We start from the raw sequence: 110,034 nt of genomic DNA, 5'->3' as shown, positions 1-110,034 counted from the left end.
GCCAGGCACCAAGGACACAGCAATCAGCAACCCAACATCTTGACCCATCTGCAGCTGGCATTCTAGTGGGTAATTAGACAATAAAGCGAAATAAACTAAATGAACTATAAAATCCATAGGTGGCACCAAAGCAGCTGGAGGAGGGACCTTCTGGGGAGTGTCTGCAGGTGTGGCTGCCATATTCATTGGGACCATTGTGCAGTTATATTTGCAGTAGCTTGCATGTGAAGTTGAGCTCAAAACTGATAAGTTCATTTATAGCTCTGGAAGTTTATTATTTCAAGTTGATGAGGTTATTTTCTTCTTAGTCCTGGGGAATTAAGAGTCTCCCGATTACTTAGGCAAGTGCTCTACCATTCAACTTTTCCCCTGGTTCCTCAGTGAGTCCTATTCTGAGATAGGGTGTCCTCTAATTGCCTAGGTTGGCCTTGATCTTGTGATCCTCTTCCTCAGCCAGTAGAGTGAGTAGCTGGGAGTAACAGGCTCAGGTCCCTAAACTCATCAGACTATCGCTGGGAAAAAGCCGGGAAAGAGCTGTACATTCTCGTTCCCTTGTATTCTGGTACTTACGGCCCAGGCTCGCAGGTGCCACTCCCTCTGCCTTTATGTGCGCGTGCGCGAGAGTCAGAGCGCATCCCTCAGACTGCGTGCTGCCGCGGCGGCTGGAGCGGTACGGCTAGCGGTTGGATGGCGCGGGGCGGAGCGGAGCGGGCAGCGGCCCTGGGCCTGGCGCTGCGGCTGTTGTTTGGTCTTGGACTAGGTCTAGAGGCTGTCCCGGCCCCGACCCCGACCCCGGCACCAGCCCTTGCCCTGACCCAGGTCCAGGTCTCGGGTGAGTGAACCCCCGTCCCTACACCTCTTTCGCCCCGCCCCCCGCCATGGCATCGCCTCACTATTGGTTGTGCCACCCATCCGTCTCAGACACTCCTCCAGCACGCGGGATTGGATTTAGCGTGCGGAAAGCCGGTCCTGGTGTGTCTGCTGTGTATGGGGACTTCTTGCGTGGGTGTCTCCTGTCTTCTGCTGCCCCGTGTCCCGCTTCCCGCTTCAGCCCTCTCTGTCCCCATGTCACCTCCAAGCCGTCCTTCAGCCCAGCGTGGGCTGGACGACTTAAACGTTTCTGATTTTGTTTGACCTCTTACCACGCACTTTCCTGCAGCAGGAAACCCTCGGCCCTGAGCAAGTGCTGCGGCTGTTCTTTGAGATCCAGAGCTTCCGTGTCTCCTTGGATGCCTGCCCCAGAGAATGGGAGAAAGGGCCCTGGAGTGTATTTATTTCACTTGTGATCCCCCATACGTGGACAGGCGCTTGCCCCGGGCAGGAACAGGATGTCCGTTTTATAGGACCGCACACTCTATAGGAAAATCGGCCGCTCAATAGGAAAAGTGTAGTTCTGGTTTAGGTTTTTATTATGTTATGATTTTTTCTTTGAGACAGGGCCTCACTTTGTAAGTCTGGCTGACCTGGAACTCGCCATGTAGACAAGGCTGGGCTTTAACTCCCAGAGATCGGCGTGGCTCTGCCTCCAGAGTGCTGGGATTAACGGCAGGCACTGGTTTCTGAGGCGGGGTCTCACTGTGTGACACAGGCTGGACTGTGCCTCCTGCCTTAGTCTCCCCAGCACAAGGGTTGTAGCTATGGGCCCCTTCATCTGGCAGAGGGTTTTGGATCTGTAGAGTACCAGCCTCCTCCCACTTTTGCCTGGTCTGTAGCTCCAAGCAGTCCTCTTGTCCAAGAGCAGGAGTTTCAGGTGAGCACCGTGATGCCTGGCCTTAGTGTTTACCTTACAGATGAGGAAACAGGCCGGGAGAAGAAATCATGGTCATCCTGACTCCTGTCTGATAAATTGCCTAACGTCAGGGGCTGCTCTGTTCTAGGCCCACTCCAAGGAAATTCAGGTCGTCTGGGAGAGGGGGTCTGAATTGTCAGGACCTTGGGTTGTTAGGTATGAAGAGGAGGCTATGCCTGAGGCAGGAAACGAAGGTGGCCAGGACTTGTCCTCCATCCTTCAGCTCCATCGAGTGTGTGGTATGCAAGAGTAATTGTGTTTGACGGCAGGGAGAGGGAGGGAGGGAGGGTCTCGGAAGCCCCGGTGTCAGGTGGGAAGCTCTGGAGCCCCCCTTCCCCCTTCCTTCTTGCTGGTTCCAAGTACCAGGTCCCTTTACTGCCTGCCCCTCTAGATCAGCAAACAGCCCTGGCCTCCCTGTTCAGAGTCCAGGACCCTCACATGACCTCTTGTCCACACTGTCAGGCACTGACCTGGGCAGGGTCATGAGGCCATGTCTCTGACCTTGCAGTCAATAGGAGGATCGCTGTTAGTAGTTAGGGGCTGTTATTTGTGGGAAGCAGAGCTTCCTGGGATGTAGGATCTAAGCTGAGATCTGAAGGCTGCAGAAGAATCACAGGTGTAGGGTAGAAGGGTGGGGTAGGGAGTGTTTGGGGGCTACCACTCAGTGGTGGAATGTTTGCCTAATGTGCAAAAGGGTCTAGAGAATCCCCCCTCACCTGGATGCAGAGTGGGAGGAGGGCAGGGAAGGGCCTCTAGGCTGAGGGAGACACATGCAGAGGCCCTGTGGTGAGATGAGCCAAGCCTCTTGGATGAACGGAGGAGGAGGCCAGGAGAGAGGGAGAGGGAGTGTGATGGAGGAGGAAGGGATTTAGATGTGGTTGGGAGAGAGTCTGGGTGCCAGGGGATAGTGGCTGATAAGAGTGGGCACTTGAGAGGGCTCTGATGCTCTCTCTGTCCTGGTAGAGATTAGGTACTAGGGGTCCAGTTACGAGGGGACTTGCTTAGGTCATGCAGAGTGTTTTAACCTGGGAAGAACTTAGGTGATGAGGCAACAGGGCTTGGTGACTAGGCGTGTTCGCTTGTTTTAAGGCAGCGTCTTCCTATGCAGCTCCGGCTGGCCTGGAACTCAGCATCCTCCTGCGTCCAAACTCCCGAGTGCTGTTATTACAGGCATACAGTACCATACCTGGCTTTTGGGCAGGTGTTCTGCCCAGGGTCTCAGTCTCCTCTTTGCTAAGCAGGTGTGTTAGAATAGGTCCCACTGACCTTGATCCTGAGCCTCTTGCTCAGTGTGTGTTGGGGAACGACTTCTCCCTCAGCCTGTTTAAACACGAGCTTGGAGATCTTCTGTGTAGATTGGCCATTTGGAGCCTAGTAAAGTCTCAAGGGTCAGTGAGACCAGGGTTTGAGTCCTGACTTGCCACCAGCTCTGTGTGCTCATAGAGTTTTGATACTGGAGACTGTAGCACCGGCTACCTAGCAGCATGCATGGACTTCCAGGGTCCAAACAGTGCTCTGTAGAGGGTGGCTGCCAATCTAGTTTCTGTACCCTCCTGCATGGCTTGTCTGTAGCTGTTTGCAACTCCTAACCATTGTCTCGGGGGATGTCACCCTGCCCCCCACCACCAGGCCTCATTTCTCTTCATCTCTCAGGTCTCAGAGCTGACTCTTGTCCGACAGACAACTTCCAGTGTATTGCCAGCGGCTACTGTGTGCCCCTCTCCTGGCGCTGTGATGGGGACCCAGACTGCTCTGATGGCAGTGATGAGGAGGAGTGTAGTAAGTGGCCATCCCCGGAGACGGGTTTCAGAATGGGAGCTTGGACTGGGGTGAGGGGTTCTGAAAAGTTACGGGGGTGGGGATTATGAAAAGGCTGTGGTTATAGGGCTGGGTGACTGGCAGAGCAGTCGAGGCGGAGTGTACGAGGCTAGACTGTCGGGCTTGCCTTTAGTCTCAGCACTCAGGAGGCAGACGCAGGCAGGTGTCTCTAAGTTTGAGGCCAGCTGTTGTACAGAGAGTTCCAGGCCAACCAGAGCGCCATAGGAAGACCTTGCCTGAGATCAGAAACGGAAAAGGAAAGAGCTGGAGTCTAAGGCAGGTGTGTAGGGAGGTTGAACACGTGAAGGAGGAAACTGTAGGAAGACTAGACATTGGAAGGTGGGATTCACAAGAATAGCAGGTAGAGCCGGGCGTTGGTGGCGCACGCCTTTAATCCCAGCACTCGGGAGGCAGAGGCAGGCGGATCTCTGTGAGTTCGAGGTCAGCCTGGTCTACAGAGCGAGTTCCAGGACAGCCTCCAAAGCCACAGAGAAACCCTGTCTCGAAAAACCAAAAAAAAAAAAAAAAAAAAAAAAGAATAGCAGGTAGAGACTTTACACAGGGCAAGCCTTTATATACAGGGTCAGCTTTTTTTTTTTTTTTTTAATTTTATTTAGTGTGTGTGTCTGGGTATGTGTGTGTGTAGGTGTGTTTGCCAGCATGTTGTGTGTGCAGGGAGGCCAGAGGTTGACTTGGGTGTCTTCCTCTGTTGCTCTCCGCCTTACTTTTTAAGACCATCTTTCACTAAAATTGGGGCTTCCAGCTTCAGCCCAAGAGCCTCCCAGGATCCACCTATCTCCACTCAGCATTGTGACTAGGTTTGTGCACTGCTGCACCTGGCGTTTCCATGGGTACTGGGGCTCAAGCTTGTGCTGCAAGCATTTACTCACTGAGTTATCTACTCAGCCCTGGGAAAACTTTTATTTTGTATATTCCTGGCTGGCCTGAAACTCTCTATATAGACTAGGCTGGCTTCAAGCTCACAAGAGATCTCCCTGCCTCCTGAGTGCCAGGAGTATAGTGAGGGAACACTCCCAGCCCAGTCCGCTGCTTTTACAAGCTAAGATTTAGAGAGAATTGGGCAACCGAAATACTGGCTTCCTTTTTTTTTTTTTTTGTGGGTTTCTCAGCATAGCCCTGATTGTCTTAGAACTCACTGTGTAGGCTACACTGGCCTTAAACTCAGGGACCCACTCTCCTCTGCCTCTTGAGTTTTGGGAGTAAAGGTACGCATCACCATGCCCGTTATACTGGGCTTTCTTGCTTGGGTGTTTGGAACCTGATTGACCATATGTTTCAGGGATTGAGCCGTGTGCTGAGAAAGGGCAATGCCACCCACTGGCTACCCTTCCTTGCTCCTGTGACAACATCCGTGGTTGTCCTGCTGACTCTGCCAAGAGCCTTCTCAACTGCAGCCACCGGCCCTGTCAGGAGGGCGAGCTGCGTTGCATGCTGGGTGGTATGTGTTTCCCACACACATGGCGCTGTGATGGCCACTCAGACTGTCCTGACTCCAGTGATGAGCTCAGCTGTGGTATGTGTTCTGGGATCTTGGAACACCTGTGTGGGAGGGGAGGGCTGGCAGTTTGTTAACCTCCCATGTGTAACTAGGTTGAGACTGTGAACACATGCATCCTCCCAGGCCTTCATCCCTGTGGTGGAGAACAAGACATCATCCACCACCTCTGTTCAGTCCTAGATCAGGATGAGTTCTAAGAGTTGGCACCTGAAACCCCTGTGTGCCCCACTGCTAAGCCTCTCAATTACTAATGCCTGGGCTTATTGCAGACACCAACACAGAAACTAACAAGATCTCCCAGGAGGAGAATGCTACAACTACAAGGACTCTGGCCCAGGAGAATGAGACCTCTCTCAGGAATGCAACAGTTGCCTCTGCTGGGGACTCTTCCCGAAACACAAATGCCTATGGGGTTATTGCAGCTGCTGGTAAGATAGGCTTTCCCATGTGAGGAGTTCGGGGTGATCGGAGGGGGCACACAGTAGGGCTGCCCACATACTAGCATCGATAGCTTCTACCTTCCTTGCCCCATCCCTCTGACCATTTGTCTGTCCCCCCCTCCCCCACAGGGGTGTTGAGTGCTATCCTGGTTTCTGCCACTCTCCTCATATTGTTACGACTCCGAAGTCAGGGTTACCTGCACCCATCAGGGCTGTTGGTGGCTGTGAAGGAGTCTCTGCTGCTGTCAGAAAGGAAAACCTCACTGATCTGAGGACACATGGTCACCACCTGGCCCCAAGTGCAGTCAGACCGGGGCAAAGCCACAGTGGGACATGCAGGCAGCTGCTGGCTTCTCGAGACCTGGGCTCTTTTGGCCACAGAGAACTTTGATTTTAAGCTCCTACAGATGTGGTCCTAGAGACTGGGGGTCCTCAGATATTCCCCTTGTCTGCGAGGAGCTTGGATGGAGAACTGCTATAGCCAGGACTGAGGGGCAGGCCCCAGGATGGCTCCAAGAAACGGGGCTGCTCTGGGTTAGACACTCCTGCTGCTCACACTGATGGGTGGTGATTAAAGTTTCTTTACCTCCTCTGCCTGCCTTGAGCCTCTCTTTCCCTTGGCTTGGGCAGCCTGGGGTCTCTTCTGGATCTCCTTTGACCCTCAAAGAGGGAGCCTTCAGCCAAGAGAACGTGGGACTGTGTTCTAGACACGTCTTCCACTACTCTGCCTCCTGCAGGAAATGGAGCTGGTGTTGAGTCCAGCTGTGTTAACAGTGGGCTTAACGGAAGAGGAGGAGAGCTGAGGTGCTGTCTCCTCACTGGGGACTCCTCTGTCAATGGCTGCTGCTTCTGTGACATGGAAGCTGGGCAATCCTGATTTGAACTTGGCCATTCCCTGTCGTTGCAAGGCCATAATCCCAGCCCATGGAAAGGGGGTGGGAGAATTAGAACAGGCCGATGGTACATACCTGTAATCCCAGCACTGGGGAGGTTAAGGCACGGAGATCTGGAGTTCAAGGAATGTCTGGGCTGTACAGGGAGACCTTGTTTCCTTTTTTTTCCCAGTTGTGAGAGAGTTCTGTTCTAGGCTAGCAGGTTGTTTACTGTCTAGCAGTGAGTTAGCTATGGTAGGGAGGGGCTGCCCCCAGATGGTAATTGAGGTTCCAGATGCCTGAGCATGAACACTACAAAGAATAAGAAAATGCAGTTAACATACAGCTTGACTTCTGAGTAACAAGGCAAAGCTCTTCTCAGATTCTTAGATTCTTAGCCCTTAAATTCCTAAGTGAATTGGCCGAGACTGTTGGAGTGTCATCGTGGTGTGTGTGTGTCGTTGTCGTCCCCCCCCCCCACACTGGCAGAGGAGATATGTCTGTGGTGGCTCCTATTAATCTGGGGTCTTATGATTATCAGAGCTCTGAGGCTGAGCAAGCAAGAGGACCTGAGTTCAGATCCCTTGTAGAACGCTGGATTTGCCTGGGATCTTATTGCTGAGGGTGGGCATGAAGACAGGAAGATTCTAGGCACTTGCTGGCCAGATACTCTAACCTGAGAGCTTGAGATTCAGCGAGAAACCCTGTCTCAAAAATAAAGGGAGGGTACTGGGGTTACGTCTCAGTGTCTAAAGCACTTGTACATGCATGGAAAGATAGTTTGGTTCCCCTAAACCCATGTAAATGGCTGGGTGAGTCCTGCCTGTAATTCTAGCCTCAAGAGGCCGGGGCAGGACCCCAGTGTAGGATGACTAGTGAGATCCTGCCTCATTGAATATGTTGGAAGAATAATCCAGGATGATTCCTGTCACCAACCTCAGGTGTCCACATGCAGCTGCATGCATAGATGTGTATGTGGGCTTTTTAATGTGTGCCTACATACAGGCATACATACAAACTCCCCCCCCCCACACCTTTTAACCCCAGACTTCAATATACATGTGCATACATATATACTTGCACACATGAACCTACACATACAACTACATACATGCACACACACACTTTCCCTCCCTCCCTCCCTCCCTCCCTCCCTCCCTCCCTCCCTCCCTCCCTCCCTTCCTCTCCTCCCTTTCTCCCCCCTCTCTCTTTCTCTCTCTCTCTCTCTCTCTCTCTCTCTCTCTCTCTCTCTCTCTCTCTCTCTCTTGCTCCTACCCACCCCCACGCACACACACAAATCTCAACAAAAAGGCTTCCTGGAGCTCTGGTGCCTGGGGCCTGGTAGGCAGTAATTGATAGAGATGCTGGGTACAGAAGGAGGCAGTGTGACCCAGGAAGGCTTCTGAAGGTGGGAACTGCTTTGGCTCTGGGACTCTGCTCTTCTGGTCCTTTACAGGGGAAGGTGGATAAAGCAGAGTCTGGATTTGGGCAGTGTGTTGGGGCTGGGTGTTTGAAATAGCAGTTGATACTTCAGCCAGGATGGGGGTTCATTGACTGATGGTAGAGCCTAATGGAGGTATGTGAGAAACAAGGCTTTCCTTGGCCTTATATACTGACACTTGGACCCCCAGTTTGACCAACAGAGTATTGTAGAGAGAACCACAGTAGGCCATTTCCAGCTGAGAGAAAAGCACTTCTGTAACTTCAGCCTGTAGACAGGAATATTTTGAACTTCAGGCCAGCTTGGACCACATAGTGAGATCCTATTTATCATCTGACTGTCTGTCTATATTTGCCTGAAATTAGAGAGATGAGATGATGATCTTTGCTTTCAGGATAGTTAAGGGAGAAAGGCTATCCTTTTACCTTTATTTATGCACTATGCCTGTTAGCCACAGGCCACAGTTGGCCAGGATGGTGGTGTGGTCCATGTTGGGCTATAAATCCACCTGTTACCTGTGCAGACATCTGGGATCTGGGAGTGTTTGGGTTCTCATTGGAGCAAACTGCCTGATAGTTGGTGGTTCCAAACAACCTGCAATGGTGTTCATATATTTCACTTGAATAGAGTGTTGCTGGTGTTTTCTTTCTAGCCTGGTCCTGTGGCTGCTTCAGCCCCAAATGATATAAACTGTTGACTGACGACTAGGGCTTCTTACCCATAACTACTAATCCATGTATTTCTACATGGTCTTATCTAACTAGAGAATGCCTGGCACATCCTATCCTCCTGGTCTCTTTTTTTTTTTTTTTTTTTTTTTTTTTTTTTTGAATTAAGAATTTTTTTTAATCATTTTTTATTTTAATTTTAAATAGCTTGTTTCACATGTCAATCCCAGTTCCCTCTCCCTCCCCTCCTCCCGCACTCCCCTTCCACCCTCCCTCCCACCCTATTGCCAAATCCCTCCACATAGGGGATGTCTAGAGTCTATCATTTCACTCTTGGTAGGGTCAAGGCACTCCCCTAAGAGTCCAGGCTGAGAGAGCATCTCTCTTTGTGCCATAGGCACATGAAGACAGATTGTATACCAGGGATAGACACTGATCCACAGCTCAGAGCCCCATAGGTTGCCCAGGCCTTCTCACTGACACTCACATTTGGGGGGTCCAGATCAGTCCCATTCTGGCCTCCCCACTGTCGGTCTGGGGTCCAAGAGCACTCCCCTGTTCAGATCAGCCGTCTCTGCTGGTTTTGCCAGCCCATTCCTTGCCAATTTGCTCATCACTCCTCTCTCTCTGTCACTGGGTTCCTTGGGTTCAGTTCAGTGCTTAGTTGTGTGTTTGCCTCTGCTTCCATCAGTCCCAGGATGAAGGCTCCCGGATAGTTATAGACATCAAGTTCATTATCAGGAATGGGCATTCGAGGTGGTCCTTCCACTATTGCTTAGCTTGCCAATTGATGTTATACCTTTAGATCACTCGAGGTCACTCTGGTGCCTGATCTGTCTTCGATCCTATGATTCCCTCTTCCCCTATTTTACCCCCACCCCCTCAACTTCCTGTTCCCCCATGACCAACTCCCTTCCTCTTTACCCCCTCTACTCTTCCCAGGTCCCACTACCCCCCTCGCCCTGTTCCCCATCCATTCAGAGGATCTTGTCTCCATCCTCTTCTCTTGGGTACTATGCATATATGCATATCTTTTAGGTTCTTTCCTGTTTCCCAGACTCTCTATCTGTGGAAGTGCAGACTGGCACTATCCTGATCCATATTTAAAATCCATATATGAGTGAGTACATACCATGTTTGTCTTTTTGCGACTGGGTTACCTCACTCAGGATGGTTTCTTCCAGTGCTATCCATTTCCCTGCGAATTTCAAGATTCCATTGTTTTTTTCTGCTGAGTAATACTCCATTGTGTAAATGTACCACATTTTCTCTATCCACTCTTCAGTTGAGGGGCATCTAGGTTGCTTCCAGGTTCTGGCTATTACAAACAATGCTGCTATGAACATAGTGGAGCAGATGCCCTTGTTGTATGAACCTGCCTCATTTGGATAAATGCCTAAGAGTGGAATTGCTGGGTCTAGTGGTAGATTAATTCCCATTTTCCTGAGGAATCTCCATACTGATTTCCAAAGAGGCTGTATGAGTCGGCATTCCCACCAGCAATGGAGGAGTGATCCTCTCTCTCCACATCCTCTCCAGCATAAATTGTCTTCGGTGTTTTTGATTCTAGCCATTCTGACAGGAGTAAGATGGTATCTCAGAGTTGTTTTGATTTGCATTTCCCTGATGGCTAAGGATGTTGAGCACTTTCTTAAGTGTCTCTTGGCCATTTTAGCCTCCTCTACTGAGAATTCTCTATTTAGCTCTGTACCCCACCTTTCAAGTGGATCCTTTGGTGTTTTGGAGACTTGTTTCTTGAGTTCTTTGTAAATTTTGGAGATTAGCCCTCTGTCAGATGTAGGGTTAGTGAATATCTTTTCCCATTCTGTGGCCTGCCTTTTTGTCTTTTTGATTGTGTCCTTTGCCTTACAAAAGCTTTTTAGTTTCAGAAGGTCCCATTTGTTAATTGTTGATCTCAGTGCCTGTGCCACTGGTGTTATGTTTAGGAAGTGGTCTCCTGTACCAACTCGTTGAAGAGTATCTCCCACTTTCTCTTCTAAAAGTTTCAGTGTGGCTGGATGTATGTTGAGATCTTTGATCCATTTGGACTTAAGTTTTGTACAAGGCGATAAACATGGATCTATCTGCAGTCTTCTGCATACCATTACCCAGTTATGCCAGCACCATTTGTTGAAGATGCTTTCTTTTTTCCACTGTACAGTTTTAGCTTCTTTGTCAAAAATCAGGTGTTCATAGGTGTGTGGGTTAAAATTAGGGCTTTCGATTCGGTTCCATTGGTCTACCTGCCTATTTTTGTGCCAATACCAAGCTGTTTTCAGGACTATAGCTCTATAATAGAGCTTGAAATCAGGTATGGTGATGCCTCCTGAAGTTCCTTTATTGTATAGGGATGTTTTGGCTATCCTGGGCCTTTTGTTTTTCCATATAAAGTTGATTAATGATCTTTCCAGGTCCTTGAAGAATTGTGATGGAATTTTGATAGGGATTGCATTGAATCTATAGACTGCTTTTGGCAAGATTGCCATTTTTATTATGTTGATCCTACCAATCCAAGAGCATGGGAGATCTTTCCATTTTCTGGTATCTTCTTTGATTTCTTTCTTCAAAGACACAAAGTTTTTGATATACAGGTCTTTCACTTCCTTGGTTAACATTATCCCCAGATATTTGATGCTGTTTTTGGCTATTGTAAAAGGTGATGTTTCTCTGATTTCTTTCTCAGTCACTTCATCATCTGTATATAATAGGGCCACTGATTTTTTTGAGTTTACCTTGTATCCTGCCACTTTGCTGAAGCTGTTTATCAGCTCTAGGAGTAACCTTGCGGAGTTTTTTGGGTCACATATGTAAACTATCATATCATCTGCAAATAATGAAAGCTTGACTTCTTCTTTTCCTATTTGTATCCCCTTTATCTCCTTTTGTTGTCTTATTGCTGTAGCTAGAACTTCAAGTACAATATTGAAGAGATATGGAGAGAGTGGACAGCCTTGTCTTGTTCCTGATTTTAGAGGAATTGCTTTGAGTTTCTCTCCATTTAGTTTGATGTTAGCTGTTGGTTTACTGTATATTGCTTTTATTATGTTCAGGTACGTTCCTGTTATCCCTGATCTCTCTAGGACCTTTATCATGAAGGGGTGCTGGATTTTGTCAAAGGCTTTTTCAGCATCTAGTGAGATAATCATGTGGTTTTTCTTTCGCAGATTGTTAATATGGTGGATTACATTGATAGATTTTCTAATGTTGAACCATCCCTGCATTCCTGGAATGAAGCCTACTTGATCATGGTGGATGATTTTTCTGATGTGTTCTTGAATCCGGTTTGCAAGTATTTTATTGAGTATTTTTGCATCAATGTTCATGAGGGAAATTGGTCTATAGTTCTCTTTCTTAGTTGTGTCTTTGTGTGGCTTGGGTATCAAGGTAATTGTAGCCTCATAGAAAGAGTTTGGCAGTGAGCCTCCTGCTTCTATAGTGTGGAATACTTTGACGAGTATTGGAATGAGCTCTTCTTTGAATTTCTGGTAGAATTCTGCACTGAAGCCATCTGGGCCTGGGCTTTTTTTGTTTGGGAGACTTTTGATGACTGCTTCTATTTCATTAGGGGTTATAGGTCTGTTTAGATTATTTATCTGTTCTTGATTTAGTTTTGGCAAGTGATATCTATCCAGGAAATTGTCCATTTCCTTTAAATTTTCAAATTTTGTGGAGTACAGATTTTCAAAGTATGCCCTGATGATTCTCTTGATTTCCTCAGAGTCCGTTGTTATGTCCCCTTTCTCATCCCTGATTTTGTTAATTAGCATGTTCTCTCTCTGTCTTTTGGTTAGTTTGGACAGAGGTTTGTCTATTTTGTTGATTTTCTCAAAGAACCAACTCTTTGTTTCATTGATTCTTCTCAATGTTTTCCTGGTTTCTACTTGATTGATTTCAGCCCTCAATTTGATTATTTCCTGGCGTCTGCTCCTCCTGGGGAGTTTGCTTCTTTTTGTTCTAGAACATTCAGCTGTGCTATTAATTCTCTAGTATGACTGTTCTCCAGTTTTTTCATGTGGGCACTTAGTGCTATAAACTTTCCTCTCAGCACTGCTTTCAAAGTGTCCCATAAGTTTGTGTATGTTGTGTCTTCATTCTCATTGAAATCGAGGAAGTCTTTAATTTCTTTTTTTATTTGTTCCTTTACCCAGGGATGGTGCAATTGTGCATTGTTCAATCTCCATGAGTTTGTAGGGTTTCTGCGATTTGTGTTATTGTTGAATTCTAATGTTAATGCATGGTGGTCTGATAAGATGCAGGGGGTTATTCCAATTTTTTTGTATCTGTGGAGATTTGCTATGTTTCCTATTATGTGGTCAATTTTAGAGAAGGTTCCATGTGGTGCCGAGAAGAAGGTATATCCCTTTGTATTTGGGTGGAATGTTCTATAGATGTCTGTTAAACCCAGTTGGGTCATAACTTCTATTAATTCTTTTGTTTCTTTGTTAAGTTTCTGTCTGGAGGTCCTATCTAGCGGTGAGAGCGGAGTGTTGAAGTCTCCTACTATTAGTGTGTGAGATTTTATGTGCATTTTGAGCTTTAGTAATGTTTCTTTCACGAATGTAGGTGCCTTTGTATTTGGGGCGTAGATATTTAAAATCGAGACTTCGTCTTGATGTATTTTTCCTTTGATGAATATGAAGTGCCCTTCTTCATCTCTTTTGATTGATTTTAATTTGAAGTCTAATTTGTTAGATATTAGGATTGCTACGCCCGCTTGTTTCTTGGGGCCGTTTGATTGGAAGATCTTTTCCCAGCCCTTTACTCTGAGATAACGTCTGTCTTTGGTGTTGAGATGTGTTTCTTGTATGCAGCAGAAGGAAGGGTTCTGTCTTCGTATCCATTCTGCTAGTCTGTGTCTTTTTATAGGTAAGTTGAGGCCATTGACATTGAGGGATATTAATGACCATTGATTGGTGATCCTTGTTTGCGCTTGATTTATTGTTAGTGAAGTTATTTTGTGTAGTTTCTCCTCCCTTTTTCTTTTAGTGTTTTGTAAAGTATGATTCTATATTGCCTGTGTCTTTGTGAATGTAGTTATCTTCCTTGGCTCTAGGTTTTCCTTCTAGCATTTTCTGTAGAGCTGGATTCATGGATACATATTGTTTAAATCTGGCTTTGTCATGGAATATTTTGTTTTCTCCATCTATGGTAATTGAGAGCTTTGCTGGATATAGTAGTCTGGGCTGGCATCCTTGTTCCCTTAGCGTTTGTAGGACATCTGACCAGGATCTTCTGGCTTTCATCGTTTCCATTGAGAAGTCAGGTGTAATTCGGATAGGTCTGCCTTTGTATGTTACTTGGCCTTTTTCTTTAGCTGCTCTTAATATTTTCTCTTTGCTCTGTAGGTTTGATGTTTTGATTATTATATGGCGAGGTGACTTCTTTTTCTGGTCAAGCCTATTTGGTGTTCTGTAAGATTCTTGTACTTTCATAGGCATATCTTTCTTTAGGTTAGGGAAGTTTTCTTCTATGATTTTGTTGAATATGTTTTCTGTACCTTTAAGTTGAAGTTCTTCACCTTCTTCTATACCTATTATTCTCAGGTTTGGCTTCTTCACGGTGTCCCATATTTCCTGGATATTTTGTGTTAAGGATTTGTTGGTTTTGAGATTTTCTTTGGTTGACGATGCTATGTCCTCTAATGAGTCTTCAACACCTGAGATTCTCTCTTCTATCTCTTGTATTCTATTGGTGATGCTTGCATCTGTGATTCCAGACCGTTTACCGAGCTTTTCTATTTCCAGCATCCCTTCATTCTGTGTTTTCTTTATCGTTTCTATTTCAGCTTTCAATCCTTCAACTGTTTGAGCTGTTTCCTTAATTTTCTTGGTTGTTTTTTCTTGGTGCTCTTTAGATTCTTTGAGAGATTTGTTTATTTCTTGAATTTTTCCCCCATTTCATGGATTTTTTTGTTTGTTTTTTCTTCTATTTCTTTAAGGGATTTCCTCGTTTCTTCCTTGAGGCTCTCCATCATCTTCATGAAATAATTTTTAAGGTCTGTCTCCTCTTCTTCATCTATGTAGTGCTTTTCAGGTCTTGCTGGTGTTGGATCCCTGGATTCTGGTGGGGTCGTGTTGGTGTTTCTATTGCTGAGTGATCTCTTATTCTGTCTTCTTCCCATCTCTTCTTCCAGTGGGTGCTGGTGGGGGCTTTCTGTCTCCACTGGTCTCCTTCTTTACTGCAGCTGAAGCTGAAGCTGGCCTCGCTGGGGTTGGGGTCTTGGAGGGGCTGATCTCTTTCCTGTGTGGGTGGCTCTTCTGAAGCTGGGCTCGCTGGGTTGGGGTCTTGGAGGAGCTGATCTCTTTCCTGTGTGGGCGGCTCTTCTGGAAGCCGGGAGCGGCCCCGAAGATGGAGGGGGATGGGTGATGGGCGGGTGGTCCCAGCCAGAGACCCAATCTCACCTGAAGCTGGGCTCGCTGGATTGGGGTCTTGGAGGAGCTGATCTCTTTCCTGTGTGGGCGGCTCTTCTGGAAGCTGGGAGCGGCCCCGAAGATGGAGGGGGATGGGTGATGGGCGGGTGGTCCCAGCCAGAGACCCAATCTCACCTGAAGCTGGGCTCGCTGGGTTGGGGTCTTGGAGGAGCTGATCTCTTTCCTGTGTGGGCGGCTCTTCTGGAAGCCGGGAGCGGCCCCGAAGATGGAGGGGATGGGTGATGGGCGGGTGGTCCCAGCCGGGGACCCAATCTCACCTGAAGCTGGGCTCGCTGGGTTGGGGTCTTGGAGGAGCTGATCTCTTTCCTGTGTGGGCGGCTCTTCTGGAAGCCGGGAGCGGCCCCGAAGATGGAGGGGGATGGGTGGTGGGCGGGTGGTCCCAGCCAGAGACCCAATCTCACCTGAAGCTGGACTCGCTGGGTTGGGGTCTTGGGGAGCTGATCTCTTTCCTGTGTGGGCGGCTCTTCTGGAAGCCGGGAGCGGCCCCGAAGATGGAGGGGGATGGGTGATGGGCGGGTGGTCCCAGCCGGGGACCCAATCTCACCTGAAGCTGGGCTCGCTGGGTTGGGGTCTTGGAGGAGCTGATCTCTTTCCTGTGTGGGCGGCTCTTCTGGAAGCTGGGCGGCTCTTCTGGAAGCCCTCCTGGTCTCTTGCCAGCATTTCTGTACCTACATTTCCTAGAATTCTCCTCGTCTCCTAGCCCCTCCTATCTTCCTGCTTCTATCGGCCAATCAGTGTTTTATTCATCAACCAACAACCAATAAGAGAAACATATACAGAAGGACATATCCTATCATCAACTGTGTAGTAGAGGCTATCCTCAAACTCCCAATTGATCTGGCTCAGTTTCCCCAGTGTTGGGATTACAGCTGTGTTCCCTCACATGTGGTCCACCTTGGTGTTCTGTCTCACTGTGGTTCTGCAATTCGTGGTTGTCCTAACTAGTTTCAGCTGCCATCCTCTCAGGGTAGGGCTGGCTTTGTGTCAGTATGTGGGGATATCTTTTATCTGTATGTGAGAGTTGGGCTCCTCCGCGTGCCTATTGGACTTAACTGGTAGTGAAGACATTGGGAATCCAAGGTGTAAAGCAGAGGTTGCCCAGTTAGGATCTCTCACTTGGAAACAGGATCTCATGTAATCCATGGTAGTCCTGAACTCCCCATGTAGCTGAGGATGACTTGAACTATTGTTTATGCTTGTCTCTGTCTCCCCAGTGCTAGGATTATAGGCATGCCTGGCTTTTATGGGATACTGGAGTTGGAACCCAAGGCTTTGTGTATGCCAGGTGTATGCAGACAGCCAGGTGTGGTTGCTTCATTTTGTAATCCCAGGTATTACAAGTGGTGAGATTACAAGAATGAGTTGAGGCAGGGGGATTACTTCAGGTTCCAATACAGATTACACTTCGTTTATGCAGCCACTCTAAACTGAGCTACGTCCCTAGCCACACCTTTTTCTCTCCTGTACTCGTACTGTTGTATTTAGGGGAAAGGGTGGCCCTACTTTGGCAAACAGGAAGGATCCCTAGGCAACTGGAGTGCCATTCCCACCCCAGCCATGGACTTGATCATGGCATGGGAACCTTCAGGGATGCTGTACAGCTCATGTAGAGGCTGCTGTTGTCTGTGTGGGCACAGTGTTGGGCATGCGGTTGGTGAAGGCTTAGTACCATCTAAGTGCTGTCAAGGTAGCTAGGAAGGGGTGCAGGGGAGAGCAGGGGGGGACTGTTGAGTATCCTTGTCCAATTCTAACCATTTCTTCCTTCTCTTTGTTGAAGAGGAAAATTCCCATAACTTAAAATTAACCATTAACCGTCTCAGAGCTCGCAGTCCAGTGGCATTTGGCATATTCACAGCTTTGTGTGGTCTAGTGCTGGGAGACTTTGATCACCCCAAAGAAATCCCAATCCCATGAGACTCGGTGGTGCACCCCTGTAATCCCAGTCCTGGCAAAGATGAGGCTGGAGAGCCATGTGTTTGAGTTTAGCCTGTGTATATACACCCTGTCTCCTCAACAACAATATAGCAGCCACTACCACTACCAAAATGTAAGTTAAGAAATCGTTATTCCTCCTGTCCCTCCCCCTCGCAGCAGCTAATTTCTTTCTGTCCCGATGGATCTCACTGATCTGGAGTTTCCACACAAAATAGATGTACAAATCATCCCCTGCCCCACTCTGCATATGCATTTTTTATGTTTTTTTGTGTGTGAATATGTTTGCTTGCATGCCATGGTGTCTGTGTGGAGGTCAAAGGACAACTTGCAAGAGTTGGTTCTCCTTTTTACTATTTGGATCCCAAGAGTCAAATTTAGGTTGCCAGACTTGAAGGCAAGCACCTTTACCTGATGAAATGTATTTCTGATCTTATCTTTTTTTTTGGGAGGGGAAGGCTTTCTTATCACGTGGTAGCTTTGAATCACTGTAACTGCGGGCAACTTGAACTCCTAATCTTTCTTGCTTCTGTCTCCTGAGACAGAAGCTGGGATTAAGAGCATGCAGAACCTCACCTGTGTAACACGAATAAATAAATGACCCAGATACTGGTATAGGGCTTCAAACTTCAAGCTAATATCAGAAAAACAAAGCAACTGCCACTAGCTTCTCACCTCTACCTCAGGCTGAATGGGCTGATCCTGTCTCCATGAGCTCTCACCAAGCCTCAGACTGTAGCCTCTCTCTCAGCGGGGCTGGAGATTGAATGCCTCATACCGAGACCTTGCTTCTATCTTACATACCCGGCTAGTGCTGGAATTAAAGGTGTGAGCTATAATTCTCTTTTAGAACGATGCACTCTTGTATAGATCTGGGTAGCCTTTGACTCACAGAGCTCTGTCTACCTCTTAATCCTGAGTCCTAGGATTAAAGGTGTGTACCACTGCCTCCTAGCTTCTGGCTGTTGGGATTAAAGGTGTGTACCACCACTGTCTGATCTCTAATAGCTTGAGGCTGACTTTCTTTTAATAAACCATAAATAATAAATCACTACACACCGGAAGTGATTTTTTTCTTTTCTTTATAGTTACACTGTATCTCCAAGTGGTTTGGATTCACTATACTTGGAAAGTGGATTAGTCCTCCTGCTTTAGTTTCCCAAGTGCTGGGAATACAAGAGTGAGGGACTGCATGCGACTGTATATGTGGTATTTGTGGGTGGCCTTCTGTGAACACAGTGCTTTTCAAGGTCATTGAGTTGCACTGTGTGTCGCTGCTTTAATCTGTTTTATAGCTCAGCAATAACCCATTCATTGTGTAGGCTAACCACCTCTTGTTTATTCATTCTTCAGTTGCTAGGCAGTAGGGCTGTTTCCCTTGGTTGTGTCCATTTTTACAGGTGGAAGAAATTTAGGTACATGGACTACGTACATAGTAGCTGAGCTGAGATCTATATAACCGTCTCTCTTTTTTTTTTGATCCAGGATCTCATTCCATAGCCCGTGTGGAGCTAGAATTCACTGTTTAGCCTATGCTGGCCTTGAACTCTCAGCGGTCCTCCTTAGCTTCTCAGGTTCTGGGATTTTAGGCATGTCACAAGTTTTAACTAATTTGCGTGTGTGATGGATGTGTGCGCATTCATGTGTGGAGGCCAGAGGATAACTTTGGGTGTGGTGTCATTCCTCAGGTGCATCCTTCCTTGTATTTGAGATAGAGGCCTGAAGTCAAGTTTTTGGGATTACAAGTGTGCTATCATGCTTGGATATTTTTTAAATGGAATGGATGGAACGCAGGTTTGCAGGCTTATAAATACTTCAACTGAGCCTTCTTCCAACTCTCTTTCAGAAACATTTATGTGCATTTGTGTTTTGTCTGCATGTATGTCTGTGTATCACATGTATGCCTGGTTCTCATGGAGGCCAGAGATGGCATCGGATCTCATGGGACTGGAGTTACAAATGGTTGTGAGCTGCTGGATTGGTGCTAGGAATCAAACTTGGGTCTTCTGGAAGAGGAGCCAATGCTCTTAACTTCTGAGCCATCTCTCCAGCTCTACTCTTTTTATTTCCTTTTGGCTGAGTCTTTTGCTGCAGTGGCCTGGAACTTGCAATCCTTCCTCCTCAGCCTCCCAAGTAAAAGGATTTCAGACCTTTGGTATCATACCCAGCTCTAAAGTGGCGTTTGAATCTGAGTAGTCCACTCATGGCAGTCTGGACAACTGTACCTCTGTGAGGCTGTATGGAGTCCTCAAAGCCCATGGTACACATGGCTGGCCTTTGTGTCTTAGGTAGTGGTCAGGTTGAGATAGGATGTCTTCCTGACCTTGTTGATGCAAAGTCTAATAGCAGAGTATAACCTTGAACTTCTGATCCTCTTGTCTCTACCTTTCAGGTGCTAAGAGTGCAGGGTGCACCACCACACTTGGTGTGCTGGGGGCAGAGCTCAGGATTTTGTGCATCACTGGGCAAATGCTCTACTAACAGAGCTACACCTGGCTTGCTTTGCTTAGTCTTAACATTTTATTTTTTTGGTTTAACAATTTTAATATTAGCACAATTTAAGTTAGCAGTGTTTCATTGTGACATTTTATTTATTTATTTGGTTTTACGAGACAGGGTTTCTCTGTATTGTTTTGGAGGCTGTCGGTCCAGCCCGGCCTCGAACTCACAGAGATCCACCTGCCTCTGCCTTCCAAGTGCTGGGATTAAAGGCGTGCGCCATCACCGCCCAGCTTCATTATGACATTTTAACCAAAATTTGTTTCTGTTCATCTCTCCTTTCTTTACACCAAGCCCTGAAAGTGCCCTCTTACTCTCACAGTCTTCTTTCTGATGCCAAGTCACAGGTGGCCTGTTGCTTCTTTCTCCCTGTTGTGATCTTTTTTCTAGCTTCATAGCTTCTACCCACACTAAGGCACTAATGAACACATGTATAAGTTTGGTTCTGTGCATGAGACAGATGAATTTTGTTTTTCTGAGTTTGAGTTACTTTGCTTAATTTTGTCTAGAGCAATAGTAAGTTCTGCAATTTCACGATTTCCTTTTTATTTACAGCTGAGTAAAATCCACTGTGGGTTTTATACCACTGATTGATTGATTGATTATTATTTTGTTTTTGTTTTTGCAAGACAGGGTTTCTCTGTATTGCTTTGGAGCCTGTCCTGGCACTCACTCTGTAGACCCGGCTGGCCTCGACCTCATAGAGATCCACCTGCCTCTGCCTCTGAGTGCTGGGATTAAGGTGTGTGCCACCAATACCAGGCTTATTGTTTTCTCTTTTGATGCCGGGTGTCACTATATAGCTCTAGTTGTCCTGGAACATGCTATGTAGACTAGAGTGGCCTTGAACTCTCAGAGATAGCTTTTCCTGCTCCCGCCTCTTTAGTGCCAGAATTAAAGGCTTTTGCCACCATGCTCCATCTAATTTTTATTGCCCTTTCCTTTGTTGATGGGTATCTACACCGGTTACACCGGTTCCGTTCCCTTGCAGTTATGAACAGTGTCACTTTGTTAAGTTTTAAGCATGGCTTATATTACACCGTAGTGAGATGTCCACCCTGCCCACACCTGTAGCAATGACCTTGCTCGTTTGGGTGTGGTCACAGGTGTGGACATGATGGAGAGTGGATTTAGGTCTGGGATCAGGGCACAGGTGCCTCTCTCCGGTCAGGTTGCAGAGAGAAGCCTGTGTGGATCCTTGGAGCGTGGTCATCTGTTTCCTGTGTAATTGCCTCCCCCCCCAATAAAATTATATTAACCTATATTGAGCCTAGTCCAGTGAATCTTGACTCATGCATCCATATTATACTGTGTGAATCTCACGGTTGAAATTCACATGTGAGGCCTGGAGGTTGAATCCTCACATTTGTGTGCTGGTGGCAACCATCTAGAGGAGAGGGAAGAATTGTGCTTCCTTGCCTAGGCAGGATGGTGGAAGCTGGAGAAGGCTTAGCTTAGTTTTGTTTGGATAGAAGTACACCCTTGAAACTGGGAATAATGTTGCTTTGTCTTAAATGTGAAGATGTGCATTAACAAATGAATGGAAAATCAGAAGGGGGTATGCATATACAATGGACTTTTTTCACGTGTAAAGAACAATGGAATTATGAGAATTTCTGCAACTGCCACTAACAGTTCAACTAGCATGACCCACAGTTGAACAATAATTGATTCCCATAGTAGCAGGAGGATAGAGTCACCTGTGGGCCAGTGACCATGCACGTTGGACACTTGGTTGGATTGTGGTGGCAACCGCAAAAAAAAAAAAAAAGTAACTGGTTAACTTCAGAATACCATATCTGTGTGAGAGTTAAGACAAAGGGGCTGGAGAGGCAGCTCAGAGGTTAGGAGCCTCGACTGCTCTTCCAGAGGACCTGGGCTCCAGTTCCCAGTGTGGAGGCTCACAGCCCTCTGTTAATGCAGTCCTCAGCTGGGCACCTTGGGCACCAGGCATGCACATGATACACCAACATATGCAAACAGAACACCCAGGCACATAAATGAAAATTAAAAACATTAAAAACAAATAAGAAGCGTTGAGTGATACTCCATTGTCTGCCCGTGTCTCTTGATGGGTATTTGGGGCAGTAAACAAAACCAACCAACCAACCAACCAACCAAACAAACAAACAAACAAAAAGGGTAGGAGGAATATAGCTGCAGCACCAGACACTGGTTTCTCTGAGGTTAGCCTATCCATTCCTGTTTCCTGAAAGGTCACACAGATCACATGAACTTAGCATGAGTTTGATTTGTGATTTTCTGATATTTGTTCGACAATGCTGCCTATCCTACCACAGGCATGGGTGGGCAAAGGGGGAATAAGGAAAAAGGAGGATGCTGTCAGTGTTCTATGAGGAGAGAGTAATGAGGGCTTGGCCCCGCCCCTCAGCCCCTTAAGAGCACAGTGGAGTGCAGCAAGACAAAGCTAGATGGCGCTCGTTGCTCCTTGCCTGACTCCTTTAAGGTATCAATTGCCTTGGGGTTCAGTTGCCCCCAACTTGGCTTATTTGCCCCCCCCCCAGCTTTATGTGTTTGTTGATGTAACTCTTTTCCACTTGTTTCTGACAAGATTTTTCAGCCTTGGGCTTTTCTTGTAGAACAGACTTATACACAAGTATTACACAGTCATGTGCCATGTAGGGGCATTGCTTTCAATGGCTGACTGCATAGATGTGGGATCACATACCTGTAATGGGGCTGAGAATGTGGCTCAGTTGGTAGAGTGCTTGCCTAACATGCAGGAAGCCCCGGGTTCAGTTCTCAGCACTGCATGAAACCATGGACGTTGGCGCACGTTTATGATCCCAGCATTGGGGATATGGAGGCAGGAGGATCAGGAGGCCAGGATCATTCTAGGGTATGTAGCTAGTTTGAGGCCAGTGTGGGATACAGGAGACTCTAAAACAAAACCAACCAACCAACCAACCAACCCCCCCCCAAACAAAACAAAACAAAAACCAAAACCATGCAAACAAAACCCAAGAAAATAAAGATGTGGTAGGATTATCAGCCAGTGTTCTCTAGAGCAACAGATAGAAAGAATGCATCTATGGGGTTTATTAGATTGTGGTCTAAGTAGTCGAACAACCCAGAAGTTGCTCAGTCCTCCAGGCTGGATGTCTTAGCAGGCCCTCAACCAGGCCCTGAGAGCCTGGAGGATTCATGGAAAACTGAAGATGTCAGTCTACTTTTGGAATCAAAAGATGTTGGTCCTAATGTTTGTGAAGTAAAGCCTCGTCAACAATGGATTTGACAATAGGATTGAGGGCAAGTAGGAAGAAAGCAGTTTCCTTCCTCCAAGTCCTTTTGGCTGGCATCAAAGTGCCACCCAGATTTAGGGTGGGTATTTCTGCTTCAAATAATCTAATTAAGAAAATCCCCAACCTCTAAAACAAATAGAGAAACCCTGTCTCTAAAAACCAAAAAAAAAAAAAAAAAAAAAAGAAAGAAAGAAAAGAGAAAAGAAGAGAAAGAGAGAGAAAGAAAGAAAGAAAATTCCTCACTGGAGTGTTTACTAGCTTGGTCAAGTTCCAGATTGATTGCAGTCAAGCTGATATCCAAGATTAGCCCTCCAAAGAGCCACCTAGTGGTTCAGTCATAAAACACAAGGACCTGCAGGAGGCACTGAAAGAGTTTTCTATCGCCTAGTGGCACCGGAGATTCCATGATATCACAATGCAGCATTTATGTATTCGGAGTGATCCTGGGGTAGGCCTCCTGACGGAGAGGGTTAGTTGTTTTTCTGTCTGGTGGATTCACACCCAGGTTTCCTAGTCTCAGTTTTTTTTCTTCTTTTAAACAGGTCTTGCCTCAAGTTTATCTGTAAAAACAACAGGGCACGGTCACCTGCAGATAGTGTGTAGGTGTGTTACACCAGTCCATCTGCACAATGGCAGAAACCTTTTCTATGGGACCTTCACAGGGGCCTGGGCACCTTTGGGAGCCTGAGCTGAAACCCGGGCCTTAGATGGAGCCGAGGCCTCTGCCTTGGTTTGAACCTTAGGCTTGGGTTGGCAGAGCCTACGACCCTTGGCCATGTGGCTTCTAATCCGCTTCTCAGGCTTGGGGTGAACGATGAAAGCAAGGCGGCTGAGTTTGCGGCTCGGCCCTTTGGCATCTTGGGCTTCACCACGTTGGGCTTCACAGGGTTCTTGACGGCCTCTGCGTGCACACTCATTGCCTTCGCACTGTTTGCCTGCATCTTCTTCAGGCCTCTTTGTTGTGTTTCTTGGCAAAGCGCATGACCCTCAGGTTGTGATTGGGGTTTCGTGATGCCATTTTTGTACCATTTCCTGGACTTGTTGTGTGTGGTGTGGTTCTTGGACTTGGCCATGTTTGAGTGGTATCTGGTGGCTCCCGAAGAGCCTGGGACCGGAAGAGGAAGAGAAAGGCCGCAGTGCAGCACGGGAAGTAGGGCTGATGCCGTTTTTGTTTTTTGTTTTTGTTTTTTTTTGTTCGTTTACATGTATGTATGAATGCATGCCGTGCCCGTGCACATGTCCTTGGAGGCCAGACGAAGGTATTGGGTCCTCTTAGCTAGAGTTACAGGAGGTTGTAAGCCACCTGATGTGGATGCTGGGAACCAAACCAAACTTGGTCCTGTGGAAGAACAGGAAGTAGTCTTTGCCTCTTGGCTCCTCTATCCAGCTCATTAGTTATGGTCCCGTTCTTGGCATTCACATTCTTACCTGCTGAAGACTTCACCCACTATTTGTTTTTCAGCAGTGGAGGGTTCACTCCAGGATTGTCAGGACTACCCCAGTCATGGAGACAGTGGCTGCTGAGCACAGTTGGGCTTCATGGCAGCTTCCATAGTTTTGATGGCTTAGATAAGAATGGCACATTGAATGCTTGGTACCACGTTGGAACTGTTTGGGAAGGATTAGGAGGAGTGGCCTTGCTGGAGGAAGTGTTTCACTGGGAGCAGGCTTTTTCTTTCTATATTTTTCAGGTTCCATCCCATTTTATTACGGCCCTGCCCTTGTCTTCCGAGACGAATGGCTGTTTAACACATAACCCAAACACCCTTACCATGGATCTTGTTAACATTCAGAGGTCTCCCCTATTTCTTTCTCAGCACATTACATCAAAACAGAAAGTAAATCATTTAGTCCCTCTCAGGAAAAGCACTATTATGACAGGAAACAAAACATGTCACGGATTGGACCAAATACCCAGCGCCTGAAATAACTTCCAATGTAACAGGAACATAAATAGGCCCCCAAAAGCATATACATCTATATATTCCTGTGTGTACATATATACTAAAGAAATTTGGTGTCTACCCCCAAAGTTATTCAGAAATAATAACATTCCTTCTCAGCTAAGGAAGGCTGGGTGCAAACATCCCTTCTCAGCTAAGGAAGGCTGGGTGCAACATCCACACTACAAAGCAAGTGTGGCTTCGGCCTTCCTTCTGTGTACTGATTATGCCTGCCAGACAGTCCCTCGCTGGGACACACATAGGACATCTCTTTGCTTCACACCCTAGGTCTAGCAGATCCAGTGTTTGTAGGAAAGTGAGCCTGGGAAGTTGGGGGCAGGCTTTGAGGCTTCAAAAAACTTGAGTTCCTGTATGCCTCCTACTTGCTGTTGGAAATGTGAGCTGGTAACTGGTCCTGCTGCCATGTCTTTTCCCTGCCATCATGAACTAACTCTCTGGGACCACAAGCCCAGATTCTTTTCTCAGTTTACTTGGCTATGATGTTTTATCACAGAGTTAGAAAAGTAATTGGTGCAACAGTTAAGGGGGTGGGTAGTGGTAAATATAGTTCCAGCTGTAACTGTGGCTGCGAGGGATGCAGAGGGGCAGTAGGAGACAGGCCTCTGGATGGTGGTTACGGAGATTCGTTTTGAGCAGAAATTCACTCACACTGAAGCATTTTTAGGCATTAGAGAGGAGCCACTAAGTTGGGCTGAAGATTACCTGTGTCAGCCAGCATGCTCAAACTGGCTTCTGTGGCCGAGGCTGCTGGGTCACAATTTCATGCTTCCTTACAGCTGAATAAAATTCCACTGTGTACCATGTTCTCCTTATCTGTTCGTCTGCTAAAGAACATTGTGAGTAGAGCAGCAACCAACGCAGTTGTGCAAGTTTCTCTGTGAGGAGCCCTTTCATGGGGAACCTATAGCTGGGCCATAAGATAGCTTTCTGGCTATCCTGGAGCTCACTTTGTAGACCAGGCTGGCCTCTGTCTGCCAAGTGCTGCGATTAAAGGCATGCGCCATTGCACGTGGTTTTCCTACTGGTTCTGTCTTTGCTTTATTAATTTACTGTTTTTGCTAATTGTTCTTTGACAGTGTTGTACATGTATTTAACATTTTGGTCATCTTCACCTATACCATTTTTTCATCCTCTCACACATTGAATCCCTTCCCTTCTTTCTGATAGCAAGCCATCTTTCTTATTTTCACCTGTCTTTTGAAAAAGAGTACATTTTAATTGATTTGTTTTGTGAAGTGTGTGCATATGTGTGGACATGAGTGCCACAGCACTTGTATGAAGATCAGAGGACAACTTGTTGGTATGACAGGGATTGAACTCAGATTGTCAAGGCATGGCATTGAGCACCTTTACCAGCTGAACTATTTCACCAGCCTGTCTTTGTGTGTGTGTGACCTACTTAAAGGTTTTTTTTTTCCTTTGACAAGGTCTCTCTACATAGCTCTGGCTGTTCCAGAACTCACTATGTAGGCCAGGCTGGCCTTGAACCCATAGAGATCCACCTGCCACTCATTCCCAAGTGCTTAGATTAAATGCTACATCACTAAGAAAATGACTTTTCCTCTCTCAGCAGTCATCTCTGCTAGGCAGAGGGCCTCCTAACTCCCCTTCCTTACCTGTAGTGGAATATTTACAGGCTTCATCTCGTTCAAGTCTTGTTCCCGTGACTACAGCTGCTGTGAGTTCATGATACCATGCTATATCATATCCAGAAGACATCATTGAAAAAGGGTTATTTTATATAGATGATTGTTTACTTGCATGTATGTATATGTACCATTTGCATTAAGTGCCCTCAGATGCTAGAATAAGGCATTTAATTCCCTGGAACTGGAATCACAGATGGTTGTGAGCTGCCATGTGGGTCCTTGGAATTGAACCCAGGTTCTCAGCAAGAGCAGCCATTGCTCTTAACCACTGAACCATCGTTGTAGTCCCCGGAAGACAGCATTTTATAGCACCCATCTACATCTTCTGGCTGTTGTGTTCTTCCCACCTCCTCTTCCATGATGTTTCCAGAGCCTTGGGAAGATTGACACAGATTTCTCATTTAGGTTGAGCATTCAACCATCACTTATTTTCGTCATACTGAACAGCCATGAGTCTCTGCACTAACTATTCCCACATCCAAATGAAGCTTTTCTGACCAAGGTTGAGGGCAGCACGAATCTGGGAATAAATGGGAATATTTAGAAACATTGACACTGTGTTCATGTAGCAAAACAAAACAAAACAAAAACCCACTGTTGTTGGTCGTTTTTACTCTTTTGGGGGACCCACCATCTAGCTCCCAAATAAATCACACACAGAGGCTTATTCTTATTTATAAATGCCTGGCCCTAGCTTGGCTTGTTTCTTGCCAGCTTTTCTTTAATTATCCCATCTGTCTTGAGCCTTTTTCTTTCATTCTTACTCTGTGTCTCGCTGTGTAGCTGGGTGGCTGGCCTCTGGAGGCCTCTTCCTTCTCTGGTTACTTCTTTTTTTTCTTCCAGATTTCTCCTTATATATATTCTCTCTGCCTGCCAGCCCCACCTATTCTTTCTCCTGTCTTGCTATTGGCTGTTCAGTTCTTTATTAGACTAAGCAGGTGTTTTAGGCAGGCAAAGAATCACAGTTTCACAGAGTTAAACAGATACAGCATAAACCAAAGCAATACATCTTTACGTCAGTAAATGTTCCACAGCATAAACGAAAGTAACACACCTCAAAATAATATTCTACTACAACTCACCACGATAATATGACCTTTCAAGTCATGGGGTTCCAAAAATTTTTTTTGTTTTGTTTGCAGAAAGGATGTTACTGTATCACTGTGTAGTCCTTGGTTGTCCTGAACTCACTATGTAAATTACACTGGCCTTGAACTAAAAGAGATCTTCCTACCTCTGCCTTCCAAGTGTTTGGATTAAAGACATTCACCACCATGCTCGACTGTTTTGTGTTAATTATGTGTATGTATGTGTATGTATTTGTTATACGGGTTTGTGCTTGTGAGTGCAGGTGTATTCAGGTCCTGGAGTTGGAATTATAGGCAGCTGTGAGCTGCCTGATGTTGCTGGGAACTGAGCTTGGGTAGTTATTGTTGTTTTCTTCTTTCTTTCTTTCTTTCTTTCTTTCTTTCTTTCTTTCTTTCTTTCTTTCGTTCGTTCGTTCTTTCTTTCTTTCTTTCCTTCCTTCCTTCCTTCCTTCCTTCCTTCCTTCCTTCCTTCCTCTCTCTCTCCTTTCTTCCTTCTTTTCTTCCTCCTCCTTTTCCTCTTCTTTCTTCTTCTGACATGGTCTCACTATGTAACCCTGGGCTGCCTCTCCCTTCTGAGTGCTGGGATTAAGGTGTGTACCATAACCTCCAGCTGACTTTGAGTTCTCTGAAAGAGCAGTGTGTAATCTGAACCACTGAGCCAACTCTCAGCTCTTTCGCACCACCTGGTGAATGGGCTTTGGACTAGTTTTTACAGAGTTCCTCCTGGAGAGTAGGGGATCTCAGAAAACAGTTCGTCACCCCATAGCTGTCTTGCCATTATTGCACTAGTAGGCCCATCTTTCCTGGAAGGTTGGTCTTAGTACACAGCTGTGTAAAATACGGATGACTTTCTCCCTCAGTAGCTTTTGTAACACTGTCAGATCTATGAAGGACATCCAACACGGAGGAAACTTCCAGCTCAGTTCCAGCTGGATTTTTTCTTTTTATTGAAAATAAAATTTTTTCCTCACCTAAAATATCCTGATTACAGTTCCCCTTTACACCTCCTAGTTCCTCCCAACCTCTCCTCCCCTTCAATCCACTCCCTTCCTGTTTCTCATTAGAAAACAAACAGGCTTCTAAGGGATGATAATAAATAAAATATTGTAAGATAAAACAAAAGCTAACACATCAGAATTGGACAAAACAGAAAGAAAAGAGCCCTAGAGAAGGCACAAGAATCAAAGACCCACAAGTTTGCACACCTAGGAATCCCATAAAAACACTAAACCGGAAATGTGTATGTATGTGTAGCTGTAGGTGTAGCTGTAGGTGTAGATGTACATGTAGGTGTAGATGTGTATGTAGATGTATAGGACAAGGTACTGACGTGTGCAGGCCCTGTGCATGCTGCTCCAGTCCTTGTGAGTTCACATGAGCTTTGCTTACATTGATTGAGATGCCTTGTTTCCTTGGTATCCTCCATCCCCCCTGGCTCTTACACCCTTGTTGCTTCCTCTTCTATGGGGTTCCCTGAGCCCTAAGTGGAGGGATGTAATAGAGACATTCCAATTAGGACAGTGTTCTAAGGCCTCCCACTCTTTGCGTGATGTCTCACTGTGGGTCTCTCTCTCTCTTTTTTTTTTTGTTTCATTTGCTGCTGGAGGAAGTTTCTCTGAAGATGGCCAAACAAAACACTGATCTATAAGTATAGCAGAATGCCATTAGGGATCGTTTTATTAATACCTTTTCTTTTGGACTAGTAGTACTTGGTTTTACTAGTCTGGGCTAACTAGTTCCAGGTTCTTGGTCACCCAAGCAGAGTGTTACAACTTGTGGAGTGGGCCTACGTCAAAACAGACATTGGCTGGTCACTCTACAGGTTTGTGTCACTATTGCACCAACATGTCTTGCAGGCAGGACAGCACTGTAGATCACAGGGTTTGTGGCTGGCTTCGTGTTTATGCTTCTCTTTTGGTAACAAAGATGCTGATGCCAGCATTCATAGGTATAAGCACCGGTTCTGTTTCTCCAAGTTCAATGAGTTGTGTAGGTGTTTTTTTCAGCAATAAGGCCTCGCAATTATCTTGTGGAGATGGTCTTATTGTCTTGACAACAGTCTGGGTTGTTTGGGGGGGATTCCTATGGGACCCTGTTGGCTGAAAACTTAATGAGATGTAGCCCAATCCTTGTACTGGAGTCTTCATTTGGTGACAACAAATGGCTATTTGGGGGCATTGTCTCCTTTTATTTGGTGATTTCATTCTGAGTGTCTTCACATGTGTATATATTTTAGGAAGTTTCTGCTGTATTAGGTTTCCATACTACACCTCAAATGACCCTTAATTTTAACCATTTCTCCTCATATTCTGTCCCTTCTCTCCCCTCCCCTCTCTTTCCTCACTTGATCCTTGTAAGCACTAGTACTTACTGAGCCAAGGTTACCTGATACGGCTGATGATAAATGACTCCTACAGGTCTTGTTGGAGGGATCACAGCAAGAATGATTCTGCAGCAAGTTTATTACAAGCAACCAGACTTCTTATACCTTTACCAGAAACAGAATACATTGGAAGTTTCCAGAATCAACACTATTGTAGTTGTCAGAATACAATGACATTTGCAAGCTACACATTATATGCAAGGTCAATGTCTAAGACCAGTTGTCCAGCCAAGCTTCTATATGCTTATCTGACTTGTAAGGAACACACAGAAAAACAACTGACCTGAATGCTTCACTACCCGAGGCAGTACCTTGGGTTCTCTGGAACTGAAAGACACATAGTAGTACTCCAGGAGCTGTGGTCTCTAACCTGAAAAATGGATGACACCGGTCTCAGGGCAGCTAGATCAGGTGAAATCCATGGTTACCTGCAGCTCCCACCTTTTTTCATTTTGTATTTTTCTTTTTTTTTATTCTTCTGTAATATAATACATCCTGACCAAAGGCTCCCCTCCCTCCACTCTCCCTGCGCCCTCCCCTCTCCTCTAGATACACTGCTTTCTGTTTCCCTTCAGAAAAGAGAAGGCCTTCCAGGGGTATCAACTGAACATGGTATAACAAGATGCAATAAGGCTAGGCACGAGGAAAGACTTGAGCCCTTCCAGGCCCCAACTTCCGGCGATCTGAGCTTCAGGTGAGCTTGGGTCTCTGGGGGGACACTCATCCCCTCGATCTTCCTGGGGCTGCTCCTGGCATCAAGAAGACCCGCCCACACAGGAAAGACATGAGCCCTTCCAGGCCCCAACCTCCGGTGATCCCAGCTTCAGCCCTCCCAGACCCCAACCTCAGGAAATCCCAGCTTCAGGCAAGACATCAGCCCTTTCAGGCCCCAACCTCCAGTGACCCCAGCTTCAGCTTCAGCTTCAGTGTCAGCATCCCCAGCTTCAGCTTCAGGAAGGAAGGAGACCAGTGGAGACGGAAAGACCCCACCTGCACCCACTGGAAGAAGACATGGAAAGAAGACAGAATAAGAGCACACTCAGCAATAGAAACACCAACATGACTCCACCAGAATCTAGAGAACCAACGCCCACAAGACCTGAAAAGCACTGCATAGATGAAGCAGAGGAGACAGACCTTAAAAAGTATTTTATGATGATGATAGAGACCCTCAAAGAGGAAACGAGGAAATCCCTTAAAGAAATAGAAGAACAAACAAACAAAAATCCATGAAATGGGGAAAAATTCAAGACATAAATCTCTCAAAGAATCTAAAGAGTACCAAGAGAAAACAACCAAACAAATGAAGGAAACAAACAGTTGAAGGATTGAAAGCTGAAATAGATACAATAAAGAAAACACAGAACGAGGGGATGCTGGAAATAGAAAAGCTGGGTAAATGATCAGGAACTACAGATGCAAGTATCAACAATAGAATACAAGAGATAGGAAGAGAAACTCAGGTGTTCAAGACTCATTAGAAAATATACAGTCGTCAACCAAAGAAAATCTCAAAACCAACAAATCCCTAACACAAAATATCCAGGAAATATGGGACACCGTGAAGAAGCCAAACCTGAGAATAATAGGTATAGAAGAAGGCGAAAAAATACAGCTCAAAGGTACAGAAAACATTCAACAAAATCATAGAAGAAAACTTCCCTAACCTAAAGAAGGATATGCCTATGAAAATACAAGAATCTTACAGAACACCAAATAGGCTGGACCAGAAAAAGAAGTCACCTTGCCATATAATAATCAAAACATCAAACCTACAGAATAAAGAGAAAATATTAAGAGCAGCTAAAGAAAAAGGCCAAGTAGCATATAAAGGCACACCTATCCAAAAAACACCTGACTTCTCATTGGAAACTATGAAAGACAGAAGATCCTGGACAGATGTCCTACAAACGCTAAGGGAACACTACTATATCCAGCAAAGCTCTCAATTACCATAGATGGAGAAAACAAAATATTCCATGACAAAGCCATATTTAAACAGTACGTATCCATGAATCCAGCTCTACAGAAAGTGCTAGATGGAGGGCTGGAGAGATGGCTCAGGGGTTAAGAAAGTGCTAGAAGGAAAACCTAGACCCAATGAAGATAACTACACTCACAAAGACACAGGCAATAGATAATCCCACTTTACTATACGCCAAAAGAAAAAGGGAGGAGAACTTACACAAAATAACTCCACTACCAATAAATCAAGCACAAACAAGAATCATCAATCTATGGTCATTAATATCCCTCAATGTCAACGGTCTCAATTTGCCAATAAAAAGACACAGGCTAGCAGAATGGATACAAAGAGAGAACCTATCCTTCTGCTGCATACAAGAAACACATCTCAACATCAAAGACAGACGTTACCTCAGAGTAAAGGGTTGGGAAAAGATTTTCCAATCAAACGGACCCTAGAAACAAGCGGGTGTAGCAATCCTAATATCTAACAAACTAGACTTCAAATTAAAATCAATCAAAAGAGATGAAGAAGGACACTTCATATTCATCAAAGGAAAAATACATCAAGATGAAGTCTCAATTTTAAACATCTATGTCCCAAATACAAAGGCACCTACATTCTTGAAAGAAACATTACTAAAGCTCAAATCGCACATAAAATCTCACACACTAGTAGGAGGAAACTTCAACACTCCGCTCTCACCACTAGACAGGACCTCCAGACAGAAACTTAACAAAGAAACAAAAGAACTAATAGAAGTTATGACCCAACTGGGTTTAACAGACATCTATAGAACATTCCACCCAAACACAAAGGGATATACTTTCTTCTCGGCACCACATGGAACCTTCTCTGAAATTGACCACATAAGAGGAAACATAGCAAATCTCCACAGATACAAAAAAAATGGAATAACCCCCTGTATCTTATCAGACCACCATGCAGTAAAATTAGAATTCAACAATAACATAAATCGCAGAAACCCTACAAACTCATGGAAATTGAACAGTGCACAATTGCACCATCCCTGGGTAAAGGAGGAAATAAAAAAGAAAGACTTCCTCGAGTTTAATGAGAATGAAGACACAACATACACAAACTTATGGGACACTTTGAAAGCAGTGCTACGGGGAAAGTTCATAGTACTAAGTGCCCACATGAAGAAACTGGAGAAGAGTTATACTACAGAATTAACAGCAGAACTGAAAGCTCTAGAACACAAAGAAGCAAATTCCCCTAAGAGGAGTAGATGCTAGGAAATAATCAAATTGAGGGCTGAAATCAATCAAGTAGAAACTAGGAAAACAATACAAAGAATCAATGCAACGAAGAGTTGGTTCTTTGAGAAAATCAACAACAAGATAGACAAATCTCTGTCCAAACTAACCAAAAGACAGAGAGCATGCTAATTAACAAAATCAGAAATGAAAAGGGGGACATAACAACGGACACTGAGGAAATCCAGAGAATCATGGCACTGAGGCCATCTGGACCTGGGCTTTTTTTGGTTGGGAGACTTTTGATGACTGCTTCTATTTCCATAGGGGTTATAGGTCTATTTAAATTGCTTGTCCTTGATTTAATTTTAGGCCAGATTTTGGGCATAGGCTTGTTGTACCAGATTTTCAGAGGAGTTAATACCTATATTCCTCAAATTATTACTCAAAATAGAAAGAGAAGGAACACTGCCCAATTCATTTTATGAGTCCAGTCACCCTGATACCCAAAGCACATAAAGACTAAACAAAGAAAAAAATTACAAACCAATTTCTCTTGTGAACACAGATGCAAAATACCAATAAAACATTCACAAGCTGAATCCAAGGACACATCAAAAAGATCATCCACCATGACCATCCCAAAGAGACAGGAATGGTTCAACATATGGAAATCAGTCAATGTAATCCCCCATATAAACAATATGAAAGAAAAACAACACAGAATCACCTCACTAGATACTGAAAAAGCCTTAGAGTAGATCCAACACCTTATATGATTAAAGTAATGGAGATACTATGGATACAAGGGACATATGAAAACATAATAAAGGCAATGTACAACAAGCCTATGCCCAAAATCAAATTTAGTGAAGAGAAACTCAAGGTAATTCCACTAGAAACAGGCACAAAACAAAGTTGTGCACTCTCCATATCCATTCAGTTTAGTACTTGAAATTTTAACTAGAGCAATAAGACAACTGACAGAAATCAACGGGACTACAAATTGGAAATAAAGAAGTCAAAGTATCATTACTTGCAGATGATAAAAGGGCTGAAAAAGAAATCAGAAAAACATCACCCTTTATAATTGCCACAAACAACATAAAATACCTTGGGGTAACGCTAACCAAACAAGTGAAAGACCTTTATCTCAAGAACTTTGAATCTTTAAAGAAAGAAATTAATGAAGCCCTCAGAAAATGGAAAGATCTCCCATGCTCTTGGATAGGTAGGATCAATGTAGTAAAAACGGCAATCCTGCTAAAAGCAATCTACAGATTCAATGCAATCCCCATTAAAATCCCAGCACAATTCTTCACAGACCTTAAAAGAACAATAATCAATTTTGTAAGGAAAAACAAAAGACCCAGGATAGCCAAAACAACCCTGTTCAACAAGGCAACGTCCAGAGGCATCACCATCCCTTATTTCAAGCTCTATTATGGAGCTATAGTCCTGAAAACAGCTTGGTATTGGCACAAAAATAGACAGGTAGATCAATGGAATCGAATTGAAAACCCTGATATTAACCCACACACGTATGGACATCTGATCTTTGACAAAGAAGCTAAAAATATACAATGGAATAAAGAAAGCATCTTCAACAAATGGTGCTGGCATAACTGGAGGCTGGCATGTAGAAGAATGCAGATCGATCCATGTTTGTCGCCATGCACAAAACTTAATTCCAAATGGATCAAAGACCTCAACATAAATCCAGCCACACTGAACCTCTTAGCAGAGAAAGTGGGTGGTACCGTTGAATGAATTGGTACAGGAGACAGCTTCCTGAACATAACACCAGTAGCACAGACAGTGAGATCAACAATTAATAAATGGGACCTCCTGAAACTGAGAAGCTTCTGTAAGGCAAAGGACACAGTCAGCAAGACAAAAAGGCAGCCCACAGAATGGGAAAAAATATTCACTAATCCCACATCTGACAGAGGGTTGACCTCCAAAATTCACAAAGAACTCAAGAAGCAAGTCTCCAAAACACCAAAGGATCCAATTAAAAAGTGGGCAGCAGAACTAAATGGAGAATTTTCAATAGAGGAGTCTAAAATGGCTGAAAGGCACTTGAGAAAGTGCTCAACATCCTTAGCCATCCGGGAAATGCAAATCAAAACAACTCTGAGATACCATCTCACTAGTGTGACCTCTAGTGATCTAAAGGGATGACACCAATTGGCAAGCTAAGCCATAGTGGAGAGACCACCTCGAATGCCCATTCCTGGTAATGAACTTGATGTCTATAACCATCCGGTAGCCTTCATCCAGTGACCGATGGAAGCATAGGCAAACACCCACAGTTAAGCACTGAACTGAACCCAAGGAACCCAGTGACAGAGAGAGAGGAGCGATGAGCAAATTGGCAAAGAATGGGCTGGCAAAACCAGCAGAGACAGCTCTGAACAGGGGAGAGCTCTTGGACCCCAGACCGACAGTGGGGAGGCCAGCATGGGACTGATCCGGACCCCCTGAGTGTGTCAGTGAGGAGGCCTGGGCAACTTATTGGGCCCTGAGCAGTGCATCAGTGTTTATCCCTGGAATACAAACATACATCGTGTGCCCATAGCACAAAGAAGGATGCTCTCTCAGCCTGGACTCTTAGGAGAGTGCCTGGACCCTACCCTGAGTGAAATGACAGACTCTAGATATTCCCTATGTGGAAGGATTTGGCAATAGGGTGGGAGGCTGGGAGATGAGGGAGGAGGGTAGGGAGAGGGAACTGGGATCAACATGTAAAACGAGCTATTTAAAATTAAAATAAAAATTAAAAACAAACAAACAAGCAAAAAAGACCAAGCAACTCGACTCTTAGGCATATATCCAAATATTCATACAACAAGCATGTCTGTTCCACTATGTTCATAGCAGCATTATTTGTAATAGCCAGAACTTGGAAGCAACCTAGATGCCCCTCAACCGAAGAGTGGATAGAGAAAATGTGGTGTATTTACGCAATGGAGTACTATTCAGCAGAAAAAAATAATGGAATCCTGAGATTTACAGGTAAATGGATGACACTAGAAGAAACCATCCTGAGTGAGGCAAAGCAGTCCCAAAAAGAGAAACATGGCATGTACTCTCTCATATATGGATTTTAGTGCCAGCTTACAATCCCATGGCCAGAGAGTCTGGGAAACAGAAACTTCATTCAGTGGCTGATGGAAGAAGAGGCACACTCCCAAGACTAAGCACTGAGCTGAACTCAAGAAAGCCAGTAACAGAGAGGGAGGACTGATGACCAAAGGGATTAAGACTGGGCTGGTTTAACCCCCAGAAACAGCTGACCTGACATAGGTTAACTCTTGAATCCCAGGCTGGTGCCTGAGAATCCAGCATGGGACTGATCAAGACCCCCTGAATGGGGGTGTTGGTGAGGAGGCCTAGGTAATCTATTGAGCCTTGGGCAGTAGATCAGTATTTATCCCGAGTATACAAATGGACTTTGGACACCCATCCAACAATGTGAAGTGCACTCTCATCCTGAACTCTTGGGGGAGGGTCTAGGCCCTGCCCTGGATGAAATGACAGACTATGGACACCCCCATGGAGGGCCTCACACTCCCTGGGGGAATGAGGGGATAATGGGGGGGGGTTGGAGGGAGGGCACCGGAGTAGGGGAGGGAAAGGGAGAGGGACCTGGAACTGACTTGTGAGGCAACCTTGTTTCTAATCTAAATTTAAACTTAAAAATAAATAAATAAAAAACCCTGTCTGGCTTTGGACTTTTTTTTTTGTTGGGAGACTTTTAATGACTGCTTCTATTTCACTAAGTGTTATAGGTCTACTTATTTTGTTTATCTGATCTTGATGTAACTTTGGTAAGTGGTACTTACTGAGAAAAGTATCCATTTCTTTTAGATTTTTCTAAGAGGTTTTTAAAATATGTCCTTATGATTCCTTGGATTTCTTCAGTGTCTGTTGTAATATTCCCTGCCTTGTCTCTGATTTTGTCAATTTGGATATTTTCTCTCTGTCTTTTAGTTAGTTTGTATAAGGGTCTGTCTCTTTTGTTGATTTTCTCAAAGAATTAACTCTTTGTTTCATTGGTTTGTTGTATTGTTTTCTTTGTTCCCATTTTATTGATTTCTGCCGTCAATTTGATAGTTTTTTTTGTCATCTAGCCTCTTGGGTGTACTGTTAAGTTATTAGCATAAGATCTCTCCAAGTTTTTTATGTAGGCACTTAGTGCTATGACCTTTCCTCTTTCCATTGTGTCCCATGAATTTGGGTATGCTGTGTATTCATTTTTGTTGAATTCTAGGAAGTCTTTGGTTTCTTTTTTATTTCTGTCTTGACCCATTTTTTCATTGAATAGAGAGTTGTTCAGTCTCCATGATTTTGTAAGATTTCTGCTGTTGATATCCAGCTTTAATCCATGGTGGTCTAATAGACTGTGGTTGAGCAAGGTGTATCTGCCAGACTTGTGTCTTGGGACTGAGTGATGAGGTGGGAAGGGAAGGAAAAGTAGGGATAGTCTGTGGGATTCCTAGGAGGTGTGGGTAGTGGGATTGGGAATCTGCAGTCATTCTGTGAGTACATACCATGTTTTGTCTTTTTGTAACTGGGTTACCACACTCAGGATGGTTTGTTTCAGTTCAATCCATTTGCTTGCGAATTTCAAGATTCCATTGTTTTTTCCCTGCTGAGAAGTTCTCCATTGTTTAACTGTATCACATTTTCTCTATTTACTCTTCATTTGAGGGGCATCTAGGCTGCTTCCAGGTTCTGGCTATTACAAATAATGCTGCTATGAACATAGTGGAACATATGTCCTTGTTGTATGAATGTGAATCTTTTAGGTATGTGCCTAAGAGGAGAATTGCTGGGTCTTGTAGTAGACTGATTCCCATTTTTCTGAGGAATCTCCATACTGATTTCCACAGTGACTGTACAAGTTGTCAGTCCCACCAGGAGTGGAGAAGTGTTCCCCATTCTCCACATTCTCTCCAGCATAAACTGTTGGTGTTTTTGATTTTAGTCATTCTGACAGGAGTAAGATGGTATCTCAGAGTTGTTTTTATTTGCATTTTCCTCATGGCTAAGGATATTGAACACTTTCTTAAGTGTCTTTCAGCCATTTTAGATTCCTCCATTGAGAATTCTCTATTTAGTTCTGTAACTCACTTTTTTTTTTAATTTTAAATAGCTTGTTTTACATGTCAATCCCAGTTCCCTCTCCCTCCCCTCCTCCCGCACTCCCCTTCCACCCTCCCTCCCACCCTCTTGCCAAATCCTTCCACATAGGGGATGTCTAGAGTCTATCATTTTACTCTTGGTAGGGTCAAGGCACTCCCCTAAGAGTCCAGGCTGAGAGAGCATCTCTCTTTGTGCTATAGGCACATGAAGACAGATTGTATACCAGGGATAGACACTGATCCACAGCTCAGGGCCCCATAGGTTGCCCAGACCTTCTCACTGACACTCACATTTGGGGGGTCCAGATCAGTCCCATTCTGGCCTCCCCCCCTGTCGGTCTGGGGTCCAAGGGCACTCCCCTGTTCAGATCAGCTGTCTCTGCTGGTTTTGCCAGCCCATTCTTTGCCAATTTGCTCATCATTCCTCTCTCTCTGTCACTGGGTTCCTTGGGTTCAGTTCAGTGCTTAGTTGTGTGTTTGCCTCTGCTTCCATCAGTCCCAGGATGAAGGCTCCCGGATAGTTATAGACATCAAGTTCATTATCAGGAATGGGCATTCGAGGTGGTCCTTCCACTATTGCTTAGCTTGCCAATTGATGTTATACCTTTAGATCACTCGAGGTCACTCTGGTGCCTGATCTGTCTTCGATCCTATGATTCCCTCTTCCCCCTATTCTACCCCCACCCCCTCAACTTCCTGTTCCCCCATGACCAACTCCCTTCCTCTTTACCCCCTCTATTCTTCCCAGGTCCCACTACCCCCCCTCGCCGTGTTCCCTATCCATTCAGAGGATCTTGTCTCCATCCTCTTCTCGTGGGTACTATGTATATATGCATATCTTTTAGGTTCTTTCCTGTTTCCCAGACTCTCTATCTGTGGAAGTGCAGACTGGCACTATCCTGATCCATATCTAAAATCCATATATGAGTGAGTACATACCATGTTTGTCTTTTTGCGACTGGGTTACCTCACTCAGGATGGTTTCTTCCAGTGCTATCCATTTCCCTGCGAATTTCAAGATTCCATTGTTTTTTTCTGCTGAGTAATACTCCATTGTGTAAATGTACCACATTTTCTCTATCCACTCTTCAGTTGAGGGGCATCTAGGTTGCTTCCAGGTTCTGGCTATTACAAACAATGCTGCTATGAACATAGTGGAGCAGATGCCCTTGTTGTATGAACCTGCCTCATTTGGATAAATGCCTAAGAGTGGAATTGCTGGGTCTAGTGGTAGATTAATTCCCATTTTCCTGAGGAATCTCCATACTGATTTCCAAAGAGGCTGTATGAGTTGGCATTCCCACCAGCAGTGGAGGAGTGTTCCTCTCTCTCCACATCCCCTCCAGCATAAATTGTCTTCGGTGTTTTTGATTCTAGCCATTCTGACAGGAGTAAGATGGTATCTCAGAGTTGTTTTGATTTGCATTTCCCTGATGGCTAAGGATGTTGAGCACTTTCTTAAGTGTCTCTTGGCCATTTTAGCCTCCTCTACTGAGAATTCTCTATTTAGCTCTGTACCCCACCTTTCAAGTGGATCCTTTGGTGTTTTGGAGACTTGTTTCTTGAGTTCTTTGTAAATTTTGGAGATTAGCCCTCTGTCAGATGTAGGGTTAGTGAATATCTTTTCCCATTCTGTGGCCTGCCTTTTTGTCTTTTTGATTGTGTCCTTTGCCTTACAGAAGCTTTTTAGTTTCAGAAGGTCCCATTTGTTAATTGTTGATCTCAGTGCCTGTGCCACTGGTGTTATGTTTAGGAAGTGGTCTCCTGTACCAACTCGTTGAAGAGTATCTCCCACTTTCTCTTCTAAAAGTTTCAGTGTGGCTGGATGTATGTTGAGATCTTTGATCCATTTGGACTTAAGTTTTGTACAAGGCGATAAACATGGATCTATCTGCAGTCTTCTGCATACCACTACCCAGTTATGCCAGCACCATTTGTTGAAGATGCTTTCTTTTTTCCACTGTACAGTTTTAGCTTCTTTGTCAAAAATCAGGTGTTCATAGGTGTGTGGGTTAAAATTAGGGCTTTCGATTCGGTTCCATTGGTCTACCTGCCTATTTTTGTGCCAATACCAAGCTGTTTTCAGGACTATAGCTCTATAATAGAGCTTGAAGTCAGGTATGGTAATGCCTCCTGAAGTTCCTTTATTGTATAGGGATGTTTTGGCTATCCTGGGCCTTTTGTTTTTCCATATAAAGTTGATTAATGTTTTTCCAGGTCCTTGAAGAATTGTGATGGAATTTTGATAGGGATTGCATTGAATCTATAGACTGCTTTTGGCAAGATTGCCATTTTTATTATGTTGATCCTACCAATCCAAGAGCATGGGAGATCTTTCCATTTTCTGGTATCTTCTTTGATTTCTTTCTTCAAAGACACAAAGTTCTTGATATAAAGGTCTTTCACTTCCTTGGTTAACATTATCCCCAGATATTTGATGCTGTTTTTGGCTATTGTAAAAGGTGATGTTTCTCTGATTTCTTTCTCAGTCACTTCATCATCTGTATATAATAGGGCCATTGATTTTTTTGAGTTTACCTTGTATCCTGCCACATTGCTGAAGGTGTTTATCAGCTCTAGGAGTAACCTTGCGGAATTTTTTGGGTCACTTATGTAAACTATCATATCATCTGCAAAAAATGAAAGTTTGACTTCTTCTTTTCCTATTTGTATCCCCTTTATCTCCTTTTGTTGTCTTATTGCTGTAGCTAGAACTTCAAGTACAATATTGAAGAGATATGGAGAGAGTGGACAGCCTTGTCTTGTTCCTGATTTTAGAGGGATTGCTTTGAGTTTCTCTCCATTTAGTTTGATGTTAGCTGTTGGTTTACTGTATATTGCTTTTATTATATTCAGGTACGTTCCTGTTATCCCTGATCTCTCTAGGACCTTTATCATGAAGGGGTGCTGGATTTTGTCAAAGGCTTTTTCAGCATCTAGTGAGATGATCATGTGGTTTTTCTTTCGCAGATTGTTAATATGGTGGATTACATTGATAGATTTTCTTTTTTTGTTGTTTTTTTTATTTTGACATGATTTATTATGTTGAGATGATTCAAAAGGTTTTTTTTCCGTTAGTTTTTTTTTAAATTTTAAATAGCTTGTTTTACATGTCAATCCCAGTTCCCTCTCCCTCCCCTCCTCCCGCACTCCCCTTCCACCCTCCCTCCCACCCTCTTGCCAAATCCTTCCACATAGGGGATGTCTAGAGTCTATCATTTTACTCTTGGTAGGGTCAAGGCACTCCCCTAAGAGTCCAGGCTGAGAGAGCATCTCTCTTTGTGCTATAGGCACATGAAGACAGATTGTATACCAGGAATAGACACTGATCCACAGCTCAGAGCCCCATAGGTTGTCCAGGCCTTCTCACTGACACTCACATTTGGGGGTCCAGATCAGTCCCATTCTGGCCTCCCCACTGTCGGTCTGGGGTCTAAGAGCACTCCCCTGTTCAGATCAGCTGTCTCTGCTGGTTTTGCCAGCCCATTCTTTGCCAATTTGCTCATCATTCCTCTCTCTCTGTCACTGGGTTCCTTGGGTTCAGTTCAGTGCTTAGATGTGTGTTTGCCTCTGCTTCCATCAGTCCCAGGATGAAGGCTCCCGGATAGTTATAGACATCAAGTTCATTATCAGGAATGGGCATTCGAGGTGGTCCTTCCACTATTGCTTAGCTTGCCAATTGATGTTATACCTTTAGATCACTCGAGGTCACTCTGGTGCCTGATCTGTCTTCGATCCTATGATTCCCTCTTCCCCCTATTCTACCCCCACCCCCTCAACTTCCTGTTCCCCCATGACCAACTCCCTTCCTCTTTACCCCCTCTATTCTTCCCAGGTCCCACTACCCCCTCGCCCTGTTCCCCATCCATTCAGAGGATCTTGTCTCCATCCTCTTCTCGTGGGTACTATGTATATATGCATATCTTTTAGGTTCTTTCCTGTTTCCCAGACTCTCTATCTGTGGAAGTGCAGACTGGCACTATCCTGATCCATATCTAAAATCCATATATGAGTGAGTACATACCATGTTTGTCTTTTTGCGACTGGGTTACCTCACTCAGGATGGTTTCTTCCAGTGCTATCCATTTCCCTGCGAATTTCAAGATTCCATTGTTTTTTTCTGCTGAGTAATACTCCATTGTGTAAATGTACCACATTTTCTCTATCCACTCTTCAGTTGAGGGGCATCTAGGTTGCTTCCAGGTTCTGGCTATTACAAACAATGCTGCTATGAACATAGTGGAGCAGATGCCCTTGTTGTATGAACCTGCCTCATTTGGATAAATGCCTAAGAGTGGAATTGCTGGGTCTAGTGGTAGATTAATTCCCATTTTCCTGAGGAATCTCCATACTGATTTCCAAAGAGGCTGTATGAGTTGGCATTCCCACCAGCAGTGGAGGAGTGTTCCTCTCTCTCCACATCCCCTCCAGCATAAATTGTCTTCGGTGTTTTTGATTCTAGCCATTCTGACAGGAGTAAGATGGTATCTCAGAGTTGTTTTGATTTGCATTTCCCTGATGGCTAAGGATGTTGAGCACTTTCTTAAGTGTCTCTTGGCCATTTTAGCCTCCTCTACTGAGAATTCTCTATTTAGCTCTGTACCCCACCTTTCAAGTGGATCCTTTGGTGTTTTGGAGACTTGTTTCTTGAGTTCTTTGTAAATTTTGGAGATTAGCCCTCTGTCAGATGTAGGGTTAGTGAATATCTTTTCCCATTCTGTGGCCTGCCTTTTTGTCTTTTTGATTGTGTCCTTTGCCTTACAGAAGCTTTTTAGTTTCAGAAGGTCCCATTTGTTAATTGTTGATCTCAGTGCCTGTGCCACTGGTGTTATGTTTAGGAAGTGGTCTCCTGTACCAACTCGTTGAAGAGTATCTCCCACTTTCTCTTCTAAAAGTTTCAGTGTGGCTGGATGTATGTTGAGATCTTTGATCCATTTGGACTTAAGTTTTGTACAAGGCGATAAACATGGATCTATCTGCAGTCTTCTGCATACCACTACCCAGTTATGCCAGCACCATTTGTTGAAGATGCTTTCTTTTTTCCACTGTACAGTTTTAGCTTCTTTGTCAAAAATCAGGTGTTCATAGGTGTGTGGGTTAAAATTAGGGCTTTCGATTCGGTTCCATTGGTCTACCTGCCTATTTTTGTGCCAATACCAAGCTGTTTTCAGGACTATAGCTCTATAATAGAGCTTGAAGTCAGGTATGGTAATGCCTCCTGAAGTTCCTTTATTGTATAGGGATGTTTTGGCTATCCTGGGCCTTTTGTTTTTCCATATAAAGTTGATTAATGTTTTTCCAGGTCCTTGAAGAATTGTGATGGAATTTTGATAGGGATTGCATTGAATCTATAGACTGCTTTTGGCAAGATTGCCATTTTTATTATGTTGATCCTACCAATCCAAGAGCATGGGAGATCTTTCCATTTTCTGGTATCTTCTTTGATTTCTTTCTTCAAAGACACAAAGTTCTTGATATAAAGGTCTTTCACTTCCTTGGTTAACATTATCCCCAGATATTTGATGCTGTTTTTGGCTATTGTAAAAGGTGATGTTTCTCTGATTTCTTTCTCAGTCACTTCATCATCTGTATATAATAGGGCCATTGATTTTTTGAGTTTACCTTGTATCCTGCCACATTGCTGAAGGTGTTTATCAGCTCTAGGAGTAACCTTGCGGAATTTTTTGGGTCACTTATGTAAACTATCATATCATCTGCAAAAAATGAAAGTTTGACTTCTTCTTTTCCTATTTGTATCCCCTTTATCTCCTTTTGTTGTCTTATTGCTGTAGCTAGAACTTCAAGTACAATATTGAAGAGATATGGAGAGAGTGGACAGCCTTGTCTTGTTCCTGATTTTAGAGGGATTGCTTTGAGTTTCTCTCCATTTAGTTTGATGTTAGCTGTTGGTTTACTGTATATTGCTTTTATTATATTCAGGTACGTTCCTGTTATCCCTGATCTCTCTAGGACCTTTATCATGAAGGGGTGCTGGATTTTGTCAAAGGCTTTTTCAGCATCTAGTGAGATGATCATGTGGTTTTTCTTTCGCAGATTGTTAATATGGTGGATTACATTGATAGATTTTCTTTTTTTGTTGTTTTTTTTATTTTGACATGATTTATTATGTTGAGATGATTCAAAAGGTTTTTTTTTCCGTTAGTTTTTTTTTAAATTTTAAATAGCTTGTTTTACATGTCAATCCCAGTTCCCTCTCCCTCCCCTCCTCCCGCACTCCCCTTCCACCCTCCCTCCCACCCTCTTGCCAAATCCTTCCACATAGGGGATGTCTAGAGTCTATCATTTTACTCTTGGTAGGGTCAAGGCACTCCCCTAAGAGTCCAGGCTGAGAGAGCATCTCTCTTTGTGCTATAGGCACATGAAGACAGATTGTATACCAGGAATAGACACTGATCCACAGCTCAGAGCCCCATAGGTTGTCCAGGCCTTCTCACTGACACTCACATTTGGGGGGGTCCAGATCAGTCCCATTCTGGCCTCCCCACTGTCGGTCTGGGGTCTAAGAGCACTCCCCTGTTCAGATCAGCTGTCTCTGCTGGTTTTGCCAGCCCATTCTTTGCCAATTTGCTCATCATTCCTCTCTCTCTGTCACTGGGTTCCTTGGGTTCAGTTCAGTGCTTAGATGTGTGTTTGCCTCTGCTTCCATCAGTCCCAGGATGAAGGCTCCCGGATAGTTATAGACATCAAGTTCATTATCAGGAATGGGCATTCGAGGTGGTCCTTCCACTATTGCTTAGCTTGCCAATTGATGTTATACCTTTAGATCACTCGAGGTCACTCTGGTGCCTGATCTGTCTTCGATCCTATGATTCCCTCTTCCCCCTATTCTACCCCCACCCCCTCAACTTCCTGTTCCCCCATGACCAACTCCCTTCCTCTTTACCCCCTCTATTCTTCCCAGGTCCCACTACCCCCCCCTCGCCCTGTTCCCCATCCATTCAGAGGATCTTGTCTCCATCCTCTTCTCGTGGGTACTATGTATATATGCATATCTTTTAGGTTCTTTCCTGTTTCCCAGACTCTCTATCTGTGGAAGTGCAGACTGGCACTATCCTGATCCATATCTAAAATCCATATATGAGTGAGTACATACCATGTTTGTCTTTTTGCGACTGGGTTACCTCACTCAGGATGGTTTCTTCCAGTGCTATCCATTTCCCTGCGAATTTCAAGATTCCATTGTTTTTTTCTGCTGAGTAATACTCCATTGTGTAAATGTACCACATTTTCTCTATCCACTCTTCAGTTGAGGGGCATCTAGGTTGCTTCCAGGTTCTGGCTATTACAAACAATGCTGCTATGAACATAGTGGAGCAGATGCCCTTGTTGTATGAACCTGCCTCATTTGGATAAATGCCTAAGAGTGGAATTGCTGGGTCTAGTGGTAGATTAATTCCCATTTTCCTGAGGAATCTCCATACTGATTTCCAAAGAGGCTGTATGAGTTGGCATTCCCACCAGCAGTGGAGGAGTGTTCCTCTCTCTCCACATCCCCTCCAGCATAAATTGTCTTCGGTGTTTTTGATTCTAGCCATTCTGACAGGAGTAAGATGGTATCTCAGAGTTGTTTTGATTTGCATTTCCCTGATGGCTAAGGATGTTGAGCACTTTCTTAAGTGTCTCTTGGCCATTTTAGCCTCCTCTACTGAGAATTCTCTATTTAGCTCTGTACCCCACCTTTCAAGTGGATCCTTTGGTGTTTTGGAGACTTGTTTCTTGAGTTCTTTGTAAATTTTGGAGATTAGCCCTCTGTCAGATGTAGGGTTAGTGAATATCTTTTCCCATTCTGTGGCCTGCCTTTTTGTCTTTTTGATTGTGTCCTTTGCCTTACAGAAGCTTTTTAGTTTCAGAAGGTCCCATTTGTTAATTGTTGATCTCAGTGCCTGTGCCACTGGTGTTATGTTTAGGAAGTGGTCTCCTGTACCAACTCGTTGAAGAGTATCTCCCACTTTCTCTTCTAAAAGTTTCAGTGTGGCTGGATGTATGTTGAGATCTTTGATCCATTTGGACTTAAGTTTTGTACAAGGCGATAAACATGGATCTATCTGCAGTCTTCTGCATACCACTACCCAGTTATGCCAGCACCATTTGTTGAAGATGCTTTCTTTTTTCCACTGTACAGTTTTAGCTTCTTTGTCAAAAATCAGGTGTTCATAGGTGTGTGGGTTAAAATTAGGGCTTTCGATTCGGTTCCATTGGTCTACCTGCCTATTTTTGTGCCAATACCAAGCTGTTTTCAGGACTATAGCTCTATAATAGAGCTTGAAGTCAGGTATGGTGATGCCTCCTGAAGTTCCTTTATTGTATAGGGATGTTTTGGCTATCCTGGGCCTTTTGTTTTTCCATATAAAGTTGATTAATGTTCTTTCCAGGTCCTTGAAGAATTGTGATGGAATTTTGATAGGGATTGCATTGAATTGATAGATTTTCTAATGTTGAACCATCCCTGCATTCCTGGAATGAAGCCTACTTGATCATGGTGGATGATTTTTCTGATGTGTTCTTGAATCCGGTTTGCAAGTATTTTATTGAGTATTTTTGCATCAATGTTCATGAGGGAAATTGGTCTATAGTTCTCTTTCTTAGTTGTGTCTTTGTGTGGCTTGGGTATCAAGGTAATTGTAGCCTCGTAGAAAGAGTTTGGCAGTGAGCCTCCTGCTTCTATAGTGTGGAATACTTTGACGAGTATTGGAATGAGCTCTTCTTTGAATTTCTGGTAGAATTCTGCACTGAAGCCATCTGGGCCTGGGCTTTTTTTGTTTGGGAGACTTTTGATGACTGCTTCTATTTCATTAGGGGTTATAGGTCTGTTTAGATTATTTATCTGTTCTTGATTTAGTTTTGGCAAGTGATATCTATCCAGGAAATTGTCCATTTCCTTTAAATTTTCAAATTTTGTGGAGTACAGATTTTCAAAGTATGCCCTGATGATTCTCTTGATTTCCTCAGAGTCCGTTGTTATGTCCCCTTTCTCATCCCTGATTTTGTTAATTAGCATGTTCTCTCTCTGTCTTTTGGTTAGTTTGGACAGAGGTTTGTCTATTTTGTTGATTTTCTCAAAGAACCAACTCTTTGTTTCATTGATTCTTCTCAATGTTTTCCTGGTTTCTACTTGATTGATTTCAGCCCTCAATTTGATTATTTCCTGGCGTCTGCTCCTCCTGGGGGAGTTTGCTTCTTTTTGTTCTAGAACATTCAGCTGTGCTATTAATTCTCTAGTATGACTGTTCTCCAGTTTTTTCATGTGGGCACTTAGTGCTATAAACTTTCCTCTCAGCACTGCTTTCAAAGTGTCCCATAAGTTTGTGTATGTTGTGTCTTCATTCTCATTGAAATCGAGGAAGTCTTTAATTTCTTTTTTTATTTGTTCCTTTACCCAGGGATGGTGCAATTGTGCATTGTTCAATCTCCATGAGTTTGTAGGGTTTCTGCGATTTGTGTTATTGTTGAATTCTAATGTTAATGCATGGTGGTCTGATAAGATGCAGGGGGTTATTCCAATTTTTTTGTATCTGTGGAGATTTGCTATGTTTCCTATTATGTGGTCAATTTTAGAGAAGGTTCCATGTGGTGCCGAGAAGAAGGTATATCCCTTTGTATTTGGGTGGAATGTTCTATAGATGTCTGTTAAACCCAGTTGGGTCATAACTTCTATTAATTCTTTTGTTTCTTTGTTAAGTTTCTGTCTGGAGGTCCTATCTAGCGGTGAGAGCGGAGTGTTGAAGTCTCCTACTATTAGTGTGTGAGATTTTATGTGCATTTTGAGCTTTAGTAATGTTTCTTTCACGAATGTAGGTGCCTTTGTATTTGGGGCGTAGATATTTAAAATCGAGACTTCGTCTTGATGTATTTTTCCTTTGATGAATATGAAGTGCCCTTCTTCATCTCTTTTGATTGATTTTAATTTGAAGCCTAATTTGTTAGATATTAGGATTGCTACGCCCGCTTGTTTCTTGGGGCCGTTTGATTGGAAGATCTTTTCCCAGCCCTTTACTCTGAGATAACGTCTGTCTTTGGTGTTGAGATGTGTTTCTTGTATGCAGCAGAAGGAAGGGTTCTGTCTTCGTATCCATTCTGCTAGTCTGTGTCTTTTTATAGGTAAGTTGAGGCCATTGACATTGAGGGATATTAATGACCATTGATTGGTGATCCTTGTTTGCGCTTGATTTATTGTTAGTGAAGTTATTTTGTGTAGTTTCTCCTCCCTTTTTCTTTTAGTGTTTTGTAAAGTATGATTCTATATTGCCTGTGTCTTTGTGAATGTAGTTATCTTCCTTGGCTCTAGGTTTTCCTTCTAGCATTTTCTGTAGAGCTGGATTCATGGATACGTATTGTTTAAATCTGGCTTTGTCATGGAATATTTTGTTTTCTCCATCTATGGTAATTGAGAGCTTTGCTGGATATAGTAGTCTGGGCTGGCATCCTTGTTCCCTTAGCGTTTGTAGGACATCTGACCAGGATCTTCTGGCTTTCATCGTTTCCATTGAGAAGTCAGGTGTAATTCGGATAGGTCTGCCTTTATATGTTACTTGGCCTTTTTCTTTAGCTGCTCTTAATATTTTCTCTTTGCTCTGTAGGTTTGATGTTTTGATTATTATATGGCGAGGTGACTTCTTTTTCTGGTCAAGCCTATTTGGTGTTCTGTAAGATTCTTGTACTTTCATAGGCATATCTTTCTTTAGGTTAGGGAAGTTTTCTTCTATGATTTTGTTGAATATGTTTTCTGTACCTTTAAGCTGAAGTTCTTCACCTTCTTCTATACCTATTATTCTCAGGTTTGGCTTCTTCACGGTGTCCCATATTTCCTGAATATTTTGTGTTAAGGATTTGTTGGTTTTGAGATTTTCTTTGGTTGACGATGCTATGTCCTCTAATGAGTCTTCAACACCTGAGATTCTCTCTTCTATCTCTTGTATTCTATTGGTGATGCTTGCATCTGTAATTCCAGACCGTTTACCGAGCTTTTCTATTTCCAGCATCCCTTCATTCTGTGTTTTCTTTATCGTTTCTATTTCAGCTTTCAATCCTTCAACTGTTTGAGCTGTTTCCTTAATTTTCTTGGTTGTTTTTTCTTGGTGCTCTTTAGATTCTTTGAGAGATTTGTTTATTTCTTGAATTTTTTCCCCCATTTCATGGATTTTTTTGTTTGTTTTTCTTCTATTTCTTTAAGGGATTTCCTCGTTTCTTCTTTGAGGCTCTCCATCATCTTCATGAAATAATTTTTAAGGTCTGTCTCCTCTTCTTCATCTATGTAGTGCTTTTCAGGTCTTGCTGGTGTTGGATCCCTGGATTCTGGTGGGGTCGTGTTGGTGTTTCTATTGCTGAGTGATCTCTTATTCTGTCTTCTTCCCATCTCTTCTTCCAGTGGGTGCTGGTGGGGGCTTTCTGTTTCCACTGGTCTCCTTCCTTACTGCAGCTGAAGCTGAAGCTGGCCTCGCTGGGGTTGGGGTCTTGGAGGGGCTGATCTCTTTCCTGAAGCTGGGCTCGCTGGGTTGGGGCCTTGGAGGGGCTGATCTCTTTCCTGTGTGGGCGGCTCTTCTGAAGCTGGGCTCGCTGGGTTGGGGTCTTGGAGGGGCTGATCTCTTTCCTGTGTGGGTGGCTCTTCTGAAGCTGGGCTCGCTGGGTTGGGGCCTTGGAGGGGCTGATCTCTTTCCTGTGTGGGCGGCTCTTCTGAAGCTGGGCTCGCTGGGTTGGGGTCTTGGAGGGGCCTGTGTGGGCGGTTCTTCTGGAAGCCGTGGGCGGCCCCGAAGATGGAGGCGGATGGGTGATGGGCGGGTGGTCCCAGCCAGAGACCCAATGTCACCTGAAGCTGGGCTAGCTGGGTTGGGGTCTTGGAGGGGCTGATCTCTTTCCTGTGTGGGCGGCTCTTCTGGAAGCCGGGAGCGGCCCCGAAGATGGAGGGGGATGGATGATGGGCGGGTGGTCCCAGCCGGGGACCCAATCTCACCTGAAGCTGGGCTCGCTGGGTTGGGGTCTTGGAGGGGCTGATCTCTTTCCTGTGTGGGCGGCTCTTCTGGAAGCCGGGAGCGGCCCCGAAGATGGAGGGGGATGGGTGATGGGCGGGTGGTCCCAGCCGGGGACCCAATCTCACCTGAAGCTGGGCTAGCTGGGTTGGGGTCTTGGAGGGGCTGATCTCTTTCCTGTGTGGGCGGCTCTTCTGGAAGCCGGGAGCGGCCCCGAAGATGGAGGGGGATGGGTGATGGGCGGATGGTCCCAGCCGGGGACCCAATCTCACCTGAAGCTGGGCTCGCTGGGTTGGGGTCTTTGAGGGGCCTGTGTGGGCGGTTCTTCTGGAAGCCGTGAGTGGCCCCGAAGATGGAGGTGGATGGGTGATGGGCGGGTGGTCCCAGCCAGAGACCCAATCTCACCTGAAGCTGGGCTAGCTGGGTTGGGGTCTTGGAGGGGCTGATCTCTTTCCTGTGTGGGCGGCTCTTCTGGAAGCCGGGAGCGGCCCCGAAGATGGAGGGGGATGGGTGATGGGCCCCGAAGATGGAGGGGGATGGGTGATGGGCGGGTGGTCCCAGCCGGGGACCCAATCTCACCTGAAGCTGGGCTCGCTGGGTTCTGTAACTCACTTTTTAATTGGATTATTTGGTGTTTTGGTGAATAGCTTCTTTATTTCATTGTATATTTTGGAAATCAGCCCTCTGTCAGATGTGGGATGGGTGAATATCTTTTCCAATTCTTTGGGCTGCCTTTTTGTCTTGTTGACTGTGTGCTTTGCCTTACAGAAGCTTCTCAGTTTCAGGAGGTCCGGTTTATTAAGTGTTGATCTCAGTGTCTATGAAACTGGTGTTATGTTCAGGAAGTGGTCTCTTGTTCAGTTTGTTCAAGGGTACTTCCCACTTTATCTTCTAAGAGTTTCAGTGTGGCTAAATTTATGTTGAGGTCTTTGATCCATTTGGTCTTAAGTTTTGTGCATGGTGATAGATATGAATCTATCTGCAGTCTTCTCCATGTCAGCCTCCAGTTATGCCAGCACCATTTGTTGAGATGCTTTCTTTTTCCATTGTTTAATGTTAGCTTCATTTTCAAAAATCAGGGTTTTGTAGGTGTGTGGATCAATATCAGGGTTTTCAGTTAGATTCCTGTGGTCTATCTGTCTATTTTTGTGCCAATACCAAGCTCTCTAATAGAGCTTGAATCAGGGATAGTGATGCCTCCAGAAGTTCCTTTATTGTACAGGGTTGTTTTGGCTATCCTGGGCTTTTTGTTTTTCCATATAAAATTGAGAATTGTTCTTTCAAGGTCTGTGAAGAATTGTGCTGGGATTTTGATGGGGATTTCATTGAATTTGTAGATTGCTTTTGGCAAGATGGCCATTTTTTTGTTTTTTTGTTTTTTTTTTCAAGACAGGGTTTCTCTGAATTGTTTTGGAGGCTGTCCTGGAACTCGCTCTGTAGAGCAGGCTGGCCTCGAACTCACAGAGATCTGCCTGCCTCTGCCCCCCCCGAGTGCTGGGACTAAAGGCGCGCGCCACCAACGCCCGGCTGGAAGATGGCTATTTTTACTATGTTGATCCTACCTATCCAAGGGCAGGGGAGATCTTTCCATTTTCTGGTATATTCTTTAATTTCGTTCTTTAAAGACTCAAAGTTCTTATGGATACAGGTCGTTCACTTGTTTGGTTAGTGTTACCCCAAGGTATTTATGTTGTTTGTGGCTATTGTAAGGGAAGATGTTTCTGTGATTTTTTTCTCAGCCCAGTTATCTTCTGTATATAGTAGGGCAATGCATTTTTCTTTCTTCCATTTTTTAAGTTTAAGTTAGAAACAAGCTTGTTTCACATGCCAATCCTAGCTCACTCTCCCTCCCCTCATCCCCACCCCTCCACCAGGCCTCCCAGTCCCCACCCAGTCTCCACTCCAATCCCCATGGAGGGTGAGGCCCTCAATGGTGCATCTCCAGTGTCTGTCATTTCATCCAGGGCAGGTCCTAGGCCTTCCCCAGGACTCCAAGCTAAGAGAGTATCCCTCATTGTAGGGTGGACAGTCAAAGCCCATTTGTATGCCAGAGATAAATACTTCCCAAGGCCCCATAGATTACCTAGGCCTCCTTACTGACATATACATTAAGGGGGTCTGGGTCAGTCCCATGCTTTACACATAGCCTTCAATATGGGATCCAAGAGCTCCCCCTTGTTCTGGTCAACTGTTTCTGTGGGTTAAACCAGCCCAGTCTTAACGCCTTTGCTCATAAGTTCTCCCTTTATGTCATCGGAGTTCATTTCAGTATTTAGCTGTGGGTGTCTGCCTCTGCTTCCATCAGTCACTGGATGAAGGTTCTTTTTCCCCGACTCTCTGGCAGTGGTATTGTATGCTGGCACTACCCTGATTCATGTCTAAAATCCATATATGAGTGAGTCCAAACCATGTTTCTCTTTTTGTGACTGGGTTACCTCACTCAGAATGGTTTCTTCTAGTACTGTCCATTTTTATGCAAATTTCAAGATTACATTGTTTTTTTTTTCCACTGAGTACTATTCCATTGTGTAAATGTATCACATTTTCTCTATTCACTCTTCAGTTGAGGGGCATCTTGGTTGCTTCCAAGTTCTGGCTATTACAAATAATGCTGCTATGAACATAGTGAAACAGATGTCCTTGTTGTATGAATGTGCATCTTTTGGGTATATGCCAAAGAGTGGAATTACTCGGTCTTGTGGTAGACTGATTCCCATTTTCCTGAGGAATTTCCATACTGATTTCCATAGTGGCTGTACAAGTTGGCACTCCCACCAGCAGTGAAGGAGTGTTCCCCTTTCTCTGCATCCTCTCCAGAATAAACTGCCATTGGAGTTTTTGATGTTAGCCAATCTGACAGTTGATACTGCAATGATAAACGACACACTTACTGAAAGTATAAGTAAGTATTTATTGTAGAAATTACTCACAAGAGAAAAACAAGTGACCCAGATGAGCCGAGTATTCTTCCTTCACCCAACTGGAAGCCGAAAAGAGGACAAGACTTCTGCTGCTCAGTCTTTTTCTCCTTCCTCCGTACACGCCCCTAGCCATGCCCAAAGTTGGGCCTGGCTAGTGATGTAGTTCACCGACTACGTTCGTATACTTTTTTAGTCATGCCTAAAGTGGGTGTGGTTAGCGGTGCAGTAAACTGCCCTTTTATTACCTCATTTGTATATGCCTCTAATATGCCACATGGGTAATGGTGGAGCACTGTTTCCTCCTACAATTCCCCCTTTAGTCTTAAAAGGATATTTAAACTTAAAACAAGTAACTTGTGTCAATGAACAAAATGTATCAAACATCTATCCCATCTAAACTTAAATTTATCTGAAAGAAACACCCAAGTCTGAACACCTCCTTTCTATCCCAACTCTAAAATAATTGAAAACTAACACTAACAGGTATAAACTATCCTATAATATCAATAGTAGGGAGAGGGGGCATGGAATTCTCGAAACTACTTCCTGCTGAGATTGGAAGATGACAATCTCATGGAGACTTGTGAGAAGAAAAATGTTAGTGTATCAAAATCTCCAGTAGATCAGACAGACAGTCTCTGTTTGGCAGGAGATGCTTGGTTGAAGTTCCTGACTGGAGTTCTAGTGTTGATTGAAGCTCTGGTCTGAAGCTCTGGGCAGAATGATGATAAACAAAATATTGTAACTGTGTTCTTGCTTTATAGCTCTTCTGTTATATTTAATTTGACTATGTTAAAAGTCAAGACCTTTCTTTTTGTTTAGACAGAAAAGAGGAGATGATGGGGAAGTCCTGTGTATATGTCAATAAAGCACTGTTGGCCAATATGGAAGCAAGATAGGTGGGACTAGGAGTCGAGGAGGATTCTGAGAGAGATAAACACAGAGAGTCAAGATGTAACCACCATAGGGGTAAAAAGTCCAGACCCTTTCTCTGGTAAGAAAAATACTTAGCCAGTAAGAAACAAGCAAACAGCCAAAAGCTTCATAATTAATAGAGTGTCCTACGTGCTCATTTGGGGACTGCAATGTGGCAGAGCTCAGGCGACTGGTGGGGAAAAACCAAAGCTGCTAGCAAGGAAAAGGCTTCACTCAACAGACAGGGGTGAGATCGTATCTCAGAGTTGTTTTGCTTTGCATTTCTCGGATGGCTATGGATGTTGAACACTTTCTCAAGTGTCTCTTAGCCATTTTAGATTCCTCTACCGAGAATTCTCTATTTAGTTCTATATACCACTTTTTAATTGGATCCTTTGGTGTTTTGGAGACTTGCTTCTTGAGTTCTTTGTAAATTTTGGAGATCGACCTTTGTCAGATGTGGAGTTAGTTAACATCTTTTTCCAATTGGTGGGTTGCCTTTTTGTCTTGCTGACTTTGTCCTTTGACTTACAGAAGGTCCTCAGTTTCAGGAGGTCCAGTTTATTAACTTTTGATCTTAGTGTCTGTGCTACTGGAGTTATGTTCAGGAAGCTGTCTCCTGTACCAATTTATTCAAGGGTACCTCCCACTTTCTCTTCTAAGAGTTTCAGTGTGGCTGGATTTATGTTGAGGTCTTTAATCTATTTGGACTTAAGTTTTGTGCTTGGCGATAGACATGGATCTATCTGCAGTCTTCTACATGCCAGCATCCAGTTATGACAGCACCATTTGTTGAAGATGATTTCTTTATTCCATTGTATAGTTTTAGCTTCTTTGTCAAAGATCAGGTGTTCATAGGTGTGTGGGTTAATGTTGGGGTGTTCAGTTCAATTCTGTTGGTCTATGTCTCTATTTTTGTGCCAGTACCAAGCTGTTTTCAGGACTATAGCTCTGCAATACAGTTGGAAGTCAGGGATGGGAATGCCTCTAGATGTTGCCTTGTTGAACAGGGTTGTTTTGGCTATTCAGTGTTTTTGTTTTTCCATATAAAGTTGATTATTGTTCTTTCAAGGTCTGTGAAGAATTGTGCCTGGATTTTAATGTGGATTGCATTAAATCTGTATATTACTTTAGGCAAGATTGCCATTTTTACTCTGTTGATCCCACCTATCCACGAGCATGGGGTATCTTTCCATTTTCTGGTGTCCTCTTTAATTTCTTTATATAAAGCCTCAAAGTTCTTGTGATGCAGATCTTTCATTTGTTTGGTCAGTGTTACCTGAAAGTATTTTATGTTGTTTGTGGCTATTGTAAAGGGGGATTTTCTCTGATTTCTTTCTTAGCCCTTTTGTCATTAGTGTATAGTAGGACTACTGATTTTCTTGAATTTATCTTGTATCCTGCCACTTTTCTGAAGGTATTTATCAGTTGTAGGAGTTCCCTGATAGAGTTTTTTGGTCACTAATGTAAACTATTATATCATCTGCAAATAGTGAAAGTTTGACCTCTTCCTTTCCAATTTGTATCCCCTTGATCTCCTTTTGTTGAAGTATTGATGTAGCTAAAAATTCAAGTACAATGTTGAAGAGTAATGGAGAGAGTGGACAGCCTTGTCCTGTTCCTGATTTTAGAGGAATCACATTAAGTTTCTCTCCATTTAGTTTGATGTTGGCTTGCTGTACATTGCTTTTAGTATCTTCAGGTATGTTCCTGTTATCCCTGGTATCCCCAAGACCTTTATCCTGAAGGAGTGTTGGATTTTGTCAAAGGCTTTTTCAGCATCTAGTGAGATGATCATGTGATTTTTCTTTTGCAGTTTGTTTATATGGTGAATTTCATTGATGGATTTTCATATGTTGAACCATCCCTGCATCCCTGGGGATGAAGCCTAGTTGATCATGTTGGATGAGTTTTCTGATGTCCTTTTGGATTTGATTTGCCAGTATTTTCTTTTTGTTTTTTCGAGACAGGGTTTCTCTGTGGCTTTGGAGGCTGTCCTGGAACTCGCTTGGTAGTTCAGGCTGGTCTTGAACTCACTGAGATCCGCCTGCCTCTGCCTCCCGAGTGTTGGGATTAAAGGTGTGCGCCACCAATTCCCGGCTTGATTTGCCAGTATTTTATTGTGTAAATTTGCATCAATGTTCATGAGGGATATTGGTATGTAGTTCTCTTTCTTAGTTGTGTCTTTGTGTGGTTTGGGTCCCAAGGTAATTGTAGCCTTGTAAAAAGAGTTTGGCAATGAACCTTCTGCTTCTATTGTTTGGAACAATTTGAGGAGTTTTGGTATTGGGTGTTCTTTGAATTTCTGGGAGAATTCTGCACTGAAAGCATCTGGCCCTGGGAATTTTTTTGATATCTGTTTTTTTTCCTGATACTGGGGTTCACTGTCTTGTTTTGAAGGCTGCCCTGGAACTCTCTCTATAGACCAGGCTAGCCTTGAACTCATTTTTGATGAATACTTAGTCACCAGGGAGTGGAACTGTTTGAAAGTATTAGAAGTATTAGGAGGCATACCCTTGTTGGAGGAAGTGTGCCACTTGGGGTATGCTTTGAGTTTTCAAATTACCATATCAGGCTCACCTGTCTCACTGTCTTTACAGATCATGTTGTCATTCTCAGCTATTCCTCAAAAGTAATGAGTGCTGGTATGTTCCCAGCATGCTCTTGCTGTGATGATAATGGACTAACACTGTGAGCAAGTCCCCAATTAAATGCTTACTTTTTTAGAAGTTTCCTTTGTCATGGTGTCTCCTCAGCATCAGAACAATGACTTGAGACACTTCTCATATATGAGTCTTTCTCTCTTTCAAATTCATAGACTCCTTTTTAAATTAATTCTCTCTGTCTCTGTCACACACTCTCTCTTTCCTAAATATAACCTGCCTAGTGTGTATAATGATTCTTTTTATTTATTTATTTATTTATTTAAGTTAAAAACAAGCTTGCTTCACATGTCAATCCCAGCTCCCTCTCCCTCCCCTCCTTCCCCATCCACAAACAACCCCCAATCCCCACTCTACTCTCCAGGGAGCATGAGGCCCTTCATGGGGGATCTCCAGAATCTGTCATTTCTCTCAGGGCAGGGCCTAGGCCCTCCCCCATGTGTCCAAGCTAAGAGAGCATCCCTCCATGTTGTATGGGCTCCCAAAGTTCATTTGGTTGCCAGGGATAAATACTGATCTAGTACCCAAGGCCCCAAAGAATGCTGAGGCCTTCTCTTTGACACCAAAATTTAGGGAGTCTTGATCAGTCCCATCCTGGCCTCTCAGCCATCAGTCTGGGTTCCATGAGCTGCCCCTTGTTCAGGTCAGCTGTTTATGTGCTGTATAGTGTTTCTTATATGTGTGTTCCAAGGGCTGACCATATGATATTGGATAACCTCTTAGTGTGTTCTTCCCTGTGGAAGATATTTCTCCTACTCTCAGCATCCCTTATTTGCCTGGAGTTCAAGTGCGAATGGTTGAGGCATCATGGGATTTTCCTCATCCAATTTGGCCTGTCCTTCAGTGTCATCCTTATTTAGCTCACATTTAGCTATTCATATGATGAGACTTTATGGATGTAGCTTTTTAAAAAAGTAATTTAGTTATATTTATGTGCATTGATGTTTGCCTGTATATATGTCTGTTTGAGGATGCCAGATCTACTGGAACTGGAGTTACAGACAGCTGTCAGCTGCTATGTGAGTGCTGGGAATTGAACTTGGGTCCTCTGGAGAGCAGCCAGTGTTCTTAACCACTGAGCCAACCTCTCCAGCCCCTAGTTGTAGCTTTTGACAACACTAGGAGACATCATAGAAAAATGTCTTATCCTCTGGGTCCTACAATCTTTTTTCCCCTTTTCCTTCTATTTATCCTGAGCCTGTGGGTCTCCTTTTCTTTGGGTGTCATTGGATACCAGCTCACAAGGGGAAAGGGAGCAGAAGCAGAAGCAGTGAGCAGGGTTTGGATGGCTGTGAATGTAATGGAAAGAACATCTTGAAGTCAGCTTCAGGGAGACAGCTTATTTTAATGTTCTAAGATAAGGTATATAAGGTTTCTTAGGGTTACAGGTGGGAAGGGCTGATTGGTCATGACATAGCACCTAATTATCATATAGGGAAGAAGGAAGAGTAGGACTTAGAGCTGAGAAATACAGCCTTCTCAGGGTGCTCTGTGCAGGGTCATCCTCTAAGTAACTTCAGGCATCTGAGCTTAGAGACATTCTCCAATTAAGGTTAGAACAAGAAAAGCAAGCTTTGCTGAGACAGGGAGTCCTTCCTTTTTTGTCAAGCTCAGAGAGCTATCTGGACATGGTGGACTGTGTCCTTAATAGCCTGATTCTCTGACATGAGCCTTAGGTACAGGAGTGTTTTGTAGATGTAGCCATTAGGACTGGGCTCTAAAACTCTTGATTTTGATTGGTTGTAGTGTTCTGTAGGGACACTCTATTGCAACAAGACTTTTTTTTGATGATTGGTGATGACTTCACTTATCTATGTGTATAAGGACTGATACTTAAAATGTAGTTAGGGATTATGCTTGTTTCATAAAGTAGTCATTGTAGATTCTCTTCCAATATCCTTAACTTTGGTAGCACTGAGTAGATAGCTATGTTTTCAGTACCAGGCATGGTTTCCTGCTTGGTGAGTGGGTCTCAAGCCCAGTTAGAGCTGTTAGTTACTATTCTTGCTGCCATAAGATTATCATTCCATGCTGGGTATTGCTCTGAGTGATAGGAGTCACAGCTGGGTAGGGCTGTTGGTTCCTTCCTTCCTTTGGAAGGCTGCATGGTACTTTCTGGTACCTAGAAAGCCAGTTTTCAGGAAGGAGCCGTTCAGGTCAGTGTGAGCTCAGAGTCTTTGGGCCCTGAAATGTACAATCATGTCTTCAGTAATAGGGACTCACTTCCTACTTTATGGGGTAACAAAGTGTGATTGCTGAGTCTTCATGATCTGAGTGTCCTGGGCTACCATTTGGAGGTAGGATGTTGACCACACTGAGCTGCTGCATAGGGCCATGACTGGGTTCTTGATGTTAGCATCCAGGACTTGGCAGTGCATATCACCTCTGTTCCCATGGCACGCAGTACCCTGGCTCTGTATACAGCTGAAAAAGAATGTATCATAATGGTACTTGGTTAGTGAACAATGTCTAAAGGATGATGCATATTGAGCTTTCTCCTTTCCAGTAAAAAGATTCCAATAAGTCTTGTACTTCACTCAAAACTTAAAAATTAGAAGTTACTGCATATTGACATGGATACCAAATAATATATATGTCTATCTATCTATCTATCTATCTATCTATCTATCTATCTATCTATCTATCTCTCTCTCTCTCTCTCTCTCTCTATCATCTGTCCACCTATCTGAGAGATAATGTATCCCAAGCAGATTACAGCCCAGTCTGTCAATTTGAACCCTAGTGCCCTTTGATGAAATTGCTTTCACTTGAGCTTCAGCAACCCCAGCACCTTGCCAGTAAAAACAAAGTGAGGGTCATGATCTTCTTTAAAGTCCTTTCGCTGACACTTGGGTTCGGCTCCCATTTCCTAGGTTCTCCTTTGCCTGGGTTGCATGCAGCAGATCCATAAATCCCAAGCTCTAAGTGCAGAGCGGATCAACTAAACTAAACAACCGAGAAGCTTACCATTTTATCTCTTCCGTGTTCTTGAGTATCTGTGTAACAAATGCAGGAGTTGTCTCCTGATTCTGAAGCTGTGCCTACTGTGCACAGCTGAATGCTGTTTGCTGATACTTTTAAACAAATCTGCAAGGAGTTACTAGAGCAAGTCATTTCCCTGAGACAGAAACTCATAGAAGAGCCAAAAGAAGAGATGGCTAGTTCTGCAGTAAGTTTGTCTCTGCTCTCCATTTATGTTCAGTTTTTTTTTCTGCAAAGGTTATATGTTTTCTGTGCACACCCTAACTTCTCTGCTACTCCTAGTTTATTTCCAGTAACAGTCTCTTGTCTTTGCTTCTTCTGAGAGTTATGATTGAATTTTTACATACACATTATTTATGCAGTGAAATATTTTCTCCACTTTGTCCTTTTCAGTTTGTTTTAACATGGCACACATTTTCATTGAATTGATGATGTTCATCACTGATGTATATATTGTGACATATGAATATGGAAGCTTGTGGATGCCCAATTCCTAGAAAGATTGCTTTGGATGGCAAAGTTTCCATCTGAGTACTCTGTTTGTTCACTGTATTATGATAGTGCAATTCAATCATGGGGAATGCTCTGTCTAGCATAACTCCCATAGTTATGAAAAAGTAGATTTAGAAATTTTATTTTCTTCTGGAAACATATATTACATATATAAACACTAGAATCCAGAGTGTGGCAGATATATGTAGCTCATACTTATCATAAAACTGGTGATGTGTAGATATCTATTCACATTAGAGTTTCCTTGAGTTCTTTCACAGACAATCTCTATCACAGCAATGATGCTGTGCCTGTGTATGGACAGCTGTCATCAGTTTATCTTAATGTATTTGTGCTGACTTCATTCACCTGCATTAGGTTCTGTGTGACAATATCTACCACTACAGATATTGTTATTTTGCTTTCGTGTTACAGGCTTTGTATATAGTATTTCTTTGTGTAGTCAGGCTAGCTTGCTAATCTCTGGGTTGCATTGGGTTTATGTTATCAGCAGTAACTATTTTGAAACATTGCTGAGTTCTGTGTATAATCCATCATATCTTACACAGAAAGTGAACTTTTCCCTAATTATTTTGATTTGTTACTTTGCACTGGAGTCAAGGCATCTCTCCACCATTCCCCCCAGATATAGTGTTTTTTTTCTAGTGGGGATTTCAGAAAATAGGAATGTAATAAAATGTTTATTTTCTTAAGTTTTCCTTTTATGGAAATAAGTATTTTTTCTCACATAAAACGTCTTGATTGTGGTTTCCTCTCTCTCTACTTCTCCCACTCTCTCTCCGTCTTCTCGCCCATCCAGATCCACCTCTCTTCTGTCTCTCATTGGAAAACAAACTGGCTTTAAGCGAGAAAATAAAATACAATAGCAAGTAATATGATGAAAGAAAATCTAACACACGATAATAGGACAAAATGGACAAACAGAAGGAAAAGAGCCCAAGAAAAGCTACAAGTAACTGATATAGATGCAGAAGTCTATTGGTTTGCACACTTATGAATCCCATAAAACTACAAATTAGGAATGAGGTATTAGATACACACACACACACACACACACACCTAGGGTAAGAAGAGAAGAAAAATAAAAAATATAGGGTAAAAGAAAAAAATGTACAGTTGTGACACCACATTATGAGACAAGGCACCTTCAAAGATGCTGTTGAGTTCATGAAGGCTTGGAATGGTGCCTGTCTATAAGAACAGTTTCTTTTTCCAGTGACAGTTCTTAAAGAAACCTAAATCTTATTTGCAAGTGTTTACGAATGGGAGATTATTTATAGGTTATGGATGGTGGCTTGTGTCCATTTCTGCTTTCAGCTCTAGGACCATATCTGGTGCAGAACAGTGTATTCCCTGTGTGTTGCCTCAGTCTCTGCTAGCTTATATGTGCTTCAATCCTGTGATGTAGGATGCATTGTGTGTGTGTGTGTGTGTGTGTGTGTGTTTTCGTGCATGTGTTTGCATCCTGCACCCATTTTGGCTCTTATACTGCATCTTTTTTGTCTTCCACTGGGTTCTTTTAGCCCTGAGGGGAGGCATTTGATGGAGACATCCTATGTAAATGTTAGTGTTCTGAGGTTTCTCCCTCTCTGCAGATTATCTCTCCATGATTCTCTATGTTTATTCCTCCCATCTGCTGCTGGAGGAAAATCCTCTGATAATGGCTGAGCAAACATTTGCTCTAAGGGTGTAATAGAGTGAATACAGTAGAATATCATTTACGAGCAATTTCATTTCTATTTTTTTAGAACAGTAGTGTTTGGTTTTACTCCAGGTTCATGGCTATCTAGTCATGACACTACTTGATTACTACAGTAGCGTCAGGTGTGGATTCTGTCTTGTGGAGTGTGCCTTAAGATGGTTGTTTACTCTCACAAACTTGTGCCACCATAACACTAACACACCTTGTTTCAGGACATTATTTTATAAGGGTTTGTGGCTGGCTTGATGTTTATTTTTCTCATTGATATTATGATGAGTACCTTCCTGTAAAAACACCTAAGGTGGTGGTAAAGGCTCTACATAGACATCAGCTCTGCTTTTTTGTGTTCAATGAGTTGGTGTCTGGTATGTGTTGTGTGTCTTCAGTCTGCTGAATGTTTTTATTGCTGAGCACAAAATTTGTCCTTTTGTTCTAGTTGCTGTGTATTTTTGAGATATGGTCTCTCTACATAGCTCAGGCTTGCCTCAAAGAGATTCATCTGTTTCTGCCTCCCCAGTTCTGAGATTAAAGCTGTGCACTACTATGCCTCTCCACTTAATTTTTTTTGTGTTATTTCTTGATTAGAGTCCACACTCATGCCTATTATCTTGGAGTTTTTTCCCCTAGCTGTTCCTGCCATTTCTCACATTTTTGGAAGTTGCTTGCTGACACTTCCTGTTTACTCAGTTTACTTTATTTCCTTCTCAGGTTTCTGTAGGAGTCAAAGACTAAATAGTATAGTTAATAGTTTTCCTTGATTACCATATCAGTAAAGAAACTGACTATAGATATGTTAAGTGTATTAGGTTTGAAAGACATAAAAATATATATTGATAGTGCAAATTAGTATGGGATGTAAATTAGGTACAAGGTTTGGACTTATCAAGAAGGAATAGACAAGTGAATACTTTCTCTGAATTTGTGTATTGCTAATGGAGTAGACATTGTTAGTGTGCTCACTGCCTGCATATATTGCATACATTTATTGTACGTATTTGGTTTTTCTTATATTTTTATAACTTTGCAAAAAACTTTAGAGAAAAGGCAGCCATGTGGTGATATGCTGCTTATACAAATATACCCTGTCTGAAGATCAGCGAATGGAACTGGCTGCTAGCTAATCTTACAGCCATAAATATTAGGACTATATTTGTTTATGGGTATAGGAGCAGGCATTGTCAGCATGTCGTTAATAACATTGATGGCTTTTTTTCTCCACCAACTGGCTTGACCAGCACCTATAATTAAAGATGCCTTTTATTGTTCCATATGTGTTTAGGCCACATTTTCAAAAATCAGGTAGCTTTAGTAGTGTGGGATTTTATGAAGAGTCCATATTCTGTTCATTTGGGCAATGAATCTGATGTTATTACAGTATCAGGTAGTTTTTCCTATATAGATTAATAGTATAACCTGAAATTCAGTGTGTTAATATATCCATCCCCCACCCCCTCACCCGTTTATCCTGCTCTCATAGCAAAACAACCAACCTTACTCGACTTGGATTTACCAGGTAATCACATTTTCTAACCTAAGTTAGTGCACTGCTGTAATATTAAATTTAAATTATTTTTTTGTTGTGCCATGCGGTGATGGCACACACCTTTAATCCCAGCACTCGGGAGGGAGAGGCAGGTGGATCTCTGTGAGTTCAAGGCTGGGCTAGACCAACAGCCTCCAAAACAATACAGAGAAACCCTGTCTTGTAAAAACCAAAAAAATATTTTTGTCACAATAAATGATAAATACAACAAAGATATTTTCCTTGATAAACAGTGGAATAATTTTGATTGTCATCTGGGCCTGGTTTGGTTAGTTGGATTCAGTGACTTAATCCCTTAGAAATGATGTTAATGATTTCTGTAAAAAATCCCTCATTCCTTCCTTGTGTGATGTTTTCTGTGGTGTTCATTATGAGAAATAGCAGAACCCTTTTGTTAGGAACAGATACAGACACAGGCACAAGGACAGAGTCACAAGACAGTCTTCAAAGTGGCTTACGTGCCAGACAAGAGAAGATGAAAGGCGTTTGGGGAGTGATGGAGACAATTCATATTTGTGGTAGATCTTGGTCCAAGGGTTCCAAGAGGAAGTAAGTGATTTATGTCCTTAATTCAGTCCTTAATGCACCAAATCATTATAGATGAGTTGGCATTTATCTTTAATGTGACATGTTTTGTTGCCTCATTTGATGAATCTCTAAGGGATTAAATATATGTAATAAAGAAATGGTATGGAATGGGGGGTTGGTGGGGGACTTGGTAGGATGGGAGGGAGATGGAACTAGGATTGATATGAAAAATAAGATTTTTCTAATTTATTTTCTTTTTTAATTACTTTAATTTTAAATAGCATGCTTCACATGTCAATCCCAGTTCCCTCTTCCTCCCCTCCTTCCACACACCCAACCATTCATCCAGGCCTCCCACCCTATCCCCACTTCCTTCCACATAGGGGATATCTACAGTCTGTCATTTCACTCAGGGCAGGGTACAGGCACTCCCCTAACAGTCCAGGCTGAGAGAGCATCCCACTTTCTGTTATGGACACACAAAGTCCATTTGTATGCAAGAGATAAACACTGATCCACTGCCCAGAGCCCCATAGGTTGCCCAGGCCTCCTCACTGACTCTCACACTGAGGGGGTTTGGACAGCCTCCCAGCTGTCGGTCTGGAGTTCAACAGCTCCAGTTCTTCAGATCAGCTGTCTCTACTGGTTTCGCCAGCCCATTCTATGCCAATTTGCTCATCGCTCCTCTCTCTCTCTGTCACTGGGTTCCATGGGTTCAGTTCAGTGTTTAACTGTGGGTGTTTGCCTCTGCTTCCATCAGTCACTGGCTGAAGGTTCTAGGATGGCTATAGACATCAAGTTCATTATCAGGAATGGACACCTAAGGTAGTCTCTCCACTACTGCTTAGCTTGCTGGTTGGTATTATCCCTTTAGATCACTAGAGGTCTCACTGGTGACAGTTCTGTCTTCTAACCTATGACTCCCTCTTCCCCCTATTCTACCCCCCACTCAACTTCCTGTTCCTCCATGACCTACTCTCTCATCCTCTTCTCCCCCTCTCTTCTTCCCAGATCCCAGTACCCCCCACTCCTCACCGTGTTCCCCATCTGTTCAGAAGATCTTGCCTCATTCCTCTTCTCTGGGGTACCATGCATATCTGTCTTAGGTTCTTTCTTGTTTCCCAGACTCTCTGTCAGTGGAAGTGCAGACTGGCACTATTGTGCTGGAATTTTGATGGGGATTGCATTGTTTCTGTAGATTGCTTTTGGCAGGATTGCCATTTTTACTATATTGATTCTACCTATCCATGAGCATGGGAGATCTTTCCATTTTCTGTTGTCTTCTTTAATTTTCTTTCTCTAAAGGCTCAAAGTTCTTGTGATACATGTCTTTCACTTGTTTGGTTAGCGTTACCCCACAGTATTTTATGTTGTTTGTGGCCCTTGTAAAGGGTGGTGTTTCTCTGATTTTTTTCTTAGCCCTCTTATTGCCTGTATATAGTTGGGCTCCTGATTTTCTTAAGTTGATCTTGTATCCTGCCACTTTGCTGAAGTTGTTACTCAGCTATAAGTGTTCCCTGGTAGAGTTCTTTGGGTCACTTAGGTAAACTGTCATATCAGATGCAAATAGTGAAAGTTTGGCATCTTCCTTTCCAATTTGTATCCCCTTAATCTCCTTTTGTTGTCATATTGCTCTAGCTAAAACTTACAGTAGAATATTGAAGAAGTATGGGGAGAGGGGCCTGTCTTGTCTTGTTCCTGATTTTAGAGGAATTGTGCTGAGTTTCTGTCCATTTAGTTTGATGTTGGCTCTTGGTTTGCTGTATACAGCTTTTATTATGTTTAGGTATGTTCCTATTATATCAGACCTCTCCAAGACCTTTATCATGTGGGGGCGTTGGATTTTGTCAAAGGCTTTTTCGGCATATAATGAGATTTTCTTGTGATTTTTGTTTCTCAGCTTGTTTATATGGTGTATTACATTGATAGATTTTCATGTGTTGAACCATCCCTGCATCCCTGGAGTGAAGCCTATTTGATTATGGAGGATGAGTTTTCTGATGTGTTCTTGGATCTGATTTGCCAGTATTTTAGCATCAATGTTCATGTGGGAAATTGGCCTGAAGTTCTGTTTCTTAGTTGTGTCTTTGTGTGTCTTGGGTATCAATGTTTTTAAACCTTGTAAAAGGAGTTTGCCAAAGACCCTTTGCTTCTATTGCATGGAATACTTTGAGGAGAATTGGTATATGCTGTTCTTTGAATTTCTGGTAAAATTCGGCATTGAAGCCCTCTGTCCATGGGCTTGTTTTTGTTTGGAGACTTTTGATGACTGCTTCTATTTCCTTAGGTATCATAGGTCTATTGAAATTGCTTATCTATTCTTAATTTAAGTTTGGCAGGTGATATCTATCCAGGAAGTCTTCCATTTCCTTTAAATTTTTGAATTTTTTGGAGTACAGGTTTTCAAAGTATGACCTGATGATTGCCTGGATTTCCTCAGTGTCCTTTGTTATGTCCCCTTTTTCATTTCTGATTTTGCATGTTCATATTCTGCCATTTGGTGAGTTTGGATAAGGGCTTGTCTATCTTGTTGATTTTCTCAAAGAACCAACTCTTGATTACATTGATTCTTTGTATTGTTTTCCTAGTTTCTGTTGTTAGTAATATAAATAAAATTCATAAAAAGGAAATGGTATCTTCATAGGTAAGAGGTTTAAGATAAACTATGAACCTGAGAAGGAGGATGAACGTTATGAATTTTTCTTGTTGATATGACATGGATATTGAACTAACACATATGTACATATGGTATAAACATGTTAATGTATAAATATGTAGTTGTGAAAATATGAAGAAAAAACTGATAAGATTTAGAGTCATATATGACAATTTTTTGAATTGATCACCAGGAATAGACACACATGTAAAAACATTTCTATGTGCAAAACCCCTGACGTAGCATGAAGTAACTCATTCTAAGTTATTTGTGCACAATTTTCTAAGTCCTTTCATCTTTCATTCTTGTCCCGCGCTACCGTCTCGCCAGCAAGAATGATGCGGCACACTTAGGATCCTTCTGCAGAACAGCTTTAATGCGTCTTGAGAGGGAGAGCATAAGCTTACAAAGTGGAGACCCGGGGAGCAAAAAGCCCAACCCTTATATAGCTCAGCAGTCCCCGCCTCGGACGTGTCATCTCCTGACTGGCTCCTGCTTGTCAGCCCATATGACTCCACGGGAGAGGCAGAGAGTAAGGGATGGAAAAGTAGCAGGCACATGCGCACCAAGGTTGTTTACTCCAATTGACAACGGGTGTCAGCGCCATCTTGTAATGGAGAATGTGGGGGCGGCTCCCCACATCTCCCCCTTTTTTGTTTTAATAGCAAACAGGCTCTCCCAGGACATTAGAGGGTAGAGACAGTGATTGAACTTCCCAAAGAACAAAATTAGTGAGACGTGTACGAAACCTATCCCTAGATTCATCAAAATCCGGGATGCTTCCGACCTGTCCTCTGCCTTTTTTTTGGGAAAAGGGAAAAAAATACAGCAGGTAACCCTTATGCAGGACAACATGTCTCTCAGAGGAAAATATCTCTCTGTGCGATGCCTTTGCTCAACACCCCTCTTGGGAGGCCAGACTAAACACTCTACCCTGTGCAATGAACCTAAGTTCCGGGTGTGCAGGAGCTGTTCAGTCGGCAGCCTATTGCTTAAACATAGTCAACCAGATATCGGTTGACACCCCTTGCTCGAGCGCAGCCAGTGCTTGTGCTATGACCACCTTATCTCTTTTGTTTTGGGTTCTGAGCTTGCAGACCAGCCAGAGAATAAACACTATCCGCAGCATAGGACTGCTCCAAACAATCCCACCCCCACCCATTCTTTGAAATATGAAACAGTTGAAGAAATCCACGAAGACAATCCCTCCATGAAGGACAGGTCAAGGTGGGTAGAATTAATCTGAACAATGGCGACCCTCAATTCGCGAAGCATCTGCTCAAATTCATAGGTCCAATTCATTGCAATTAGTGCCATCAATGTCAAGTTGTTTCTCTTTGTCACGGGAATGTCTCACCATCCTTTTGCTCCATAACAGTTCTGGTGAGTCGTTCTGGGACCCAAAAGGGATTTTCTTCATTCTGTGGAAAAACACAAACAGCTCCCCTGGATCTTATTAGAATAGGATCCGGGCCTTTCCATTCATTAGTTCCATTTTACAAATTCTTTGGGTCTTTGCGGATCCGAGCAATGCCTTGTTGCTGCATTTTGACCCTTATCATCCAGATTTAAAAAATTCATAGTAAACAATGCCATGGCAATAGCCACTCTTGGTGTTGGGGGCAACTCCTTCATAATTCCCCCTTTTTGTTTTATTAGGTAAGACTTAAGTGTGCGATGTGCTCGCTCCAATACCACGTTTCTTTGTTTGCCTTTTATTATTTTGTGGTAGGTAATCATCAGGATGATATCTCTCTTCCTCATACCTGGCCGCTTCTTCTTCCAAATCATATTCCTCCTCTGGATCTAGATCGTCCACTTCTGTGTTCTCTCCACTACTAAGATTTAAAGCTTCCAGTTCCTGCAAAGGGTATAAGCCTTCTCCCCTTTTTTGTTTATCTTCTAATGTCCCTCTTGGGGACTGTAAGGGCTCCCCCTTATCCTTAGATTTACCGGGGGGGTTATCTTTCTTAGTTACAACCGGTTTCTTTTTACGTGCACCTAACCTCTCACTACGCTCGGTTTCTGACATGCTAGACAGATTGAGAGGAGCCATGATAAAAATAAACACCTGCGGCTGGAATGAAAGGAAAGTAAGGACCAAGACAGATTGAGAGGAGCCATGATAAAAATAAACACCTGCGGCTGGAATGAAAGGAAAGTAAGGACCGCGCGCAGCTCTTTTATCTACAAGAGACTAAATCACACAGTCAGGCACTGCCGCTTATTTACATCGGACTTAAGGCACCTAACAATTGTAACGATGTAACAATCCAAAGTCCCAGAATAGCATACCTCTCCCAGCGTAGTCACCTGCAGTTCTGAATCCTCCTTGAGTCCAAGGGGTCTCCGATGGTGCTGACGATGATGAGGTCTCGAGTTCCCGGGTTTCGGCACCAGATGTCCCGTGCTACCGTCTCGCCAGCAAGAACGACGCGGCACACTTAGGATCCTTCTGCAGAACAGCTTTAATGCGTCTTGAGAGGGAGAGCATAAGCTTACAAAGTGGAGACCTGGGGAGCGAAAAGCCCAACCCTTATATAGCTCAGCAGTCCCCGCCTCGGACGTGTCATCTCCTGACTGGCTCCTGCTCGTCAGCCCATATGACGCCACTGGAGAGGCAGAGAGTAAGGATGGAAAAGTAGCAGGCACATGCGCACCAAGGTTGTTTACTCCAACTGACAACGGGTGTCAGCGCCATCTTGTAACGGAGAATGTGGGGGCGGCTCCCCACACATTCTTACCTCTTCTATGTGAAATTTGTTGAAGTTAAATGATGCACCCTAATAGGAGAATCAAAATGGGAATTTTGATTCCTATTTTGATTCCCATGTGAGGCTTTGTATGTACTTAAAAGATACCTCAGATTATATAGGAAGATTCCATAAGAACTTATCACAACACACTGTGATCATTTTCTACATGGTTGTAGGACAGTCTCTCAGGTTGGGGCCACATTAGCTTTTATTTTCCAGTAAAACATGCCATATGTCCATGATTCACTCCAAATTTCAAAATCCCAAATTAATACAGGATGACATTGACACGAATTGATTCAGATACACAAGGCAGTCTTAGAGATAACATCTCCCAAACATCTCAGCCCAGACTGTCAATCAGGACCCCAGTGTCATTTGATGAAATGGCTTTCACTTGTGCTTCATCCACAGCCTACATCTGCCCATCATCTAATTAGCATCCCCAGTGAGTTCATTAACACTGGCAGTACAAACAAGGTGAGCGTCATAGTCTTTTTTTTTTGTTTGTTTTTTCGAGACAGGGTTTCTCTGTGGCTTTGGAGGCTGTCCTGGGACTCACTCTGTAGACCAGGCTGGCCTTGAACTCCCAGAGATCTGCCTGCCTCTGCCTCCCGAGTGCTGGGATTAAAGGCATCCGCCACCAACGCCTGGCTGTCATAGTCAGTCTTAAGGGTTCCTGACTGACAGTGAGTTCAGCTCTTGTTTCCCAGTTTCTACTCTGCCAGGGTGGGGTGGAATAGAACCTCACTGCAGATCATGAAAACAGAGCAGACAACCTCAGCTCTCCAAGAGGAAGATACAACTTTTTCATCTCTGCAGACTAGATTAGGTTCTTGAGCTGCCTGACAGGAGTGAGTTCTTTACTGTTCTCTGAGGCTCTGTAGACTGGGAGTGTGCCTGTAACAAGCAAATCAGGTTTGGTGAAACCTTTAACACAAGCCTTCTAGAGAGATTCTAAGAGATAGTGGAGCAAGACATCTTCCCTGAAACAAAAACTCATAGAAAGAGTCACTAAAAGAGATGACTGTTTCTGTGGCAAGCATGTCTTTGCTCAGTGGCTGTGCTTGGTTTCTTCTACAAAGGTTATGTATGTGCATTGCACACATTTCTTTCTTCTCTGCTTCTCCTTATCTGCCATAAGGAGTTTATTTCCAGTGACCTTTGCTTGTCGTTTCTTCTTATCAGCCTCATGTCTGTGTTTTTATATACCTATTTTTTTTTTTTACAGACTGGGGACTTACCTTGTTCTGTTCTTCCCAGTTCACTTTCAACAGGACACATAATCTCACTTAATTGATGCTGTACTTCCCTGAGGTTTTCATTGTGAGAGTTGGATACTGAGATTTGCTGATAACCATTTCCTGTAGAGTCTATCTCAGGCCTCAACTATTGAGAAGAAATAAAAATGTGTGGCATTGATTCCATCTGAGAGTTCTGTTGCTTTAAGTTCATATTTGTATTGGCTGTCTCATATCCAGGTCACCAAATTTACAGTTAGTCCTCCAATTTCTCTGGTTCTTGTAAATTTTCTGATATCTCTCTTACAATTGCCCTACATTTTGTTGGTGATAAAGATGTCCTACTCGGCTGAGCTTTCCAAAATGACTTCTCAGCAACCTAGGTTTTTTTCAGAAGTTTATTTTTCATTTATAGAAGAATCATAAACAATGAATAAAAATTTTAAAGCATCAAATTTGTTTCTTTAACTTTGAATTGATGAAATAAAAAAGAGAGTATAGTATGCCTTAAAAGTGATTTATAATAACATAATGGAAGATCATTTGATGTCAGAAATCATTATTAAAACAACTTATTTTAAGTCAAGAAAGAATATAGATAAAAACAAATCATGGTATATACTAAGTGTCTACAGCGTTTAACATTACCAAAGCTATTGGAGGGCACAGCTGGAACAAGAGTCTTGAGGATGGGAAAGAGGGACAGAAAACATAATGCATGAATGGAAGGGAAAGTACATGGTTTTCAGAGTACGAATAAAAGGTAACTGCAGAAAAGCCATAAAACCTAAGTAAACAATACAACAATGTACAGAGGAAAATAAAATAATTAATGTAATTGTGTATACTAGTGAATATGTTAGAGAATTTTAATGAGATATTGAGAACTTGCAAAGTACAATAAAACATTACACTTTCAATCAGAGCATGCTGTTGGTGGGCTGTTTTTATTTCCTTCCTTCCTTGTGATGCTTCATTTGGCAAACTGTTGAAGGGCAAGTTGTAGTTTGTAACATGAGGTCAAATCTAGAAAAGCAGACATGTGGGATTGCAATCTGCAGAGCAGCTTAATCAATTTCTTTAGTAGTTGTTGATTCAATGATACTATTGTTCTGAGTAAGAGCAGTTATGTCAGTTCTCATACTGTTCTTGTTCTCTTAAAGCAGTGATGGAAGCCAGAAGCTTCAGGGGAGTAAATTTCGGAGTTTCCTGCCATGCATCATCTACTCAATCTCCCGCCTGCACTTTTACCTTCTCTGTTAACCACAGTGCACCCAACATGTAATCAGGCCTTAGAAGCAAGTCTGTCTCCAGCCCCCTGCACCCGTGGTGTCATTGCAAGGGTGTAGGACTCAGTCCTTTCCTGGTCTTTCCCACTGATGTCATAGAGCCATGCACAGGAAGAGTCTCTCCTCTTTCCTTGGATGTGGCAGTTCTAACTCTTTCTCTCCATCCTGATCTGGGCTGTATATACAGCTATGGCTGCATCGATGCACATTATATCTCTGCACCCAACTGTTCTACTAACAGCAATATCACATGAAGATAATTTACCTCATGCTCACATTCCATTATACTCAGTGAATCTAACACCTGTGCTGGTCTCACGTCACTTGACCTTTCATATATCCAGGATACATTTTTCTTCATATACACTGTAATTTAGAGTATATTGTATTTTAAGCTTACATAAAATATATCCATTTCTATAATTTACTCATATTTCCTTAGGTGAAGTAAAGAAATTTGTAGCTGAGTACATGTTAAAACTGTTATCATTCATGACAGGGCATATTGACATTCAAAGATGTGGCCATAGACTTCTCTCAGGGGGAATGGGAATGTTTGGATTCTGCACAGAAATCTTTGTATTGGGATGTCATGTTGGAGAACCTCAGCAACTTGATCTCTGTGGGTGAGTGTATTTTTCTTTCATGATTGCTTGTTTATTCCATGCAGGTATGGGTTGCAGCTATATCTGTATTATTATCTTGACATCAATATGCTAATGTAATAAAACAAACTTGTATTTCACCTTTTATTACACAACAATTTAAGTAACCTTATATTGATATTATATTCACCGGTCCTGGTGCTGACAAGTATCCTCAAATCATTTATAGTATGTTTTACCTTTCAGAATTTTTGTAGATTATATGTTGATCTGCATCTTAATTTCTCACAACATACATGAATTGATATTCAGCAGTAATTTGAAATGTAACTCAAGGTATACAGTTCCAACAAATGTGTTTAGGAATATTTTAAAATATCAGGAGATGGTAATTAGAAAATTTGGAAACTTAAACTCATTTAATCAGCACAGTCATTTATTAGAAAAGTATTTCTTAGAAACTAATATTCTTTCAATATTATGTCCAAAAAGGGTCATATGTCTCCTTTTTATTATTTATTTTTAAATATAATTTTAAATTAGAATCAAGGTTGCTTCACAAGTCAGTTCCAGGTCCCTCTCCCTTTCCCTCACTCATCCCGTGCCCTCTCCCCATACCCCCCAATATCCCCTGATTTCCCCAGGGAGGGTGAGACCCTCCTTGGGGGTGTCCATAGTCTGTCATTTCATCCAGGGCAGTGCCTAGACCCTCCCCTAAGAGTACAGGGTGAGAATGCATCTTACATTGTTGGATGGGAGTCCAAAGTCCATGTGTATACTCGGGAAAAATACTGATCTATTGTCCAAGGCTCAATAGATTATCTAGGCCTCCTCACTGACACCCCCATTCAGGGGGTCTTGATCAGTCCCATGCTGGATTCCCAGGCATCAGCCTGGGATTCAAGAGTTAACCCTTGTCAGGTCAGCTGTTTCAGCCTAGTCTTATTTCCTTTGGTCATTAGTCCTCCCTCTCTTAGTGGCTTTCTTGAGTTCAGCTCAGTGCTTAGCCATGGAAGTGTACCTCTTCTTCTGTTTGGTAATTTTGGACAAAGGTTTGTCTATCTTGTTGATTTTCTCAAAGAACCAACTCTTCATTGCATTGGTTCTTGGTATTGTTTCCTAGTTTCTACTTTATTGATTTCAGCCCTCAAGTTTCTTAATTCCTGGCGTCTACTACTCCTTGGGGAGTTTGCTTCTTTGTGTTCTAGATCCTTCAGCTGTGCTGTTAATTCTCTAGTATAACTCTTCTCCAGTTTCTTCATGTGGGCACTTAGTACTTAAACTGGGCTGGTTTAACCTCAGAAATAGATGACATGACAAGGGTTAACTCTTGAATCCCAGGCTGATGCCTGGGAATCTAACATGGGACTGATCAAGATCCCCTGAATGGGGGTGTCAGTGAGGAGGCCTAGGTAATGTATTGAGCCTTGGGCAGTATATCAGTATTTATCCAGATTATACACATGGATCTTGGACTCCCATCCAACAATGTGAGATGAACTCTCACCCTGAACTCTTATGGGGAGGCCTAGGTAATGTATTGAGCCTTGGGCAGTATATCAGTATTTATCCAGATTATACACATGGATCTTGGACTCCCATCCAACAATGTGAGATGAACTCTCACCCTGAACTCTTATGGGGAGGGTCTAGACCCTGCCCTGGATGAAATGACAGACTATGGACACCCCCATGGAGGGCCTCACCCTGCCTGGGGAAAGGAGGAGATAATGGGGGAGTTGGGGGGAGGGCACGGGTGGAGGTGAGGGAAAGGGAGAGGGACCTGGAACTGCCTAATGAACAAACCATATTTCTAATCTAAATTTAAACTTAAAAATAAAAGAATTAATAAAAATGCAAGAAGTGGAAGAAAAAACAAAGCAAAAAATGGAAGAAATGGAAAAAAAGCCAATCCAAAAAATACAAGACCTGGAAGAAAAAACAAACTAAAAAATGGAAGAAATGGAAGAAAAAGCAAAGTAAAAAGTGCAAGAAATGGAAGAAAGAACAAAAATTCATAAAATGCAACAAATAGATGAAAAGATAAATTGAAAATTTCAAGAAATAATTCAAATAGTGCAAGGGTTGAAAACTGAAATAGAGACAATAAAAAAACACTATCTGAAGAAAAGCTGGAAATAGAAAAGTTGTGCAAACGTTCAGGTAAAACTGATAGAAACATTACCAACAGAATACAAGAGATGGAAGAGGGAATATTAGGTGTTGAAGATACACTAGGAGAAAAGGATTCATCAACCAAAGATCATCTTAAGTCCACCAAATCCTTAACAAAAAACATCCAGGAAATATGGGTCACAATGAAAAGTCCAAACCAAAGAATAATAGGTATAGAAGAAGGTGAGGAAAATCATCTCAAAGGGGTAGAAAATATATTCAACAAAATCATAGAATAAAACGTTCCCAACCTTAAGAAAGTCATGCCAATGAAGGTACAAGAAGCTTACAGAAAAACAAATAGAGTGGATCACAAAAAAAAGTCCCGTTGCCACAAAATAATCAAGACCCCAAATAAAGAATAAAGGAACAATATTAAGAGCAGCAGTAAACGGCCAAGTAACAAATAAAGGCAATCTATCAGAATTATACTTGACTCCTCCATGGAAACTCTGAAAGCCAGAAGGTCCAGGATAGATATTCTACCAACAGAAAGAAACCATGGATGCCAGCCCAGACTACTATATTCAGCAAAGATGTCCATCACTAGAGATGATGAAAACAAGATATTCCATGACAAAACTAGACTCAAGCAATACATATCCATTGACCTAGCCATACATAAAGTTCTATAAGGAAAACTCCAACCCAAGGAAGTTAACTACAACCAGAAAAACATAGGCATTAGAGAATCCCTCTCTACCAACAGCCAAAAGAACAAAGGGATGAAATTCCACACATAACTCCGCCAACAACAACCATTCAAAATCAAAAAAGAATGAGCAATCAATGGTCATTAATATCCCTCAACATTAATGGCCTTAACTCACCCATAAAAAGACATAGGCTAACATAATAGATTTGAAGACAGAACCCATTCTTTTGCTGCACACAAGAAACACACCTCACCCTCAAAGACAGACATTACTTGAGAGGTAAAGTTTGGGAAAATTTTTTTCCAATCAAATGGACCCAATAAACAAGCAGAGGTAGCAATTCTAGTATCTAACAAATTAGATTTTAAAATAAAATCAATCAAAAGAGATGAAGGAGGTCATTATATACTCATCACAGGTGAAATCCACCAAGATGAAGTTTCTATCCTGAACATCTATGCCCTAAATATAAAGGCATCCTCATTCGTAAAAGAAACATTACTAAAATTTAAATCACATATAAAGCCCCACACACTTATAGTAGGAAACTTCAAAACCTCACTCTCATCACTGGACAGGAATACCAGACAGAAACTCAACAAACAAGCAAACGGTCTAATAGAAGTAATGACCCAAATGGTATAAAGAGACATCTATAGAACATTTCATGCACATAAAAAGAATATGCCTTCTTCTCACCATCACATGGAACCTTCTTAAAAATTGATCATATATTTGACAACATTTCAAACCTCACCAGATACAAAAAATTGGAATAACTCCATGCATCTTATCAGACCACCATGCATTAAAATTAGAATTGAACAACAACACAAATTGCAGAAACCCTACAAACTCATGGAAACTGAACAATGCACGAATTTACCAGTCCTGGGTCAAAGAAAAAAAAAGAAATTAAAGACTTCCTAGAATTCAATGAGAATGAAGACACAACATACACAAACTTATGGGACACTTTGAAAGCAGTGCTACGGGGGAAGTTCATAGTACTAAGTGCCCACATGAAGAAACTGGAGAAGAGTTATACTACAGAATTAACAGCAGAGCTGAAAGCTCTAGAACACAAAGAAGCAAACTCACCTAAGAGGAGTAGGTGCCAGGAAATAATCAAATTGAGGGCTGAAATCAATAAAGTAGAAACTAGGAAAACAATACAAACAATCAATGCAGTGAGGAGTTGGTGCTTTGAGAAAATCAAAAAGATAGAGAAATCTTTTCCAATTTTACCAAACAGCAGAGCCTTATATGCAAATTAACAAAATCAGAAAAGAAAAGGGGGACATAACAATGGAGTCTGAGGAAAATCAGAGAATCATCAGATCATACTTGAAAACCTGTACTCCAAAAATTTGAAAGTTTAAAGGAAATGGATGACTTCCTGGATATCTATCACTTGCCAAAATGAAATCAAGGACAGATAAGCAATTTAAATAGACCTATAACCCATATGGAAATAGAAGCAGTCATCAAAAGTCTCCCAACCAAAAAAACCCAGGTCCATATGACCTCAGTACAGAATTCTACCAGAAATTCAAAGAACAGCTTATACCAATTCTTCTCAAAGTATTCCATGCAATAGAAGCAAAAGGGACTTTGTCACATTCTTTCTACAAGACTTAAATAATCTTCATCCACAAACCACACAAAGACACAACTAAGAAAGTGAACTTCAGACCAATATCCCGCATGAACATTGATGCAAATAATACTCAATAAAATACTGGAAAATCAGATCCAAGAACACATCAAAACAATCATTCACCACGATCAAGTAGGCTTCATCCCAGGGATGCAGCGATGGTTCAACATACAAAAACCCATCAACGTAATCCACCATATAAACAAGCTGAAAAACAAAAATCACATGATCATCTCACTAGATGCTGAAATAGCCTTAGAAAAAATCCAACACCCCTTCATGATAAAAGTCTTGGAGAGATCTTGGATAACAGGAACATACCTAAACATAATAAAAGCTATACCGAGCAAACCAACAGTCAACATCAAACTAAATGGACAGAAACTCAACGCAATTACTCTAAAACCAGGAACAAAACAACAGTGTCCACTTTCTCCATACCTTTTCAATATTGTACTTGAAGTTCTAGCCAGAGCCATATGACAACAAAAGGAGATCAAGGGATACAAATTGGAAAGGAAGAGGTCAAACTTTCACTATTTGCAGATGATATAATAGTTTACATAAACGACTGAAAGAACTCTACCAGGGAACTCTTACAGTTGATTAAGACCTTCAGCAAAGTAGCAGGCTACAAGATCAACTAAAGAAAATCAGTAGCCCTACTATATACAGATGATAATAGGGCTGAGAAAGAAATCAGAGAAACATCACCCTTTATAATTGCCACAAACAACATAAAATACCTTTGGGTAATGATAACCACACAAGTGAAAGACCTGTATTGCAAGAACTTCGGATCTTTAAAGAAAGAAATTAATGAAGCCCTCAGAAAATTGAAAGGTCTCCTATGCTCTTGGATAGGTAGTATCAATCTAGTAAAAAGGCAATCTACAGATTCAATGCAATCCCCATTAAAATACAAACACAATTCTTCACAGACCTTGAAAGAACAATAATCAATATTATATGGAAAAACAAAAGACCCAGAATAGCCAAAACAACCCTGTTCAACAAGGAAATGTCCGGAGGCATCACCATCCCTGACTTCAACCTATTATAGAGCTATAGTCCTGAAAACAGCTTGGTATTGTCACAAAAATAGACAGGTAGACCAATGGAATCAAACTGAAATCCCTGATATTAACCCACACATGTATGAACATCTGATCTTTGACAAAGAAGCTAAAAATATACAATGGAAAAAAGAATGCATCTTCAACAAATGGTGCTGGCATAACTGGAGGCTTTTAAATTTAAAAATAAAATACATATAAAAAAGAAATAAGTTTGTTTCAAATATCCGCCCTAGTTCCCTCTAGCTCCCCTCCTCTCCTGCCTCCTTTCAGCCCTCCCCCAACCCCTTCCCAATTCCCACTCCACTCTCTATGTAGGGTGAAGCCTTTCTTGGGGGATCTCAAAAGATTGTCATATGATCTGGGGCAGGGCCTAGGACCTCCCCCATGTGTTCAGGTGGAGACAGCATCTCTCCATGTGGAATGGGCTCCCAAAGTCCATCTGGATGACAGGACTAAATGATAATTTATTTTCTGAAACCACAAATAATGCTGAGGCCTCCTCACTGACACCCATGTTCAGGGTGTCTGGATCCTTCCCATGTTGGCCTCCTAGCTATCAGTCTGGTGTCTATGAGCTCCCCCTTGTTCAGGTCAGCTGATTCTGTGAGTTTCACCTGCCAAATCATAACTGCTTTGCTCATCCCTCCTCCCTCTCTGCAACTGGGCTCCAGGGGTTCATTTCAGTGTTTAGTTGTGGTTGTCTGCCTCAGCTTCCTTCAGCCTGTGTACAATCCTAGAACACTCCAGGATTGTACACAGGGAAGTTATCAATCATGTAACAGGGAATAACATTAAAGGTAGCCTCTCCACTATTGGTTAGATTGCCAGTTGGTGTCATCCTTGTAGGACTCTGGATATCTCACTAGTACCAGATGTCTCTTCAAACATATAACGGCTCCTTCTATTATGGTATCTCTCCTATTTCTGTCCCCTATTCTTGCCCCTAATCAAAACTCCTGCTCCTCCACGTGCTCCTCTCTCCTCCTCTTCACCCCCTCTCTTCCTCCCAGCTTCCTCACCACTCTTCCTGTGCTTCCAACCACCTCAGAAAATTCTGTACTGTTCTCCTTCTCTGGGGTATCATGAATTTCTCTCTGAGGGTCCTCCCTGTTTACAAAACATTCTGGCTGTGTATTGTAGGCTGGCATTCCACTGTTTCAGGAATCCTTATATGAGAGAGTAAATACCATGTTTGTCTATTTGTGACTGTGTTCCCTCACTCAAGATGGTTCTTTTAGTGGTATCCATTTGCCTGCAAATTTCAAGATTCCATTGTTTCTTTTCTGCTGAGTAGTACTCCATTGTGTAAATGTACCATATTTTCTCTATCCACTCTTCATTTGATGGGCATCTAGGTTGCTTCTGGGTTCAGGCTACTACAAATAATGCTGCTATGAACATAGTGAAACAGACATCTGTGTTGTGTTAATGTGCATCTTTTGGGTATATGCCAAATGGGTATCTTTTGGGAGATGCTGGATCTTCGAGTAGACAGATTCCCATTTTCCTGAGGAATCTCCATACTGATATCACACCAGCCATGAATTAGTGTTTCCCTCTCTCCACATCCTCTCCAGCATAAATTGTCATTGGTGCTTTTGATTTGAGTCATTCTTACAGGATTAAGATGGGATCTCAGAGTTGTTTTAGTTTGCATTTCCCTGATGGATAAGGATGTTGCTCACATTCTCAAGTGTCTCTCTGCCATTTTAGACTCCTGTATTGAGAATCTTCTATTTATTTCTGTGTCCCACTTTTTAATTGGATCCTTTGGTGTTTTGGAGACTTGCTTTTTGAGTTCTTTGTAAATTTCGGAGATCAGCCCTGGGTCAGATGTGGTGTTACTTAATATCTTTTCCCATTGTTTGTACTGCCTTTTTGTCTTATTGACTGTGTCCTTTGCCTTACAGGAGCTTCTCAGATTCAAGAGGTCCCATTTATTAACTGTCAATCTCAGTGTTTGTGTTACTTGTGTTATGTTCAGGAAGCAGTCTCCTGTACCAATTCATTCAAGGGTACCTCCAACTTTTTCTTCTAAGAGTTTCAGTGTGGCTGGATTTATCTTGGGGTCTTTGATCCACTTGGATTTAAGTTTTCTCATGCCGATAGACTTGGGTCTATCTTCAGTCTTCTATATACCAGCATCATTCGTTGAAGACATTGTCTTTTTTTTAAATGTATAATTTTAGCTTTGTCAAAAATCATGTGCATGTAGGTGTGTGCACTAATATCAGGGTTTTTAATTCTATTCCATTGGTCTACCTGTTTGTTTTTGTGCCAATACCAAGCTGTTTTCAGAACTATAGCAGTATAGTAGAGTTTAAAGTCTGGGATGGTGATTCCTCCAGAAGTTCCTTTATTGTACAAGGTTGTTTTGGTTATTCTGGTTCTTCTGTTTTTCCATATAAAGTTGAGTATTATGCTTTCAAGATCTGTAAAGAATTATGCTGGTATTTTGATGGAGACTGTGTTGAATCTGTACATTGCCTTTGGCAAGATTGCCATTTTTACTATGCTAATCCTACCAATTCAAGAGCATGGAAGATCTTTCCATTTTCTGGTATCTTCTTCAATTTCCTTCTTTAAACACTCAAAGTTCTTGCAATACAGGTCTTTCACTTGTTTGGTTAGCATTACTGTTAGATATTTTATATCTTTGGGCCTATTGTAAAGGTAGATGTTTCTCTGATTTCTTTCTCAGCCTGTATATTTCGTCTGTATACAATAGGGCTACTGATTATTTTGAGTTTACCTTGTATCCTGCCACTTTGCTGAAGGTGTTTAATAGCTGTAGGAGTTCCCTTGTAGATTTTTTGGGTCACTTATGTAAACTATCATATCAGGTACTGTCCCGACCTGCAGGATATCTACCTGAAGCAAGAGACCTAAGGATTGGGGATGGTGACAAGAGACACGAAAGATGGACCAGAAAAACAAGTGTCTGATCAAATGGCAATTTTTATTTTTCTCAGGGCAGTTATTATATTTGGTAGAGCAGGAGATCAGACGGGTGTGAGTGGTTGAGATGTTTGCTTTGTACACCAGTTGTGCACATAGCAGGGTATTGTTTAAGCACATAGAACAGGGTATTGGCAAGGTAAAAAGTTCAGGACGGAGAGGAATGTGTGGGCTAAAAGCTTTTGCCTCGGTGATGGTTAGGCTTGGCTGAGTTTGGACAAGCTTTCTGGGTCATGGTGTTCTTATGTTCTACCTTTGCTGTTTCTATTCTGAGTACCCCCAGAAGGCTCCCTTGTTAGGGTTATAGGCCAATTATGTGAATCTTTAGAATTTAGAAAGTACATGTTTGACTCCAAAAGATCAAGGTACCTGAGGCGCTCCTAACATATTCCTCCCCTTTGGTTTACTAAGTGGAGGAAGCCTGAGTTGTCAACAGAGGGGGTGCAGAGTCCTTGCCCCTATAGATGATAGAGAACTTTTACAACATTGTGAGGACATCTTCTTGGGGTAACCTCAGTGTTGTATCAGTTCCTTGGAGCTTTTAAGGGGATGGTGGTCTAAGGCAGCTTCCCCAAGGCTTGCAGTTTTGTTCCCTGGATGCCTCCTACATGGGGGCTTGCCCTATGAACTTGGCCATCATGTTTGGTGGCCTGGGGAATATTTCCAGGTGTGTGTTATAGTGCAATTCCAAAGGAGCCTCCTCTTCCTTAATCATCATTAGTCTGATATTGTACCAAGACCAGTCGGGTGGCAGAGTAAATCTGTTGTTTGATAAAGTTAACTAGTTTTGGAATGCCCATGGTTCAAAAGAGACAACCAAAAGGAGTCCGATGAGGGGTCCCAGGAGGGATGGTAGAAGGGTGGTCAGCCAAGGAGATGTGGAGAGCCAATTTTGATACCAGGATTCTTTTTTTCTCTTTCTCTTTCTTTTTCCTAAGCTTTCTCAAACCCTGGCCATATTATCTCAGATGACTCCTGACCTATTGACATAGAAACAACATTCTTCTTTCAGGGCCATGCAAAGACCCCCTTGTTAGAGGAAGAGTAAATCTAAGCCTCATCTATTTTGTAAGACCGCTTCTTCCAGGGATTGGTGTGACTCCTCTAAATAGTCTATTTGATTTTGTAATTCCTTGACATCTTTGTCAATGGAGACACTGAGTTCTTGGTAGTTTTATTTACTAGCCATCACGGCAGAGATGCCTGTACTGGCTCCAAGAGTGCTAATTCTTAAAAGGATGGTAAGCATGACAGCCATAATAGGTTCTCTATGTATATGAAGGTCTTGGGAGGTCTCCCAGAAATGAAAGAATTCATCTGGACAGTAATAGGATAGGTGGAGGATGGCCGCCCCAATGCACAGAAGCCAACCTCCTAGAAAAGTGGAATGGAAAGGCAGGGTGTAGGACAATCAAGGCAAGCCCAGTAAGAACCATTTGGGGGGACAGCAAAATCATCAGGGGAGCTGAGGACTAAAGTGGTATTGCCAAGGGAAGCATGGGAAGGGGGAGGGGTAAGATGGGCAGAGGAGGTAATGCATAGGCCAGATCCAAAGACCTGTTGCAGGGTTAGGTGGGAAATAGATTTTCTTTGTGTTCAGTTTTGGCCCTAAACTTCAGGAGGCCAGAGGATATGGAGTTTCCGTGTGTCAAAGGCCTACAGGTCTTTTCTGTAAAGCAGAAGGCTGAGTGAGGGTCTGATACCTTTATTTCTAAACTATTAGAAGTGAAGCCATTGAGTTGAGTTTACCACCTTTCATTCCCTCCTCTTCTTATAGGTAACCCAATCCTGGGTTACTAGTGGACAATTTTTATTGTTATCTTGTCCCCTATGTAAGGGAGTTTTTCTTTGACTTAGCATCTCAACCAGAGAAAAGGGGTAATGTATTCTTTTCTGTTCTATTTCCTGCTGAGTTTGGGGTGTGGTATTCAGGGGCCCAGGTAGGCTGAAGTGCTAGTCAAAAGTAAAGAGGGAATTTAGACAGTAGAGCATTTATCAGAAGCATCTTGTTGACAGAGTCTGTTGAAGAAAAAGGGAGTGTTCACATCGGGTAGACTGGTTTACTTCCTTAGCAAATCCTAGAGCTCCCAGTCTTTAGGAGCAGGCTGTAGTCAGCAACTGATGCTTCGAAGTGTCTGCCAGAAGTGGAAACCGGAAGTGACAATCTGTTTGAGACATGTTTAAATTGGGAACAGAAGTTAAACTTACATACTTAATTAGAACTCTTAGGTTCATAGTTTTAGTGATCAGGAAAGGCAGGATTTCCAAGACTAGGGGAGAAAATCCCATTCACAGTAACAGACAGGTAGGATAACAAAAGTTGTTCTTATCTGGAGTCCTTTTGACCTGTGAGAAGTGGATCAAAGCTTTATGACTTTTGATCCTCGGAAGCCTATCTGGACTTTATTCTATAGAAGCACTTAAAGTTTTGACATATTAGTATTACTAATCTGTACCAAAATTAATATTGTAGAAAAAGCACATATCAAGTAACTACAAAGCGTCAAGAATAGACCCGTACTTTTTTTTAATTTATTTTTCAGTTTAAATTTAGATAAGAAACAAGGTTGCTTCACAAGTCAGTTCCAGGTCCCTCTCCCTTTCCCTCCCCTCTTCCTGTGCCCTCCCCCCAAGCCCCCCATTATCCGATTATACCCTCATTTACCCAGGGAGGGTGAGGCCCTCCATGGAGGTGTCCATAGTCTGTCATTTCATACTGGGAAGGGCCTAGACCCTCCCCCAAGAGTTCAGGATGAGAGTGCACCTCACATTGTTGGATGGGAAGTCCATGTGTATACTCGGGATGAGTACTGATCTATTGCCCAAGGCTCAATACATTACCTAGGCCTCCTCACTGACACCCACATTCAGGGGGTCTTGATCAGTCCCATACAGGATTCCCAGGATGATGCCTGGGATTCAAGAGTTAACCTTTGTCAGGTCAGCTGTTTCTGGGGGTTAAACCAGCCCAGTCTTAATCCTTTTGGTCATCAGTCCTCCCTCTCTGTTACTAGCTTTCTTGAGTCTAGCGCAATACTTAACCGAGGGAGTCTGCCTCTTCTTCCATCAGCCACTGAATGAAGTTTCTATTTCCCAGACTCTCTGGCCATGGGATTGTAGGCTGGCACTCCCCAGATGTATGTCTAATATCCATATATGAGAGAGTTCATGCGATGTTTCTCTTTTTGTGACTGCGTTATCTCACTCAGGATGGTTTCTTCTAGTGTCATGCATTTGCCTGCAAATCTCAGGATTCCATTGTTTTTTTCTGCTGAATAGTACTCCATTGTGTAAATGTACCACATTTTCTCTATCCACTCTTCGGTTGAGGGACATCTAGATTGCTTCCAGGTTCTGGCTATTACAAATAATGCTGCTATTAACATAGTGGAACAGACGTCCTTGTTGTATGAATGGGCATCTTTTGGATATATGCCTAAGAGTGGAGTTGCTGGGTCTTATGGTAGGTTTATTCCCATTTTTCTGAGGAATTTCCATACTGATTTCCAAAGTGGCTGAAGCAGTTGGCACTCCCACCTTTCACCACATCCTCTCTAGCATAAATTGTTATTGGTGGTTTTAATTTTAGCCATTCTGACAGAAGTGAGATGGTATCTCAGAGTTGTTTTGATTTTCATTTCCTGGATGGCTAATGATGTTGAGCACTTTCTCAAGTGCCTCTCAGCCATTTTAGATTCCTCTATTGAAAATTCTCTATTTAGTTCTCCAGCCCACTTTTTAATTGGATTCTTTTGTGTTTTGGAGACTTGCTTCTTGAGTTCTTTGTAAATTTTGGAGATCAACCCTCTGTCAGATGTGGAATTAGTGAATATTTTTTCCCATTCTGTGGGCTGCCTTTTTGTCTTGCTGACTGTGTCCTTTGCCTTACAGAAGCTTCTCAGTTTCAGGAGGTCCCAATTTTTAATTGTTGATCTCACTGTCTGTGCTAGTGGCGTTATGTTCATGAAGCTGTCTCCTGTACCAATTCGTTCAAGGGTACCATCTACTTTCTCTTTTAAGAGGTTCATGTGGCTGGATTTATGTTGAGGTCTTTGATCCATTTGGAATTAATTTTCTGCATGTCGATAAACATGGTTCGATCCACATTCTTCTACATGCCACCCTCCAGTTAGGCCAGCAGCATTTGTTGAAGATGCTTTCTTTATTCCATTGTATATTTTTAGCTTCTTTGTTAAAGATCAAATGTTCATATGGGTGTGTGATAATATTCGGGTTTTTAATTCGATTCCATTGGTCTACCTGTCTATTTTTGTGCCAATACCAAGCTGTTTTCTATAATAGAGCTTGAAATCAGGGATGGTGATGCCTCCGGACATTGCCTTGTTGAACAGGGTTGTTTTGGCTATCCTGGGTCTTTTGTTTTTCCATATAAAGTTGATTATTGTTCTTTCAAGGTCTGTGAAGAACTGTGCTGGTATTTTAATGGGGATTGCATTGAATCTGTAGATTGCTTTTGAAGGATTGCCATTTTTAATACATTGATCCTTCCTATCCAAGAGCATGGGAGATCGTTCCATTTTCTGAGGGTTTCTTTAATTTCTTTCTTTAAAGATTCAAAGTTCCTGGGATACAGGTCTTTCTCTTGTTTGGTTAGCAAGGTTTTTTATGTTGTTTGTGGCAATTGTAAAGGGTGATGTTTCTCTGATTTCTTTTTCAGCCCTTTTATCATCTGTATATAGTAGGGCTACTGATTTTCTTGAGTTGATCTTGTAGCCTGCCACATTGCTGAAGGTGTTAATCAGATGTAAGTCTTCCCTTGTAGAGTTCTTTGGGTCATTTATGTAAACTATTGTATCATCTGCAAATAGTGAAAATATGACCTCTTCCCAATTTGTGTCCTCTTGATCCCCATTTGTTGTCGTATGGCTCTGGTTAGAACTTCAAGTACAATGTTGAAAAGGTGTAGAGAGAGTGGACAGCCTTGTCCTGTTCCAGATATTAGAGGAATTGCGTTGAGTTTCCGTCTATTTAGTTTGATATTGGCTCTTGCTATGCTGTATATAGCTTTTATTATGTACAAGTATGTTCCCGTTATCCCTGATCTCTCCAAGTCCTTTATCATGAAGGGGTGTTGGATTTTTTCTAAGGCTATTTCAACATCTAGTGAGATGATCATGTGATTTTTGTTTTTCAGCTTGTTTATATGGTGGATTACATTGATGGATTTTCGTATGTTGAACCATCCCTGCATCATTGGGATAAAACCTACTTGATTGTGGAGTACAGGTTGTCAAAGTATGACTTGATGATTCTCTGAATTTCCTCAGAGTCCATTGTTATGTCCCCCTTTTCATTTCTGATTTTGTTAATTTGCATGTTCACTCTCTGCTGTTTGGTAAGTTTGGACAAAGGTTTGTCTATCTTGTTGATTTTCTCAAAGAACCAACTCTTCGTTGCATTGATTCTTTGTATTGTTTTCCTAGTTTCCACTTTTTTGGTATGTTTCTTCTTCCAATTCTTGCATTTTTTGCTTTGTTTTTTCTTCCTTTTCTTGCATTTTTTGCTTCATTTCTTCTTCCATTTTCTGCCTTTTTGTTTTGTTTCTTCTTCCATTTCCTGCCTTTTTTGCTTTGTTTTTTCTTCCACACTTTGTTTTTGTTTTTTCATCCATTTCTTTGAGGGATTTTCCTATGTCCTCTTTTAGGGCCGCTATCATTTTCATGAAGGTGGTTTTAAGGTCATTCTCTTCTGCTTCCTTAGCATTGGAATGTTGGAGGCTTGTTGGTGTGGAGCCTCTGGAATTTGGCGGTATCAAATTTGTTTTTCTGTTGCTTAGTGTGTTTTTGTATTGTCTCTTTTCCATCTCTTCTTTTAGTGGGTGCAGAAAGAGCCCCTTACTGGTATGGTGGTTAGGGGACCAGAGTTCCCTTCTGATGGGTGCTAGCAAGTCCAATAATCTGATATTTCTCCTATTTCTCCTCCTCGTTCTGGTCCCGTGGTTGGAGAAGACCAGCAACCTGGGGTGCTTAGCCTCCCACATGTTCCCTTGGTCCCTTTGCTGGATCTGCTGGTTTTCTGGTCTTGTTGGTGGGACAGAAGACCTGGAATCTGGGGTCCTTGGCTCTAGCCGTGATTGGAAGCTCCGTGCAGTTCCCAGGCAATCCCCAGGCACTGGAACACAGGCCCAGATGCAGGGCCTGTTTTACCTGGTCCTACCAGAACAGTTGGTCCCCTTGTCTCACTGGATCTGCTCTGTAGTTCTCTTTCTTAGTTGCGTCTATTGTGTAGTTTGGGTCCCAAGGTAATTGTAGCCTTGTAAAAAGTGTTTGGCAATGAACCTTCTTCTATTTTTTGGAACAATTTGAGGAGTGGTCGTATTAGGTGTTCTTTGAATTTCTGGCAGAATTGTGCACTGAAAGCATCTGGCCCTGGGCATTTTTTTTTTTTTTGACTGGGAGACTTTTGATGACTGTTGTTTCTTTGTTGTTGTTTTTTTTTTTTTTTTTTTTTTTGGTTTTTGAGACTGGGTTTCTTTGTCTTATTTTGGAGCCTGTCCTTGAACTCTCTCTGTAGACCAGACTGGCCTCAAGTCACTTTTGATGACTGTTTTAGGTCTAGTGATAAATTGCTTTTCTGTTCTTGATTTGACTTTGGTAAGTGATATGTATCCAGAAAGTTGTCTATTTTCTTGAAATTTTTGGATTCTGTTGAGTACAGGTTTTCAAAGTATGACCTGATGATTCTCTGGGTTTCCTCAGTGTCTGTTGTTATGTCCCCTTTTCATTTCTGATTTTGTTAATTTGCATTTTCTCTCTGCCTTTTGGTTAGTTAGGATAAAGATTTGTCTATCTTGTTGATTTTCTCAAAGAGCCATCACTGTTTAATTGATTCATGTATTGCTTTCTTTGTTTCTAATTCATTGATTTCAGCTCTCAATTAGATTATTTTCTGGCTTCTACTCCTCTGGGGTGAGTTTGTTTCTTTTTGTTTTAGAGCTTTTAGTTGTGCTGTTTATTATCTAATGTGACTATTCTCCAGTTTCTTCATGTGGGCACTTAGTGTTATGAACTTTCCGATTATTACTGCTTTAAAATTGTCTCATCAGTTTGGGTATGTTGTGTCTTCATTTTCATTGAATTCTAGGAAATCTTTACTTTCTTTCTTTATTTCCCATTGTTAAATTTCCATGAATTTGTGACTTTCAGTCTCCACCCCCACACACAGGTCAGTTGTCTGAATCTCAGGCAGAGTTGCCTTGCTTGTCTCTGAGATTATCTCTCCTGCTCTTAGTGCCTGTGACTGCCCTGTAGACAGCCTTGCGCCAGGCTACTTGAGAGTAAGCAACTCACAGCCTGCTGTCCCTTTGTCACAGCTAATGGGAAGTTTCTCAGACACGTTAGCCACCAGGACTATGCCAGCTGGCCACAGGCAAGGTTGGCAGCTTGGCTGAGTTCAGTGGGCCCTGTCCCAAACCACTATCCTTTCCAAGCTGACCCTAAATATGAGACAAAAATGACTGGAGAGGAAGTCAATAGATGTGGGAGCTGACTATGTAGTTGAGGACGACCTTGAACTTCCCATTCTCCTGCCTCCACCTCCTAAATTCTGGAGTTGCAGGCATGAACCACACCATTGTAGCGAGACCCTCTACCAGTTGAGTTGCTCTCTCGACCAATCCAGTATTTTTTCTTTTTTTTGGTTTTTCGAGACAAGGTTTCTTTGTATTGTTTTGGAGGCTGTCCTGGAACTCACTCTGTAGACCAGGCTGGCCTCGAACTCACAGAGATCCGCCTGAATCTGCCTCCCAAGTGCTGGGCTTAAATGCATGCACCACCAATGTCTAGCCTCCCATCTACTCTTTTAAGCCAGTAAAAGATTGAAGGGAAGTCAAGAAGTCTAGCCCCACACCCTAGAGCACTCTGGGGGCAGTTACTCCAGAAGCTGATGGAGGGCACCTTCTCTATTCAGGTAGGACTGAGCTGTGTTCTGGTATTTGTAGAGTTACTGCATGTTCACAGGGTCGGGTTGCGCAATCTGTCCAGGCTGACAAACAGCTGTGTGGCTCCATGCAGCACTACAGGGATGTTGTCTGGGAGAAGAATTGCTGGACTCCGAGCTTCTCCCCTCGACAGCCTGTGATAACATCAAGCAAAACTTCACCAATTGTGAGCTGAATGCTTCAGTATCACAAGATTGGCCTCATTTTCATGTCTCTGAGCATCTTTGAGATGCCTGTTGACCCACGTGTACCCCTCTGGGTGAATTCATATCCTTTGGCTCTTTCCCCATCTGGTTATCTTTTCTCATTGACGAGGTCTGTTGTATGGTTTCTCAGCACCATAGGACAGACCTCTCTGATCATGGGACGGCTGCATGCTGGAGGCTCTCTTGAGCAGATTACGGGCTGGCTCAGTGTCAGGATCCAGACATCTGAACCCATTTGGGGTTTTGATTGGCAGTTTAACTTTATCTACCAAGAGATGGATCTAATACACATGCTCAGGTAGAAAGGGACTAAATCTTGCTGTCATTTGAAACTTAAGTGTCACCCAAAGACGAATCTCAGCACCAATGCAGGTTGGAGGAGACTTAAAGAGGAAGGTCCTAGTTGGAGATTGCTAGATGGTTGGGATGTGGAGGGACCGTGAGACCCCAAGCCCATCATTTTCTTTTGTTTCCCCCTCACTTTGCTTCACCACACACTCACACTGTGACAGGCCACCTCAGACCCCAATGTCCCTGAGCCATCTGGCCATGGCCCGGAGTCCCCAAATATGAACCAGCACAAACCTTCTCTCTTCATGAGTGAATCACCTCAGGACTGTGTTGCAGTGATGGTGAGCTGACAGTGCTCTCTACATGGGTATGCCTGTAAATTGGCCCTGACTTGGGGTGATATCAGTTCAGGGCCACTGAAGTACACATCTGTTCTAAGACTGGGGAGACTGGGCATGATATCCACAAACACCAGCATGGGGATCAAAACTGGCCCTCACATTGGGAAGGGATGATCTGGAGAGGGTGAGAGCCTGCACAGCTTCTGGAGGCCTGATCTGGGGCACGAGCTCAGAGTTCTGGAGCAAGGAGGGTTTGGAAAAAGAGGACTGTGGTCTAGCCTGCACTTCCCTCAACATCCAAGCCATTAATCGATACAGATACATAATGCATTCTGGGTATCAATATTAATGTTGATATTTTACATTAATAAACCTACCCATCATCTACCCCTCATAGGCACGCTCCCTGTTTCTGGTGGTCCCTGCTTGCTACAGATTAGTAATTAGTTAAAAGTCTAATTTGGAGAGAAGCCAGTAGGCAGATTTTTCACTAGACAGCAGATAAGTAACTTTTCAAGATGGGATTGGTCACAACTAATCACCCAGGCCTCCATCTACATCTCTGGAGCATTAGATGGTCAAAGCCACAGACCTAGCCACGGTCATAGATTTTAGTGACACTACCACGTAACATTTGTCCAGGACATGGCAGGCTATGGACACTCTTGCCGAAGACAGACTAGGATGGACAGATGTCTTGGGCAGACAGGAGGACACTGTTGGCATCTTCCTGGGACCTACTTGGCAAGTTCATGGTTTTGAGGATAAATGCAAAGGACCTTTGCTATGCAGGACGTTGGTGTCTTATACACCATCACAAGACAGAGTCTGTGGAGAAGGTAGACAGAAATTATTGGCCAAGGACTCAACCTGATAGCCCAGGATTAGCTGGCATGGAAACTGCATGGTCCTCACACAGCCACTCAGAGCCCTGGGGAAAAGTGTCCTTGAGATATGCACCCTGAAAGTGTGGGATAGAGGTAGGCTGTGGCTTATTTTTCTCATTTATCCAAGAAGCTATTTTTGCTCATTAAAACCTAGTTACTTGCTGTCTGTAGCCAGGATCCTGGAGTGATCACTTGGTTTTAAGCAAGCAGAGTTTTGACTGAGTGATTTCATTGTCCTTGGGGATTGGCTGGCTGATGCCAAGCCTCACTCTTCCTGTTGGAATGGAGTTAATTTTCGCTGAAATTGCTTCTTAGCAGGCAAACACATTCCCTGTCATTGAAGGCTTATGTTTCTGCTGCTCTATTATTCCTTAATTTACACACCTAGGCAGCCCTGGATCCATACCCAAGACAGAAGAGACCCCTGCCTCCCAGCACCACTGGGTGGGTGCAGCAAAGGAACACCAGGAATCTACTGTGTCCAAAGACCCAAGTAGAGGTGGTGCCCCTGGTGCTGCATGGATTGTCTGCACAAACAAAGCATTCCCTGTGCCCAGCTGGAAGCAAATGCTGCAGAAGGAGAGAGGGGTAGAGAAAGGAGGGTGGAGGGAAGAAGGAAGCAGAGGAAAGGAAAAAGCAGAGAAGGATGAAGCAGGCCTCCATCTACATCTCTGGAGCATTCCATGGGATTGTAGGGTTTCTGCAATTTTGTGGTTGTTGAATTCTAACTTTAATGCATGGTGTGTAAAGAATTTTTGTCTGGCCTTCTTTCATTTTTTTGGGGGAGCATCGCCTTGGAATCAGTTCTGTTGTAGCTAGGGGACTTGACTCACTTTCGTTTGCTTAACTTATTGACAGTTTGGTTTTGTCCTGCAGCTTGAATTTTTGTTCTCAAAGATGTGTTTTACAAAAATATAATGCAGCATAGCCTTTATTACAAACACAAACACAAATAATCCTTTAGAAAGTTCTTTGACATAAGGAATCTTTGGCAAGGTATTTCTAAAGTGATTGATGATGTTGTTATTAATAGAATAGTAGTGATTTATTTTTAGCCATTTGTCTTCACTTTCTATGTTAAGTTTAAAAGTTCTAATTTTTATTCTATGAAAATTCTTTGTGTGTATACATCATCATCATATCTACCCGTCCTTTCCACATGTACTTTCCCCAGTGACCTCTATCTCATCTGACTCCCAGGTTGAATCCCTAATTTTACAATTTTTTTCCTATGAGAGACAGGATTTTTTCGGTATTGGTTTGGAGGTTGTCATGGAATGTGCTCTGTAAACCATGTTGGCCTAGAACTCAGAGAGATCCCCCTGCCTCTGCCTCTGGAGTGCTGGGATTAGAGGCGTGAGTGACCAATGCCTGGCTACAATTTATTTCTAATTAGTATTGAGGTTATTATATAATTACAGCCTTTCTCCCTTTCCTTTCCTCCCTCCAAACTCTCCTGTGGTTATTTGAATATAAATACCCCTATAGGATCCTATATTTGAATACTTAGTCACCAGGGAGTGGAACTGTTTGAAAGTATTAGAAGAATTAGGAGATATACCCTTGTTGGAGGAAGTGTGCCGCTTTGGGTATGCTTTGAGTTTTCAAATTACCATGTCAGGCTCATATGTCTCACTATCGTTACAGATCATGTTGTCATTCTCAGCTATTGCTCAAGAGTAATGAGTGCTGGAATGTTCCCAGCATGCTCTTTCTGTGATGATAATGGACTAACTCTGTAAGCAAGTCCCCAATTAAATGCTTTCTTCTGTAACAGTTTCCTTGGTCATGTTATCTACACAGCAACAGAACAATGACTGAGACACTTCTCATATACGAGTCTTTCTCTCTTTTAAATTCATAGACTCCTTTTAAAATTATTTCTCTTTCTATGTGTGTCTCTCTGTGTCTGTCACACAAACACACTCTCTCGGGAATATAACCTGTTCAGGCTGTATAATGATTCTTTTTTATTTATATTTTATTTAAGTTAGAAACAAGCTTGTTTCATATGTCAATCCCAGCTCCCTCTCCCTCCCCTCCTCCCCCATCTGCCAAACACCTCTAATCCCCACTCAACTCTCCAGGGAGCATGAGGCCCTTCATGGGGGATCTCCAGAATCTGTCATTTCTCTCAGGGCAGGGCCTAGGTCCTCACATATGTGTCCAAAGTAAGAGAGCATCCCTCCATGTTGTATGGGCTCCCCGATTCCATTTGGATGCCAGGGATAAATAATATATGTATACATATATCTATATATCTACATATATATCTGTGAGATAATGTTTTCCAAGCAGATGACAGCCCAGTCTGTCAATTTGAACGCTAGTGCCCTTTGATGAAATTGCTTTCACTTGAGCTTCAGCAACCCCAGCACCTTGCTAGTAAAAACAAATTGAGATTCATGATCTTCTTTAAAGTCTTTTCGTTGACACTTGGGTTTAGCTTTCATTTCCTAGGTTCTCCTTTGCCTGGGTTGCATAGAGCAGATCCATAAATCCCAAGCTCTGAGTCCAGAGCAGACCAACTAGACTAAGCAACCGAGAAGCTTACCATTTTATCTCTTCCATATTCTTGAGTATCTGTGTAACAAATGCAGGAGTTGTCTCCTGATTCTGAAGCTGTGCCTACTGTGCACAGCTGAATGCTGTTTGCTGATACTTTTAAACAAATCTTCAAGGAGTTACTAGAGCAAGTCATTTCCCTGAGACAGAAACTCACAGAAGAGCCAAAAGAAGAGATGGCTAGTTGTGCAGTAAGTTTGCCTCTGCTCTCCAGTTATGTTCAGTTTTTTCTGCAAAGGTTATGTTTTCTTTTTTTTTCTTTCTTTTTTATTTTAAATAGCTTGTTTTACATGTCAATCCCAGTTCCCTCTCCCTCCCCTCCTCCCGCACTCCCCTTCCACCCTCCCTCCCACCCTATTGCCAAATCCTTCCACATAGGGGATGTCTAGAGTCTATCATTTTACTCTTGGTAGGGTCAAGGCACTCCCCTAAGAGTCCAGGCTGAGAGAGCATCTCTCTTTGTGCTATAGGCACATGAAGACAGATTGTATACCAGGGATAGACACTGATCCACAGCTCAGAGCCCCATAGGTTGTCCAGGCCTTCTCACTGACACTCACATTTGGGGGGTCCAGATCAGTCCCATTCTGGCCTCCCCCCTGTCGGTCTGGGGTCCAAGAGCACTCCCCTGTTCAGATCAGCTGTCTCTGCTGGTTTTGCCAGCCCATTCTTTGCCAATTTGCTCATCATTCCTCTCTCTCTGTCACTGGGTTCCTTGGGTTCAGTTCAGTGCTTAGTTGTGTGTTTGCCTCTGCTTCCATCAGTCCCAGGATGAAGGCTCCCGGATAGTTATAGACATCAAGTTCATTATCAGGAATGGGCATTCGAGGTGGTCCTTCCACTATTGCTTAGCTTGCCAATTGATGTTATACCTTTAGATCACTCGAGGTCACTCTGGTGCCTGATCTGTCTTCGATCCTCTTCCCCCTATTCTACCCCCACCCCCTCAACTTCCTGTTCCCCCATGACCAACTCCCTTCCTCTTTACCCCCTCTATTCTTCCCAGGTCCCACTACCCCCCTCGCCCTGTTCCCCATCCATTCAGAGGATCTTGTCTCCATCCTCTTCTCTTGGGTACTATGCATATATGCATATCTTTTAGGTTCTTTCCTGTTTCCCAGACTTTCTATCTGTGGAAGTGCAGACTGGCACTATCCTGATCCATATCTAAAATCCATATATGAGTGAGTACATACCATGTTTGTCTTTTTGCGACTGGGTTACCTCACTCATGATGGTTTCTTCCAGTGCTATCCATTTCCCTGCGAATTTCAAGATTCCATTGTTTTTTTCTGCTGAGTAATACTCCATTGTGTAAATGTACCACATTTTCTCTATCCACTCTTCAGTTGAGGGGCATCTAGGTTGCTTCCAGGTTCTGGCTATTACAAACAATGCTGCTATGAACATAGTGGAGCAGATGCCCTTGTTGTATGAACTTGCCTCATTTGGATAAATGCCTAAGAGTGGAATTGTTGGGTCTAGTGGTAGATTAATTCCCATTTTCCTGAGGAATCTCCATACTGATTTCCAAAGAGGCTGTATGAGTTGGCATTCCCACCAGCAGTGGAGGAGTGTTCCTCTCTCTCCACATCCCCTCCAGCATAAATTGTCTTCGGAGTTTTTGATTCTAGCCATTCTGACAGGAGTAAGATGGTATCTCAGAGTTGTTTTGATTTGCATTTCCCTGATGGTTAAGGATGTTGAGCACTTTCTTAAGTGTCTCTTGGCCATTTTAGCCTCCTCTACTGAGAATTCTCTATTTAGCTCTGTACCCCACCTTTCAAGTGGATCCTTTGGTGTTTTGGAGACTTGTTTCTTGAGTTCTTTGTAAATTTTGGAGATTAGCCCTCTGTCAGATGTAGGGTTAGTGAATATCTTTTCCCATTCTGTGGCCTGCCTTTTTGTCTTTTTGATTGTGTCCTTTGCCTTACAGAAGCTTTTTAGTTTCAGAAGGTCCCATTTGTTAATTGTTGATCTCAGTGCCTGTGCCACTGGTGTTATGTTTAGGAAGTGGTCTCCTGTACCAACTCGTTGAAGAGTATCTCCCACTTTCTCTTCTAAAAGTTTCAATGTGGCTGGATGTATGTTGAGATCTTTGATCCATTTGGACTTAAGTTTTGTACAAGGCGATAAACATGGATCTATCTGCAGTCTTCTGCATACCACTACCCAGTTATGCCAGCACCATTTGTTGAAGATGCTTTCTTTTTTCCACTGTACAGTTTTAGCTTCTTTGTCAAAAATCAGGTGTTCATAGGTGTGTGGGTTAAAATTAGGGCTTTCGATTCGGTTCCATTGGTCTACCTGCCTATTTTTGTGCCAATACCAAGCTGTTTTCAGGACTATAGCTCTATAATAGAGCTTGAAGTCAGGTATGGTGATGCCTCCTGAAGTTCCTTTATTGTATAGGGATGTTTTGGCTATCCTGGGCCTTTTGTTTTTCCATATAAAGTTGATTAATGTTCTTTCCAGGTCCTTGAAGAATTGTGATGGAATTTTGATAGGGATTGCATTGAATCTATAGACTGCTTTTGGCAAGATTGCCATTTTTATTATGTTGATCCTTCCAATCCAAGAGCATGGGAGATCTTTCCATTTTCTGGTATCTTCTTTGATTTCTTTCTTCAAAGACACAAAGTTCTTGATATACAGGTCTTTCACTTCCTTGGTTAACATTATCCCCAGATATTTGATGCTGTTTTTGGCTATTGTAAAAGGTGATGTTTCTCTGATTTCTTTCTCAGTCACTTCATCATCTGTATATAGTAGGGCCACTGATTTTTTTGAGTTTACCTTGTATCCTGCCACATTGCTGAAGGTGTTTATCAGCTCTAGGAGTAACCTTGCGGAGTTTTTTGGGTCACTTATGCAAACTATCATATCATCTGCAAATAATGAAAGTTTGACTTCTTCTTTTCCTATTTGTATCCCCTTTATCTCCTTTTGTTGTCTTATTGCTGTAGCTAGAACTTCAAGTACAATATTGAAGAGATATGGAGAGAGTGGACAGCCTTGTCTTGTTCCTGATTTTAGAGGAATTGCTTTGAGTTTCTCTCCATTTAGTTTGATGTTAGCTGTTGGTTTACTGTATATTGCTTTTATTATATTCAGGTACGTTCCTGTTATCCATGATCTCTCTAGGACCTTTATCATGAAGGGGTGCTGGATTTTGTCAAAGGCTTTTTCAGCATCTAGTGAGATGATCATGTGGTTTTTCTTTCGCAGATTGTTAATATGGTGGATTACATTGATAGATTTTCTAATGTTGAACCATCCCTGCATTCCTGGAATGAAGCCTACTTGATCATGGTGGATGATTTTTCTGATGTGTTCTTGAATCCGGTTTGCAATTATTTTATTGAGTATTTTTGCATCAATGTTCATGAGGGAAATTGGTCTATAGTTCTCTTTCTTAGTTGTGTCTTTGTGTGGCTTGGGTATCAAGGTAATTGTAGCCTCGTAGAAAGAGTTTGGCAGTGAGCCTCCTGCTTCTATAGTGTGGAATACTTTGACGAGTATTGGAATGAGCTCTTCTTTGAATTTCTGGTAGAATTCTGCCTTGAAGCCATCTGGACCTGGGCTTTTTTTGTTTGGGAGACTTTTGATGACTGCTTCTATTTCATTAGGGGTTATAGGTCTGTTTAGATTATTTATCTGTTCTTGATTTAGTTTTGGCAAGTGATATCTATCCAGGAAATTGTCCATTTCCTTTAAATTTTCAAATTTTGTGGAGTACAGATTTTCAAAGTATGCCCTGATGATTCTCTTGATTTCCTCTGAGTCCGTTGTTATGTCCCCTTTTTCATCCCTGATTTTGTTAATTAGCATGTTCTCTCTCTGTCTTTTGGTTAGTTTGGACAGAGGTTTGTCTATTTTGTTGATTTTCTCTAAGAACCAACTCTTTGTTTCATTGATTCTTGTCAATGTTTTCCTGGTTTCTACTTGATTGATTTCAGCCCTCAATTTGATTATTTCCTGGCGTCTGCTCCTCCTGGGGGAGTTTGCTTCTTTTTGTTCTAGAACATTCAGCTGTGCTATTAATTCTCTAGTATGACTGTTCTCCAGTTTTTTCATGTGGGCACTTAGTGCTATAAACTTTCCTCTCAGCACTGCTTTCAAAGTGTCCCATAAGTTTGTGTATGTTGTGTCTTCATTCTCATTGAAATCGAGGAAGTCTTTAATTTCTTTTTTTATTTGTTCCTTTACCCAGGGATGGTGCAATTGTGCATTGTTCAATCTCCATGAGTTTGTAGGGTTTCTGCGATTTGTGTTATTGTTGAATTCTAATGTTAATGCATGGTGGTCTGATAAGATGCAGGGGGTTATTCCAATTTTTTTGTATCTGTGGAGATTTGCTATGTTTCCTATTATGTGGTCAATTTTAGAGAAGGTTCCATGTGGTGCCGAGAAGAAGGTATATCCCTTTGTATTTGGGTGGAATGTTCTATAGATGTCTGTTAAACCCAGTTGGGTCATAACTTCTATTAATTCTTTTGTTTCTTTGTTAAGTTTCTGTCTGGAGGTCCTATCTAGCGGTGAGAGCGGAGTGTTGAAGTCTCCTACTATTAGTGTGTGAGATTTTATGTGCATTTTGAGCTTTAGTAATGTTTCTTTCACGAATGTAGGTGCCTTTGTATTTGGGGCGTAGATATTTAAAATCGAGACTTCGTCTTGATGTATTTTTCCTTTGATGAATATGAAGTGCCCTTCTTCATCTCTTTTGATTGATTTTAATTTGAAGCCTAATTTGTTAGATATTAGGATTGCTACGCCCGCTTGTTTCTTGGGGCCGTTTGATTGGAAGATCTTTTCCCAGCCCTTTACTCTGAGATAACGTCTGTCTTTGGTGTTGAGATGTGTTTCTTGTATGCAGCAGAAGGAAGGGTTCTGTCTTCGTATCCATTCTGCTAGTCTGTGTCTTTTTATAGGTAAGTTGAGGCCATTGACATTGAGGGATATTAATGACCATTGATTGGTGATCCTTGTTTGCGCTTGATTTATTTTTAGTGAAGTTATTTTGTGTAGTTTCTCCTCCCTTTTTCTTTTAGTGTTTTGTAAAGTATGATTCTATATTGCCTGTGTCTTTGTGAATGTAGTTATCTTCCTTGGCTCTAGGTTTTCCTTCTAGCATTTTCTGTAGAGCTGGATTCATGGATACGTATTGTTTAAATCTGGCTTTGTCATGGAATATTTTGTTTTCTCCATCTATGGTAATTGAGAGCTTTGCTGGATATAGTAGTCTGGGCTGGCATCCTTGTTCCCTTAGCGTTTGTAGGACATCTGACCAGGATCTTTTGGCTTTCATCGTTTCCATTGAGAAGTCAGGTGTAATTCGGATAGGTCTGCCTTTATATGTTACTTGGCCTTTTTCTTTAGCTGCTCTTAATATTTTCTCTTTGCTCTGTAGGTTTGATGTTTTGATTATTATATGGCGAGGTGACTTCTTTTTCTGGTCAAGCCTATTTGGTGTTCTGTAAGATTCTTGTACTTTCATAGGCATATCTTTCTTTAGGTTAGGGAAGTTTTCTTCTATGATTTTGTTGAATATGTTTTCTGTACCTTTAAGCTGAAGTTCTTCACCTTCTTCTATACCTATTATTCTCAGGTTTGGCTTCTTCACGGTGTCCCATATTTCCTGAATATTTTGTGTTAAGGATTTGTTGGTTTTGAGATTTTCTTTGGTTGACGATGCTATGTCCTCTAATGAGTCTTCAACACCTGAGATTCTCTCTTCTATCTCTTGTATTCTATTGGTGATGCTTGCATCTGTAATTCCAGACCGTTTACCGAGCTTTTCTATTTCCAGCATCCCTTCATTCTGTGTTTTCTTTATCGTTTCTATTTCAGCTTTCAATCCTTCAACTGTTTGAGCTGTTTCCTTAATTTTCTTGGTTGTTTTTTCTTGGTGCTCTTTAGATTCTTTGAGAGATTTGTTTATTTCTTGAATTTTTCCCCCATTTCATGGATTTTTTTGTTTGTTTTTTCTTCTATTTCTTTAAGGGATTTCCTCGTTTCTTCTTTGAGGCTCTCCATCATCTTCATGAAATAATTTTTAAGGTCTGTCTCCTCTTCTTCATCTATGTAGTGCTTTTCAGGTCTTGCTGGTGTTGGATCCCTGGATTCTGGTGGGGTCGTGTTGGTGTTTCTATTGCTGAGTGATCTCTTATTCTGTCTTCTTCCCATCTCTTCTTCCAGTGGGTGCTGGTGGGGGCTTTCTGTTTCCACTGGTCTCCTTCCTTACTGCAGCTGAAGCTGAAGCTGGCCTCGCTGGGGTTGGGGTCTTGGAGGGGCTGATCTCTTTCCTGAAGCTGGGCTCGCTGGGTTGGGGTCTTGGAGGGGCTGATCTCTTTCCTGTGTGGGCGGCTCTTCTGAAGCTGGGCTCGCTGGGTTGGAGTCTTGGAGGGGCTGATCTCTTTCCTGTGTGGGCGGCTCTTCTGGAAGCCGGGAGCGGCCCCGAAGATGGAGGGGGATGGGTGATGGGCGGGTGGTCCCAGCCGGGGACCCAATCTCACCTGAAGCTGGGCTCGCTGGGTTGGGGTCTTGGAGGGGCCTGTGTGGGCGGTTCTTCTGGAAGCCGGGAGCGGCCCCGAAGATGGAGGGTGATGGGTGATGGGCGGGTGGTTCCAGTCGGGGAGCCAATCTCACCTGAAGCTGGGCTCGCTGGGTTCTGGTCTTGGAGGGGCCTGTGTGGGCAGTTCTTCTGGAAGCCGTGAGCGGCCCCGAAGATGGAGGCGGATGGGTGATGGGCGGGTGGTCCCAGCCAGAGACCCAATCTCACCTGAAGCTGGGCTCGCTGGGTTGGGGTCTTGGAGGGGCTGATCTCTTTCCTGTGTGGGCGGCTCTTCTAGAAGCTGGGAGCGGCCCCGAAGATGGGGGGGATGGGTGATGGGCGGGTGGTCCCAGCCGGGGACCCAATCTCACCTGAAGCTGGGCTCGCTGGGTTGGGGTCTTGGAGGGGCCTGTGTGGGCGGTTCTTCTGGAAGCCGGGAGCGGCCCCGAAGATGGAGGGGGATGGGTGATGGGCGGGTGGTCCCAGCCAGAGACCCAGTCTCACCTGAAGCTGGGCTGGCTGGGTTGGGGTCTTGGAGGGGCCTGTGTGGGCAGTTCTTCTGGAAGCCGGGAGCGGCCCCGAAAATGGAGGGGGATGGGTGATGGGCGGGTGGTCCCAGCTGGGGACCCAATCTCACCTGAAGCTGGGCTCGCTGGGTTGGGGTCTTGGAGGGGCTGATCTCTTTCCTGTGTGGGCCAAAGGTTATGTTTTCTGTGCATACCCTAACTGCTCTGCTACTCCTAGTTTATTTCCAGTAACAGTCTCTTGTCTTTGCTTCTTCTGAGTGTTATGATTGAAATTTTACATACACATTATTTATGCAGTGAAATATTTTATCCACTTTGTCCTTTTCAGTTTGTTTTAACATGGCATACATTTTCATTGAATTGATGATGTTCAACACTGAAGTATGTATTGTGACATATGAATATGGAAGCTTGTGGATGCCCAATTCCTAGAAAGATGGCTTTGGATTGCAAAGAATCCAACTGAGTACTCTGTTGGTTCACTGTATTATGAAAGTGAAATTCAATCATGCTGAATGCTCTGCCTAGCCAAACTCCCATAGTTATGAAAAAGTAGATTTAGAAATGGCATTTTCAGCCAGGTGGTGGCGGCGCACGCCTTTAATCCCAGCACTCCGGAGGCAGAGGCAGGTGGATCCCTGTGATTTTGAGGCCGAGCTGGACCGATAGCCTCCAAAACATTGCAGAGAAACCGTGTCTCGTAAAACCCCCCCCCCAAAAAAGAAAGAAATGGCATTTTCTTCTGTAAATATAAATTACATATATAAACACTAGAATCCAGAGCATGGCAGATATATGTAGCTCATAGTTATCATAAAACTGTAGATATCTATTCACATTATATTTTCCTTGAGTTCTTTCACAGACAGTCTCTATCACAGCAATTATGCTGTGTCTGTGTGTGGACAGCTGTCATCAGTTTATCTTAATATATTTGTGCTGACTTCATTCACCTGCATTAGGTTCTGTGTGACAACATCTACCACTACAGAGATTGTTATTTTGCTTTCGTGTTACAGGCTTTGTATATAGTATTTCTTTGTGTAGTCAGGCTAGCTTGTTATTCTCTGGGTTGCATTGGGTTTATGTTATCAGCAGTAACTATTTTGAAACATTGCTGAGTTCTGTGTATAATCCTTATTATCGTACACAGAAAGTGAACTTTTCCCTAATTATTTTGATTTGTAACTTTGCATTGGAGTCAAGGGATCTCTCCACCATTCCCCCCAGCTATAGTGTTTTTTCTTGTGGGGATTTGAGAAAATAGTGATGTAATTAAATGTTAATTTTCTCAATTTTCCCTTTTATGAAAATAGATATTTTTTTCACATAATATGTCTTGATTGTGGATTCCTCTCTCTCTACTTCTCCCACTCTCTCTCAGTCTCCTCTCCCATCCAGATCCACCTCTCGTCTGTCTCTCATTGGAAAACAAATTGGCTTTAAGGGAGAAAATAAAATACAATAGCAAATAATAAGATGAAAGAAAATCTAACACACCATAATAGGACTAAACAGACAGAAGGAAAAGAGCCCAAGGAAAGTTACAACTGATATAGATGCAGAAGTCTACTAGTTTGCACACTTATTAATCCCATAAAACTACAAATTAGGAATGAGATATTAGATACACACACACACACAGGCATGCACGCAAGCACACACATATCCCTAGGGTAAGAAGAGCAGAAAATAAAAAAATATAGGGGAAAAGAAAAAATGCACAGTTGTGACACCATATTATGAGACAAGGCACCTTCAAAGATGCTGTTGAGTTCATGAAGGCTTGGAATGAAGCCTATCTATAAGAACAGTTTCTTTTCCCAGTGACACTTTCTCAAATAAATCTAAATCTTATTTGCAAGTCATAATGAATTGGAGATAATTTATAGGTTATGGATGGTGGCTTGTGTCCATTTCTGCTTTCTGCTCTACGACCATATCTGGTGAAGAACTGTGTATTCCCTGTGTATGCTGCCTCAATCTCTGCTAGCTTATTTGTGCTTCAATCCTGTGATGTAGGAGACATTGTGCGTGTGTATGTGTGTGTATGTGTGTGCACCCTGCATCCACTTTGGCTCTTAGATTGCTTCTCTCTTGTCTTCCACTAGGTTCTTTTAGCCCTGAGGGTTGGCATATGATGGAGACATCCCATTTATGTGTTAGTGTTCTGAGGTTTCTCCCTCTCTGCAGATCATCTCTTCATGATTCTTTGTGTTTATTCCTCCCATCTGCTGCAGGAGGAAAATCCTCTGATAATGGCTGAGCAAACCTTTGCTTTTAGGGTGTAATAGAGTGAATACAGTATAATGTCATTTACGAAAAATTTCATTTATATATATATTTTTTCTTTTTTTATTTTATTTTCCAGTTTAAATTTAGATAAGAAATGAGGTTGCTTCACAAGTCAGTTCCAGGTCCCTCTCCCTTTCCCTCCCCTACTCCCGTGCCCTCCCCCCAACCCCGCCCCCATTATCCCCTCATTCCCCCAGGGAGGGTGAGGCCCTCCATGGGGGTGTCCATAGTCTGTCATTTCATATAGGGCAGGGCCTAGACCCTTCCCCAAGAGTTCAGGGTGAGAGTGCACCTCACATTGTTCTATGGGAGTCCAAAGTCTGTGTGTATACTTGGGCTGGGTACTGATCTGCTGCCCAAGGCTCAATAGATTCCCTAGGCCTCCTCACTGACACCCAGATTCAGGGGGTCTTGATCAGTCCCATGCTGGATTCCCAGGCTGATGCCTGGGATTCAAGAGTTAACCTTTGTCTGGTCAGCTGTTTCTGGGGGTTAAACCAGCCCAGTCTTAATCTCTTTGATCATCAGTCCTCCCTCTCTGTTACTGGCTTTCTTGAGTTCAGCTCAGTACTTAACCAGCCAGTAAATGAAGTTTCTGTTTCCCAGACTCTCTGGCCATAGGATTGTAGGCTGGCACTCCCCAGATCTATGTCTAAAATCCATATATGAGAGAGTACATGCCATGTTTCTCTTTTTGTGACTGGGTTACCTCACTCAGTATGGTTTCTTCTAGTGTCATCCATTTGCCTGCGAATCCCATGATTCCATTTTTTTTTCTGCTGAATAGTACTCCAATGTGTAGATGTACCACATTTTCTCTATCCACTCTTCGGGTGAGGGACATCTAGGTTGCTTCCAAGTTCTGGCTATTACAAATAAAGCTGCTATGAACATAGTGGAACAGACATCTTTGTTGTATGAATGGGCATCTTTTGGATATATACCTAAGAGTGGAGTTGCTGGGTCTTGTGGTAGGTTTATTCCCATTTTTCTGAGGAATCTCCATACTGATTTCCAAAGTGGCTGAAGCAGTTGGCACTCCCACCAGCAATGGAGGAGTGTCCCCTTTCACCACATCCTCTCCAGCATAAATTGTCATTGGTGTTTTTGATTTTAGCCATTCTGACAGGAGTGAGATGGTATCTCAGAGTTGCTTTGATTTGCATTTCCCGGCTGGCTAAGGATGGTGAGCACTTTCTCAAGTGCCTCTCAGCCATTTTAGACTCCTCTATTGAAAACTCTCTATTTAGTTCTGCATCCCACTTCTTAATTGGGTCCTTTGCTGTTTTGGAGACTTGCTTCTTGAGTTCTTTGTAAATTTTGGAGATCAACCCTCTGTCAGATGTGGGATTAGTGAATATTTTTTCCCATTCTGTGGGCTGCCTTTTTGTCTTGCTGACTGTGTCCTTTGCCTTACAGAAGCTTCTCAGTTTCAGTAGGTCCCATTTATTAATTGTTGATCTCACTGTCTGTGCTACTGGTGTTATGTTCAGGAAGCTGTCTCCTGTACCAATTCGTTCAAGGGTACCACCCACTTTCTCTTCTAAGAGGTTCAGTGTGGCTGGATTTATGTTGAGGTCTTTGATCCATTTGGACTTAAGTTTTGTGCATGGCGATAAACATGGATCGATCCGCATTTTTCTACATGCCAGTCTCCAATTATGCCAGCACCATTTGTTGAAGATGCTTTCTTTATTCCATTGTATATTTTTAGCTTCTTTGTCAAAGATCAGATGTTCGTACGTGTGTGGGTTAATACCCGGATTTTCAATTCGATTCCATTGGTCTGCCTGTCTATTTTTGTGCCAATACCAAGCTGTTTTCAGGACTATAGCTCTATAATAGAGCTTGAGGTCAGGGATGGTGATGCCTCCGGACGTTGCCTTGTTGAACAGGGTTGTTTTGGCTATCCTGGGTCTTTTGTTTTTCCATACAAAATTGATTATTGTTCTTTCAAGGTCTGTGAAGAATTGTGCTGGGATTTTAATGGGGATAGCATTGAATCTGTAGATTGCTTTTGGCAGGATTGCCATTTTTACTACATTGATCCTACCTATCCAAGAGCATGGGAGATCTTTCCATTTTCTGAGGGCTTCTTTAATTTCTTTCTTTAAAGATTCAAAGTTCTTACGATACAGGTCTTTCACTTGTTTGGTTAGCGTTACCCCAAGGTATTTTATGTTGTTTGTGGCAATTGTAAAGGGTGATGTTTCTCTGATTTCTCTTTCAGCCCTTTTATCATCTGTATATAGTAGGGCTACTGACTTTCTTGAGTTGATCTTGTAACCTGCCACTTTGCTGAAGGTGTTAATCAGCTGTAAGAGTTCCCTGGTAGAGTTCTTTGGGTCATTGATGTAAACTATCATATCGTCTGCAAACAGTGAAAGTTTGACTTCTTCCTTCCCAATTTGTATCCCCTTGATCCCCCTTTGTTGTCGTATGGCTATAGCTAGAACTTCAAGTACCATGTTGAAAAGGTATGGAGGCCCGGTTACATTTTTAATTAAAACTGAATATTTAAATCTAATTAACTTGTAAGCCAATGATACACATCATAGCCTAAATTCTTGCTTTATTCAACTTAAACAAGGAACTGTGCAAGGCGTTATTAAAACCAAATTATAATTCTTCCTGCATCAAAGAGGAACTGGGTTTCTTTTCCACAACAAAAAGCTGTGACATGTGCCCAGGATATTGTCGAATGAGATATTGCTTCTGTTCACTGATGAGCCTACTATCTAGAGAGGAAAACAAGTTACTTTTTACCCTGATTACATGTAAAATAAAACTTTTAGCCATGCTGGATTAACAAATCATTAAAGCTAATTTCACCTGTTTCTAGTAACCCTTACAAACGGGTCTGTTGGAACATTTAAAACTAATATTTGTGGTTCATGTCTTTCAATGGTACAATGCGATTACAAATTATCATTCCAAGTCGCTGACCTTGATTTCCCCTCCTTGAGACCTCCCTGACTTCTCAGCTTCTGTGACAGTGCACTACAGTGACTCTATACTCATCCTCAGCTGCCTCCTTGCCCTCTTCCACTGGGCTCTTTGTGAGTTCCTAAAGCGTCCACCCATTTTGCTGCTCCAGCATTCACTTAAGTGACCCAGGTTTACACTTTATCACTCTGAACTCAGGCCATCTTCACCCGCTGACACTTCAAACCACTTTCTAACTTCTTACTTTTCTCTCATTCTCCAAACTTGAACTCAATCTTACACTATAGATGAACTGCTCACCTATCCTGCTCATGTTTCTTCTGCACTTCTGTTACTTTAGCTCTCATTTCCCCTAATCATGTGAAAGTTACCTCAATTTTCCTATGCACTCCAGCTTCACTACCAGACTGATGTGCCTGAAATAAACCTCTGTCCATGGCAGAGCCCCATTTGACAGGGAAGAAAAAGTAAACACTAAAGGCACCTAAAAGCATCGAGCACACACAAGCATCGTGACGGTTGTGATGAAGGTACGTGTGCCCTATGACTCTGCCTGGCCATTCAGACACAGAGAAGTCAGAGTGCCATGCACTTCTGGACTAGGACACTCGGGGAAGCAGATGCAGAATTTTGCCAGTTGCTCAAGCAGACTCACCCTAGGGTGCTTCCTGTTTCTCCTGCCCCATCCACTCCTGTATGGACAGCCACCGCAGATGGCAGACAGCTGCTCCAGGCTGCCGGGAAATCCAGCAATTCTGGAACAAAGCTCAAAGGGTCACACTCACCCTGGCCATGCGAGATGAGCCCCAAGAAACCGGTGGCCTCCTGTTTCCTATGCGGGGTTCCTCTGTCTCTGCCTCTCATCCTCGAGGCTGCCCACTGCGAGGCCCGCAGACTCAGAACTTGGCCCTAAGCCAGCACCAGCGAACGCTATGGGCAGTGACACCATCAGCCCTGCACATTCCTGGCAAGCAACTTCTCTCTCCATGCCCGGGCAGTCGACTTGCATCAAAGGTTTCTGCCTCAGCTGCCACTGTTTTTGTCCCAACAGAACCTGCAGCCCACAGAGCAAGTTGTCCCAGGCCCCGCCCTAGAGGCCTCATTGGTGTCTTAATTTTCGGCGTCTGTGACGTTGACCACTAGCCAGGGAGAGGACAGGGCTTCCAGTGGCAGGGACAGACCACTAGGGTTAGGGGTTGCAGCTGGCTTTGCTCAATTTGAACGACAATGCAGTGTCTAAGATTATGAACAATCTGAGGCAGCTGTAGCGTTTGAGGTAGGTCTGGTCTTCTCCCAGGCTACAAGAGAGGACATTTTCCCCTTTTTGTTTGGTTGAGACTGAGAGTCATGTGTTCTCTGCTGGTATCAAACACCATGAAGACAGATGGCCTTGACAAACCAATTCTGCCTCCAACATGTGCGTGTGCACACCATGTCCCGTTTTGTGATATTTAATACCGAACACTTACCATTTCTACAAAGCACTTAATTTGGGTTATTTTTGTTTTGCTTTTTGGGACAGGGTTTCTCTGTGTAGCTTTGGAGCCTGTCCTGGATCTTGCTCCATCCTCAGGAGATAGAGGCTGGTTTCGAATTCAAAGATCAGCCAGCCTCTACAACCTGAGGCAGGCGTGAACCACCACAGCTCTGTAAATTTGTACAGTTCCCCAAAATGTATTTAATTTATTATTTTTACCCTCAATCAAAGGGATTTGTTTGTACACAGAACATGAGAAACTACCCTAAATATTCTAGGTCCCAAATCTGAAAAAGTCTTCCAAGATTCAAGTGACTAGAGAGCAGAAAATGTTTTCAATTTTGATTTTGCAATCATCTGATTTTATGTAATTGTAAAGATAGTTATGCTTCTAATTCTAAATAGATGGAGGCAATGAGTTGAGGTCAGAATCGCTTTTTTGTTTTTTGTTTTTTTGTTTTTTGTTTGGAGACAGGGTTTCTTTCTGTGTATTGCTTTGTAGGTAGCCAGGAACTTGCTATGTATACCAGGATGGCCATGAACTCTTGGATTAAAGGCATGCACCACCAACACCTGGCCAGTGTGGCTTAACTAATTACAGGACAATCTTGGCTAATCAGAGTCAAATTACCGATTTCTATTTCCCAGAATGCCCCGTTTTAATACTAATCTTTCCCATCAGAAGACTGCAGTTTTGAGGTGAAGTGTCTTACCCTTAGGTAGCTTTTCCCTTTATTGCTCATATGGGAAGAATGCAGACAGTAGTGCAGACCACATTAAACAAACTCAATACACATGTTAGACAAGCATAGGCTAATACACATTTGTAAAGTTGTTCATTACTTCAACTGCAATCTGACTGATAGAACCAATCTCAACATAAGACATTTTTTGTGCAAAGATGTACATGAAGTATTGGTATATAAAAATGATAAAGCTAAGTGTTCTGCAACAAATCATATTTCGTCCATGTTATAAAACTCTGTATGAGTTATATGCAAAGACATGTGTGGAGATATACACAATCATTAATCCCATGGTGGCAGAGACAGGTGGTTCTCTGTGAGTTTGACATCAGCCTGGTCTACAAAGCTAGGTCCAGGACAGCCAGTGGTGTTACAGAGAAACCATGCCTCCAAAAACCAAAAGAAAAGAAACAAAATTTGGGAAGCAGAACGGTTATATAACAGAATGCCGGTGAGATCCAATAGTGATTAGCAAAAAGTGAAGCAGAAACTGGACCTGAAAGCAGTACTTAGGATAGTAGCCTGCCAGAGTAGAGTGCGAATGAAGTCATAATTAAAAGCAAGGGGCTATCAATGAGAAGGTCATGTCTAATATCAATGACTCCAAGGAACTACACAATTAGTATTTGCATATGATATAAATTTGCTTATACTCACATGTAGTAACACTATCATGATACCTACATATTTAAGTATCTTTAAATCAAAAACATTCTCATACTTTATAATCTTGCCTAGAAAAATACTCATCCAAAAGAAATTTGAAAATATTTTCTCACTAATTCTAATTACTTTATTCTTTGTAATTGGGTACATCTATCAATACTGTAAAGCTGTTGCACCTTACATTTTTCCTTACATTATCAAAAAAGAAATGGAGTATCGTTGAACTTGTTTTTTGGAAAGCTGAGATGACCATGGGCCACACAATTGGACCCAGGTCAGACCTAGGCAAAGACAGGGAGAGACAGAAAAAAAGGGGAAGATTGGGGAGAAGGAAGGAATTCAATTAAATGAATCCCAATAAAAGGGACTCATTTAAACCAAGGCAGTGGAGGTGCACACCTTTAATCCCAGCACTCAGGAGGCAAAGGAATTTGAGGCCAGAGAGAGTTCCAAGACTGCCAGTGCTGTTATGCAGAGAAATCCTGTCTTAGAAAAACAAAGAAATGAAAAAGAACAGACTACATACACACTTGAAATGGAGAGAGTTTCTGAGTATGGTGGTGCATGCCTCTAATCCCAGCACTGGAGAGGCAAAAGAAGTATCTGAATTCAAGGTCACCATGTGCAACATAGCCATCCAGCAACATATAGCAAAACTCCTTTACAAGGACAGAAAAAAAGTTACTATACAATTGAACTCCCATTTTGTATGAAAATATAAAGGGCATCAATAGAATGAAAATAGTGTAACATTTTTATTTATGGTTTTTATAATTATCTTTTTCTGTTGGTATTTACAACCATTCCTACTTTGGTTGCTTCAAGAGACTCAAGGAGGGTCTACAGATGCAGTGAGTTCCAGGATAAAAACAAGCCTGACAAACAATGGATGCCTACTTATATGTATTTGCAATTTTATTTTCTTCATGGTGGTTAAAAAATATATATACAGATAACTTCTTTTGGTTGGTATTCATGCCAATTATTTGAAACTTCACTGTGAGGAAAACATCAGCATTTCTATTACTGTTTATAGAAGCACTATTATAAAGCTCTCGTAACAAACTCTTTAAAGAACATCCTCAGGGTCTGGTTGGGATAGAGTATAGAATATATCCATTGTCCTAGGGAACTGTTTGAGGGCTACTTTGATGTTCAACAACAGAACATACTGGACATAGGCAACTATTTTTCTAGTGCATCAACATACTTGTACACTGTAACCCAGCCCTTTGGATTGCAATGGAAGGAAGCAGCCTGGGAGATAGTAAGTTCCAGGACAGCCTGAACTAGATTGGGGAGCTTTACTCTCAAAAAACGGGGTAGAAGGGGTAACAAAATAGCCATTATCCTTAAAAATCAACTTTTAAGGGAAAATATGTTACCACTACACACTCTGCCAGGATAAAATAATGTGCAGGTAACTGAAAAATCTTATTTAATTAAGAGAAACACATGGGTTAGTTGACACTAGTATCATCTGGTAATTATAAAAGTTTGGGTATTGTCTACTCTACTCAATCACATAGATATTTGAACAAGACATATGGCAAAGGTGCCCACTCTGTTGCTAAAAGAATTTGTCTCCAACATTTTACTGCTATTATTTCACACTAAGCTTAAATTTTGTTTTGTGGTCAAACCAGGGAAAAGCTT

At 42.7% G+C, this 110,034-nt stretch overlaps 2 protein-coding genes and 1 pseudogene across 3 annotated transcripts in view; 2 read left to right on the top strand and 1 right to left on the bottom strand.

The window, feature by feature from the left end:
• The first annotated feature begins 617 nt into the window (after positions 1 to 617).
• On the top strand, positions 618 to 72,430 carry Cd320 (CD320 molecule). Of its 2 annotated transcripts, none has more exons than XM_040737547.1 (5): positions 618 to 832; positions 3,443 to 3,568; positions 4,908 to 5,141; positions 5,396 to 5,554; positions 72,285 to 72,430. In XM_040737547.1, exons 1-5 carry the CDS (start codon positions 688 to 690, stop codon positions 72,413 to 72,415), a joined length of 795 nt encoding a protein of 264 aa, XP_040593481.1. In that variant the 5' UTR covers positions 618 to 687; the 3' UTR covers positions 72,416 to 72,430. The 2 variants fall into 2 exon arrangements, with proteins under 2 accessions (XP_040593481.1, XP_005081370.1); XM_005081313.4 differs by lacking the exon at positions 72,285 to 72,430 and adding an exon at positions 5,696 to 6,158 and having other exon boundaries at positions 623 to 832.
• On the bottom strand, positions 23,318 to 23,745 carry LOC101839151 (annotated as a pseudogene).
• A 20,625-nt stretch (positions 72,431 to 93,055) lies between the features above and the next one.
• Positions 93,056 to 110,034, top strand: part of LOC101838884 (zinc finger protein 883-like) — a 109,916-nt gene continuing 92,937 nt past the window's right edge. The window contains exon 1 of the mRNA XM_040737545.1: positions 93,056 to 93,359. Coding sequence (XP_040593479.1) covers positions 93,249 to 93,359 — 111 coding nt within the window. The 5' untranslated portion in view covers positions 93,056 to 93,248. The remainder of the gene's footprint in view (positions 93,360 to 110,034) is intronic.

Source organism: Mesocricetus auratus, unplaced genomic scaffold (assembly GCF_017639785.1).
Source record: "Mesocricetus auratus isolate SY011 unplaced genomic scaffold, BCM_Maur_2.0 Super-Scaffold_100676, whole genome shotgun sequence".
Taxonomy (NCBI): domain Eukaryota; kingdom Metazoa; phylum Chordata; class Mammalia; order Rodentia; family Cricetidae; genus Mesocricetus; species Mesocricetus auratus.
The sequence above is the reverse complement of the archived record's forward strand: the minus strand, read 5'-3'. Positions and strand labels throughout refer to the sequence as shown.

Coding starts and splice junctions, on each gene's coding strand:
- Cd320 (XM_005081313.4), top strand. CDS start 688: ATGGCGCGGGGCGGAGCGGAGCGGGCAGCGGCCCTGGGCCTGGCGCTG. Junction 3,569..4,907: donor CAGTGATGAGGAGGAGTGTA/GTAAGTGGCCAT, acceptor CATATGTTTCAG/GGATTGAGCCGTGTGCTGAG. Junction 5,555..5,695: donor TGGGGTTATTGCAGCTGCTG/GTAAGATAGGCT, acceptor CCTCCCCCACAG/GGGTGTTGAGTGCTATCCTG.